This window comes from Zea mays, chromosome 7 (genome assembly GCF_902167145.1).
Source record: "Zea mays cultivar B73 chromosome 7, Zm-B73-REFERENCE-NAM-5.0, whole genome shotgun sequence".
NCBI classification, from domain to species: domain Eukaryota; kingdom Viridiplantae; phylum Streptophyta; class Magnoliopsida; order Poales; family Poaceae; genus Zea; species Zea mays.
The window spans coordinates 100108674-100252852 of NC_050102.1; the positions used below are offsets into that span (position 1 = coordinate 100108674).

The following is a 144179-nucleotide window of genomic DNA, read 5'->3' on the forward strand; positions in this document are numbered from 1 at the left end:
GAGATCCACCCAAGGCTTCGCCCGAACCCGCCGCGGAATTCAAACTCGAAGGTGAAATGGTATTTCCGTTCCTCGAACAGCTCGCGCACGCGCAACAGACGCCCCGCGAATCGCTCGTCCCGTTGCATTAACTGCTTTGTAGGGCAAGCAACACCTCTGGCAGGAGAAGCGGGCACCGTTTCGCCTCCGTCATGATGACCGCGTCAAAAAAGGTGCGCCACCTTATTTAAATTCATGTCCTTTTTCTTTCCCTCTCTCTCTCTCTTGCCACAGGGACCGAGAAAGGGGGTATTTTGAAAAAGGACCCTTCCCAGCGAAGGAAACGGGCCCCGAGCCCTCCTACTGATGAGGGGTTCGAAGGTTGCGCCCTCCGGGGTTCGGCAACCGCCCCAGAGCACTCAGGCTCCATGCCCTTTACTGATCAGGGGTTCGAAGGCTGGCCCCTCGGAAGGGTTCGACAGCCGCCCCAGAGCACGCAGAGTCAGGGATGACCCTGGGTACGTCCGTTACATGGCCGAGGCTCGGGCTACACTCCTGAGGTACCCTAGGACATTTTCGGGACCAGCGGGAACGATTTTGTAACGGAATCCCACCGGAGGGAGGCATCAAGCCCTCGCACCCTATCGAATGGGTCTGGGTCCGGCAAATCACCTACAGGTACTTTTGGAGCGCGCCTTATCAAACGGGGCTCGGGTGTCCACTCGGATCACCCGCTAGCAACTCACCGGAAACACCATGTTCGGTGCCCTCGGAGGGTAACATGGCGCTTTCCCCCCTTCCTCCTTGCGGAAAGGCGACGAAGGGGCGTACAATAAAAGTCGAGACGGTCCTTGATCGTCCTCTCGCTCCGTGCAGAGGCTCGGGGGTGCTCTCGCACCAGGCTACGGCCGAACTGTTGACCACGTCAACAAACCAGCGTGAAAACTCGAAGCCTAACCGTGCACCCCGGCTACGGCCAGGCCGCATGAGGGTATGACAAGGCCATCCGAGGCATCACAAAAAATTAAGACCTCAGAGGAGTCAAACCACTCCTCCAAGGCCTCGGGGGCTACACCCAGCGAGTGCGCTCACGCGCACCCACCAGAATAAAATATAACCGAGAAGGGCCGGTCCCCTTGCAAAAATCCGGCAAGACCTCCAAGCAAGTGCCCGCACTCCCTTTGAGGCTCGGGGGCTACTGTCGGGTACCGTAATTAGGGGTACCCCCAATGCTCCTAAACACGACCGAAAAACATCTTCAGAACAAACCATACACGGCTGATAAAGCGCGGTTCAAGTCAGGGCCTCGTCTGCCGAGGGACGCAACCTCATCCGAGCCCAGCCTCGGGCGCGAACAGTAATCCCGGACGGATTCACGCCTCGCCCAAGGGTCCCCTCAGTCAGCAGACGCACCCTCGGCTCGCCTGAAGCCTAGCTTGGGCAGACTTTGTCGTGCAGCGACCTTGGCCAAATCGCCTTACCAGCCGACCGTATCGCATGCGCATTCAATGCGGGGATCGCCTGACACCTTATCCTGACATGCGTGCCTCAGTCGGCAAGGTCGAAGTGACCGCAGTCACTTCGCCCCTTTACTGACCGATCTGACGGGAAAATAGTGTTGTTCGCCCCGCTCCGGCTACCGTGCCAACCACCAGGATAAAACTGAGTCACAATCTCCCACGAGTTTGGCCTCGGGCGCAACAGGGAGCTCCGCCTCGCCCGACCTCAGGCCTCTGCCTCAGCCTCGGCCTCGAAAGAAGATCTCCGCCTCGCCCGACCCCAGGCCTCGGCCTCGGGAGGCGTCACAACCTTGCCCGAGCCCAGCCTCGGCCTCAGGAGAAGTCTCCGCCTCGCCCGACCTGGGCCTCAGACCGACTACGCTATAGGGGATACATCATTACCCTACTCCTAGCTAGCTGCCTCAGGCTATGAAGGAACAAGACCGGTGTCCCATCTAAGGTTACTCCGGTAACATGTAATGATGGTTCCCCGTGTGCGCCCATGACGTCGGATCGCTCTCAACCCCCTACGGAAGCAAGACAACGTCAGCCGGATCCATGCCGCCCGACAGCTGTGCTTCTACAGGGCTCAAGGTGCTTCTCCGACGGCCATGTTAGCCCGTCTACAGGGCTCAAGGCGCTTCCCCGCCAGCCACGATAGCACACAACTGCACCCCATTGTACAGCTGGGCATCTCCTTGTATCTATAAAAGGGGATGTCCAGGGCCTTCCTAAGGCACGGGGACGAGGGCACATCGTGGACAGACATTGCAACAGTTTCAACGCTGGACCGCGCCCTCTCGCTCTCGCCCTTGCTGTCTCGCGACGCTTTTAACCCCTACTACGAGCACCCCGGTGCGAGATAACATAAGCCACATTCCCCACTTGTGTTCCATCTTGCATCAACCCATCTGGGCAGGGACACGTAGCAACAAATTTACTGGTCGGTTGACGGTCCTCGCGGGTCCGAAACGCCGACACCGCTCAAGCTTTGTTCCAGTGCACGCAAGATCACGAAGAATATCTCCAGGCGTATGTCCGAAGGTTCTTGCATCTGAGGGCACAAGCGCCAACGGTGCCCAATGAAATTGTCATTGAGGCCATGATCAAGGGGCTTCGGCCAGGACCTACGGCCCAATACTTCGCCAGGAAACCCCCTCAGACCCTGGAGAAATTGCTTCAAAAGATGGATGAATACATCCGTGCTGATAACGACTTTCGTCAAAGAAGGGAGGAAGCCTACAGGTTCTTTGAGATGACTAGGGGCTTCGGAGGGAGAGTCCACCCAAGGCACATCAGATCAATCCACTCCTCCCAGAATGACGACAAAGGAAGTCAGCAACAGAGGCCACAGTATTCTTCGCAAGCTTCAGGGTAGCAACAAAGCTATCTTCGGCCGCCAGCTCCAAGGGGCAGAGGCGTCAGGGGCTTCGGAGGAAGGTTTGGGGATCAGCCCAGGAAAATTTATTGCTTATTCTGTGGTGAGGACAAGGGCCATACTACAAGGATGTGCCATGTCACCATTCAGAAACAGAAGGAAATAGTAGAAGCTGCAGCTCAGCAGAACCAGCCGAAGCAGGTCATGCATACTGCTTCATATCACTCGCCCTACATACCAGAGTATGTGGGTAACCATCCTGCAGCGTCTGTTGCTTCGGCCAGTCAGCCACAGTCATCCTGGCCACAGCCTCCACCTCCGCCACCACTACAACCTGCATATTCGCGTGGCCAACAGCCAGAAGGGAGTCAACAGAACCATCAGCAGATATCCTACCAGGGAGGAGTCCGAAGCTCACACAGTCAACAGTACTGTGCCAGAGTCGAAGCATATCTATTAAGAGATATCCTACCTCGGAATCAGTTTTTACATTTATTGTCATTCTTTTTCTTATTAAAGAACAGTTGTTGAAAATTTAGTTTTCTTGGCATCTTTAATTCCTTGTAATAGCTTCATTTTTGCCATAGTGAAAATATATCTTCTCCACAGACTTACGGAGTCCAAAAAGTCGCCGAGGCACAAAAAGCCGTTTCCAAGGCACAAATATCTTCGAAGCTACAAAAAGTCGTTCTACGGAACGCAGCGTAAGTTGCCGAAGCTACAAAAAGTCGTTCCTAAGGGAGCGCAGTGTAAGTTTTCTGCTCAAAAGTCGTTCCAAAGGGAATGCAGAGCCAAATACCGCCAAAATATAAGGCGAAGCGTGAAAAGTCAACGCGAATACCGCCGAAATAGAAGGCGAAGAAGTTCAAAAGACGTTCCTAAGGGAATGCAGAACTTACAGTGAAAAGTCAGCGCTGATACACCGAAAAATAAGCGGTGAAGCCGAAAAATAAACGACAAAGAGATTGTGTATTCCATTGTGGGAATGTGTGTGCGTCTTCGGCACAAATATCATCTTGCACAGCATAACATCATCACATCATTTGCATAACATAACATCATACATCATGTTGCATCAATGGCACAAGAAGGGGTTACAATGTCAACCTTCGGAGAATGCTTCCAAAAAGTGAAATTGTGCTAAGGCACAAAATAAGTTTTAAAGAGATACAGATTTATCAGCTCTAAAGTGGAGGAAAAAGTGTATCATTGACGAAGCATCAGTGCTATGGCGACGTTTGAAGCATTTTTTATGAAGTACTCTGATATCGAGGAAGAGAAACTATCATTGATGAAGTATTAATGTTTCTGCGACGATTGGAGAATTTTTTCACGAAGCATAAAGACTCTTCTTTACGAAGCATGAAAAGAAGGGAAGGTGTTTTTTCGCCGAAGGCTCAAAAACGGTATGTACAATAAAAATTTCATGCATCACAAAGAAATATATTACAAAGTCATTTACACATTACATTACGAACTCATGAGTACCAAATATTACAAGCGTAGTCCAACAAATATTACATTAATATTTTGGCAATATTTTTACAATATCTATTCTTCTTCTTTCAAAACCTTGTATGTAGCTTCGGTCAGTAGTTGTGTAACAACTTCGTCCATAATGGTTTCAGCCATGCTAATAATCTCTGATGATTCTTTTGCCTCTGCTTCGGCTAGTGACTCGAAGGGCTCCGGGGGAGGAGATAATTCGGCTGTGGTAGAAAGCATAAATAAGTTCGAAGTTACAAAAATAAAAAAAGTTAAAAGCTGTTAAGCAATACATATCTGCCTTTCGAGTTCTGCATCTTTTTCAGCTGCCTTCGTTGCTTCCCTAGCATCATGAGTGTCTTTTTCGCTTTTCTTTATTATTTCGTGAGCTGTCCCTCGGCCGCCATTTTCCCATATGTCAGTAAAGAATTTTCCACCAACTAAGCTTGCTTCGACCGAGGGATCCTTCGTGTCATCAAAAGAGAAAGCAGCTTCGGCTTGGGCCAGAATTTTCGCATGTTCGCATCCCGCTTTCTCCAAAATAGCTGCGACTCCTCTTGCACCAGAAAAGGCACAGACGTCCCCGCGACCATTCAAAATCTCCTCAAAGGCGTCAGCCTCGCCGCTAATCCATTCAATTGGACCTTCAGGATCGCCTAGTACGAAATTGTCTTCACTTGAATATGCGCCAACTTTGGTGAAGCTAGTTTTTATCTTTTTTACACATGCTATAGATTTTTCATAGCATCTTTCTTTTGAAGAGCGAAGCTCTACAACTTTTTTCCCAGTAATTTTTCCAGTAGTCACTGGCGTCTCGGTCAGCTTCAGCAATAGCACATTTCAATTTTGCTTCAGCTAGCTGTTTCCGAAGATTTTCAATTTCGCATTTCTGAGCTTCAGCTTGGGTTTTGAAAGTAACTTCGTCTTCTTTTATTTTGTTCACCAAAGAATTTAGGATTTTATCTTTTTCAAGACCTTCGTTCCTTAGTTCAATTACTTCGGAACGAAGGTTGTTCAGAGCTATAGTACATCCTTCGTCTTCGCCATTTTTCTGAGCCCTGAGGGCATTGCTAAGAATCAGGCCCTGCAAAAAGAAGTATGGTATTAAGTATAAACAAATAAAACAAAATTTTGTTTTAAAATACAAAAAATTAATTCTCATACCTTTAAACTATTATATGCTAAGCTGTCTGCCAGTTCATCTTTCGATAACACCGAAAGCCCATCTTCTAGTGTCGGGAATCCGAAGCTTTTGCCCGTCTCCCGGCAGACAGAAATCTCCTTGCTGTCTAGGAGACAATACAAGAAATCTTCTTCTCCGCTGCCGTTGAATATCAATGCCCCTTTTGGATATTTTAATTTCTGGGCGTAATATTGAGCTTCTTGCTTTTCTTCTTTAGATAACCTTTTTCCCGAAGCATGTCGTACAATATAATCAGGTACTTCGGAAGATGCTTCAGGAGTTGAAGTGACAGTTCTTTCAGGAATAATTTGTTTTGCAGTTTCTTTTTCCGTTTCTTTTTCTCTGGTTTCCAAGGTTTTATCCTTGGCAGGCTTTGAAGGCCCAGCTTCAGTCCCGGCCTGGCTCTTTGCAGCTTCGGCTTCAGTTAGTTTTGTTTCAGCCTGCGTTTTTGAAGCTTCGGCAGTTTTCCCTGGAGTAGAGCTTGAACTCTTTATCGTCTCCAGTACATCTAGTACATTGACCATCCTTTTCCTCTTGGGGTCGCTATAAGATCTTTTTGTGCCTTCGGCACTGTCACTTCTGCCAAAGGGCTCAGAACTTCTGATATTTTTGTTTCTTCGATTCTAGGTTCTTCAATTTTGTTAATCTTCGGTATTGTAGCCGGTTCTTCAATCTTCTGCGTGAGGGCAGGTTTGTAGGCTTTAGTAGCAGAAGATATTTCACCGTTGAATTCAGGCACTATGGCCGGTTCAATGTAGCGCGGTCGGTGAGTAAGTACCTTTACTTTTCTCCTCTTCGGTGCGGGCTCACTCGGAGCAGCTGAAGCAACATCCTTCCCAGAAGTTGCACTTTTCTCTTTTGCCCCTTCGGCGGGTAGCGGTAGTCAGGATACATAAATCCGATGGCATCAAAAACTCTATTTAGCCTCTTCTTTTTCCGGCTCCCGAAGGCCGCAGATAACACATTATCTTCCGCTTTGGAGTACGGCCCAAGCAGTTCATCACTTGTAGCTTCGATACATTTCAGCCAGTCATCATTTGGCTCATCAAATTTATCTCCATATTTGAAGTTGTATTTCAGTCGAACCAGCTCTCCTTCGCCAGTTTTAGTGACAGTCTCCTTTGGCATTTCCCACTTCTCTAAAAGTGGCCATATTCTGAAGGCTATGTGCTCCTGGATTAGGTCCCTTGTCCCGATGAAAGAGCAAACTATGCCGAAGGCCCTTCGGCATCCTTCGGCTGCCTTATCAATCTCTACCTTCGGTTTCCGAAGGCCGAAGCGCTGCCAGATAGAACGCATGATGATATCTTTAATGTCTTCCCGTACCTTTAAATCGTTTTTCACGTAGAACCACTCCTTCATCCAGTCTCCAGGCCACCTCTTCCGAAAGGTTGGCACTGGGCAGCTTGAGCCTGAACGAGCGACGAAGCTATAGCAACCAAAATTGTTATGATACTGTTCTTTACCCTAGGGCTTCGTCTCGTATAAAAGTTCATGCATGCTGCAGAAACTTTTTGCACTTGGCTCCAAGCCCTGACTCCTCACGGCCCAGACGAAGATTCCCATTCTTATGATGGCTTCGGGAGTAATTTGGTGAAGAAAAATCTGGTATATCTTTAACACTTCAACCACAAATCTACTTAAGGGGAGCCGAAGTCCAGCTTTGAAAAAGCTTCGGTAGATCATGACTTCATTCTCTTCGGGAACAGGAGAAGTCCTGTCTCCGTTGTCAGCCCTCACAATAGAAATGTCTCGAAAATACCTCCCTCTCATGTTATCAAGATGACTTTGCCTGATAGCCGATTTTCCGAAGACTGCGTGACTTGGTCGCCACGGCCGATCTTTGGAGTCTTCGCCCCCACTTTCCACATCATAATTGTCACTGTCATCAGTATCTTCAGATAAGCCTTCTAGAATTTCTTTTGTAATCTTTTCTGTTTGGTCTTTGCAATTGACTCGATGAATCCAGCAGTTTTTTCCTTAAGGAGCTTCTCCTCCTCGCTCAGCTTCGTTTCAGCAATAGCTTTCTTATCTTGAGACATCTCTTCGGAAATGGTGAAAATGTGCTCTTAAAGCCGAAGATTAGAAAATCTAAAAAGCCAGGCAAGCGTTGGTAGGCAAGAGCTAAAAATTAAGCAAGCAGAGCAGATGGCAAAAAGCGTGCCAAATGACCTCGTGGTGTGCTCTTATTTATACGCCTAGTGCGTTGCAAATTGGAGGGCCCCACTTGTCATTGACTGTTGCTATTCTAGCAAAGGGAAGGTGTTTTTTGGACCTTTGGCTTAGGGCCTTCGTCCATATCGCAATATGAATTTATCATTCTAACAAATTAATATTGCGAGGGGCTACTGTTGGGGGCCTTCGGCTTCCGAAGGTCCTCAAAAACATGATTTAACAATGTTTCTAGAGTATAATACATGAACAGGTACCTTCGGACTCGGATTAGAACCACTGTGTGAAGAAGCACAAGGAATACGAAGGTTGGTGCAGAGCCGAAGCTATGTGCAGGAAAGCTTCGACACGATGGCAGAAAATGAAACAGACTTAAAAAGGAAAAGGCCATTCAGACCTCGATGGGTTACTATAGAATCATTAGCAAATGTAAAGGGCATGGGTGTAATTTTACATGGGCTGCATCCCGTGCCTATAAATAGATGAACAGTGCTCCCGTACTGTTCACGCTGACTTGGCATTTGCTTTTGCGTCACGCTTGTACTTTTACCTTCCCTCAAGCCGAAGGTATATTGTAATTTAATATCATTTCTATTTTTTCATAATAATAAAATAGAAATGAGTTGATAATAATACATAATTGTTTATGTTACATCTCATACTTTACATGGTTCCTTCTTCATTATTGTATGTTGTGCTAATGAAGGTATGTCCTTCATAACCTTCGTCCAAAAATCATTATATCCCAAGGGAAATAATGCTTCGAAGGACGAAGGACTTTAACGTTTAACAATTTTTGTGTTGCCTTGTTCTTAATTCATAGCATTTGAGAACAAGTCCCCAACATTATCCTTCCTCAAAATTTATTAATCAAACCTATAGTCAATTTGTTAATAACTAGATATATGGCATGATTAATCATTTCATGGAATTTAGTCCATGTTATATATAAATCATTTAGTTTTTCCTAAAGGGTAAAATAAAGTAATAACTAAAATGTTACTACATATATTAACTTTGAATATAACTTTCTTAATAATAATATAAGACATATGTTTTCTTAATAAAAATAAAGATAATTATTTGTTTCATTATCTTTCCATATAAAACATGTTTAGGCTTATATATTAGCTTCTCATCAATTAATGTTTAATAATGTGTTTCATAACTCATTAACCTTAGATATATAACATATATCTTTTATAAAAGGTTAAAAATGTTATAATGTGTTTTATCTTATGAACTCTTAGTCTTAGACATACCACATATGCTTTTATAAAGGATTAAAATGGTAAATCTAATATTTGTATATTTATAATTAAGATATTTTAAGCTTAGGTCTTGTTTTATAAACTATGACTCAAACCTTTTACAAAAGAGCACCTTTTCGTTATACCCTTTGCTTGTGATGCTTTTGAAAAGCAAATGATCTTTCCGTTATACATTCTTTTAACTTTGTTTATGATGATTGTTGTATGTTATTGAGTGGTGTTTGTTTCTTCTTGTTTGTTTGTGTGTTAAAGGATTGGTTCAATAGTTAAGAATCAAGATCTATTCCATGCAAGAATGTCAAGTTTTCTATAAGCAAGGCAAATGGACTTCTCCCTATGCATACTCTGTTTGATCCCAAACAATACACAAAATAAAGTTTACTTTTTGATATGTGCATAATTTGATGGGTTACCTTTTCAAATACACCTAACATTTCCAACCTTATTTCTTGATCAAACCTGGGTATTGTAATTTACTTTAGTAGCTATGCTATTGCTACAACTTTAACTTATGCAATCACTCCTGTTTATGATATTAATGTTCCAAATGGTAAGTTTACTTTATTGTGGTTAATCCGATGATTTAGCAAGATCATATGATTTAATTGGAACATGGAGTGACCACCTAGGAAAACAGTGCTACCATGAGGGTGGTATGGGACACCCTTGACTAAATAACTAGGGAAGTCTTATGTTGGGTTTGGTCTTGGTCGACCGGAACGGGGGCATCTGCCAAACGCTTATATTTCCGGCTAAGGCATATTGGATACGAGCATAGTTCCCAAGATTTACCCTGCAGACTGGACTATAAGTTGGGTTATGTCAGATGTGCTCTATGTAGTTTGACCATTTCCAACATCTGCATAGTGATGACTCTAGGGAAAAGCCTCGTAGTGAGACCCTAGTTAGTCACCTCGAAAGTGAATATGAGACTTGCAAACCCGGGCTAGAAAGGAATCATGACTCATGGGTAAAGTTGTACCACCTCTGCAGAGTGTAAAACTGATATATCAGCTGTGCTCACGGTTACGAGCAGCCTAGACCCTCACATGATAATTGAACTTGAAGAGGAAAATAAATCATGGTCCTTTTTTGTTCAAGTGGTTCTAAGCTTATGTTGGTGATATATTTATGCTGATGATATACATATGCTTATACCTTAGTAATCAGGTGTTGATAATAAAATGTTGACCAATTAAAATGCTATCTGCATTAAACTTTAGCATTACCTTGTTAACCTTGCATTTTCACCCCACTTGCTGAGCCCCGACCATAAGTGAGCTCACCCTTGCTTAGTTTTGATCAGAAGTTTGCAGATGAAGATTATGATGGTTAACTTGATGGATGCTAGTCTAGTGATACCCCCGGTCATCTTCCTGTGGAAGGATGTCCATGTTTCGCTATACTTTGATGAAGAAAGGTTAAGACATTATGTATGTTCGAAGTGTAATATGTTAATATAATTTTATTTACGCTTTTATGCATTGTTCTTTTGATATATTACACTTGTGATGTCAACATATGTGTGGAAATAGATCCTGGCACACATATGCTATGCATTCGGTTTTGCCCTTAAAAACCGGGTGTGACAGTCTCCTTCTCCTTATCGTTGATCATCATCCCCTTACCTTTAGAATCCATCTCTACGGGCGGTTAGTCCTTGAATGAAGACTAAGGGGGTGAATAGGTGATCCTGTAAAAATGAAGACTAAACAACACAAACTTGGTTTATGAAATGTTAGTGAAGTCAAAACCAAGGTGGTATGACTAGAGAGGGAGAGAACTTCTTCACTTAATTGCTCTTCACAAGATGAGTATTAAACTTAGAGCAATTATAAAGTGAGTAGAAGTAGAGAAAATCGCAAAAGAATAAAGACAATTGACACAACGATTTTTATCCCGTGGTTCGGCCAAGTGGAACACTTGCCTTGTCCACGTTGTGGCGTCCTAACGGATGAGGGTTGCACTCAACCCCTTTTAAGTGATCCAATGATCTACATGAAAACCATGGTTCTCTTTACCTCAAGTTTATCCCCTCTGTGAGGAATCTCCACAAGTTGGAGCCTCTCACCCTTACAAGATTGATCACAATGAAACCACAAGAGTAAGGTGGGAATAGCAACACACACAAAAGCGAGTCGTTGCACTAACATGCACACATGACGAGAGCAAGCACAAGAAAGCAGCACAACAGAGTTACAACTCAGGAAAGTGCTCAAATCTCTAACACAGTGAATCAAATGCGCGAATGCGATGTCTCAGCGTCTTAGAATGTTCAGGAGATGCTTGTTGTACTGCTCCATGCACCTAGTGGTCCCTTTTATAGCCCCAAGGCAGCTAGGAGCCGTTGGAGCTCCATTTGGTAGACAATAGTTGCCTTCTGTCTGTGGGCGCACCGAACAGTCTGGTTCCCCACCGGACAGTGAACAGTCGCGATTTCTTTCCTTCTTTGGCGAAGCCAACCGTTGCAGCCACGACCCCCTTGGCACACCGGACAGTCCGGTGGCACATGGACAATCCAATGGCGCATCAGACAGTCCGGTGCGACTTGCGCGGGCACTGCTGACTCACCGGACAGTCCGGTGAATTTTAGCCGCAGCGACCCCAACTTTTCTCGAGAGCAGCGAGTTCGTCGAGCGCGCCAGCCTGGGCATGGAACACTGTTCGGTGCACACTAGACAGTCTGGTGCAAGTCTGGCTTGTTTCAGCTAAACTTCTTTTGCTCCTTTTTGGACTTGACTTAACTGGGTTCCTGGCACATAGACAAACATGTTTAGCACATAAAACAATTTACTAAGTGTCTAGAACTTACCTTCATACTTGATCCATCTAGATTTGTATTATGACCTCATCGAAACTCAATTTGCTTCATATACATTTGCTCAACATCATGTTAGTTCTAACAAAGTGTGTTGTGCATCTAATCACCAAAACAATATAGAAATGGCCCAAGGCCACATTTCCCTTTCATAAACATAATGTGTTGTGCATCTAATCACCAAAACAATATAGAAATGTCCCAAGGGCACATTTCCCTTTCAGCTAGTAATTGTTGAATTGTCATTCGTTTCTAGCTTTGATATTGTTGTTTCCCATTAGTTGCATACTTCTAGTAGCTAGAAAATTTATATCTCTTGTCATACTGATTAAATTTCTCTAGTGCCTTTGTAACGCCCTAAATTTGGGGGTATAAAATTTCTTCTCCAATATTCACCAAATTCAGGTGTTTCCTTCTTTCTCTCTCTTTCTTTTTCGCTCCTGCCTCCTATTTTCAAAGTAATGTAGAGATTGATGTCTATGTCACGTGTAAGCAAAACCCTAAGGTGATATTGTTGTTGCATCATGCCAGAGCATATTTATTTCTGTATGATATCATGCCTAGACGTGCATTCATTTAATTTAGGATTTCTTTTCGAGGAATGAATTTGATTAGAATGTAACAAGGTCGATTAGAGGAGAAGCAGCCCCGGCCCTGCGTGCAACCCAGCCCAGCCCCTGGTGCGCGGCCTAGCCGCCCTTCCCCCCATGCGTGCACAAACCGCCCCACTTCCCTCTCCCGCACACCCATGATCTAGGAAGAGAGAAACCACCCCTCTCCCTCTTCCTCCTCTCTCCCACTCTCTCCCTACCCTCATTTGGATCACTGGAGATGCGGTTGCTGTCGTTCATCGGGCTCATGGTAAGCCTCCTCCCTCCCCTCCCTCTCCTCCCCTCTCCCATGCACGCACAACCCTCTCTGGTAGCCCCAGCGCCCTGCACGACCTCGGCGTGGCGTGCCCACCCCGCGTGGCCCCTCCCTGCGGCGCCGCCCTCCCCCACATGCGGCCCCGGCCCCCGGCAGCAGCCCCTCCCCCCGGCGCGGAGCGTCATCCCTGCGGGGTGCGGCCCCAGCCACCGGCACGGTGGCCCCTGCCTACGTGCGCCCCCACCCGACGCGACCCCTGCCTCGTGTGCCCAACCCCTGCTCGTCCCGGCCCCCTGCACGCAGCCTCGTCGCGACCCCTGCCTTTGGCGCGCTTCATGCGCATCGTAGCGCTTTAAATTTCGCTTGTGTCATGCGTTGTGTCACGTGCTTTGTCGTGCGATGACCTTTTAATTCACCTAGGATCACATATAATAATTAAAGTGTGTAGTGTAACCAGCTCGAGTGCGGGGCAGACCGACTATAAAATCCATCCCAATCTCATCCCATTTTCACTGAGGAATCTGCAACGGCTGCAACAAACCTATGGGCCTCTCATGTTCTGCCTTAATCCTCTGACAACTGTCGCATTGGCCACATACTCTGCTATCTCTCTTTTCATACCGTACCACCAGAATCTCTTCTTCAGATCTTGGTACATTTTCTCGCTACCAGGGTGTATAGAATATGTTGTCTCATGAGCTTCTTTGAGAATCAGTTCCCGGATCGATTTGATGTCGGGGATGCACAACCTATCCTTGAACCATATCACTCCTTCTGCATCTTCACGGAAATCTGGACCTTTCCCATCTATGATCAGTTGTTGGATCTCGTTGATCTTCTCATCCTCCCTTTGGCCCTTCCTAATATCTTGCTCTAGGGTGGGTTCTAGCTCGACTGTCACTTCTTGAGTGCTGTTCAGAAATCCGAGACTCAGCCTGTCAAATTCCTTTGCTAGCTCTAACGGCATCGAGTGAGCGGCCAACATATTGACTTGACTCTTTCTGCTCAGAGCATCTGCAACCACATTTGCTTTGCCTGGGTGATAATGGATCTCCAGCTCATAGTCTTTGATCAATTCTAGCCATCTTCGCTGCCTCATGTTTAACTCTGACTGAGTGAATATGTACTTGAGGCTCTTGTGATCCATGTAGATATCACACTTCTGCCCATAAAGATAGTGTCTCCAGGTCTTTAGTGCATGAACCACTGCTGCTAGCTCCAGATCATGAGTGTGGTAATTCTTCTCGTGAATCTTCAACTGGCAGGACGAGTACGCCACTACTTTCCCTTCTTGCATTAACACACATCCCAGTTCGGTGTACGAAGCATCACAATATACTAAGAATAGCTTGTGAACATCTGGCAGAACCAATACCGGTGCTGTTGTCAACTTCTGCTTCAACATCTCAAATGATTCTTGGCATGCTAGGGTCCACTTGAACTCAACCTTCATTGCTAGCAAGGCTGTCAATGGTCTGGCAATTTTGGAAAAACCTTCAATGAAACGCCGATAGTAACCGGCCATTCCAATGAAACTCTTGATTCCTTGGACATCTTTTGATGCTTTCCAGTCTAGAATCGCTGCTACCTTCTTTGGATCCACAACTAGTCCATCTCGGTTTATAATATGACCCAAGAACAGAACTTCGCTGATCCACAACTCACACTTGCTAAGTTTGGCGTACAACTGGCAATCCCGTAGCCTCTGAAGTACATTCCTCAAATGTTCCTCATGCTCTTGCTCATTCTGAGAATATACAAGAATATCATCAATGAACACCACTACGAACTTGTCGAGGTAGTCCATGAACACACTGTTCATCAGGTACATGAAGTAAGCTGGTGCATTCGTAAAAATGAATGACATAACCATGAACTCATATAGTCCATACTTGGTGATGAATGTTGTCTTCGGTATATCTGAAGGTCGGATTCTGAGTTGATGGTAACCTGACCTCAGATCTATCTTTGAGAACACACTAGCTCATCTCAACTGATCGAATAGATCCTCGATTCGAGGCAGGGGGTACTTGTTCTTGACAGTGACTTCATTCAAAGCTCTATAATCAATGCACATCCTCTTCGTACCATCCTTCTTCTCCACAAATAGCATTGGGGCTGCCAAAGGTGAGGTACTTGGTCTGATGTAGCCTTTCTCCAACAACTCATCAATTTGCTTCTTGAGTTCCACCAACTCTAATTCGGACACTCGATAGGCTCTCTTGGATATAGGGGCGGTGCCTGGGATAAGCTCTATGGCAAATTCAACTTTCCTTTCAGGTGGCATGCCTAGTAACTCTTCAGGGAACACGCCGGGGAATTCCGACACAATTCTAATTGCCTCAATCAGATTGGACTCCTTGTCATCTACTAATAAATGGTGATAGGCTCCTTCTTCTAGCTCAGGCAAGTACAACTTAGTTACTACTTCCTTTCTGGATGGGGACACCAACTTAACTGTTCTATTGTCACAACTGACAGTGGCTTGATTTCTGTGCAGCCAATTCATCCCTAGGATGACATCTAACCCTTGAGTTCCCATTACTACTAGGTTAGCGGGGAAGTCTATCCCCCTTATTTCAATCCTTAGATTCGGACAAAATCCTATTGGACTAAACTTTTCCCCCAACTGAATTAACTCTTAAAGGTAGAATCATGGGTTCTATGGGGATGTTATGTGCTTCTACCCAAGATGTAGAAACAAAAGAATGCGTGGCACTAGTATCAAATAATACTTTTGCTGGATAGGATTCGACTGGAAACATACCTACTACCACGTCTTGAGCATCCTGGATTGCTTCGGCCTCCAGGTGGTTCACCTTTCCATGGTTGTAGGCCTGACCACGGCCTCCTGGTGCTTGTTGTGGCGCTCCTTGTCTTGCTGAGGTATTGACTGCTGGCGACTGCTGAGCTGCTTTCTTTGGACAGTTCTTCGCCCAGTGGTTTTGTTCTCCATAGTAGAAGCATGCACGACCTCCTACTTGCGCTGGAGCTGCTTGGCTATTCTGGTTGGTTGCTGGGGCAGGAAGGCGAGTTGCTTGGTTATTCTAACGCTGGTACTGATTTCCTCCTGGTTGGGTGTTCTGACGGTACTACGGTTGCTGCTACTGCTGAGGAAACTGCTTCTGGTATTGGTGCTGGTGCTGATGCTGGTGCTAGTGACCTTGAGGGTGACCTTGCTTGAATTTCTAGGGTGGGTTTCTTGAGTAGCGGGGACGACTACTATTTCCAGACTGAGATCCACCAATCTTGTGTTTGTTGTCCTCCATCTCTCGGCGCTTCCTTTCAGTCATGATTGCTCTGTCGATCAAGTGCTAGAAGGTGGGAAAAGTGTGATTCATCAGCTGGTTGTGAAGGGGCTCAACCAATGCTCTCAGAAAACGACACTGCCTCTTAGCATCCGTGTTGACATCTTCTGGGGCATAACGTGACAGCTACAGAAACTTGTCCCTATACTCACTGACAGATAAGGGACCTTGCTTCAATGCCAAAAACTCCTCCTTCCTTACTATCATCAGTCCTTCTAGCACATGGTAGCGATGGAAGTTATCCCTAAACTCCTCCCAGGTGATGGCTTCAGGGTCGGCATGAGTGGCGAGGTAAGACTCCCACCAAGACTGTGTTGCTCCCCTTAGTTGATGGGGACCATACATAACCTTCTCGTGATCGTTGCACTGTGCAGTGTGCAACTCGCGCTCCACAGTACGCAACCAATCTTCAGCGCCCATGGGATCACCAGAGTGGGCAAAGACAGGGGGATGGCCCCTCATGAATTCTGCCCGCTTGTCTCTAGGCACTTGTGGCATCTGAACTTGCACTTGAGGCTGAGGTGGGGGTGGCTGCTGCTGCACCTGCTGCATTGCTGCTAGGGTCTGGCCAATTGCTTCGACTGCCTGAGTTTGCATCATGAACATCTGCTCAACTGTCATCGGGGGTGGTGGTGGCAGCTACTGCTGCTAAGCTGCCTCCTCCTGGGGTGCATGCTGTTTAGGCTAAGCACGCCTTGCACCTCTGCGCCTGTTCTCAGACATCTGTAGAAAGCACACACACATCAGATCTGACTCTGCAGTCTTTCAGCATAAGAAAAGATATACATAAATCTTCATAGCACTGAACAAACGATCATCTTCATTGACAGACTCTCAGATAAAGAGGAAAGTGGAAATAAAGGGATTACCCAACTAAATAACTGACTTTATTAATAACTACGCCAAGTTGCAGGGGATACCCACACCTTGATGACAATCATTACAAAGAGACAACTTCATTACATGTTCATCATGACAAGCATCAAACAAATGATAAGCAAACTCACTCTAACTAAGACTGATTAAGACTAAGATACCGAATTAATCATTATTACAGACTCTGACTCCATCGATCTATGGATCCAAATCTATCTGGGTCCTCCAGTCAGGGGTATCATACTCGAAGCAACCATGGGGCGGTGAGCGGTAAGGGTGCTGAATCTCGATAGGGGCGGGAGAACCACCATCCAGATAGTGGCGTGCTGCGCACTCAGCACGCAATTCCGCACCCTCCTCCCGAACCTTTCCCAACTTGTCAAGGGCGTGGTCCAGCTCGGTGTTGAGCACGGCGGCCAGGTTGACCATGTTGTTCAGCTTGGGATTGCCCTCACCAACTGATGAGACAATCACACCTCCAGCACTGCTGGTCGAACGACGAGGGTAGTACTTCAGGTCAAGGTCATCAGCTACCCCGCTGAACAACGAGCAATACTGAGAAAGTGCACGTCGTGCTGCATCTTGCATGGTTGCCTCGGCAGTATCCCTCTCAGTAATAGAATAGTGCTCTGAGAAGGCCTCTACACCCTAGAGATCATCGTCCAGACGGCACACCAAGCAAGTAGCCTCCCACTGGTCCGGGTATAACCCACGACGTTGCTGGTAGACTACACAACAGTACTCGATGGACCAAGTGTGTCGGTTGAAGGCCCGACAGCAGCAAGGTGTCGAGAGCGTCGTGGAAGTGACACCCGCGAGCAGCGTCACGTGTGATGGGTCTAGCGATCCATCCCTTCGGCTCTGGCTCCTCCGAGAGCTCCGTGTCGTGGCTAGAACTATCACCGGTGTCATCGTCGTCTTTGTCTTCGTCAGGGTCTCCTCCAGCAGTCGAGATGCCCTGTGGTGGTGCAGGGGGCATCTCTGGCTGAGGTGCAGGGCAAGGCAGCCTCCCAGACTCCACCTCCTGCTAAGGCGAGGGGGAAGAGTCCTACTGCTCCTGCTCCTGGCATCGACACTCCTGCTCCTCGTGCAGGCGATGTTGCAGTCTCTCCAGGTGACTGGACTGACCTGGCACTGTGCGACGCAGTGGACGCTCCGCCAGACGAGAAGGCAAAAAAGGGACCACTGACTTACGTGTCATGCATCTAATATGAGCCATCTACAAAAGACATCGTAACCACAAGAGTGAGAGTAGAACTATAAGACCAGAAAGTAAACAGAAAGAAAAGTGAGACAAATTTTTTGCGAGATAAGTAGATAACATAGAATTGGTCAAGATGACCAACTTTTGAAAGGACACTAAGGTCAAGGTAAGGGTAGAGGTCTATAGTCCTGTTGGGAACTTGTCCTTAAATGCTATGAATTAAGAACAAGGCAACACAGAAATTGTCAAACGTTAACGTCCTTCGTCCTTCGAAGCATTATTTCCCTTGGGATATAATGAGTTTCGGACGAAGGTTATGAAGGACATACCTTCATCAGTACAACAAATAATGAAGAAAGATTCATATAAAGTATGAGAAATGACATTAACACTTAAATATTATTATAAGTTCATTTCTATTTATTATTATGGAAAAATAGAAATGATAACAAATTACAAGTGTACCTTCGGCTTGAAAGAAGGTAAAGGTACAAGCGTAACGCAAAAGCAAATGCTCAGTCAGCGTGAATAGTACGGGAGCACTGTTCATCTATTTATAGGCATAGGACACAGCCCATGTAAAATTACACCCATTCCCTTTACATTTGCTAATAACTCTATAGTAATCCATCGGGGTCTAAATAGCCTTTTCCCCTTTAAGTCAGTTTCCTTTTCTGCTATCACACCGAAGCTCCCCTGCGCACAGCTTCGGCTCTGCGCCATCCTTCGTATTCTTTATGCTTCTTCACACTGTGGTTTTGACCTAAGTCTGAAGGTACCTGTTCATGTATCATACTCCAGAAACATTGTTAAATCATGTTTTTGAGGACCTTCGGAAGCCGAAGGCCCCCAACAAGTCCTTAGGGCGACCATTCTAGTCTAGGTTAGTGGTCCTATAGTCAGCAAGGCTTTGATACCACTTATGTCACACCCGGTTTTGGAAGGCAACCGAATGCGAACCATGTATGTGCCAGGATCAGAACTCACGTACACAGTGATTACATAATTGGACATAATCACACAATGCTTAAAGTAAATAGCGGAAAGGTACTTTATTTACATCAATATGTCCAAGACATCCACAGAGTCTAATACATAGCCATAGTCTTCAACATTAATATCAAAGTGCAAAAATACGAAACGTAGAAGATAAGCCTACACATGCAGCTGACTGGGGTTTGCCACTAGGATAAACTAGAACTCATCGTAGTCATGAAACTCTTCAAAGTCCTCCATGTTGCCAGCATCTCCTCCTAAGCACTAAGTACAATGGGGACAACCTAGGGTGGGGTGGTTTATAAAGCAAGGGTGAATACACATCAACGTACTCAGCAAATGTCCCGTTTGGCTAAAGTGGACTAGCTGTATGTGGTGTTAAGGTTAAGCAGTTGCTTTTAGTTGGTCAAGTCTTTATTACTATAAGTAGAGCCAAATTTTAGTAATAAACCCAATTATTACCCAGAAACACTCCCTCCAAGAGGAAATACCAGAGATCAACATTATAACCATCATTATTAACCATCATCATAACTAAAGTTATTCTAGTCAAAGAGGATCCCAAGGCCGCTCATAACCGAGAGCACGACTGATATACCAGTTTCTAACACTCTACAGAGGTCGAACACTTTACCCACAAAGTTGTGATTCCCTTTCTGCCCGGGGTTCTAGCCTCCCCATTGATCACTACCAAGGTGACCTAGCAGGGTCTCACTACGTAGCCTTTACAAAGATTCCCTAGAGGTCATAGTCGCTCGTTAGGTTTCTCCAGTTTGATAAACACAGTACATCTCCCCAAAGGAAGGGTGACTAACAAAACCAAATCGAGAACCTCTGCAACCAGCCTCGGTAGAGCAAGTACTGTGCCTGGACCCCATTGACGGCCCTACGGCGAAGCCAACTACTCTTCTGGTTCCTCTAATTAATTAGCTAAGGGCATCCCATTCCACCCTCATGGTTGCACTGTTATCCCGGGCTGTCGCTCCCCAAACAGGTCCTTACGGAGAGGTACTCAGGAAATATCCTGAGCCCCCTAAAGTATCACAAGATCATCATTGGGATAACATCATCATATCATAAATGTTCACATCATGTTCATTGATTAAAGTAAAGCAATATCATGAAGCTAACCATGATAACCCAAAAGGTAAACAAGGATAAGGTAAATACAGACTAGTCAATCCTTAAGTTTTTAAATAATGAATGCGGGACAGTGAATTATAAAGTAAATAGGACATGATAGGTCTAAGGACACTTGCCTTCACCAGGTTGTTGCTCAGGAAGATCTTCGGCAACACACTCAGGAACCACGGGCTGCTCGTTGTCTAAGTAAAGCGATCATACATTCAATACATTTGGAAAGCACAAATGAACAACACATCAAACATGTACAATCAACTGAACACAAGTTGATAAAACACCTAGAATAAGTAGGGTAGACTAAAATGCTAGGGTTTAATATAATTAGAAATCAGTAATTCCCTAGACATTATGGATTACATAGTTTAGTTTTACGAACTTTAGTGAGACACACAATTATACCAGAAATCAACTCTTACATGGCACATTATTAGTCCCACAACATTAAATATTCATTTGCAACTAGGCTTCTCATTTTTATTTATTTAATAAACAAATGAATTAACACATACACTAACCTCTAGTCTAGGTATAAAATTAGAGTGTATAGACTGTGTATGGACATAATTTATTTGAACAGAGAATATTCCTATGAACATTTTGAAATTTGAATCACTAAATTTGGAGTTCATATGAAAAAGATATGAAATAAACAAGTTTTGAAGTTTGAAATATGAAAATAGGCCTAATTCTGTAATTATTTAAAAGTACAGGGGGCTGTTTAAAAGAATACAGGGTCCTGCGCGCAAAGTATAAGGACGACGGGTTCTATTACCCGAAAACTCAGGGTCTCTTTAGCTAAAATTACACGTGAAGGGGTACGGGGTGTTCTCGACCATCGGATCAGCGAGCAACGGCTAGAATTAGATCTGACCGAACGGATGCGCGCGCACGAATGCGGGCGCGACTGACTAGCGGGCCAGGGGTGTCAGCGGCCTGGGGCGAGATGGTCTGATCGGCCAGTCCTAGTCGCAGGGCGCGTGTGAGGGAGAGAGTGGAGAATGATCAGATCCAGATCGGGCGGTCGGGATTAGATCTGGCCTAATTGAAATCGGACCGTCCGATTGGAGTTGGACGAACTGGATGCACGCCAGGGGGTTTTGTCTCCGCCGGGAAGCCAGGGGCGGCGCTCCCCGCGGACACGGCGGCGCCATCGCTAGAGGCGAGGCAGACTGGGCCCCCTATGGCGCGAGGGGTCAGACCGGGTAGTTGGAGAGGTTGAGGAGGGTCGTGCGAACTCTATGGCGGGGTCGGTTTCGTGTAAACGGGGGTGAGGCGGCCAGACGACGGAGGGGAGTCCTCGGCGGACCGGAGGATACTCCGGTGAGCTATCGTGGGCAGGTAAATGCGAGACAGGGGGAAATACGGGCGGGGCTAGAACGATTACCTTGAGGGGAGTCCCAGGAACGCACGAACGGAAGCTGGGGCGCGGCGAGGACGAGGGTCGACGGCGGTGGCGCTCTGGCTGCACAAGAAGTGCTCCAGTGAGCGCGGACCGGGCACACCAGAGGAGAAAAGGGCGAATCAAAGGGCGTCCCGAGTTGCGGGTGATGCGACGGAGCTTACCGAGGGAATGGGCACGACGCGGGCGCAACGATGGTTGCGGAACGGCGGCAGTCCCTGGTGAGCGGCGGCGGAGCTCGGCTGGTCACGTGCGCAGGGCGAGAGAGGTGACGAGAGAGCTCGACTGAGGGCGCAAATGAGCGGGGGAAGTGGGCGAGCGGTGTGCGAGCTTCTAAAGGGGCGATGGCGTCAGGGAGTTGCCGGATAACGCGTGGTCGTGGGCACGTCCACGGCGGGGGACGTGGGTGAGAGGTTAGGGACGCGGAGGGGGTTGACGGGTGGGGTCCGCGAGGCAGAGTGAGAGCGCTCGTGCGAAAAGAAATGATGCCGACAGGTCGGCCCCATAGAGCAGCGAGAGAGAGGGAGAGAGGGAGAGGTAGAGGGCGCGTGGGTTGGCGCCGACAGGTGGGACCCGCCTGTCAGCCACCGAGGGCACGAGGGCGCAGGCGCGCGCGTAGAGCTAGGCCTAATGGGCTGACTCGGGCTGAATTAGCTTTTCTATTTTCTAGGGAATTTCTAATTGCTTTTCTATTTATTTTCTCTAGGGTTTTCAATTCAAATTCAAATCAAGTTCCAAATTCAAACCAAATCAAACATGTGCAACAATTCAAAGAATATTTGGAGCTCAACATGATGCAACATTTCATGACTCATATGGTTTGGACAAAATAAAATACATAATCCCTCCCTAATTAAACTAATTCTATAAAAGGAGAAGGAGAGAGTGAAACTAGAGAGAGAAGAGTAACACCTGAATTTGGTTGATAATTAGAATGAAAGTTTATACTCCCAAATTCAGGGTGTTACAGTTTGCTTCGCCGTCGTGCCGTCAATGGGGCTCGGTGTATGCGGCTCGCTCTACCGAGGGTGGTTTGCCCCTTGGGGAGGATTGCGGTATATTTAGGAAACCTAACGGGCGGCTACATCTTCAGGGAATCTTTGTAAATGCTTCGTAGTGAATCCCTGGCCATTCACCTCGGTAGTGAAGATCGAGTTTATACAACCTAGGCTAGAGAGGGAATCATGGCTCGTGGGTAAAGTGTGCAATCTCTACAGAGTGTTATGAAACTGATATATCAGATGTGCTCACAATTATGTGTAGTTTTGGGAGCTCCTTTGATTAGAGATACTATGATTACAGATGATGATGAGGATAATAATGATTTTAATGGTGATGTTTATGATTATGAATTTCAGTATTCTTTCCTTTTGGAAGGAGTACCTTTGGCTTAATAACTTGGGTTTAATGCTAAAACATGGTTCTCTACTAGTAATAATTACCTGAGCAACTAAAAGCAATTTCTCTGAGCTTCACCCCACATACAGCTAGTCCACTTTAGCCAAACGGGACATTTGCTGAGTACGTTGATGTGTACTCACCCTTGCTTAAAACACCAAAACACAAGGTTGTCCACATTGCAACCCCTGCTCAGGAGAAGATGAGGTCGTGGCGGAGGATTTCTAGGAGTTCCATGACTATGATGAGTTTTAGGCGTGGGTTAGCGGCAAACCCCCAGTCGGCTGCCTGTGAAGGTCGTGTTTTACTACGTTTCGTTTTCGCACTTTGATCTATGTTAAGACTATGTGGATGTATCGGACATCATAATGTAATCACATTAATACCTTCTTTACGTTACTAGGTGTGTGTCCGTGCGTTGCGACGGAAGTTAAAATTAGTATAAAATATAGATACAAAACGACAAACATCAATATGATAGTTAGGTGCCCGTGCGTCGCTACGATTTCACTGAGATCGTCAAGTCACCCGCAACAAGATGATCATGTATTCCTAGATATGGTTGCTTCATATCACTTAGTTTACCAAAGCAATGAAATTTCTAGCCATCCTCATCAACATACCCATTCATATGAACTCCATAAAGTAAATAAATTAAGAGCAGGAAAGGGCAACTTAAGCAAGTGTCAACTTTTGTGCTAAACTTTTGATGATTTATGTGTAATAGCCAACAATTGGTGTGGCCTTTAATTATGAAATTATGCATAATGGGAAAACACTTCCTGTAATTAGCCCTTATATGTTTTCCTAAAAAACTAACATATCTAATGGCAATATTGTTTCTGTCAAGAATCCATCAACAACTATTGTTCCTGATGTAGCTGAGGTGCCCGATCTTTCGGCGAGTAGAGATAATTCCGATTTGGCGGAAGATGACCCTTGCGATCCGACTACGACGAGCAAGCCCGAGGCGCCAATGCAATCGCTGAACCAACTCCCTGTGGTTACCGACCTTGCTGATGCGAGATCGGCCTGATCACGAAGATCGTTTCCTGTGCGCAATCGAAGAACGAACAAGAAAAAGAAGCGAGCAATCTAATCTTTTACTCGAGGGTGGAGTTCTGAATACACGAAGACAGCGCAGACTTGCACGTATTCGAGAGTAGCTAAGGCTAACGTAAAACAAAACTCCAAAATAAAGGAGGCGCAGCTCCAGCATAAATAGAGGGGGCGCAGCCCCTAGGGCGGCCAACCCTAGGTCGTCCACTATGGGCCACAGTTGGGCTGGTCGTCTATTCTTCTGGGCCCTCATTCTTCAGTAGCATGACGAAGTTAAGATCTCTGGCACGGGCCCGAGTGATTGGCCCAGCTAATGAAGGAAGTGGCGCTTGATGTGGAGGTGCTGCTGGTGTAGTCGTACTCATAGTGATGTCCTCATCATCCTCCCCTTCTTGAAGTGAAGTCGTCCTCGACGACAACTCCTCATCCTCGGCCATATATGGTTTCAAATCTGCAACATTAAAACTAGTGGAAACACCAAATTCCGCAGGCAGGTCAAGGATATAAGCATTATCATTAATCTTTGTTAGCACCTTAAAAGGACCAGCAGCACGAGGCATTAATTTAGAACGGCGCAAAGTAGGAAACCGATCCTTTCTCAAGTGCAACCAAACCATATCACCTGGCTCAAAAGTAACATGTTTTCTTCCTTTACTACCAGCAACCTGATTTTTTGCATTAGTAGCAGCAATGTTCTGTTTCGTTTGTTCATGTATGGTAATCATTTGTTCAACATGTGCAGCAGCATCTATATGTGGGGCGTTCGCAGCATTAAGTGAAATCAAATCAATAGGTGCCCTAGGGATGTAACCATAAACAATCTGGAAAGGGCACATCTTTGTAGAAGAATGCGTGGCATGATTGTAAGCAAATTCAACATGAGGCAAGCAATCCTCCCAACGTCTCAAATTCTTGTCTAAAACAGCCCTAAGCATGGTAGATAAAGTTCTATTTACTACCTCAGTTTGTCCATCAGTCTGAGGGTGACAAGTAGTGCTAAACAACAATTTAGTTCCCAATTTATTCCAAAGAGATCTCCAAAAATGGCTTAGAAACTTAGCATCACGATCAGAGACTATTGTTTTTGGAATACCATGTAAACGAATAATTTCTCTAAAGAACAATTCAGCAACAATGCTAGCATCATCAGTTTTATGACAAGGTATAAAGTGAGCCATTTTAGAGAATCTATCAACAACCACAAAAATACTATCCCTCCCCTTCTTAGTTCTAGGCAAGCCCAAAACAAAGTCCATAGAGATATCAAGCCAAGGAGAAGAAGGGACAGGCAAAGGCATATACAAACCATGGTTGTTCAACCGTGACTTAGCTTTCTGTCAAGTAGTGCAGCGTGCAACAAGGCGCTCAACATCAGCGCGCATCCGAGGCCAAAAGAAGTGGGCAGCCAACACCTCATGCGTTTTGTAGACGCCAAAATGCCCCATGAGACCGCCTCCATGCGCCTCCTGTAACAACAAAAGAGGAACCGAACTAGCTGGAACACACAGCTTGTTAGCGCGAAACAGGAACCCATCCTGTATGTGAAATTTGCCCCATGGTATCCCATTAATACAATGGCCGAAAGCATCTTTAAAATCAGCATCGTCAACATATTGATCCTTCACAGTGTCCAAACCAAAGATTTTAAAATCTAATTGTGACAGCATGGTATAGCGACGAGACAAAGCATCAGCAATAACATTGTCCTTCCCGTTCTTGTGTTTAATAATGTAAGGAAAGGACTCAATGAATTCGACCCATTTAGCATGACGACGGTTCAGATTTGTTTGGGTACGAATATGTTTTAAAGCCTCATGATCAGAATGAATTATGAACTCACGATGCCAAAGATAGTGCTGCCATGTATGCAAAGTGCGCACTAAAGCGTAAAGCTCCTTATCATAAGTAGAATATTTCACACTAGCACCGCTTAATTTTTCACTAAAATAAGCAACTGGTTTTCCTTCTTGTAACAAAACAGCACCTAGCCCAATACCGCTAGCATCGCATTCAAGCTCAAAAACTTTATTAAAATCAGGCAATTGCAAGAGGGGAGCTTGGGTTAACTTATCTTTCAAAGTGCTGAACGCTACCTCCTGCGAATCACTCCAAGCAAACGGCACATCTTTCTTTGTAAGCTCATGTAGAGGCGCTGCAATGGAGCTAAAATCACGAACAAATCTGCGGTAGAAACCGGCAAGTCCAAGAAAGCTCCGAATTTGTGTGACCGTCGTCGGTGTAGGCCACTCCCGAATGGCAGCAATCTTGCTGCTATCCACCTCAATGCCCTGCGGAGTAACCACATAACCAAGAAACGAGACACGTTGCGTGCAAAATGTGCACTTTTCCATGTTACCAAACAAGCGAGCAGCACGCAAAGCATCAAAAACAGCACGCAAATGTTCTAAATGCTCCTCTATAGACTTGCTGTAAATAAGGATATCATGGAAATAAACAACAACAAACAAACCTATGAAGGCCCGTAGAACTTCGTTCATTAAACGCATAAAGGTGCTGGGAGCATTAGTCAATCCAAATGGCATAACCAACCATTCATATAAACCAAATTTCGTTTTAAAAGCCGTTTTCCATTCATCACCGAGTTTCATTCTAATCTGATGGTAACCGCTACGCAAATCAACCTTAGAGAAAATAACGGCACCACTAAGCTCATCTAACATATCATCAAGGCGTGGAATAGGATATCGATAACGAACTGTGATGTTATTAATAGCACGACAATCTACGCACATTCGCCATGACCCATCTTTCTTTGGAACGAGTAAAACAGGAACCGAGCAAGGGCTAAGAGACTCACGAATGTAACCCTTATCAAGCAGCGTCTGCACCTGGCGCTGGATCTCCTTCGTCTCCTCTGGATTTGTACGGTACGGGGCGCGGTTTGGAAGAGAAGCGCCGGGGATGAGATCGATCTGATGCTCAATGCCACGGAGGGGAGGAAGACCCAGTGGTAAGTCCGTAGGATAAACATCAGCATACTCCTGCAAAAGGTTAACAACAGCAGGGGGTATATCCAAAGACGGTGCATCATCAAGCGGAACAAGCATGCGCGAGCATACAAGTGCATAACAGGGCATATGAGCTTCATGGAGATCATCAAAATCAGCACGTGTAGCAAGTAAAACAGGAGAGTGCAACTTGATTTCAGATTTAATAGGTGCGGCTGATGTCGATTTGACTTGTTGTGCAGTTTTAGCAGCCCTAGTAATATCATCTTTTAAAATTTGGTCAGGGGTCATTGGATGTATAATTATTTTCTGGCCTTTAAACATGAAAGAATAATGATTTGAACGACCATGATGTAAACTATCAGTATCATATTGCCAAGGTCGACCCAATAACAAAGAGCATGCTTCCATAGGAATAACATCGCAATCAGCATAATCAGAATAAGAACCCAGCGAAAAGGGGACACGTACCGAACGTGTTACCTTTATTTTACCACCATCATTAAGCCATTGAATGTGATACGGATGTGGATGTGTGCGAGTGGGCAAGGATAATTTCTCTACCAACGCTGTACTTGCCAAATTGTTGCAGCTGCCACTATCGATGATGATGCGAATCGACCGTTCGTGCACGACGCCCTTGGTATGGAATAGAGTGTGTCGCTGATTTTTTTCGGCCTGGGCAACCTGTGTGCTGAGAACACGCTGCACAACAAGACTCTCATACCTATCGGCGTCGATGGGATCAACGTGGACTTCCTCATTTTCTGCATGGTTAGTGGCAATCATAGCATGACTAGTTTCCTCAGAATCACTGGCTGAAGAGTACTCACCATTGTCACGTATAAGCAAGGTACGCTTGTTTGGGCAGTCCCGAATCATGTGCCCAAACCCTCTGCAACGATGGCACTGAATATCCCGTGTACGTCCTGTGGAAGAAGCGGCGCCTTTGGCAGGGGGCGCCACTGGCTTGGTCGTCCCTGTGCGCGATGTAGTGCTAGGCGTAGAAGGTGCAGGGCTGGAAGGAGTTGAGCTGTGTGTTGGACCCCGGCCTGCAAAAGAGTTAGTATATGTCTTTGATCGTCGTCCCTGCACTTCACGTTCAGCTTTGCAAGCATATTCAAACAATGTGGTTATATCAAAATAATCCTTATAATCAAGTATATCCTGAATTTCCCTGTTCAAACCACCACGAAAACGCGCCATAGCAGCGTCATCCGACTCAACCAAACCACAACGAAGCATACCCTTTTGTAACTCCTGGTAATATTCCTCAACAGATAGTGAACCTTGTTGAAAACGCTGCATTTTGTTAAGCAAATCACGAGCATAATAGGAAGGAACAAATCTGTGGCGCATGGCAGTTTTTAATTGGGTCCAAGTAATGACACTGTTAATGGGAAGTTTTTGTTTATACTCACGCCACCAAATTAAAGCAAAATCAGTAAATTCACTAATGGCAGCCTTCACTTGGCTATTAGCAGGAATATCATGGCATGAAAATTTCTGTTCTACCTCTAATTCCCAATCAAGATATGCAGCAGGATCATATTTACCATTAAAAGATGGAATTTTAAATTTAATCTTAGAAAATAAGTCATTAGGGGGATGACGAACCACACGACGTGCACGACCACGGCGATCTCCATCGTCCTGCTCAGTGTCACCGCCGTATTCCTGCTCCATCTTTGTGGTCAATGCATCAAGGCGTGCCAGGATGGTGTCGAGTGTGGTGCGAGTCGCCGTTTGAGCAAGGTCAAGTTGGTTGAAACGCTCGGTCGTCGAAGTGATCGTTGAATCAAGCCGTTCATGCATCGTCCTAATGTCAGCAGCAAGTCCATCAACTTGTCCCCTTACTTCCTGCAACTGGGCATCCACCATGTCGTGTGCTCCTGCCATAGTTAGCGCAAACACCAAAACACCAAAAGGAGAAAAACCAACGACAAAAACAGGGGTGTACTGCTCACAAGGCGCTCACACTAGTGCTGTTATCAAGTTCTTATCCGTTCTTACCAAGCCACAGTGGTGAACTGCAATCAACAGGTGGAACCGGTGAAAGATTGGATGAGCGATTGCGTGGAGAAACAGAAACCTGCTCGTCGTAGAAATATGTGGAGTTGTGGGTAGGCTGCACTCAAGTCAAGGATTAGCACGATCAAACAATAATGCAAAGTTGAATTATAGTGCAAAACACGAAACTATATTGCTGGCCACAGGTGCAAAGGATGGATGGAACTAGCAGAATGGCAGTACCGTAAATATTGTACTAGTGATGCCAAAAAGGCACTAGTAGAAATCACAGGTGATTTTGTTTTTCTTTTTTGCATGATTTTTTTGATATTTTTCTCAGCACAAGAAGCAAAAAGATAGGAGCTACACGAAGTTTCACCTAAAACAGATATCAGATGTGGTCTATAGAAAATCAGGAAGTTCTCTGAAAAGCGTGCGAGAACTTTGACGAAATTTTTTCTTTATTTTCCTGAATTTTTTTGACAATTTTGTCGAAACCAAACAGACCGAGGGTTAGTTTGGCCGGGCTCAGAATGGTGTCAACAAGCTCCTGTAAAAATTTCAGATTTTTTGGACACCCGAGCGAAAAGTTATGCCCGGTTTACGGAAGGTACCTCAAGTTATGTTTTAAAAACGACCGGGATGAAACAACCGTATCCTTTCTCCTTCGTTTTCTTTTTTTTGTTTCTGTTTTTTTTATGTAACCGAAGGAGAAAAACAAGGAAACAATGTTGACTCAATTTGTGGCGTGATCAAACGGGAGATGGTGGCGGCGCTAGGGTTTGAATGGTGGAAGAACACAATGCAACCAGCAACAAATGACGCGAAAGCACACAAATTCAACAATGCAGATTATTGAAAGAAAGTGCGAGGCTCAAAAGGTGCTGGGATAAGATCTAACCTGAATTTTTATGTGGTTTTGTGGACTGTAGGAAAAAAAACGCTCGATAAACTCACCGATCAACCTTGAAATCTGATACCAATTGATGTAGCTGAGGTGCCCGATCTTTCGGCGAGTAGAGATAATTCCGATTTGGCGGAAGATGACCCTTGCGATCCGACTACGACGAGCAAGCCCGAGGCGCCAATGCAATCGCTGAACCAACTCCCTGTGGTTACCGACCTTGCTGATGCGAGATCGGCCTGATCACGAAGATCGTTTCCTGTGCGCAATCGAAGAACGAACAAGAAAAAGAAGCGAGCAATCTAATCTTTTACTCGAGGGTGGAGTTCTGAATACACGAAGACAGCGCAGACTTGCGCGTATTCGAGAGTAGCTAAGGCAAACGTAAAACAAAACTCCAAAATAAAGGAGGCGCAGCTCCAGCATAAATAGAGGGGGCGCAGCCCCTAGGGCGGCCAACCCTAGGTCGTCCACTATGGGCCGCAGTTGGGCTGGTCGTCTATTCTTCTGGGCCCTCATTCTTCAGTAGCATGACGAAGTTAAGATCTCTGGCACGGGCCCGAGTGATTGGCCCAGCTAATGAAGGAAGTGGCGCTTGATGTGGAGGTGCTGCTGGTGTAGTCGTACTCATAGTGATGTCCTCATCAGTTCCAATACACATTCTTTGCACCACAAAATCAGGATAAATTGCCAGAAAGACATTCTCATTGCAAAAGGCATCAGGTTCTTTGCTACTTCCAACACATTCTTACACCAATTCATTATAGTATATTTTGAAACAATTCCAAAAAAGGGTTAGAAAACACACAATGAACAAGTTCATTTTCACCTGAGCTCCTCCATCTTCAGTTCTAGATCATTCTTCCCCTCATTTTAAATGATAGACAAATATATCAACAACCATACACTAATCTAAATATGTAATATTGTTATAAATATGTCAACTTAAATAGAATGATATGATGTCGAACAAATATTATAATATCATACAAACTATTTTAAAAAAATCAATATAGAATTTTAAATGATAGACAAATATATCAACAACCATACACTAATCTAATCTTTTTTAGCGATATTGATAGAAATTACGAAGTGTTGGAGGCTACCATTGTTTTTTTGTCCATGAGTCGGGGGTGCTGGGAACTCATTCATGGCCAATATGCTCCCAGATAGAAGGAGAGCACCACTGCTTCTTGGTCACCGCCGCAGATGGTCACCTCTTTTGGGTCATAGGCACACACGGAGAAAGCCTTCAAGGTAGGCACCACTATCTTCTCCATCAATCCCGATGGAGATGGGAGTTTGGACCATGTCATCCGTGATGATACTTGCCTCCACACTGCATTGTAGCCGAGTAGCCTAGAAGAGTACGATGTCACCTACAATCACAAATACATCACCAATATATGTTTTACAGATGTAGGGCCCAATGTTTCATCAACTCGTACAAAGCAACACTCACCTCTCCCGGGCTTGTCAAAAATATGATATCACCATGGCTTCATCTCCTGTGTTTATGTCCATCGTCCATCGTCTGTCACGGCCTCTAAACCAATTGTATCAAATGTTATCCAAAAATTTCTCGAGAAGTCACCATGATGGAACAGATTAAAATGGTTGTAATGGCAAATAGAGACGTTAAAAAGTTGCTCCCACACTGGCACATTGGATCTAGCAACTGCCCAACAAGGTTTCAGCACTTCTACTGATCCACTCACGATAATCTGCTCTTTACTACCATTTCCACCAACAACCAACACCAAAAGATCACTATCAGCCAACACTTGTGCAAGTGGATGCCCCAACAATAAACAAAAAATTGTTGCAGTTGCAGCTAGCAAATGAAAAACAAATGCTCAACCCAATGCACGTCAATCACCTTAAAAGTAACAGCTACAAAAGGCGACATTTTACTTATATTTTGCATAGTAGCATTTTCAGTGTGAGTGTTCATAAAAGCTGATAAAGTGGGGCACTAAAATAAGAATTCAGGAACGAAACAGTACTGATTGCACGCAACCGAAATTGTAGCTGGTTAGCAAAGATTATCTGCGCAAAGTACCCCTGTTACCGGCTGATAAAGAAAATATACATGTTATATATGAACAGAGTTGAGATAGCATTGATCAAAGCTACAAATTCCAAAGAGGCAGCAATGAGAAAAGATGCAGCCCACAACTTCACTCTGGAATATTGGCAAGAGTGGTCGAGTTGGGGAATTAGTGCGCCCTTAATTATAGGATTCTGTTTTTCCTAGCGCAATTCTAACCCATTTTGCCAATTCCTACCCTACACGTCGATGACTTGAAAAAACACCCCCTCAAAAACTTGGTTGCCATCCGAAATAAACTGGCATGTAATGGCCTTCATGTGATGTGCTAGAGTTTCAGAATGTCTAGTGCTACAAAAAAGGACAATAGGTGAATTAGTATAGGGAGACAGTCGACCTTGCAAGGGCAAAGATGCATCAATCACTCTCATGATATAATTGTCCAAGCAACTGATGACATGAACCCCACTGTCACACATGCAAAAGTATTCAATCATGGACATGTTAATTGCACCAAAAGGTTGCCATCATGCTAGTAATGAGTAGTAATGTTACAACAAAGAAAATAGTGAAAGATTACTTGGTGTTGCTCTTTGATTAATGCTCTCTGTGCACTTGCAGTAAAAACACACACTTGACAGTTTACCATGCATGTCTAATTTAATTACCTTGCGGTAAGGCACATGAGCTCTGCTCCAGTAGTATAAAACAAAGAGCAGCATTGGATCCATGACCAAAATAAGCCCCATGCGTAATTCTCATATAAATGTGTGCTATCCTTAGATATTGGGAAAAGTCTATTTGACCCTCTTCATACATATGGAAAGGAAATTATGTAAATGATAAAAAAGCTAACCTAGGAATTCCCCTCTCCTTCCATTTAGTATTCAGCTAAGCCATAAGTGCCTAATCGACCACTAAAATGGTCTGAGTTAAATAGACCTAACAAGAAAACAGAGGATAAAAGCAAAAGCACCATGTTCTCAAATTCTCGTGATTTTTTGGGATACATTTTTGTAAATAAAAAGAAGTTTCGACATATTTAGGCAAATTCAAACCTTCAAATTTACCTGTTATTTTAGTCTATCGTACCAACTGCAATGTCGCATCGAAGACAGTCAGCTATTGCTCGGTTGCCATCTCAGAGAGGCCTAGAGCTCCAACTGCCAATGCTTCATCATCAAATTCATGAGTTCAAACTCTTAGAAAACTTTAAATTTATCATGGGAATAATACAAAAGTATTAATTTGGATATCACACAGTCATACAAATCTAGCAGCAGTAGAACCTGTAGTTAACCATATCATGAAAGAATCATACCAAAGCTAGCACAATATCAGGGTAAAAAACTGAGGCCACCAGATGTAAAACATGGGCATGTTCGTGGCGGAGATGAGCAACGACTCATACCAGCTGTTGGGCATGTCGGAGCGGGGCATACTGCCTGTCTTCTTTGTGCGGCATCTTAGCTAGATATTACTAACTTGTCACCAGAAGTTTGGTAATAAGAAACTTAGTATTAATTTTGGTTTTCAATTCTTTAAATGTCTCTGCAAAATCATAATCAACTGTGTATGGACGGTGAATGATATCATCTATATATGTTCAAATACATATTTATGTTACATCACATAAAGGAATATGCTAGTGAGTATTTGTATCTAGGAACCACTTTCAAGAATCAAATGCACCAACTCTGTAGCAGTCTAGCTCAACCTACTCAGAAGCTTGAATGTCCTCAACTGATTCGAAGAAACTGAAATGGAGTAAAAAGTTTCAAAGACACCTAAAGTATAATTGTTAGATTATATCCCCAAGTGCAAAATTAGTAAAGGTTAGTTTGTGGTTAATGTCATTGCTTTTCCTTTGCAACTATTGCTGAGAAACCGTTTTCAAACTCTTATTTAAAAATTAGACACAGTTTAGATAAAAATCTGCTATGAAACCATTGTTCTTTTCTAGCAACGAATTGAATCAGTGTCCTTCGAGCCGGCTGGTCGTATATTGACATTATCCTTTCCCTAAAACCTTGAGAACTTTTCACAACCAAAGGGAAGATCGGGACATCATTATCAAGAAAAGGACAATTTTCGTGCTAAGTTACAAATCATCATCTCAAAAGCCCCTTTCAGATACTATACTTGGACTGTTCTATCAATTCGGAATGGTAACGAAGAGTTTTAGCAAAACCATCGTAATCCTTGAACTAATTTAGATGAAATAACATGGCAAAAATGTATACCTGAATGGTTGCCCAAATGACAGCAGCAAGGGAATCCAGTTCGAGAATGGCACAACCCACCGTTGAATGAACAACACAAAGAGGCCAAGCTAGATCAAAAAGGGCATCATGGGTTGCTCCACCATGGACTGGTTAAAGAACACCCTAGCATCCCTGACTCTTGTCATACAATTTCTGTGATCGGTCCATGAGGACGACAATCTCCCCCATGGCAACAGACCTCAGCAGCACCATGAACCCAAATACGTGGAAGAGCAGGAGGGAACATCTCACGGCTATTATAAAAGCATCGCAAAATATAATATTTCAGAAAACATTAATACATTTTAAAAATAGAGTACAATATAAACATCTCAAACGCACCTAAAAAACAAGATAATGAATCGCCTCTTATTTGATAAAGACAATATGTAACATCAGTATGGAATATTATTGGGCACTAAATAAATTAGAAAAGTTTCAATCGAATCTACTTTTCTTGTCGCTTTCACAAGTCCAAGTCCTACGACAATCTAAAAAACAGTTTGCTATCTAAAAACACCCAATGCGGGTACCCGGACCACCAATAGCAGTGGGGAATGGACCACCGAGAATTGGAGCTCTCACCGAATTGGAGGCTCACAAGCAGCCAGAGGCGATGCTCTTAAGTCGTCGCATCCACATACAAAAAAGCTAAGGCAAAATATTGGGCTCCCATCGAGCAACCAACAGAAAGAAAACTAATTAACCATAACAATAATTTAAATTTTATGATAATTACGACTAACAGATGGTCATTGATCTAGGAGCATCGATCTTTTTAAAAGTAAATGCTGCAAAATAATTCTAACACCACACAAGTCCGCTAAATTATAAGGCAAATTATCAACTGGTAATTGTACCAAATCTAGAGCAGCGCGGAGATGTACCACTCGTCCATGTGGATGCCCCTGTCGAGCTTCTTGCCGGCGTTCCACCACAGCTTCTTGAAGCCGATCCGGTCGAACATGGGCAGGTACGTGGCATCCAGCTGCGAGCCGAGGCAGAAGAAGTGGTCGAGCCAGAACACGCCACCGAGGCGCAGCACCCGGAAGACGTCGAAGAACGCCGACTCGAGCATGGCATCGGGGATCCAGCTGCTGAGCACGTGCATGGAGTGCACCACGTTCAGCGTGCCGTCGAAGAAGGGCAGTCGGCTGGCCACGCTGAGGTGCATGGGCACCAGCCCCCGCGACGCGATGAAGTTGTTGAACGGCCCGTCGAAGTTCACGGATGTGGTCACCACCATGACGCCGTGCTCCCGCATCCGCGCCACGAATGTCCTGGACCCGCCGCCGATGTCCAGCCCGATGCGCACGCTGCCCCTAGGCAGGGACCCCAGCACGCCGTCGATGTTGTAGTCGAGCTAGTTGTGCTCGTCGCCCTTCTCCTTCTCACGGCGCACCTAGCGGTCCTTCTCCCGCTCGCCGAGGTCAAAGCAGTCCTTGCAGTCGTAGTTGTCCTTGGCCTTGCCGCGCCACGCGAGGCAGCATAACTCTTGCACGTGTACGCGTCCCACACGATGCCGGTGTCCGGCGGGACCGCCCACAGGCTCGCCGACAGTGGCGTGGGCTCCACGTACTCCGCGGGGGTGCGCGGCCGGCACCGGTGCCGTGGCTGCGGCTCGCACCCCTTAAGCATCAGCCGCTGCGTCGACGCCTCGTCGAAGGGGCACTCCCTCCCACCGTGTAGTTCATGTATCGCTCCAGCTCGTCTCGGTACCGGTGGCACGCCTGCCCCAGCGATGGGAACGTCACCGCGCCCCTGCCCCTGTGCAGGCCGACCACCAGCTTCAACTTGCCGCCCAGCTTTAGCTCCTGCTGCCACAGCCCGCCCGCCGCCGCCTCCCGCTGCTCCTCTCGATCGCCTCCATGTCGTGACACCTTCCATGACGGGCGGTGGGGAGGAGCGTGGGGGGATCCGTGGCAAGAAAGGGTGGGGGATCCGCGGCACCTTCCATCCGCGACAAGAAATCAAGAGCGACACCTTCCATGACGGGCGGTGGGGAAGAGGGTGGGGAATCCGCGGCAAGAAAGGGTGGGGGGATCCGCGACACCTTCCATCCACAGCAAGAAATCAACAGCATCTACGGCACCTTCCGGATTGTGGCCTCGGTTCCAGGTAATCACTTATTTGAGGGGGAGGAGGGTTGGGGGATCAGCGGGCGTTGATGGCGGAGAGCCCTCGGTAGAACCGTGCACCAAACAAAATCTGTGGACGCCTACAATACCTTCTTAAGGAGTAGTAGAGATTATTTTAGCACTGTGTGATGATGTCCAACTATGTAATCGCTGTGTACGTGAATTTCTAATCCTGGCACATACATGGTTCACATTCGGTTTTCCTTCCAAAACCGGGTGTGACAGCCTTCGGCTTGCGGCGCCATTGCTCGGTCTTGTTGCTAGGGCCTGTGGCATGCTCACTTGCGCGGCTACGGCATGGCCACGCTGAACGTGCCACCCGTTGAGGTTATCGTAGGTTGCGTAGGCAGATCTCCGGTGGGTGCTGCTCGGGGAAGATGAGCACATGACGAAGTGTCGACCATCGATCGGGTTGCGGGTGGTCGACGCTAGTGAGGAAGTTTGCTTGGCTTGCTCTACCTGGGGAAGAAGAGAGCACGATAGGGCATCAACTGTGGATCTAATGTCAGCTCTGTTTCCTTTGATTTGGGGAAGAAAGGAATGGGTCCCACATGTCAGGGCGTCGGGTCCTACATCCATGCGTATGCGTCTAATGGATGGAACGAGTCTGTAGTGTTATTTTTGAGCGCAGCACAGATGGCGGGAGGAGAAAACTGAGGGTGAATTGAGGTAGGGGTAGGGTGAATTGAGGTATGGGTAGAACTGAGTAAATTGTGCAAACTAGTGGGAGAAGTGTAAAAACCCCATTTATTTACCCGTATATTGCTGCGAGAGTTATGCTTGGTTTTGCTTGATCTATTTTACGACATTGTAATTTCTTTATCTATTTTTGTTCATTTGAACAACAGGTTTGAGGACACAAATTCGGAACAGGTCAGAGAACACAAATCCGGAAGCTAGAAAGAAACCATACATATCTCAAAATTAATAAATTGTCCACACCGCTCGAACGCCATTCGGTATGGCGCTAGTTTTTTCTAGTAGCTTTATCTCCAGCAAGTGACTCAAAATAGCGCCTCAAAATTAAAATACTACATTTAAAATGTTTAGGACACTAAAAACAATTTGCGTTCCAAAAATCATGTATTTCAAGAAGTAAATTATATTATTAAAAAAATAAAATATAAAGAACGATATAGAATATAAAGAATGATGTAGAAAGTAAGAATAGAACATTAGTTCGAGGTATAGTATATTTAGGTCAAGTGTGTCTATATTTTTTATAAAAAGTTGTAAAACAAGTGACTATTGGAGGTGTTTTATGCGTTGAGCCTATATAATTGTGCCACATCGTCGACGACATCCTCCCCTCCGCCTTCAAGGTTCACCCTCGCTGCAAGTGACCTTTCCCAGTCCGACCTTCCCGCTGCCTCGCTAGGGCTCCGTTTGGTTAGGGGTGGATAAAGTTTAGTGACTAAATTTTAGTCACTTTTAGTCTCTAAAGAAGCAAATATGGTGACTAAAATATGGTGATTAAACTTTAGTTCTTTAGTCACCAAGACGTGACTAAAATTGACTACAGTAGTATTTTTACCTTATTTGCCCTCTCAACTTTCTTCTTAGCAAACATCCATTAATTAATAGGAGTAAAACAATCATTATTCACAGTAATTAATGTTCTTCAGTCCGGTTTAGTCACCGGAACCAAACAGGGTATTTTAGCGACTAAACTTTACTCACTAAAATTTAGTCTAGTGACTAAAGAAACCAAACAGGGCCTAGACGCCATCTCTTGCATCCGTCGCGATTCCCGAAACCTTCAGTCCTTCACCTCGCCGTGCTGGTTGGACGTATTCCGTGGAGGTTCTCCAACTGTTACAATGGGAAAATTGCTTTTTAGGTTGTTTATCGTTGCCGCTCGCCAAAATACCCTATCATTCGTTGTACTCACTTAATTGCACCATTTAAACAACGCGTAATAGATAAAATGCCCCATTGTAGCTATTGGCTGGCTTTCTGCGAGGTACTTCTTCATTCTCCATCTCTCTCTGCTTATTTCGGTGTTCTCGCTTTGGGTGATAGCGTTGAAGGTTGGATCATTGGCTCTTTGCCTGACGGTGTTGCAGGAATCGACCGTTGCAGCAGCTAGGTTGGAGCCGGTCGTGGTCCATGACTCCTTGATGATCTACAAAGTACGGAAGCTAACTGTAAGCAAGGTTCAGAAGACACTGCCACTGGAGAACGGCGACCAGGCCGCAGTCGAAGCCAGGAGAAGCAAGCGCACCAAGAAGCCCAATGTCAAGTACGTTGGAGGCCCATGGGTGAACTAGGTCTATTACTGTAGCATATAAATACTTGTCTGTAATAAGTGAACCGTAGACTGGAACATACCTGTTGGCGGCGGCTGGCTTGTTGCCTGTCCGAGTCCTCATACACCTGTGTTGAAACCTTATCGAAGTAAATCCCACCACCACCAATTGATCCCAAAGCAGATTCTAGTCTCTGTGATCGCATTGCTAACATCTGGTACCAGAGCCAAATCTGGATCCGCCCCACGGATACCGGACGAGGTTGCAGACCAAGGGAGAAGAGATGGCACCACCGAAAGGAGATGATCCGATGTCTCAGATCCTTGCTCGGATTGAGGAAGGCAACCGGGAGACCCATCGAAGGATGGAGGAGATGAAGGTGTCTATGAGCGGGATGGAAACGACGGTGCGAAGTGTGCTGATGGAGCAAGGTGAATTTCAGAAGTGGCGCCCGGAAGTGGAGCACAAGGTGTCGCAGATCGGGGAGGCGCTCGCGGCGATTCAAGCCAAGGTGGATCAATTCGTACATCCGACTGCGCGCGAGCATCATCAGGCGGATGGTGCATCGGGAGCCGCTCATCGGGGTTTTCCCTCCACGGAGGCGATGCACGGGCAAACAGGCCACCGCAAGGATGAACCATACCGGAGACCGGGTGCCAGGACCGATGAGGTTCGAACACCCCCTCCGGTCAAAGGTACGGTTCCAAGCAATACTCCACATCAGTTTCGCTGGGAATCTGAAGGGCGCCAGTCTATGGGAGAGTGGTCTCAAGGGTCTGGTCTAGGGTCTGTAGGACCTAGCATGAATTTCCCTTTGTTTGATGGTTCAAACCCTAAGCTCTGGAAACATAGAAGTGAAACCTATTTCGAATTTTATCTGGTGCCTAGGGAGCGATGGATTAGGATGTCGATCATGTACTTTGAAGGTCCTGCCGTGTTCTGGGTGCAGTCCATGGAAGATAAAATCAGGGGGATGGACTGGGAGGAGTTTTGTACCCACCTAATCACACGTTTCGGGAGGGATCAACATAATCTGTTGATAAGACAATTCTATCACATTAAACAGATCACATCCGTAGTGGACTATGTAGAGCAGTTTGATATCTTAATGCACCAGCTTTTAGCACACGAAAATCAGCTCACATCTTCCATGATCACTGCTAGATTCATTGACGGGCTTAAGGATGAGATTAAATCTGTAATTCTTATTCAGCGTCCGTCAGACTTGGATACTGCTTGCTCCCTTGCCCTATTGCAGGAGGATGTGCTGATCTGCACTGGAAGAAAGGAGATTCGGAGAATGGAGGGTGGAGGATTTTCCAAACCAACCGGAAGATTCAGTCCGGTGTCGGGATCTAATTCAAATGTAAATGGGGGTCGGAATGCTCAGTCCACAAATGAACGCCGAGGTGTGACCACCATGAACCCGAGAACAGATGATGGTAAATTGTCGGCGCTGAAGGCCTACAGGAGGGCTAAGGGTCTGTGCTTCAAGTGTGGGGAAAGGTGGGGTCAGAATCATCAGTGTTCTGCAAATGTCCCATTACATGTGGTGGAGGAGATGTGGGCTATGGCACAGGCAACTGAAGAAAGTGACAGCAATGAGGAGTTGGAAAATACTTATGAAAAAGAGGAAGAAGTAGAAATTCTAGCTATATCTGCAGCAGCGGTTAGTGGAGGCGAGGGCAATCGAACGATTCGACTGTTAGCATCTGTTTGTGGACAGCAGGTGTTAATTCTAGTGGACTCGGGTAGCTCTGGAAGTTTCATGAGCAACAAGCTAATGGGAACAATATCACCGGTGCAAAAATTACCAAGGCCAATTCGAGTGAAGGTAGCAGATGGAAGGATATTGTGGAGTAAGCATTGGGTTCCTAATTGCAAGTGGCTCTGTGGGGGAGTAACATTTCACATGGATTTGAAAGTGTTACCACTCAGTGGATACGACATGATATTGGGAATGGACTGGTTGGAAGGGTACAGCCCTATGGCTGTGCATTGGGCTGAAAAATGGATGAAGTTTTTATATAATGGAAAGGAAGTTCTTCTGCAGGGACTCAAACCTCAACTGGGAAGTTGCAGACAGCTCTCAAGTACACAACTTAGAGGGTTGGTCAAACAGGACGCTGTGGCACAGCTGCTGGAAATCCGAGTGGCAACCCAGACTGACAATTCAGGAATACCCCCGGTGATTGAACAACTGGTGGACTGTTATCAGGACCTGTTCCAGAAACCAAAGGCATTGCCACCTAAAAGGTCCATCGATCACTCTATCCCTCTAATACCGGGTGCACTTCCATTTCGGTTGAGGCCCTATCGGTATACCCCACAACAAAAGACTGAAATCGAGAAACAGGTGAAGGAGATGTTAGAGAACGGAATCATTCAGCCCAGTTCAAGCCCGTTTGCCTCCCCTGTCCTCCTGGTCAAGAAGAAAGATGGAGAATGGCGAATGTGTGTGGATTATCGACGGTTAAACACCTACACCGTCAAGAACCGATATCCAATGCCATTATTTGATGAAATCACGGATGAGCTAAGTGGGTCAACCATTTTTACCAAGTTAGATCATCGATCCGGGTACCACCAGATACGCATCAAAGAGGGTGAGGAATATAAAACGGCATTTCAAACACACCACGGGCACTTTGAATACAGAGTAATGCCATTTGGTCTAACAGGGGCACCAGCCACCTTTCAGGATTTTATGAACAAAGTATTGTCGACTTTGCTGAGGAAATGTGTGGTGGTCTTTCTTGATGATGTGCTGGTGTATAGCCGGGGTTTGGAGGAGCATGTGGAGCATCTGGAGCAGGTTTTTAAATTGCTGAGGCAACATCAATTGAAATTGAAGTTATCTAAATGCTTGTTCGCACAGGAGAAACTGGAATTTTTGGGCCATGTTATCAGCTCAACAGGAGTGGCAACTGATCCGAACAAGGTAAAGATCATATTGGAATGGCCACGACCCACCTGTGTCAAGGACGTGCGCAGCTTCCTAGGAATGACAGGGTATTATAGGAAGTTTGTGGCTCAATTTGGAATCATCAGCAAGCCTCTGACCAATTTATTAAAAAAGGATACCGTCTTCCTTTGGGATGATCAAGCCCAGCGATCCTTCGATACATTGAAGATGGCACTCTCCCAGGCACCAGTGTTAGCCTTGCCAGATTTTAACAATACATTCACTATTGAAACAGATGCCAGTGGGCTCGGAATTGGAGCTGTGTTACAACAGCAGGGGCATCCCATTGCTTATATTAGCAAAGCACTAGGTCCTAAGAATTTGGGTTTGTCGACCTACGAAAAAGAATGTTTGGCTATTCTATTTGCTGTTGAGCATTGGCGACCGTATCTACAAAACGGTGAATTTGTGATCAAAACAGACCAAAAGAGCTTGACTCACTTGGATGACCAACGGATATCTACTCCTCTGCAACAAAAAGCCCTCACTAAACTGCTTGGCTTGCAGTTCCGAATTGTGTACAAGAAAGGAGTGGAAAATAAGGTAGCTGACGCTCTATCTCGCCGTCCGAACTTTACAGAAGATGAACCACATGCACAGTTGCATAGCATATCAGTATCGACAGTGGTACCTAGCTGGCTGGAAGAAGTGAGGGCGGGGTATGATGCTGATGAAAATGCCACAAATTTATTAAGACGAATGACTGCTGGGGAGGTTGCGGGAGAATTCACCTACAAAGGAGGGATCATAATGTACAAGGACCGGGTGTGGCTGGGCTCAAACCAATCCATGCAACATAAAGTGATGGCTGCATTACATGACAGCGCAGTGGGAGGTCACTCGGGATTTCCAGTTACCTACAGACGCATAAAGGCTCATTTCAGCTGGCCAGGAATGAAACAAGCAGTGAAAACCTTTGTCCAAACCTGCCTAATCTGCCAGCAGGCCAAAGCAGAAAGAGGTCGTTATCCTGGTTTATTGATGCCATTACCTATACCAGAGCAGGCATGGCAGGTAGTAAGTCTGGATTTTATATCTGGTTTACCTATTTCCCATCACTACAATTGTATCATGGTAGTGGTTGATAAATTTTCAAAATATGCCCATTTTCTAGCATTGGCCCATCCGTTTTCTGCTCTGTCAGTGGCCAAGCTATATCTGAAGGAGGTCTATCGTTTGCATGGTTTACCATCCTCTATCATCTCAGATCGAGACCCTGTTTTTACCAGCAAGTTGTGGCGTGAACTGTTCACTTTGGCAGGCACCAAACTGTGTATGAGCAGTGCTTACCACCCGCAGTCTGATGGACAGACGGAACGGGTGAACCAGTGCCTGGAGACTTATCTGCGGTGCTTCGTGCACTCCTGTCCCCGACAATGGTATTCCTGGATATCCCTAGCAGAATTCTGGTATAATACCTGTTATCACACCGCGCTGGGAAAATCACTGTTTGAGGTTCTTTATGGCCATACTCCTTCACAGCTTGGACTGATATCTGCTGACCAATGTTCAGTACCAGATCTGCAGGATTTGCTCCAAACCAGGCAGCAAGTACTGCAGCAAGTGAAAATGCACTTACAGAGAGCCCAGGATCGCATGAAGAAGCAGGCTGACAAGAAACGAGTGGAGAGAAGCTTTGAAGTGGGAGATTGGGTGTTTCTGAAGCTCCAACCATACTGCCAACAATCAGTCACGGCAAGAATGAACCAAAAGCTGTCCTTTCGGTATTTTGGACCTTTTGAGATTGTGAAGAAGGTTAACCAAGTGGCATATGAGTTGCAACTTCCGCCAGGCAGCGTCGTCCACCCCGTGTTTCATGTATCACAACTGAAACCTGTATTAGGCAAACATGTTCCTGTATGTGCGGAGTTACCTGATCTGTCACATGAGCTACAGGTACCTGAACAGGTGATTGATTCACGGCTAACCAAGAAGGGCTCCAAGGTGATATCGCAGATACTAGTGAAATGGTCAGAATGGCCAGAATCACTCGCTACATGGGAGGATGAAGAAGCTATCAAGCAAGCGTTCCCGTACGCTCCAGCTTGGGGTCAAGCTGTTTCTGAAGGGGGAAGGGATGTAAGCAAGGTTCAGAAGACACTGCCACTGGAGAACGGCGACCAGGCCGCAGTCGAAGCCAGGAGAAGCAAGCGCACCAAGAAGCCCAATGTCAAGTACGTTGGAGGCCCATGGGTGAACTAGGTCTATTACTGTAGCATATAAATACTTGTCTGTAATAAGTGAACCGTAGACTGGAACATACCTGTTGGCGGCGGCTGGCTTGTTGCCTGTCCGAGTCCTCATACACCTGTGTTGAAACCTTATCGAAGTAAATCCCACCACCACCAATTGATCCCAAAGCAGATTCCAGTCTCTGTGATCGCATTGCTAACACTAACGTGCTCGCTCGCTTGCTTGCCTTGTGTTCGTGTAAATGCCTCTCTCACTATATACTGTAAGAACTACTCCGTATGCAATACTGCCAAGGGAGAGGTGATAAATGCATACATGGAAAATTCTGTTTGCATTTACTTAGATCCTGTTTGATTAGAGAGACTAATCTTTAGTCCCTAGTGTTTAGTCCCTATTTTACTAAATGGAAGATTAAACTAGGGACTAATTGATTTTAGTCTCTAGTCCCCCATATGAGTGCTAAAGGGACTAAAGGACAACATTTACTCTAATCATCCTTGCCTAAAAACTAGCGACATACATAGGAAACAAGAAAAGGGGTATTTCGGTCTTTATGTGCTAGATTTAATGTATTTAGAATCTGTTTAGTCCCTACAAGCTATAACCAAACATGGTAGAGACTAAAGTTTAGTCACAGGACTAAGGGTGTGTTTGGTTCCTTTAGTCCAGGGACTAAAGTTTAGTTAGGTGGCCAAAGTTTAGTCTCTACCCTGTTTGGTTGTATTGACTGTTGCAACTGAAATAAATGAGAGGCAAAGTGGAATTAATATGATTTAGTTTCTTTTAGTTACCCCTTTAGGGACTAGAGATAAAAACAGTTTAGTCCCTGTTTTAGTCCCACCGTTTGTCAATTTATAGACTAAATGTTACTAAAATGAAAGGACTAATCTTTAGTCCCTCAAACCAAACGGGTCTAAAGCTTTAGTCCTAGAACTAATGGAACCAAATGGGGTCTTATTTTCTCCGCCGAAGATACCTAGTTCAAATTTCATAAATATCTACAAGATAAAAAAAATGACATGCGGTATAGGGACACAATAAAGAAGACAAACACAACTATCATTACAACGTTTTCTCCCTTTTATTATTACAAACTTTTGATTTCTTGTTTCAAAGGTTGTGCTACCCAATGTAAGTCATATTATACATAAAAAAATCATGTTGAATTGATGCCCAGACTAAATGTTTGCATTTGACAATGTTGCCTTGCTGCAAGAACGTAATTTAGCCCACTAGTTATTTGCACATCTGAGAAGCGGCAACAGTGTGTTAATCGCTTTACCAATCTTTTCTTACCATACGCTGCTGAGAATGATGCAAGTATCATGTGCTGGAAATATTCGCTTCTATACAAGCGCTTTAGCATGCCAATTGAACATCATTGTAACTTTTGGCACCAAGTCGTGCTTATGCAAAAATTGGCATACTGAATAGATACTTCACAATAAAGAAAAAGGTGATCCTGTTGGAAAACTGAAGACTTCAAACACTCATCTTCCCTCCTATCCATTTCTTTTAGCCTTGAAATAGTTGCCTCCAACCCGCCTTTGGCTTCTTTTCTTCGCAGGTCAGGGAAGTAGGTGATATTGCACATAGGCACATTAGGTAGCAACTATGTTTTTAAGTTGATTACTGAATACTGATGTTTGACAATTGACAAGGTTTTAGCCATGGGTGGTTCTCAGTCCGGTATGTGAATCAGGGAGCCAAAGTGGAATCCAGTATATGACCACTATACTTGATCTAGCTATCATTGTTTGGGCCCATGCATTAGTGAGTGAGAAACATAGGTGGAAGATGATTGTAGTTACTTATCCGATAGTTTTAGATACTTAGACTTATAATATTGTGAATTTAATTTCTACTGTATCTGAAGGAGGCTTTGGGTGCATGCCTGTCTACACAGCTGGTCATTGGTATCTCCTTGTGATGATGTTAAACTAAGCCAATTTTCTTTCTCAATCTTATCAGGGGAGAGTGAGTACATCTGATGTGTTTGGTGTCAAAGACTGATTTGGTCCCAGGAAAATATGAAGGTGAAGACTAAATACTGATTGTTTTATTTGGCTCTTTGAACTTGAGCACAACCATGGGCGTCAGGTGGATTGAAGCTGTGGGAAGGTTCATTAGACTTGGTGAAGGCCCTGAATTCTGATATCAAAGAAGATAAATTGCGTCTAGAAGGCAAACACGTATTAGAGGTGCGATGCTTGCTCTTAGGTTCATGGTTATGCATGTACCATGTGAATCTCTGTTTGTTAATTAAATTCTTTTTCTACTGAAATCTCTGAGTCTTGTTACTTTTGGCGCAACCTTTTCCCTTTTCTGCAATAATGGATGCAAGCAGCTTTTGTCTATGATCCTGCAAATGTGCCATTTTATGCAGGTTTCTGCATTTGTGGGCTCGCAGACAAGCCTGTATCCTGCAGTGTATGTATACTTGCCAACAAATAAATCTTCACAGGTAATCTTGTGGTAGAATGTCCAAGTGACCGAATTTTTCAACAAAATTATTCAATGAAACAGTTTAAGCAGGAAACCCATGTATTATAACTTTATAAGCAAGCTACATATGTTAGCTACTTTATTTTGATTTTTTAGCTTGGATGTGGACATGGCCTCCCTGGCATTTTTTGCAGGTCTCAAGGTATCGCCTTGATTCTTACCTTTATTGTCATTTTCAAATAATTCCTCGTGTATATTGATTTTCAAAAACTTGAACTGTCAGGGTGCTGACCTGATTCATTTCCAAGATTTCAATGCCGAGGTGCTTAGGTGCTTGACTATGCCAAATGTAAAAGTCAATCTTTTCAAGGACTGACCTGAAGGAACATGTCCATCTCGGATTGTTGGTTTCTTTGCTGGTGATTGGAGTGAAATGGACAAGCTACTATTTTGCGGGGATGCTGAGCAAGGCAAAATAGCCAGTGGTGATACAGAAGGTAAAGTGAGTAATGGTTATGATATCATCCTGATGGCTGAGACTGTCTACACGCTATCTTCCCTTCCAAACCTCTACAGGCTTATCAACAAGGTCAACATTCAAAATTTTCATTTTGCTGAATATTCTTTCTCGAACATCAAAATTTGCTTAATATCGTTAGTCTTACTGAAAGGGAAATAAGGTCAAACCTTTTCCTAAATGATTTTGGTGGTTGAATTGCCTAACACAAATAATTGAACTAACTAGTTTGCTCTATATTACATGTTCTACAGGTGCCAAAGGTTCAACACAAATTAATAAAAAGTTAAAGTTAGAGTTCAAAAAGAAAGAAGCAAAACCAACCGAAGGCTGCCCTGTTCTGGACTTCTGGTGCACCGGACTGTCCGGTGCACCAGGGAGATCAACTCTGAACTGCTCAGCTTCGGGTTTTTGGAGAGCCACTCCGCTATAATTCATCGGACTATCCGGTGTAGCACCGAACTGTCCTGTGTGTCATGCGGAGCAACGGCTACAGCGCAACGGTCGACTCCAACGAAAACCTGAAAAGCGCTACAGTGCGCGGACAGTTCGCGCAGAGTCAGAGCAGGCGCCAGAAGGCGCAACAGACAGTGAACAGTGACTGTCCGGTGCACCACCGGACTGTCCAGTGGCTCAGGCTGTCAGAGCTCCAACGGTCGAACCCTAACGGTTGGGTGACGTGGCTGGCGCACCGGACAGTGTTCGGTAGCGCACCGGACTGTCCGATGCGCCCATCGACAGACAGCCTTCCCAACGGTCATTTTGGTGGTTGGGGCTATAAATACCCCCCAACCACCACACTTTAAGGCATCCAAGTTTTCAACCATTGCATTCAATACAAGAGCTCTAGACTTCACTCCAAGACACAAACAAGAGATCAAATCCTCTCCCAAGTCCAAGATCACTCCAAACAATTAGTGACTAGTGAGAGAGATATTTGTGTTCATTTGAGTTCTTGTCGCTTGGATCGCTTTTCTTTTTCCTCCATTCTTGTTCTCAAGCAACTTGTAATCAAGCAAAAGACACCAAGTTGTGGTGGTCCTTGTAAGGGGTCTAAGTGACCCGTTGATTATGGAGAAAAGCTCACTCGGTCTAGGTGACCGTTTGAGATAGGGAAAGGGTTGAAAGAGACCCGGTCTTTGTGACCACCTCAACGGGGAGTAGGTTTGCAAGAACCGAACCTCGGTAAAACAAATCACCGTGTCATCCGCTTTCATTTGCTTGTGATTTGTTTTCACCCTCTCTTTCGGACTCGACTTTATTTCTAACGCTAACCCCGGCTTGTAGTTGTGCTTAAAGTTCATAAATTTCAGATTTGCCTATTCATCCCCATCGACTTTCAATTGGTATCAAAGGCCGGTACTTCATTAGAGTCTAACCACTTGAAGTGATGTCGAGAGCATCCGCCAAGAGGGAGATGGAGACCGACACAAGCCGCGGGAGAGCTCTATCGAAGGAGTCTGGCGCCAAAGGAAGGGAGGAATCACCTCCCCGCGTCAAGTTGCATCAGAGTGGCGACAAGAAGAAAAAGATGAAGAAAGTGGTCTACTACGAGACTGACTCTTCGTCGCCATCCATCTCCGGCTCCGACGCACCGTCCGTCACTTCTAAGAGCCATGATGTTGGGGCGAAGGGAAAGACGCTACCCTTTGCTCCAGGCCTTCGTCAATCTCGCTGCACCAACGAAGGCAAAACAATCGGCGCGAGCCACCCTACGTCCTCTACGCTACAAGACGAAGGCCTACGACGAGGTCGCCCCATCCCACTTCCTCACTCAACCTGGAGGCCCACGTGGGATTCGGCCCATTGTAACAGGCCCCGCACCGAAGGAGTGTGTTACAGGCCCGATTTGTAGTGTATTTTCTGTAATGACAGTCTGTAACCCTCCCTTATGGGAATATTCCGGGGATAGTCCAGGTGCCCGAGGGCACATGCGTCCTTACATCGAGACGTTGGGCACTCAGGCACCTATAAATACCCCCGTAGCCCTTGAGAGGCTAGATTAACAGAGCAATCGCCATCTCGAGTTAAACCTTGTTTGCATTCCTTTCACTCCCTCGTTGGATCATCTTGCCCAGGAGAGCAAGTACCAAAATTTGGTGCCCACCGTGGGGCTCGAACCCACGACCACAAGGTTAAGAGCCTTGTGCTCTACCGACTGAGCTAGGCTCAAGGGCAGACCAGGCGAAGACGTCCTTATTTCTGGAGAGACAGGAGATGAGTTTCTCCTCGTCTTGCGAAGTCAGGTCTTCTCTTATGATGACCGTTTGCTTGGGCGTTGCCTGGTCAAGGGGAACTGTCTTCGTTCCATCGTTGCTCTGCAGTTGTGCCTTTTCATGCTCGTTGACGGTTGGGCGGGTAGCCTCGGGGACTTCGCGCTGCGTCGTAAGGCAGTGTACGTTCCGTTGCCCTGGAACGAAGTCTCTTTCAATGTTGCGCGCAGTCTGCTGGTTGCCGTAGACTGTGATCACGCCTTGCGGACCCGAGATTTTCATGCACAGGTAAAGTCCGTGAATGGTCGCTTCAAACTTGTTGATGGAGCCCCGACCCATTATGGCGTTGTACGGGTATACCATGTCGACGATGTCGAAGGTGACCTGCTCGCTTCGTGCATTGGGTGCTACACCGAAGGACAAGGGTAGCTCTATCTTGCCCACAGGAAAGGTGCCCTTGCCGCCGAAGCCATATAGGGGATTGTCCGAAGGCTTAAGTAAACTGTGGCTGATGCCCATGCGGTCGAAGGCGTGGAGGAAGATGATGTCCGCCTGGCTGCCGTTGTCAACTAAGACTTTGTGTAGGTCCCAACCTGCCACACTGCAGTTGATTACTATGGCGTCAATGTGGGGTGCGCTGCGCAGGTCGACATCTCTAGCGTCGAAGGTCAGCGGCACGTGGGACCACTTCGTTTGCACGACTGGGCCGGTGACGACGACGTGGTTGATGCTTCGTTAGTGGTCCCTCTTCTGTCGCTTCGTGTCGAAGTCGACGCTGGACCCCCCAGTGATCATGTGAATGACTCCGCGATACGGCTGATCAGCGAAGTCTTCTTGTTTTGGTGCTTGGGGGTGATTTGGGTGGTGGATGTTTGGCTGATGCGGGTGTGGAGGCGGGAGTGGGGGTGGTACGACTTGTACCTCCTGGTGGTGTTGGTATGCATGGTTAGGTGGATGCTGAGCGGGGTCGTGGTTGTATGGTTGTGGGAGGTGGTGTTGATATGTGTGCGCGACAACTCTTGGGTTGTCGGCTAGTTGCGCCCGAGACATCCTGTCCCTGGTGGCCTTCGTTCCTGGGCAGTCCCTCGTTGGGTGCGCGCAGTCTTCGCCGTGAAACAGGCAGTAAAATCTGCGCGGCTGCTGCGCCCGTCACCGGCCCCGACCACGAGTGCCATTGTCGCGGCCCTGGGGGATAATCTTGACGGCGAGGGGCCTTGCCGGCGGGGTGCTGGTTGGCAATGTTATGCACCTGCTGCTGACTGCGGCTGTCCCGACTGCAGTCTGACTGCGAAGGTCTTGTCCATGTTCGGCTGGACTGCGGAGGGTCGTTGGGTTTCCTCTGGGACTCGACCTTGCGCTGGTGGAGCTCTTCAGTGCTGATAGAGTTCTTGGAGGTTCTTGGGTGGGTCCCTGATGCAGTGGCTATAAAGGATGCCAGCCCGAAGGCCACTGATGGCGTAGTGAATGGCAATTTGGTCGTCGACCGAAGGCAGTTGTGACTTGAGAGTCAGGAACTTGCGGTAGTACTCCCGCAGGGTTTCTTTCTCTAGCTGCTTGCAGAGTGACAGTTCGGCCAAGGCATCGGTGTCTGGGCGGTACCCTTGGAAGTTGAGCAGAAATTTGTCCCGGAGACTTCTCCAGGAGTCGATGGACAATGGGGGCAACATGGTGTACCAGGTCAGGGCCGGGCCTTCGAGGGCGATGATGAAGGACTTGGCCATCGTGGCGTCGTCCCCTCCAGATGATGCGACAACGACTTGATAGCTCATGATGTACTGTGCTGGTCGGTGCTGTCATTGTACTTGGGGTAGGTCCCTGCCCTAAAGTTGGCAGGCCATGGTGACACTTGCAGTTGCGGCGCCAGGGGGCTCCGCTCATCAAGGTAGTTGATGCCTTGGAATGCTGCGGCGTGCGGGGCGAAGGGTCCGCGCTGAGGAATGAATAGGTCTCTGACTGGCGCGCGCTGTTGGAGGGGCGGGCCGTGTTGCAGATCATGTTGGCCTTCACGCTGCATGAGCGCAATCTCTTGCTCGAGTTCCTGAGCCCTCTGCTCCTCGTCTCGTATCATCTGGCACACCTAGGCCTGCGCGGAAACGCGTTGGCGCTTGGCCTCGAGGATTTCTTTCTGCTTCTGGAGGTTGGGTTCTTGATGTGCTGGGCCCGCAGCTGTAGCTGTTCTTCTGCTGAGACGCCGATGACTTCGCCGTCCTCTGTGGCATTTTCGCCCTCTAGCGGAGCGAAACCTGGGGGTGGTTCCTGTGGCTGTCCTCCGGAGCTGCAGGTGCGGAGGCTGCCCTCGGGAGTTGGTTGATCGTTGCGCTGTCTCTTGCTGACGGCGTCGTCTTCGCAGGCTTCTTGGTGGGTGGTGTCTGCAAGGGCCTTGCCCTTTTTCTCGGCTAGCAGCGCTGCCTTCGCTGCTTCGTCAACGGATGGGGCTGCCTTCGCTGCTTCGTCAACGGATGGGGCTGCCTTCGAGCTTCTTGGGTGCCATCGCAGGTGGTTTGTTCATAGCACGAACGATGGGCGCCAAATGTTGGTACTTGCTCTCCTGGGCAAGATGATCCAACGAGGGAGTGAAAGGAATGCAAACAAGGTTTAACTTGAGATAGCGATTGCTCTGTTAATCTAGCCTCTCAAGGGCACTGTACGGGGGTATTTATAGGTGCCTGAGTGCCCAACGTCTCGATGTAAGCGCAGCCCTAGTCCAAGAGTAGAACAGGGAGGGCACGACCCGACAATATCCAGTCTACTATGTCTCTGAGGTTCTCATGGCCTCTAAGTGTAACATGACCGAGTTAGAGAAAATCTCCTACGCAGTCACCATGGCATCACAAAAGTTGCGTCATTACTTTGAGGCATTCAAGGTGTGGGTCACCTCGGATAGGAGACTAGGAGAGCTGTTCCGCAACCCGGAGGCATCTGTCCGGATCGCCAAATGGGCAGCCGAGCTCTCCGGCTACCATATCACCTTCGAGCCCAGAACAACAATCAAGTCGCAGGTCCTGGCAGACTTCATCGTTGACTGGACAGGGCCAATAACGCAGCAGGACGAGCCAGCAGAGAAAGTGTGGACCATTCACTGCAACGGCGCATGGTGCCATGCGGGGGCAGGCGCAGCCGCAGTCATCACATCACCCATGGGGGTTAAACACAGATATGCAGCACGCCTTAGCTTTGCTTTGGAGTCCGACAGATGCACCAACAACGTAGCAGAGTACGAAGCTGTCATCCTGGGTCTTCGCAAGCTACGAGCGCTTGGTGTCACTACCTGCATAATCAAAACAGATTCCAATGTGGTCGCTGGCCAGGTCGAAAAAGAATATTCAGCAAAAGACCCCGCACTCATGCAGTATCTCACGGCTGTTCGCAGTCTTGAGAGACAATTTAAGGGCTTTACCTTGCAACATGTGGATCGAGCCAAGAACGAGGAGGCCGACGCATTGGCCAAAGCAGCCACCAGAGGCGAGGCCTTGCCCTCCGACGTGTTCTACCACGTCATCGGCACGCCAGCCGTCCGCAGTCCAGAGGGCCTACAGATAACCAACGACGTCGAGGGCCATCGCATAGTCAACCTCATCATGACCGAAGATTGGCGGGCCCCAATCACCCTGTTTCTGCAGGGATATTACCATCCAAGCGACGTCAACGAGGCCAAGCGCCTCAAGCACCAAAGCCGGGACTTCGCAATCATTGAGGGTGAGCTATACAAGAAGGGGGTCAGTCAACCCATGCTTAAATGCGTCACCGAAACTAAAGGCGTCCAGATCCTGCGCGAAGTCCACAGCGGAACTTGTGGCTCTCATTCGGGGCCTAGGGCCCTCGCTGCCAAGGTGATCCGTCAAGGGTTCTACTGGCCCGCTATAATCTGTGTCGCGAATCGAGTCACGCGGTCGTGCGAAGCCTGCCAGAAGTTTTCTCCCTGTTCAGGCAACCCTTCGCAATACATAAAGCTGATTGCCCACACATGGCCACTTCAACGCTGGGGGCTGGATATTGTTGGGCCTCTTCCCACGGCCCAAGGAAACCTCAAGTTCACCTTCGTCGCCGTCGAGTATTTTACCAAGTGGATCGAGGCAAGGGCAGTATCGACAATAACGTCGAAGACTGCCTAGAAGTTCTTCTGGCAAAACATCGTTTGCCGATTTGGAGTCCCGTCCGAGCTCACAGTCGACAATGACAAACAGTTTGACAGCCAGGATTTCAGAGACTTCTGCTTCTCCATCGGCACCAAGCTTGCCTTCGCTTCAGTATATCACCCACAATCTAACAACGTCGTCGAGCGCGCCAACGACAAGATTTTTACTGCCATCAAGAAGAGGCTTCTGGACGACAGGAAGGGTAAATGGGCCGACCAACTGCCTGAAGTAGTCTGGGCACTCAACACAACCGAATGCCGGGCAACTGGATTCACTCCATTCCGACTGCTATATGGATCAGAGGCCATGACCCCGCAGGAAATAAAGCACAGGTCCCCTCGAACAAGCGCATATGCCATCCCCGACGTCGACAAAACCACGTCCAAAGACCTCATCGACGGAGACCACGTCTTCGCCCTGTAGGCCCTCAACAAATACCAAGCTCAAACGAAGTCCTGGCGCGACCACGCAGTCGTCCCAAGAGAATTTAACGAAGGAGACCTCGTACTCGTCCGAACCACCCGGACAGAGTCACAAGGCAAGCTGGAGCCAAAGTGGGAAGGTCCATTCATCGTCAAGTCGAAGGCGTCCCCCAGCGCATACAGGCTAACAACGCCATCAGGCGAAGACCTAAACCATTCCTGGAATATTGACAATCTACGCAAATTTTTTGTCTAAGTCTTTAGGGCCTACGTGCCCTTGTAATTCACCAAACAACGTTATTCAGGCCCGCACTCTTTTCCTCCCGGGGGGTGAGGTTTTTAACGAGGCGGAGCCATTTAATATATCTGCAAAAACCCCCGCAAAAACTAAGACACAATATGTCGAAAAAGACCACATCGACGGTCTTCGGCATTCGACCACACCAAAGTCACCGCGAGGGGCAGCGTTGACTACCCTCGCGTGCGACACTCCGTGCAAAAGTCGCCTAAGGGTGAAGCCAGAATAGCACAATAAGTGCACAAAATCGAAGTCTTTTTCAAAAAGACTCTCCGTGCAAAAGTCTCCCAAGGGTGCAGCCGGAACAGCACAACAAGTGCGATAATCGAAGTCTTTTTCAAAAAGACCCTTCGTGCAAAACTCGCCCAAGGGTGCAGCCGGAACAACACAACAAGTGCGATAATCGAAGTCTTTTTCAAAAAGACTCTCCGTGCAAAAGTCACCCAAGGGTGCAGCCGGAACAACACAATAAGTGCGCAAACTCGAAGTCTTTTTCAAAAAGACTCTCCGTGCAAAAGTGGCCTAAGGGTGCAGCCGGAATAATAAGTGCGCAAAATCGAAGTCTTTCCCAAACAAAGCTCTCCGTGCAAAAGTCGTCTAAGGGTGCAGCCGGAACAACACAATAACTACGTAAAGATCGAAGTCTTTCACAAAAGACTCGTATCAACGAAGGCGCAGCCTTATCATACAAATTACGGTTACATACACACAACGAGGGCATCATATATTACATTGGCTCAACCTTCGAGATGATACCCATCTCCCTGTAGTTGAACAGCATTATCCTCAATTCCTCACCCTCAAAAAGATTTCGCAGCTCCCCTTCACCTACACTCGCCCCAATCGGCGAGGACAACAATTCCCGTTTACCAGTCCCGTCCATGCGAAGACGACCACTCTCCATCTCACTACGATGACGCCTACCACTTTGCGAAAATTCACTCACTCTCCGTTTCGCCACCGCCTTTTGCCGCCTATACCCAGTACTCGCACCCGGGAGCCCCTCGGAACCCTCCACGCGCGGCGAAGGCTCCGCTGCAGCCACATCTAACGCAACAAAATAATCTAAGCCTTCGTCCGAGGACTCCTCCGTCCAAGGAAACAAACTCCCAGACTCACCGTCAGACTCAAAACATTCAGACAAAGAGCCGGGCACATTATCATCAGCGGACACTGCAATTGAAGTCTCCGCCGCAAAATCGGTATTGTCAGTAGTGGTTGCTTGCGCAGGCCCAAACGTCGGAACTTGCGCAGCAACCGAGGTTCAGTATCACACATGCAAAAATTTCACATACAATCCCTAACCCCTATCCCGCCACCTGCGAAGGCCCGGTCGCCGTCGCGGGGTCTTCGGCAGCTGGCTCGACCACCGCCTTTGAGGCGTCCTCACGTGTCGGCGCAGGGGCTGGTGCAGGGTCATCGTCGGCTGCAGTCGGCACGGGGGTCAACGAGGGGCCCTCGCCGGCATCAGATGGCGGCACCAGATCGACCTCCGCGGCCTCGGGCAGCGCGCCGTCCAGACCACCAAGGTCCTCGACGTCTTCGGCGTGCGCCATCTGCAGCAGCAGCACACTCCTTCAGCAAAACCACACATACCCACACATACAACCACACCAAAAATAGCCTTTACCTGATCTATTGCCCGGTCAGACCGCTCCCTGACCGCCTCTCGTCCGTGCGGGCCCCACATCCTATCAAAGAGCGCCCCGCTGACTGCTTGAGCACAGGGTCTTCGACCTTGAAGATTTCACGTTCAAAGTTTTCGTCCGCTTGGTCGAAGACCTCATAATGCCTGTAACCCTCACGGGACAAAGCATTGACGGCCCCCTCGAAGGTGACGAGGGAGGCGAAGGACATGAAACCCGTCACAATGGTTGGGAGCACCCCTAGCTCCTCCTGCAACCATTCAAGGAAGCGAAGGCCCGCTTCTTGGCCGGGCACTTCGAAGGCAGCGGTCCGCGCACCCAGCTCCCGGTACGCGTCCACGAACTGCGCATGCGTCCGCTCGACCTCCGCGCGTGTCGAGGCCTCGGCCTTGTCCACACGGTTGCGCAGGGTGTTGAGCCTCGCCTCCAGCTCCTCGGCCCGTTGGCGAGCGAGACTGCCCTCCGCCCGCACCACTTTGGCCTCGGTTTGCGCAGCCTGCGCATCGGCGATGGCCTTGTTCGCCTCCCTCCTCTCCTTCGCCAGCTAGCGCCGGAGATCCGTCCTCTCGGCCTCCATGGCGGCCACCTTCTCCGACAGCCTGCGGTTTTGCTTTCCGCAGCCGACTTCTCCTGCACAGCATCTGCATGCTGCGCCCGGAGACTCTCGACCTCGGCAGCAAAGTCCGTAGTCAAGGCACCCGACGCGACGTGGTCGGCGAAGTCGGCCGCCTGACACATAAACCCGTGAGACTCGAACCCCCATAAGAACAACAACCATCAAAGTCCAACACAACTAACTTGCTTCAGCTGCTGTGACAGCTGCTGCGACGTTTGCCTCAGTTGCTGAGACATGGAGCCCGCTACGTCCTTAGCGGTAGCGGCCGACAGAATCTTGCCGCTCGCGCAGAAGGTGGCCCACGAGTCCCACGTGGCACCCTTCGCCCCAACCACCACCGTTGGCGAAGTGGCTGCCACCGGAGGCGGGACAACAGCCAGTTGCCCCCCATCCGACCCTGCACCATGATACTGGTTAAAGACCTAGTGTAAAAAAACTTACCAACAAAATAATCAGCGACACTGATATCCATGTCGAAGTCGGCAACACGTGCCACCGCCCCGTCCGTTCGCGCCGGCGAAGGTAGCCTTCGCCCTTTCACGGGCCCGCCCGGGGGTGGCTTGCTCGCGCCAGAAGCGGCAGCCTTCGCACTCGCCGATGCCTTGCTGTGTCTGGGGGCGGACAGTTTCGCAGTCGACACTGGTTTGCTGCCAGCAGCCTTCGCGCTCGCCCGCGCCTTCTTCGCCTCACGCAAAGGACCCCTGATCCTAACGACCGCCCGACATTTCTACGCAGCGTCTTGGCGGTCCTTCTCCATCACTGCCGATACAACAGCAGCAATATTCCGTCCGTAAGGAAAAACCTTCAAGTCACGAGCCATGCGAGACGTAAAAAAGTCTTCGCCAGCCGCGCGGGGGATCGGAACATTCTTGGGCCATCGACCCTCGGTAACCTCCAGCATTCGCGCCGAAGACTCCCGGAGCTCGGGCGAAGACATCCTTCCCCCGAGGGCTGTGCACGTCCCCATCAAATCCACAGCAAAACTATCAGAGACCCCCAGTCCCCCCACTGCAATACCTATTTTCCTCTTCTTAGTGGTTGGGGCGACCTCCTGCGAAGGGCCTTCCTCAGTCACGGCCACTGGCCTCTTCCCGTGGAGGTCGACAGCGTCATCCCCGGGATAGCCGCCGTACGGCAAGCGGTTCAGCTCGAAGACCCTATTCAGGCGAACGTTGGATCCACGGATATCCCAACTCCGCAGGGCCTCCGTCCTCGGCACATAACGCCCCACAATCCGCACAGCCCCGTCTTCCGCTTCACGCACGAACGCGACTGGATCCCGGCCATGCAGATCCAGCGCGAAGGCCGGACTTCGCACAAGTTGATCGCCCAGGGAGGGCATCTGGCGAGGGCATACTTCGCCTAACGCCCAGCCGTGCGCCAAGGGCCACACCCCATAACCAATGAATTACTCAACTAAATCGCGCCCGCTACTCATGCGGGCAGCACCACGAAAGGCCTCTTCGTCACTATCACCCTCTACCACCTCAAACGACAGAAACGCCACATAGCAATGGGAGCACATCACGGCCGCTGGGAGTCCTGGGAGGTCTTCAACTTCGCCTCCCGCCACATAGAACCAGTAATCATGCCAGTTGCCCCACTTATTGCGAGCACAGGGAACTAGCTCCACAACCTCCGCCGAAGTCTTCCCAGTCCTCGGCGTAAAGGTGTATGACCCAAACTGTGCAATCTTGTTTCCAACCTTCCTCTTCTGCCAGTGTAAACAATAATTCTTGGCGAAGACCTCTACGGAGGGCTGACCGCCATACGAAGTTACTGCCCACACATACTTCGCCAAAGCCACAACGGCATTAGGTGTTAACTGATGAATCTGCACTTCATACCTCTGCAACACCTCTGCCACAAAACGATGCGCAGGTAACCGGAGGCCGGCAGTAAAAAATGCCTCGAACACAACCATCTCACCCTCCGGCTCCGAAATCTCTTCCGCCCCCGGAACTCGTCCAACTCCACTCCCAAAGTACCCCAACTGCTGCATGTCTTGCACGCGGGCCGAGGAGATGCTCGAAACACCAAATTCCACCGTGTGGCCCGGGTGCAGCTCCACTGCCACCAAATCGCTGAAAGTATCTTCGGACGACGGCTCGACCAACGGCGTACTCGCAGCGGATGAAGAAGAAGACGACATGGCTACGTACCGTCGGCGGCGGCGCGCGGTCTGCTTGACGCGGGCCAGATCTCCGATGAATGATAGCAAGAAGGCAGGCGAGTGGGCGAACGGTTTCAAAATGCTAGGGTTTCACGACACGCAGAAAGGTAAGAAAGCCTGAGCCGCGCCGCTTCCCTCCTTTTTATACACAGGACGCGACGCTTCGGGAAGCCCGCAGTCCAACAGTACACGTCCGTCGATGGTCACATCAAAAACCCCCGCGGAACCACTTCGAGCGAGGGCAGCGTCTCCACCATCTAGCGACGTCTTCGGCACCATATGACTTAGTCGAACTGGTCCCTCGGAGGGCAAATGTTGGGGCGAAGGCAAAGACACTACCCTTCGCTCCAGGCCTTCGTCAATCTCGCTGCACCAACGAAGGCAAAACAATCGGCGTGAGCCATCCTACGTCCTCTACGCTACAAGACGAAGGCCTACGACGAGGTCGCCCCGTCCCACGTCCTCACTCAACCTGGAGGCCCACGTGGGATTCGGCCCATTGTAACAGGCCCCGCACCGAAGGAGTGTGTTACGGGCCCGATTTGTAGTGGCTTTTCTGTAATGACAGTCTGTAACCCTCCCTTATGGGAATATTCCGGGGATAGTCCAGGTGCCCGAGGGCACATGCATCCTTACATCGAGACGTTGGGCACTCAGGAACCTATAAATACCCCCGTACAGTGCCCTTGAGAGGCTAGATTAACAGAGCAATCGCCATCTCGAGTTAAACCTTATTTGCATTCCTTTCACTCCCCCGTTGGATCATCTTGCCCAGGAGAGCAAGTACCAACACATGAGCGCAAGAAGTTTAGTAAGATCCCCCTACGCTACCCTCGCATTTCTAAACATACCCCTTTACTTTCCGTCCCATTAGGCAAACCACCAGTTTTTTATGGTGTATATTATAGCATGTGGATTGATATGATGAGGCATCACCTAACCTCACTCCACGCAAGCATATGGGATATTGTTGAGTTTGGAGCGCAGGTACCATCCGTAGGGGATGAAGATTATGATGCGGACGAAGTTGCCCAAATCCGACACTTTGACTCCCAAGCCACTACTATACTCCTCGCCTCTCTAAGTCGAGAGGAGTATAATAAGGTGCAAGGATTGAAGAGTGCCAAAGAGATTTGGGACGTACTCAAGACCGCACACGAAGGAGATGAGGTGACCAAGATCACCAAGCGGGAAACGATCGAGGGGGAGCTCGGTCAATTCATGCTCAACCAAGGGTAGGAGCCACAAGCCATGTACAACCGGCTTAAAACCTTAGTGAATCAAGTGCACAACCTCGGGAGCACAAAATGAGATGACCATTAAATGGTCAAGGTTATTCTAAGATCACTCGTTTTTCTTAATCCTACCCAAGTTCAATTAATTCGTGGTGATCCTAGATACAAGCTAATGTCTCCCGAGGAGGTTATAGGAAAGTTTGTGAGCTTTGAGTTGATGATCAAAGGCTCCAAACAAATCATCGAGCGAGGCGTCACCTCCACACCCGAGGTGCAACCCGTCGCATTCAAAGCGATAGAGGAGAAGAAAGAAGAGTCTACGTTAAGTAGGCTCCCCATCGACGCCTCCAAGCTCGACAATGAGGAGATGGCGCTAATCATCAAAAGCTTTCGCCAAATCCTTAAGCAAAGGAGGGGGAAGGATTACAAACCCCGCTCCAAGAAAGTTTGCTACAAATGTGGTAAGCCCGATCATTTTATTGCTAAATGTCTATTATCTAGTGATAGTGACAGGGGCGACGACAAGAAAGGAAGGAGGAAAGAAAAGAATAAGTACTACAAGAAGGGTCTCCTCTTCCCCAACGTCGCCGTCAACAAGGGTCTCCTCTTCCCCAACGTCGACCACAAGTGCCTCATGGCAAAGGACGACAAAAAGAAGGTAAAATCTAGAGCCTCAACTAAATATGCAACATCTAGTGATAAGGATAACTCTAGTGATGATGAAGATAATTTGCCTGTTTTTTTTGCCAACCTAAACATGCAACAAAAGGAAAAATTAAATGAATTGATAGGTGCTATTTATGAGAAGGATGAACTCTTGGATAACCAAGAGGACTTCCTTATTAAGGAAAACAAGAAGCATGTTAAGGTTAAAAATACTTATGCTCAGGAGATAGAAAAATATGAAAAATTGACTAGTGAGCTTAGCATTTGCCATGATACTATCTCCAACTTTAGAAATGAGAATGCATAATTAATTGCTAAGATTGAGAAGTTAAATGTTTGTGATGATTCTCTTGTCAACCTAAAAAATGATAATGCTAGTTTGATTTCTAAAATTGACAAGTTGAATGAATCACTTTCTAGCCTTAAGATTGAGAATGATAATTTAATTGCTGAAGCTAAGGATTTAAATATTTGCAATGATTTTATTTCCAATCTTAGAAATGAGAATGACATGTTACATGCTAAGATTGATAAATTAAATACATGCAAACCTTCTACATCTACTGTTAGCCATGTTTCCATTTGTACTAGATGTAGAGACATTAATGTTGATGCTATCCATGATCACCTAGCTTTAATTAAATAACAAAATGATCACATAGCTCAACTTAGTGCTAAAATTAATGAGCATGCCTTAGAAAATGAAAAAATTAAATTTGCTAGAAGTATGCTCTATAGTGGGAGACGCCCTGGCATTAAGGATGGCATTGGCTTCCAACAGGGAGACAATGTCAAGCTTAATGCCCCTAAGAAATTGTCTAACTTTGTTAAGGGCAAAGCTCCCATGGTTCAGGATAACGAGGATTACATTTTATATCCTGCTGGTTATCCCGAACATAAGATTAGGAGAATTCATTCTTGGAAGTCTCACTCTGTCTCTCATCATGCTTTTATGTATAAGAGTGAGGCATCTAGTTCTAGGCAATCCACTCATGTAAAATTGCCTAAAAATAAAACTCCTACTACATCAAATGAGCCTATTGTTTCATTTAAGACTTTTGATGCTTCATATGTTTTAACTAACAAATCAAGCAAAGTAGTTGCCAAATATGTTGGGGGCAAACACAAGGGCTCCAAGACTTGTGTTTGGGTACCCAAGGTGCTTGTTTCTAATGTCAAAGGACCCAAGACCGTTTGGGTACCTAAGAGCAAGACCTAAACTTGTTTTGTAGGTTTATGCATCCGACGGCTTAAGTTGGATCATTGATAGCGGGTGCACAAACCACATGACAGTGGAGAAAAGGATGTTCTCCTCCTATGAGAAAAACGATGATCCCCAAATAGCTATTACATTTGGGGATGGAAATCAAGGTTTGGTCAAAGGACTTGGTAAAATTGTTATATCACCTGACCATTCTATTTCCAATGTTTTTCTTGTAGATTCTTTAGATTACAATTTGTTTTTTGTTTCTCAATTATGCAAAATGGGTTACAACTGTCTTTTTACGGATATAAGTGTTATTGTCTTTAGAAGAAGTGATGATTCAGTAGCATTTAAGGGAGTATTAGAGGGTCAGCTATACTTAGTTGATTTTAATAGAGCTGAACTCGATACTTGCTTAATTGCTAAGACTAATATGGGTTGGCTCTGGCACCGCCGACTAGCCCATGTTGGGATGAAGAATCTTCACAAGCTTCTAAAAGGAGAACACATTTTGGGACTAACCAATGTTCATTTTGAGAAAGACAGGGTTTGTAGCGCATGTCAAGCAGAGAAGCAAGTTGGTGTTCATCATCCACACAAGAACATCATGACGACCGACAGGCCGCTTGAGCTACTCCACATGGATCTATTCGGCCTGATTACTTACATAAGCATCAGCGGGAGTAAGTATTGTCTTGTAATTGTGGATGATTATTCTCGCTTCACTTGGATATTCTTTTTGCAGGATAAATCTCAAACCCAAGAGACCTTGAGATGGGCTCAAAATGAGTTTGGCTTAAGGATCAAAAAGATTAGAAGCGACAATGGGACGGAGTTCAAGAACTCTCAAATTGAAGTCTTTCTTGAGGACGAGGGCATCAAGCATGAGTTCTCTTCTCCCTACACACCTCAACAAAATGGTGTAGTGGAGAGGAAGAATAGAACTCTACTTGACATGGCAAGGACCATGCTTGATGAGTACAAGACTTTGGACCGGTTTTGGGCGGAAGCAATCAACACCGCTTGCTACGGTATCAACCGTCTCTACCTTCACCGAATCCTCAAGAAGACATCCTATGAACTCCTCACCGGTAAAAAGCCCAATGTTTCATATTTTAGAGTCTTTGGTAGCAAATGTTTTATTCTTGTTAAAAGAGGAAGAAAATCTAAATTTGCTACTAAGGCTGTATAAGGCTTTTTACTTGGTTATGATTCAAACACAAGGGCATATAGAGTCTTTAACAAGTCCACTGGACTAGTTGAAGTTTCTTGTGACATTGTGTTTGATGAGACTAACGGCTCTCAAGTAGAGCAAGTTAATCTTGATGAGCTAGATGATGAAGAGGCTCCGTGCGTCGTGCTAAGGAACATGTCCATTGGGGATGTGTGTCCTAAGGAATCCGAAGAGCCCACACAAGCACAAGATCAACCATCATCTTCAAATCAAGCATCTCCACCCACCCAAGATGAGGATCAAGCTCAAGACGAGTTGGGAGGATTGGGCATTTTCAGCCTTAAAGAACTTGGTTGGGCTTTGAGAATGAGATGGTTGTGGCTGACTAAAGTGGAACCTGATAAACCTTGGGCAGGACTCCCTATGCATTTTCCTTCCAAGGTGAAATCCTTCTTTCATGCTGCCACTCACACGAAAATTGGCAATGGACACTCGACACTCTTTTGGGAAGATAGATGGATTCATGGACGAAGTGTGATGGATATTGCCCCTAGATTGCTATTAGCTGTGCCAAGGCGAATTCAAAATAGTAGAACTGTTCATACAACTCTAGCAAATAGAAGTTGGCTAAATAACATCCAAGGAGCTCTCATGTCACACCCGGATTTTAGGGGTCCAAAACCCGGGCGCGAACATAAACACCAGGTGTGCTGGGACCAAGCCTTACACATATGATGCATAGTGGCACAGGATCGAATGTCACATCTTTACTATATAACAGGAGTTCTGTACAAAAATAATTAAATAATTACATCATATGAGGAAACGATCCAGCAACCCAAAGTTGACTGGGAGACGACGGCCTAGACCTCTCGCGAACTCGCCACAGCATCCTCCATGCGCTTCATCCTGCGGTACCTGTTCTTGACCTGTGGGGGGGTGTGAGACAGCAAGAGTGAGCTCACACGCGTTCATCGCTCAACAAGTTGTGGGGAATAATGTGAATGAACTCGCCAAAGGTGGGAGCTCACGTGAAGTGTAAGGCTTACCAAAGAGGATGGTTCAAGCTGAGCATTGCTTTTAAAGTTGGTCAAAATTTTATTAGCAATTACTAAGTATAAGTAAATACCAACCCAATTAAGTAGTAGAACAAAAGTAACAACATCACCTACGATGCAATGCATATGACAAATTGAATTTAGTTCCATAAATTAATCATGTGAGGGTCCGAGCTGCTCATGACCGTGAGCACGGCTAGTATACCAGTTTTACACTCTGCAGAGGTGGCACATCTTTACCCACAAGTCATGTTACCCATCTGCCAAGGGATCGCGACTTCCCATACACCTCTACCGAGGAGGCGAGGCAGGGTAATACTACGAGGCCTTTACAAAGTTCCACTAGCTTCAGAAAACCCGCTACAGTTTATAGGAAGCTCCAATGCAGGAATCCCTTGCAGGACCGCCATCGCAGCAAAATCCTCCCGAGGGCCTCCCTACACTGACCACTCCCCTACTGCCCTTGCCCCTTTCGGGTAAGGTAGTCCTCCACTAGCTTTCCTAATTAATCAGCCAAGGGCGTCCCATTATACCCTTGTGGTAGCACTGTTTTCCCGGGTGGTCGCTCCATGTTCCAATTAAGATAATGATCTTATCATGAACAATTAATAACAACGGATAACAAAAGTATAATCATGAATAATGTATCTTCATACCCAAAACCACATAAAGCACTAGCAAGTACTACCCAAAAAGTTCAGTGGTAAACAAGGTATAAAGATAATCAAACTAGGGTAACCTATTGGGTCCCATCAAAATTAACCTATGCAGATCATTATGATTAATCAGAACATGAGTAGGTAAAAAGAAGTGATCAAGGGCACAACTTGCCTGGGACTTGAGATTCCAGGTACCAGGATGATCTTCAGGTAACTCGTAACCTCGCGCTAGTCGTAGCAATACAGACAACATGGCATAGGCAAAATTAACATCACACCAAACATAAGAATAAACTATGTAATAATAATCTACACTGCGTAACGAGATCGTAGAAACAAGAACCACTAAATTCGGAGCTACGGTTATAAAGTTATGAATTTTCGAAATTATTTAGTGCTTAGAATAGATTAATCCAAATGAACAATTTTAATTCAAGTTTCATGGCTAAACAGTGCTACTGGTTGGTAGACAATATTAATACAAAATTAATGAAACTAGAATGGATCAATTCGGACTTAATATGAATTTTCTATGAATTAAACAAGTTTCTGGAATTATTTTTGTATTAAAAATCAATTTCCAAAATTAATTCTCTAATTTTACTACTCTCTGGACTGCGCGCCAATTTCTGGAAAGTGCAGGGGCTAGATCGCAAGTTTTCCTAGACTCAGGATTCCCCACAAAGTGGACTGCGGGTTGATTCTGTAATTACTCGAGGTCATTTTTAGAAATTAGCTCGGCTGAAGGGGTATAGAGAGATTTGGGCCGTCCGATCCTGAATCTAGGGACCGGATTAGATCCCCCTTTATCCGAACCGGTATGCGCTACTGGCCCTTCGATTGGTGATCGACGACCGTGATTTTAAAAGCACGAGATCTAATCTCACTCGCACATTTCGCATCGGACGGCTGAGAACCAAATCCAACCGGTACACAATGTTAGCCATTAGCTCGAGATCCAACGGCCGACAACACTCCCTGGCCGAGCGATCCCCAGACCTAATCTCCCCCGTCGCCTCAAAATCCGAGGGCCGCGAGCTCATCACCTACCCCAGGTGGTTTGACCGCGGCGGCGCGTTGGAGTTACGGTGGTGTGCCCGCCGGAGTTGGTCAAAACCGCGACAGATGGCCACACCACCCAACCCGACTAGTGCAAAACAACATGGAGGCGATCGCGAGACAGAAGGTGGGCTTACCTCCAAGGATTGTGGCGTTCGGAGCCCTGCCCACGGTGTGGCGCGGAATCACGGCGGCGCAGCGGCTCCGGTTAGCATTCACCGTTGCCCTGATGGTCGAACCCTGCCGCCGAGTCCACGAACGACCTCACCAACCACTCGTGATGCACCCTGACCCAAGAGGAGATTCCCAGGCACAAGGTCACCGGTGTCGGATACGAGTTTCTCTACCTATGGCGGTGCACAGTGGTCACGAGGCATGGCCCTTCCTTTATACGCATCGGGGAGGGCGATTTCCAGCCGAGGAGTCCGTGGCGGGCGGCGCGCGTCGTCGCAACAGATTTCCCAAAGAAGCGGAGGTGGATTTGGTGCGTGGATTTGCTCGAGGAGTCGCGGACACGCCGCAGGGTCCGCGGTTTGTTTGAAGGGGACGAAACTGACGATCCAGGCCCACTGGCAAGTGACACCATGAAAAAGAAAAAGAAAAGGGGGCGCAAGTGGGCCGGCGGGGAGGAAGCTGGGCCGAGGGCGTCAGAATCGGCCCAGGTGCCTTTTTCCCATTTTGTTTTTTTTCTTTTACTATTTTCTATTTCAATTCATGGATTTTAAACTAGATTCAAAACCAGTTCAAACTTTGACTTAGTTTTAAATGTGCACTTTAAAACCACAGTATGAAATGTAAGTTTAGTTTATTTTATTTATTATACTATTTAAACAAATGATTTTAAATATGGAATTCATACTCACTAAAATAAAAAATAGGTATTTTAAGAATTAAAATCTCTAGTTTATAAAATCCTTTTGAGAATAATTATAAATATTCATTTCAACCAAGGGTAATAAATTCATATAGAGATTTATTTATTTAAATCTTTATTAGGAACATGTTTATTTTAGGTGATGTTGCTTCCAATGTAACAAAATTCTTATTGGAAGACATTCTAATATCAAAATCCTTGGAGAACTTTTTACTAAACTTTCACATTAAGATTTTTAGGTGTTACAAATCCTACCCCCCTTAACAAAAATCTCGTCCTCGAGATTTGTAAGAAAAGGTGTATAACTATGTCATCTCAGAACATATGCACACACAAAAATCCCAGCATGATGCATACTTTATTAGCAACACATGGGTCAATTAGACCTTATTATTATTACTAAAATAGTAAAATACTACTACTAGCTAAACTAATATTTAGGTCTTACAGGTAGTAAAATATGTATATATGTATCTATGTTTATGTTTATCTCTATTCTTGTTGTTCGTTGACTTCTTCACCGACTACTTCATCTTCAACTAGCTCTTCTTCTTGAATTTCATGTTCACCCGGTTCAGCTTCTACTTCTGCATGATGGGCTTGTCCCCGGTTGATAGATAGGGGCTGACTCTTTCCTGCCGAGGCTTGTCCTTGCTTCATTGGAGCTGGTGTAGTGTAGGCAGCTCTGTTGGGACAGTAGTTGGCGTAGTGTCCCGGTTGTCCACACTTGAAGCATGCCCTGTTGGTGGTTGTGTTAGGAGCAACGGGTCCTGCTGGGGTGCTTGCTTTTGGAGGAGCAGTTGGTGCCTGTTGAGTTTGTTGTCCAGAACTGCCACTAGCTGGTGTACTTGGAGTGGTAGTATAGCGAGGACGGGAACTACTTCCAGCCTGCCCTTGGTTAGCAGCCTTTCTTTTCTCTCCAAATATACTCCTCTTGTTTTCTACAACAATAGCTTTGTCAAGTAGCCTTTGGAAGGATGGGAATGTGTGCGATACCAGTTGATATTGCAAGGGTCCAATCAAACCGTCCAGAAAAAGCTCCTGCTTTTGCTCATCATCCTCAACATCTCTAGGCGTATATCGAGATAACTGGATGAATTTGTCCCTATATTCACTCACGGACATACTTCCTTGCTTGAGGGAGAGAAACTCCTTTCTCTTAATCTTCATGAGTCCAGCAGGAATATGGTAATTCCTGAATTGTGTGGAGAATTCTGCCCAGGTAATTGTATCGACAGCAGCATGAGCAGCGCAGTACGCATCCCACCAATCTGCAGCAGGACCAGCGAGACGACCTGATGCGTAGAGTACTTTCTCTCGGTCCGAGCACTGAGCTATGTTGAGCATCTTCTCTATAGACTTTAGCCAGTCATCAGCTTGTAGTGGATCCGTGGAGTTGGAGAAGGTTGGTGGTTTGTGGCTCATGAATTCCCGATGCTTATCTCGGGGTGGAACTGGTGGTGGAGGTGGAGGCAATGGCACCTGTTGTTGTTGCTGCTGTTGTTGAAGTTGTTGTTGCAGCTGCTGTTGTTGCACCCTTCTCTCCTGGCGTATCTCTTCCCGCTCTTGGTGCATCTCCCGACGTGCATCCTCTCTTTCCTAGCGCATTTCCTAGCGTTCTTGCTGCATTTGGGCGCGCATATCTGCCATAGTGTCAGCCATTTGTTGCATCATCCTCATTTGAGCTGCAATCAGTGGGTCAACTCCGCCTGGTGGAGGATTAGAAGGATTCATCTCTGCTGGTTGTGGCTGGGGTTGTCTATATATCCGTCGAGTGTGTCGATTAGGAGGTAAATCAATTCCACCATCCCGCCTAGTATTGACCATCTGAGTTAGATACATATGGTAAGATAGTTTTGCAAGGGAATCATTTGGTAGGCGGAATGAATGAGCTAATAGTTGGTTATGTACTGAAGATTCTTTGGTAGGGCTTGACCAGATATTTTATGTCAAGACTAGGGTATCTAGTTGTACGAGGTGAATGTCCAAAGGTAGGATAGAATATGTCAAGATGAGATAGATACGGAATACTATATATATTTTTTTCTAAGGGGAATAATCTAGATTGTCTAGTTATCTTATAAATTATATTTATGTTTATATGTATATGCAGATGTAATTATGGACATTACTCCACAACCCATCACAATCAATCAAAGATCCAAATCAGACAAGTATCATAAGAACAAGCACTTAAGCGTATAAATACCTAAAAAAATAGTTTTGTTTTTGTTCCTAAGATTAGTTCTCCTATTCCTAAAATCACTTTAGGCACAAGATTTCAAAGTGTGAAATCCACGTTTGTCTTTGGAAGCAGAAAGGTAAGAGTAATCAGAGTAAAGCGGAAATAGATGAGAAAAGATTAAGAGAAGTTTAGAAAGAATCAGAGTAAGGTAAGTAAAGAATGGTTGTCCAGTTCTATCTAGGTTTCGTCCTACAGTCAACATTCCTCTGATACCACTTCTGTCACACCCGGATTTTAGGGGTCCAAAACCCGGGCGCGAACATAAACACCAGGTGTGCTGGGACCAAGCCTTACACATATGATGCATAGTGGCACATGATCGAATGTCACATCTTTACTATATAACAGGAGTTATGTACAAAAATAATTAAATAATTACATCATATGAGGAAACAATCCAGCAACCCAAAGTTGACTGGGAGACGACGGCCTAGACCTCTCGCGAACTCGCCACAGCATCCTCCATGCGCTTCATCCTGCGGTACCTGTTCTTGACCTGTGGGGGGGGATGTGAGACAGCAAGAGTGAGCTCACATGCGTTCATCGCTCAACAAGTTGTGGGGAATAATGTGAATGAACTCGCCAAAGGTGGGAGCTCACGTGAAGTGTAAGGCTTACCAAAGAGGATGGTTGAAGCTGAGCATTGCTTTTAAAGTTGGTCAAAATTTTATTAGCAATTACTAAGTATAAGTAAATACCAACCCAATTAAGTAGTAGAACAAAAGTAACAACATCACCTGCGATGCAATGCATATGACAAATTGAATTTAGTTCCATAAATTAATCATGTGAGGGTCCGAGCTGCTCATGACCGTGAGCACGGCTAGTATACCAGTTTTACACTCTGCAGAGGTGGCACATCTTTACCCACAAGTCATGTTACCCATCTGCTAAGGGATCGCGACTTCCCATACACCTCTACCGAGGAGGCGAGGCAGGGTAACACTACGAGGCTAGATCGCAAGTTTTCCTAGACTCAGGATTCCCCACAAAGTGGACTGCGGGTTGATTCTGTAATTACTCGAGGTCATTTTTAGAAATTAGCTCGGCTGAAGGGGTATAGAGAGATTTGGGCCGTCCGATCCTGAATCTAGGGACCGGATTAGATCCCCTTTATCCGAACCGGTATGCGCTACTGGCCCTTCGATTGGTGATCGACGACCGTGATTTTAAAAGCACGAGATCTAATCTCACTCGCACATTTCGCATCGGACGGCTGAGAACCAAATCCAACCGGTACACAATGTTAGCCATTAGCTCGAGATCCAACGGCCGACAACACTCCCTGGCCGAGCGATCCCCAGACCTAATCTCCCCCGTCGCCTCAAAATCCGAGGGCCGCGAGCTCATCACCTACCCCAGGTGGTTTGACCGCGGCGGCGCGTTGGAGTTACGGTGGTGTGCCCGCCGGAGTTGGTCAAAACCGCGACAGATGGCCACACCACCCAACCCGACTAGTCCAAAACAACATGGAGGCGATCGCGAGACAGAAGGTGGGCTTACCTCCAAGGATTGTGGCGTTCGGAGCCCTGCCCACGGTGTGGCGTGGAATCACGGCGGCGCAGCGGCTCCGGTTAGCATTCACCGTTGCCTTGATGGTCGAACCCTGCCGCCGAGTCCACGAACGACCTCACCAACCACTCGCGATGCACCCTGACCCAAGAGGAGATTCCCAGGCACAAGGTCACCGATGTCGGATACGAGTTTCTCTACCTATGGCGGTGCACAGTGGTCACAAGGCATGGCCCTTCCTTTATACGCATCGGGGAGGGCGATATCCAGCCGAGGAGTCCGTGGCGGGCGGCGCGAGTCGTCGCAACAGATTTCCCAAAGAAGCGGAGGTGGATTTGGTGCGTGGATTTGCTCGAGGAGTCGCGGACACGCCGCAAGGTCCGCGGTTTGTTTGAAGGGGACGAAACTGACGATCCGGGCCCACTGGCAAGTGACACCATGAAAAAGAAAAAGAAAAGGGGGCGCAAGTGGGCCGGCGGGGAGGAAGCTGGGCCGAGGGCGTCAGAATCGGCCCAGGTGCCTTTTTCCCATTTTGTTTTTTTTCTTTTACTATTTTCTATTTCAATTCATGGATTTTAAACTAGATTCAAAACCAGTTCAAACTTTGACTCAATTTTAAATGTGCACTTTAAAACCACAGTATGAAATGTAAGTTTAGTTTATTTTATTTATTATACTATTTAAACAAATGATTTTAAATATGGAATTCATACTCACTAAAATAGAAAATAGGTATTTTAAGAATTAAAATCTCTAGTTTATAAAATCCTTTTGAGAATAATTATAAATATTCATTTCAACCAAGGGTAATAAATTCATATAGAGATTATTTTATTTAAATCTTTATTAGGAACATGTTTATTTTAGGTGATGTTGCTTCCAATGTAACAAAATTCTTATTGGAAGACATTCTAATATCAAAATCCTTGGAGAACTTTTTACTAAACTTTCACATTAAGATTTTTGGGTGTTACATCTCACTATGGAGGTCCTTGCTGATTATCTTGATCTTTGGGATGCTATTAACACAGTAAACATAAACCCGCATAGAGAGGACAAACACATCTTTAGGTTTGCCCATAATGGCAAATACTTTGCCAAAGTAGCCTACGAGAGTTTATTTATTGGGTCAACATATTTTGAGCATTGTGACAGGGTTTGGCACTCCTGGTCCCCCCCAAATGCAAATTTTTCCTATGGCTTGTGGCGCTGTAGAGGTGTTGGACAGCTGACAGACTTCAGAGGAGGGGGCTTGATCACCCTGATCATTGCCCCCTTTGTGACCAGGAAATGGAAACCATTGACCATCTCCTCGTGAGCTGTGTGTTTGCAAGAAATTACTGGTTCAAGCTGCTGACAAAGGTCAACCTCCAGAATTTCACTCCTTATGTCTATGAAGAGAATACCATGCTCTGGTGGAAACGATGTAGTGATCAGTTGCATGGAATTGCCAGAAAAGGGCTAAACTCGCTTATCAGTCTCGGCCTCTGGATATTGTGGAAACACCGAAACGCCTGTGTTTTTGACGGGCTTTCACCCTGCCTTAATGAAGCCATCAAGAGAACCGAGGAGGAAAGGGACCTTTGGGTGTTAGGAGGGGCTACAAACTTAGATCTCTTAACAACCTCAATCCCAGGTCTTTAGGTCAAAGTAGTTTCTAGTTCCTTTTATTTATGGATGTATTTTTGTTTCTTTGTTTTTGACCACCGTAATGGGGGTCTTCTTGTACTGATCCATTTTGGATCCTTTTCTCTTCCTTCTTAAGGAAAAGATGCGCATGTCTCTTGCGCGTTCGATAAAAAAAGAAAATGATCAAGAAGATGAGCCACCTCAAGGGGAGGACAACGGTCAAGGGGAGATGAAGTTGATCAAGACAAGGAAGATGATCAAAGTCAAAGATCGCCACACCCAAGAGTCCACCAAGCGATACAACGAGATCACCCCGTGAACTCCATCCTCGGCGACATTCATAAGGGGGGTAACAACTCGATCTCGTGTCGCTCATTTTTGTGAGCATTATTCTTTTGTGTCTTTTATTGAGCCATACAGGGTAGAAGACGCATTAAGAGATTCAGATTGGGTGTTGGCAATGCAAGTGGAACTCAACAACTTCACAAGAAATAAGGTATGGCATTTAGTTCCACGTCCTAACCAAAATGTTGTAGGAACCAAGTGGGTCTTCCGCAACAAGCAAGATGAGCATGGTGTGGTGACAAGGAACAAAGCCCGACTTGTGGCTAAGGGATTTTCACAAGTCGAAGGTTTGGATTTCGGTGAAACCTATGCACCCGTAGCTAGGCTTGAGTCAATTCGTATATTACTTGCCTATGCTACTTACCATGGTTTCAAGCTTTATCAAATGGACGTGAAAAATGCCTTCCTAAATGGACCAATCAAGGAAGAGGTCTATGTTGAGTAACCTCCCGGCTTTGAAGATAGTGAGTACCCTAATCATGTCTATAATCTCTCAAAGGCGTTTTATGGGCTCAAGCAAGCCCGAAGAGCATGGTATGAATGCCTAAGAGATTTTCTTATCACTAATGGCTTCAAAGTCGGCATAGCCGATCCTACTCTCTTTACTAAAACTATTGCAAATGATTTGTTTGTATGCCAAATTTATGTTGATGATATCATATTTGGGTCTACTAACAAATCTACTTGTGAAGAGTTTAGTAGGATTATGGTTCAAAAATTCGAGATGTCTATGATGGGGGAGTTGAAGTATTTCTTAGGATTTCAAGTGAAACAACTCAAAGAGGGCACCTTCATCAGCCAGACTAAGTACATTGAAGACATACTCACCAAGTTTGGAATGAAGGATGCCAAGCCCATCAAGACACCCATGGGAACCAATGGACATCTCGACCTCGACACGGGAGGTAAATCCGTAGATTAAAAGGTATACCAGTCGATGATAAGATCTTTACTCTATTTATGTGCATCTCGACCGGATATTATGCTTTCGTATGCATGTGTGCAAGATTCCAAGCCGATCCTAAAGAAGTTCACCTTAGGGCCGTGAAACGAATCTTGAGATATTTAGTTCATACACCTAAGTTTGGTCTTTGGTACCCTAAGGGATCCACTTTTGATTTAATAGGTTATTTAGATGCTGATTGGGCAGGGTGTAAAATTGATAGAAAGAGCACATCAGAGACTTGTCAGTTCTTGGAAAGATCCCTGGTGTCTTGGGCTTCGAAGAAACAAAATTCAGTAGCTCTTTCTACCGCCGAAGCCAAGTACATTGCCGCAGGCCATTGTTGCGCGCAATTGCTTTGGATGAGGCAAACCCTTAGGGACTATGGCTACAAATTTAGCAAAGTCTCTCTCCTATGTGATAATGAGAGTGCAATCCGCATGGTGGATAATCCCGTTGAACACAGCCGCACTAATCACATAGTCATTCGGTATCACTTTTTGAGGGATCACCAACAAAGGGGGATATCAAGATTGCTTATGTTAGCACCAAAGAACAATTAGCCGATATCTTTATCAAACCACTAGATGAGAAAACCTTTACCAAACTTAGGAATGAGCTAAACATTCTTGATTCTAGGAATTTTGATTAATACTTTGCACACATAGCTCATTTATATACCTTTGATCATATTTCCTTCATGTGCTATGACTAATGTGTTTTCAAGTATATTCTTATAGTAAGTCATAGATTGAAAGGGAAATGGAGTATTCGGTGACGACAAGGCTTCCACTCCACTCTATCGGTATTATTTACCCTTCGCCATCACTCCGCACCGCTCTCCACATTGGTATAATCTTTCACTTATATATTGTTTGCCAAAGGGGGAGAGAATTTAAAAAGGCTCTAAAGACTCCGTTTTTGGCGATTAATGCCAAAGGGGGAGAGAGTATTAGCCCAAAGCAAAAGGACCGCACCACCACGCCAATTTCAAAAAATTTCGAAACAAGTTGTTTTCAATTGGTATATTTCAAATTAGTATTCCTCTAAGAAATTCTATCTCAATTGGTATTGAAATATTTAAAGGATTTTTTCAAAAATAGGTATCTAAAATATTTGATCTTCTTTCAAATGGTAAAAACCCTCTTTAACACTAAGAGGAGAATTTCATTAAAGGGGAGTTTTGTTTAGTCAAAGGAAAAACATTTGAAACAGGGGGAGAAAATTTCAAATCTTGAAAATGCTTCTCGAAATCTTACTCATATACCTTTGACTATTTGCAAAAAGACTTTGAAAATAATTTCCAAAAACATTTGCAAAAACAAAACAAGTGGTGCAAGCGTGGTCCAAAATGTTAAAAGAAAGAAAGTAATCCTTGCATATCTTATGAAAGTTTAAATTGGTTTAATTCCAAGCAACCTTTCCACTTACCTTATGCAAACTAGTTCAATTCCGCACTCATATATTTGCTTTGGTTTGTGTTGGCATCAATCACCAAAAAGGGGTAGATTGAAAGGGAAATAGGGTCAAACCTTTTCCTAAATGATTTTGGTGGTTGAATTGTCCAACACAAATAATTGAACTAACTAGTTTGCTCTAGATTACATGTTCTACATGTGCCAAACGTTCAACACAAACCAATAAAAAGTTAAAGTTAGGGTTCAAAAAGAAAGGAGCAAAACCAACCGAAGGCTGCCCTTGTCTGGCACACCGGACTGTGTCCGATGCACCAGGGAGATCAACTTTGAACTGCTCAGCTTCGGGTTTTTTGAGAGGCACTCCGCTATAATTCAACGGACTGTCCGGTGTAGCACCGGACTGTCCAGTGTGCCATGCGGAGCAACGGCTACAGCGCAACGGTCGACTCCAACGGAAACCTGAAAAGCGCTACAGTGCGCGGACAGTTCGCGCAGAGTCAGAGCAGGCGACAGAAGGCGCACCCGACAGTGAACAGTGACTGTCCGATGCACCACCGGACTGTCTGGTGGCCCAGGCTGTCAGAGCTCCAACGGTCGAACCCTAACGGTTGGGTGATGTGGCTGGCGCACCGGACTGTCCGGTGCGCCCATCGATAGACATCCTCCCCAACGACAATTTTGGTGGTTGGGGCTATAAATACTCCCCAACCACCACACTTCAAGGCATCCAAGTTTTCAGTCATTGCATTCAATACAAGAGCTCTAGACTTCACTCCAAGACACAAACAAGAGATCAAATCCTCTCCAAAGTCCAAGATCACTCCAAACAATTAGTGACTAGTGAGAGAGACATATTTGTGTTCATTTGAGTTCTTGTCGCTTGGATCGCTTTTCTTCTTCCTCCATTCTTGTTCTCAAGCAACTTGTAATCAAGCAAGAGACACCAAGTTGTGGTGGTCCTTGTAAGGGGTCTAAGTGACGCGTTGATTATGGAGAAAAGCTCACTCGGTCTAGGTGACCGTTTGAGAGATGGAAAGGGTTGAAAGAGACCCGGTCTTTGTGACCACCTCAACGGGGAGTAGGTTTGCAAGAACCGAACCTCGGTAAAACAAATCACCGTGTCATCCGCTTTCATTTGCTTGTGATTTGTTTTCACCCTCTCTTTCGGACTCGACTTTATTTCTAACGCTAACCCCGGCTTGTAGTTGTGCTTAAAGTTCATAAATTTCAGATTTGCCTATTCACCCCCCTCTAGGCGACTTTCACTTACACACAGTGAAAGCCTTTTTGCAGTGCTTGTGCTACCCACACTACCGGACTCACGTTTTTTGTCGAGTGTTACACTCGGTAAAGAATACTCGACAAACATTTTATCAGTAAAGGGTTCTTTGCTAAGTATTTTTTCGGACACTCGGCAAAGACTTTGTCGAGTGTCGAAAAACACTCGGCAAATTAAGAATCGCAAAAAACCTAAAAAAATAGGAAAACATTTTCTAATTATGGGAACAACTCTCCAACCACTGTCCATTACCATACCCATAACCCTATAATTTTTCACTATTATTTTGAATCAAATTTACATGTTTTGTAAATGGTGAGATTCGAACTCGCAAATCTCTCTCTCGCGCATACCCTCCTCTACAACTACACTACTACATAAATTATGTCTATATTACGTTTTCATTCCTCATGTACTATAACAAATCAAGATTAATTTGATTATTTGAGACACTAAATTAATTTATTGAAAATGTAACCAACTATAAAGTTGCATAACTTTTCAAGATCTACAAGTTTTATTTTGATAGTTTCTATATCCGAGGCCGTTTACAAAATTATAATTTCAAATTTGAAAACTTCACATGAATTTTTCAATGATAAGATGATTTCAAATCAAAACATGCCAATTACAAAGTTTTATTACAATTCAAAACCTACAACTTTTATTTTGGTGTTTTTCCATCCAAGGTAGTTTGAAAAATTTAAATTTTAAAATTCAAATATAGTTTTGCATGACAAGATGATTTTAAACCAAAACAATGTCAACTATAAAGTTTCATAACTCTTCAATACCTACAACTTTCATGTTGGTGGTTTTTTCTTTCGAGGTCGTTTTCAAAATTCAAATTTTAAATTTTTAAAATTCAGACGTAGTTTTAGTTGACAAGATGACTTTAAATGAAAAAGTTGCCAACTACAAAATTCTATAACTTCTTAAGATTTACAAAGTTTATTTTGGTTGTTTGGTCATTTGTTCATCTCACATGATGGTTCTAACAATATGCACAAATCTTATATATATCTCTCGTAGTTTCATAAAATATGAGAGAGATATAGGTTTTATGAACAAATTTACTTTTATTTTGTCATAGGAAGAAATGTTCAAAATATAAATTGTACATCATGATGAGTTATACAACTTTGTAATTGAAAACTTTTTCATTTGTATTAATTTACTGCTTTAAAATGTGATTTTTCAATTGTCTTTGCCTAGTGTTGAAAAAAGTAATCGGCAAAGAAGCTCTTTGCCGAGTGTTATATATTTGACACTCGGCAAAGAAGCTCTTTGTCGAGTGTCAAAAATAAAACATCGGTAAAGAGCTTCTTTGGCGAGTGTCAAAAATAAAACATCGGTAAAGAGCTTCTTTGCAGAGTGTTTTCTTTTACCGAGGGTTTTTTGCTTGGCACTCGACAAAGAGCCGAATTCCAATAGTGCCTGGTGGTGTGGTTTGCATGGCAGAGAAGAAACATTACTTTGGAGTAGGTGGTGGCACAAGGTAGTTTCTGCGCTTGGTTGAAAAAGACATTAAGTTGTAATTTTTTCTGACTCAAGCTGTGAATAAACATGTTTTTTGTTCATGCACCCCATACTCCCATACCTTGCTTCCAGTAGGATCAAATTTTCATTTTGCAAACTTGTGGAATTACAAGTTTGGGAAATAATATTTGCCTGCTTCTGATAGTCGCCTAGAGGGGGAGTGAATAGACGAAACCTGAATTTTATAAACTTAAGCACACACTAAGGCCAGGGTTAGCGTTAGAATTAAATTCGAGCGAGAAAGATTGTTTATCTTGCTATGAGTTGCTCAATTAATGCGGATGACGTTTGGGAGCAAACTCAAATCAATATTAGCAAGGAAACTTTAGAGAGATGAAAGAGGGGACAACAAATTAAGCGAAGATCAATGCAAGTGAACACGGTGATTTGTTTTACCGAGGTTCGGTTCCAAAGAACCTAGTCCCCGTTGAGGAGGCCACAAAGGCTGGGTCTATTTCAACCCTTTCCCTCTCTCAAACGGTCACCTAGACCGGATGAGTCTTGTCCTTAATTAATTGGGCCACTAAGACCCCGCAAGGACCACCACACACTTATGTGTCTCTTGCTCGCTTTACAAAGCACTTAGAAGAATGAGAATGGGAAGGAGAAAGCAATTCAAGCAACAAAAGAACACAAATAATCCTCTCACAAGTCTCTAAGCACTAGAGTTGATTTTGGGAGCTTGGAGTGGATTGAATGCTTTGAATGTGTCTTGGAGTGTTTAGCTTTTGCTCTAGCAATGAATATGGAGTTCAGAAAACTTGGATGCCATTGAAGGAGGTGGTTGGGGGGATATTTATAGCCTCCAACCCCTTCCTAGCCGTTGGCTGAGTTTGCTGGCGATGGGCACACCGGACAGTCCGGTGGTGCACCGGACAGGCACTGTTCACTGTCCGGTGCGTGCCACATCAGCACGCTCGTTGGGGTTTGGAGCGGTTGACCGTTGGAACCCTTTTTCCTTTAGCTGCACTGGACAGTCCGGTGCAACACCGGACATGTCCGGTATGCTCTGACTTCTCTGCTCTGAGCTCTGTCGCGCACTGTTCACCACTGTTCACTTTTGGCAGACGACCGTTGGCGCCAGGTTACCGTTGCTCCGTTGGCTCACCGGACATGTCCGGTACACACCGGGCAGTCTAGTGAATTATAGTGGAGCGCGCCCTAAAGAAACCCGAGAGTGGCATGTTCGCTTGGTGCTCGGCCTGGTGCACCGGACACTGTCCGGTGCGCCACTGGCAGCACACTCTCAAGTCCTTCGTTCCAAATTTATTTGAGTCCCCAACTGAATTTCTTTTTTGGTTTGTGTTGAACCTTATGCACCTGAGATGAAGGACATCTTGGCAAACTAATTAGTTCATGTGGTTTGTGACGGACGTCAACCACCAAAATCGATTATAGGAAATGATTAAGCCCATTTCCCTTTCAGCCTCATATTGCCTCCACTCCTCTCGTCCCGCTTCCTCGTCGGAGCCTCCCTCATGCTCTGCATCGTCGCACGCGTGGGGCTGGCAGCGGGCATGCTCTAGGACATCGCAGCCACTCCCACCTCCCTTCCCCTCGTCATCGCCGGAGGGCCCCGATTTGGGTCTCCTTGATAGCACCCCTCTCACTTGCTCCGTCGAGTCGGTGACGAGATCGGGGTCGGGTGCCTAGGTCCGAGGGCTCCATCATCGGACCTACGATCCTCGCCCCCGGATCTGATGGGGCGGCGATGTTACCTCGGCGGGGGTGGGGGCACGTCCTTGGCGGGGACAGTGGGTTCGACATCTCCCGGATGGGCCACACTCTTGGCCGACGGCTGGGGGCTCTCTGGCCGGTGCTCACAACCTATGGCTGGGGCCTCTCCTTCGGTCCATTGCGCGTCTACGATCGGCGGTGTTGGCTCGTGCGTCTAGGACCCATCGGTGATCTTGGTGACTTTTCTCCGCTCTCGTGTCTTCATTGCTATGCTAGTGTGATGCTTACAATCCTTGTGACGTGAGTCGTCTTAGCGTCGATACAAAGATTCGCTTACTTTGTGATGTGATCTACCTTTAGATGTGTTCTATATGGACTAGATTATCGTATGCATATCGACTAGTTCGAGAATTGGTCTTCATAGCACCCGACATCTAAAGACGGGTTATCTGATACAGAGTTCATGGCTGTTGTTATCGGCTAAGATTAGGTAGTATAGTAGTATAATAGCGCTGGCTCGGATGGTGGGTGGTGGCATCGTCGAAATCATGATCTTTGATCTCGGGGAGATATCCCTAGGCCTGACCTTAGATGGTTGTGCTTGGCAATGGCCTTGCTAGAGGCATTGTTTATTGGTCAAGGATTGACTCTGTGGTGAAAGCCTTTGGTCTGGTGTTTAGTGGTTGGTCCATGACAACGATGCTACGTGTGCGTATCATGTTCTCCTTGGAGGCGTTGTCTTTGGAGAGTCTTCGTCAGGACCCAAATTTTGCTATGTTGGTGGTTTGTTGTGAAGACAACGGAGTGTGTCGTAATTCGCCATGTCTAGCTAGTTTTGGCTGGTCTTTTCTCTGTGTGTGTGAGTGGCTATGTACACCCTAGCTGTGTAGAGGCTGTGAGTCTTCTTAGTCCAATTGTATCCCCTGGACGTAATTTGCTAAGTAATAAAGCTTCCTTTTCCAAAAAAATAGTGATCAGATTGTTTATGTTTCATTTCTCTTTCTTCTACATATGTCAATGATATCTTAATAATTGAGCATATTCAACTTTGGCTGCTACTATGTGCAGAACTATTTAGATTGCTGACATGGAAATAGTACTATTAATCAGTTTGATTTTGTTAAGTATTTTCAAAGTGTAAGGTGTAGAAATGTAAAGTGTTGTATTGATAATAGATGGGGTTACAATATATAGAGACACAGGAAACCCTAACCCTAATGGGCCGGCAGCCCAACAGTGGTGCCGGCCCACACACTCACACACACACTGTCTAACATCCCCCCGCAGTCGCAACGGGGGCACCACACACGATGAGACTGGAGTAGAGGCCGAAGGTAGGAGCCGACGGGTTGAAATCCCCCCGCAGTCGCAGCGTCGTGATGGTGCGAATGTTGCGGCTGGAGTAGAGACCGTTGTGTGCTCCAAGAAGACGATAGCCCCTAGATGCCGAGGTAGCCGAAGTCGAGGTGGTCGCGGTCAGAAGACGCGCAGCAAAAGCCTGATCTTCGGGAGGGGTCGACGTTCGAGCGTCAACGATCGGCAGGGCGACACAGCAAAAGGGCACCAGCAGGCCGACCTTTCTGCTTCTTCGATCATCCGGGCCTCAACGAGCCCCGCCAGGGAGGCCGACGGCAGCGCACGCGTCTGCGCCGGTCATGGTGTCCGCGCCCGCGGCAGAAAAGAAGGGGAATGTCAGATCCGGCCGGGAAGGCCACGACAGCGACGGATCCGGATGGGGAGACGCGATCCAGCCAAAGGGACGGCGGATCGAGCCGAGAAGGACGCAGCTACGTGGATCCGGCCGGGAAGGCCGCGGCAGCGACGGATCCAGCGAGGGCGATGAAGGGGGTGGACAGGGGGGTGGGTCCAGCCGGGCAGGGGCCTGCGCCGGACCTGGCAAGGGGTGTTGACGGCACCGGTGACAGGAGAAGCTTGAAGTGGGAGGCGCTGCCGGGGCGATAGCGCGAGCAATTAGGAGGTGGCTAGCGCGATGACAGGGGGCTGCACAGGCAGAGATACCGGCACAGGGGAGAGGCGCGCAGGTGCGAGAGCGGCCGAGGGGAAGGAGGCCCTCACAGCCAGAGAGGCAGCGGAGCAGACGGCCAACATGAGGACCGGCGGCGACGACCAGCCCTGTACGCGGCGGCGGCGCGGACTCGGGCAGCCCGGATCTGGGGTTGGGGAGAGAAGCCGCGAGGCCCATGGCTGGTGTCGCGACTGCAGGGGGCAGCGAGTCCAGTCGCGTGGGGCAGAGCCTGTGGCGCAACGACAGGGGAGGGGAGCCGTGGGCGCCCCGCCCAGGACGGGATCCACGTTGCCCAGGTCGGGCCGCACCGTCGCTGCGCAGGTCGAGTGGAGCCATGCCGCCGCGCCGGGTTGGGGTCGAACGGCGAAGGGGAGCAGGTGCGGCCGCCGGGGAGGGAGGGGCGGCCGTCGCCGGTGTGGAGGCGCGGGCGCCGCCGGGCCGCGAGAGCGGGGCGTCAGCAGCAGCAGGCGTGGCGGCGCCAGTGGGCGAGGGGTGCAGGAAGAAGCCGGTCTGCGCGATGGTCGTGCGCTCGGCGACCTCGTCCTCCTCCGTGCCCTGCGACCGGTTGAGGGGGTCGGGCAGCAGCGGCGTGACGGGGAGGTGGCGGCCGTAGACGAGGGAGAGGAGGTGGAGGACGAAGAGGAGTTGGGGCCCCGCGCCATGGGGAGGAGTTGCTTCGCCGCAGCAACCTCCATTCGCGCCGTGGCCGTGGAGGCCGAGCGCGAGCGCGAGTGGTCCGAGGACGAGCCGAAGCTCACGCTCTGCAGCTCGTGGCGGTCAGCGCGGCGGCCAGGAAGGGAGCCGCCCCGGGAGGATCCCTCCCTCCCGGGGCGGCGGCTGGACGTGGGTGGCGGCTGGTGTTTGGGCAGCCGGCGGCTGCTGGAGGTGGGAGAGAGGAGCAAAACCCTAAACCTAATCCTCTGATACCATGTAGAAATGTAAAGTGTTGTATTGATAATAGATGGGGTTACAATATATAGAGACACAGGAAACCCTAACCCTAATGGGCCGGCAGCCCAACAGTGGTGCCGGCCCACACACTCACACACACACTGTCTAACATAAGGGAAGGTATTTATTTTATTTCCATATTACTACAAATGTTCCCTTTTTTCCCGAAAAGAGGGCAAAACCTTTGCTTTGCCGTTAGAAGAGAATTGACCAACTTAATAAGGGAAAGTTGGCCTAAAAACTTCTCCCTCTCTTCCCAATTATAATCGTTTTGGCTTTTTAGGTACATTGTTTTGCAATGTATCTAGACATAACATATATCTAAGTGTGTAGTAAGATCTATGTACCTAGAAAAGCCAAAACAAGTTATAGTTTGGAACAGTAAGGGTTAAACCTGCACAACTTGGGTCCACATGCTGCACAACTAGGGGTACACAACCACATCCCTGAACATCTTCGATCAGAAGACCAAACAACAATGTTGGGCACCACAACTCACTTAGGAACCCATTGTTGGCATGCCACAGCGGCCACCGACCCTGTCACCGAACGTTGGTGACATAATTGAGCATTCCTGCTATCATGAAAACGTCAAGTTGTTAAAATGTAGATCATCCATTCTTAATGTGATATTGTACATGCCTTAAACAATGGGTAATATTACATTTTTTTGTTGTTGTTGATGTGAGCATAACCGTAGAGTACAACCAATATTCTCTGTATCTGTCATGTGGATTATGTTTTACTTTTGCACACCATGCATGTGGGACTCAAAGTGTTGCTTTTACTAACTTTTGGTTGTTCTCAGGCACCAGGCAACCTGAGCGGCTCAATGACGCTGCTGATGGATCCTCCAATGTCAGGGAGGTTTGGAAATTCACGTTCAAATAGATTAGCACTGCCCTTGTGATTGTCGGGGGAACTGAAAAGATGTACATGACTCCATATTGGTTGAGAGGTAAGCCTTTCCTCTGAAACAATGATACTCTCACACTTGCTCTCAAATTACCCTCAAACACTAGTCTCTCCTTTGTAGGCTAAAAGCGTCACTTTCCACTGAGCATCATTGCGAAGATTCCTGATAGTTCCAATGGCAGACACATCTGATTGAGTCACACCTGACAAGTCAAAAAAAAGGGGGCGCAAGGACAAAATTCTACCCCGCATGCTTCACCCTCTAGTAGATTTTCTATCTGAAAATGATGCGCCATGCTGGCTGGCATGGGGCCATGGGGCCACCAAGAGGAATGTTTTCAGTAACCACTCGAGAACGCACCCCAGCAGCTCGAGACAGTGAGATGCATCAATGCAGTAGGGGACATGGATGTGAAAGGGTGGTCATAGCCCCATGTGATGGAAGGAATCAAGCGTTAGGGCGAGCTTGCTGTTGTCCCTATCTCCACGTTTCCGTGCCGCTAATCTCTCAACATGGCACAGTGTCACACCCGGCTTTAAGGAACAAAGTCAAGTGCATCTCATACATGCGCCAGGAAGACAACATATATAATAACAGAGTGTATAGAGATAAATGTCATAAAACATCAGAGTATTTATTACATAGCGGAAGAATTATTACAAAATAAAATAATAAAGATAAAACGAACTAAGGATCGTCGGCGCCAATGTCAACTGAGAAACGCCACCTAGATCAGATCATACTCCTCGCCTTGTGGCTCCTCCTAAACCACCTGCTCTTCTCCTGTGGGGGGGTGTGAGACAGCAAGAGTGAGCTCACATACGTTCATCGCTCAACAAGTTGTGGGGAATAATGTGACATGAACTCACCAAAGGTGGGAGCTCATGGAGTGTAAGGCTTATCAAAGAGAATGGTTAAAGCTGAGCATTGCTTTTAAGTAGTTGGTCAAAATTTTATTAGCAATTACTAAGTGTAAGTAAATACCAAACCTTAATAAATAATAGAACAAAATTAATAATAAACTCATGCATATGCAAATGACAAAATTGAATTTAGGTTTCATAATTTAATCATCAGAGAGTCCTGAGCTGCTCATGACCGTGAGCTCGGCTAGTATACCAGTTTTACACTCTGCAGAGGTTGTACCCTTTACCCACAAGTCGTGTATCCCATGTCGCCAGGGTTAGCTAGGCCCTTAGACACTACCGAGGTGAATGGCTAGGGATCCACTACGAGGCCTTTATAAAGTTCCACTAGCTTCCGAAAACCCGCTACAGTTTATGGGAAGAGCACTTGCAAGAATCCCCCGTCCGACCGCCATCGCAGCTAAATCAACCCGAGAACCTCCTTGCATGCAACTCCCCTACTGCCCTTGCCCCTTTCGGGTAAGGTAGTCTTCCACTAGCTTTCCTAATTAATCAGCCAAGGGCGTCCATAAACCCTTGTGGTGGCACGTGTTTCTCAAGTTAAGCTCTATGTTCCAATTAACATTAATGATCTTGACATGAACATAAATAGAATAACAAAAGAATTGGAACATAGATATAATAAATGATTATCCCAAAACCATGTAAAGCAATAGCAAAACTACCCAAGTGATTCAGGGGTAAACAAGGTAATGAGATAAACAATCTAGGGTGACCTATCGGGTCCCATCAAAATTAACCTATGCATGGTAGATGATTATAAAGAACATTATTGGGTAACAAAAGTGAATCAAGGGCACAACTTGCCTTCAATGAGCTCCTGCTCAGCTACTTCAACCTGCTGCTCACCAGGATCTTCAGTCACGGGTTCTTCTACTCGCCACAATACAAACAAGCACAGTGCATATAGAGAAATTAACATTACACCAAACATATAAACAAAATACACAGTAATAATCTACATATTAAAATAAAATTCTAGGAACAGGAATCATAATTTTTGGAGTTATAAATTTTAAGTTATGGCTTTTCAAAGGTTTTATGTGTTAAAATAGGATTAAGTGTGAGATTAATTTTCTTACTGTTGTCATGATAAAACAGAGGCTCTAAGTGATAGAGAATTAAATTACAAAAATTTAGAAACTGGAATGGATTAATTTGGAGTTAGTATGAATTTTCTATGAATTTATTAAGTTCTAGTAATTATTTTCATATTAAAAATCCATTTTCTATTTCATTTATTCGAATTAAACGGGTTCTGGACTGGGCCTCATTTTCTGCAAAGTATAGAGGGCTCGGGGTAAGAATCCAGAGACACAGGGAATAGTGGAAGTAGGACGACGGGTTCATTATAAAATACCCTAGGGTTTCTTTAGCAAAATGTACCCCCGAAGGGGTATGGTGCGATATCAGCCGCTAGATCCCGAACCGAGGGCCCGGATTAGATCCTACATAAACTGAAACAGTATGCCACCAGAGCGGTTGGATCAGAGGTCTACGGTCCAATTTCACCAATCCCGTGGCCTAATCGTCGCTATTGGATCCCAATCCAACGGTCCGGTGTTATTTCACACGCGATCTATTCTACGCCCTTCAATCCGGATCGGACGGCACGGGTCCTGTCTTCTACCCCGCGGCCAGGCGACGGCGGTGGCCACGCCCTCGCGGCAGCGCCCCACCGGTGAGCAATTTCCGCCGCCCTGATGCCTAACCGATACCCTAAGGCGATCCACGTAATGCAAGGAACACTATGAACACGTGAGCGGAGTTTTTACCGGAGTCGAGGCGTAACGGCGCTTGCCCACGCGCCAAGGCGGATCTGCGGCAGCGCACGAATCCGAGGAGCGATTCGACCGACGAAGCTACGCCACCGACGGAATCAGCTGTCGCCGAAGCTTCTAGGAGTCACGGCGCAACGCTATTTTGCCCTACGGGTGCCCGAGTGCCCCCTGGCTCCTAGTTCGACGGCGGTGACCTGTTTTCTCCCCCGTGGCGGCTCTCCCATTCTCTTCCTCGGTTCACGGAAAAAAGGGTAGCGCAGAGGAAGGGGGGGTAAGCCATATATCCAGCGGGCGAGGTCTGTGCGCGAGTGAATCTCGCCCAAGCCGTTGCGCCGGCTATGGTGGTGGGGTCGGTCACCGCGACGCGCGGATTTGGCGGCCTGGCGAAGACGACCAGGAACTGAAGAGTCTGACCCGTGGGGGCCATGTGTCATTCACAGGCGGGTGATGAAAGGGCTGGCGCGGCTATGGGCCAGCGCGGGGTGTGAAGTGCCCAATTGGGCCGACCGAGGGAAGAAACGACCCAAGTGCACAGGTGAGCTTTTCTTTTTTTTCAATTTCCTTTCTATGTATTCAAATTCTACTATTTGAATTTCAAACTTGAGTTGTGGATCCATCATAAAGGTTGAGTGCCCAAAATAAACAATGTATCAGTAAATAATATTTTTATTTATATATATATATATTTATTTATTTACTTATTTTTATCCTCACCATATTTATTTCCTTCTCTTTTTTAGATTCAAGAATTTCTTTTAGGTCTCAATTTCCATTCTAGATTTAACATATTCATTTTTATATTATTATTTTTTTATATTGTCACAAGTAATGCACACACAATAAAATCCCAGCATGATGCATGTGTCATTTTGGGTGTCTTTTGTTGTTTATTGTTTAAGTGAGATGTTCACATGTGATGGTAAAATAGAAGTAACACACACATATAGATAAGGGAATACAAGTAATTTCCACTTTTTATATCTCCTTACAAACTGGGTATTACAAATCCTACCCCCTTAAAAATAATCTCGTCCTCGAGATTTAAGAAGAACTAGAGAAAAGATGGGGGAAATCTATGCGAAGCTCTTCTTCTCTTTCCCAAGTTGCTTCATCTTCACCGTGGTGACTCCATTGCACTCTGCACATCTTTATCACCTTATTTCTTGTAACTCGAGTCAATGTATCCAAAATCTTGATCGGGTACTCCGTGTAAGTCAAATCACCCTGAACACTGAGCTCTTCCATTGGTAACTGTTCCTCAGGGACACGGAGACATTTCTTCAGTTGAGATACGTGGAACACATTATGCACATCCGATAGACTATCCGGTAACTCGAGTTGGTATGCCATCTCCCCAACTCGCCTAAAGATCAAGAATGGTCCAATATAGCGAGGGGACAATTTGCCCTTAACTTTGAATCTCCTCATTCCACGAAGTGGTGACACCTTGAGGTACACATAATCTCCTTCTTCAAATTCCAGTGGCCTCCTTCTATTATCAGCATAGCTCTTTTGTCTGGTTTGAGCCACCCTCAAATTCTCCCGAATTATACGGACTTGCTCTTCTGCTTCTTGAATCAGTTCAGGCCCAAAGAATTGTCTTTCTCCAGTTTGATCCCAATACAGAGGAGTCCTGCACTTCCTCCCATATAAAGCTTCAAAAGGTGACATATTCAGACTGGCCTGATAACTATTATTATATGAGAACTCAGCATATGGTAGACTTTTATCCCAACTTCCTCCATGCTGAAGGGCACATGCTCTCAACATATCTTCCAATACTTGATTAGTCCTTTCAGTCTGTCCATCAGTCTGAGGGTGATAAGCTGTACTGAAATTCAACTTTGTACTCATATTCTCATGAAAGCTTCTCCAAAATCTTGAGGTAAACTGCGAACCTCGATCAGACACGATCTTCTTTGGTACTCCATGCAAACACACAATCCGAGCCATATATAACTCTGCTAGCTGAGAGCCTTTATAAGTAGTCTTCACCGGAATAAAGTGAGCCACTTTAGTCAATCTATCCACAATCACCCATATAGCATCATATCCTTTCTGGGTGCGCGGCAATCCGGTAATGAAATCCATACCAATCTCTTCCCACTTCCACTCGGGTATCTTTAGGGGATGCAATAGTCCAGCTGGCCTCTGGTGTTCAGCCTTAACTCTTTGACATACGTCGCACATAGCCACATGTGCAGCTACATCTCTTTTCAATCCATACCACCAATACTTCTGTTTCAAATCCTGATACATCTTAGTACTACCAGGATGAATAGAATAGTCCGAGTCATGGTCTCCTTTAAAATAGTCTCATGAAGGTTTTCAATATCGAGAACACATATCCTGTCCTTGAACCATACGGTGCCTTGCTCATCTTCGGTAAATTCCGGAACTCGACCTTCAGTAATCAGATCCTTAATCTCTTTTATTTTAGCATCACCAATTTGACCTTTGCGAATTTCTTGCTCCAAAGTAGGTTCCACATCAATAGTAACTCCTTCAGTGTGTGCAACTATCCCCAGGTTGAGTCTTCTGAAATCCTCAACAATCTCATCGGGTAGCTGGGCGACAATGGCTGAATGAACATGCTCCTTTCGACTCAAGGCATCTACAACCAAATTTGCCTTGCCCGGGTAATAGTGAATCTCCAAATCATAATCTTTAATAAGCTCCAACCAACGGCGTTGCCTAAGGTTGAGATCCTTCTTAGTGAATATATACTTTAAACTCTTATGATCCGTGTACACTTGGCACTTGGTTCCCATGATATAATGTCTGCAAATCTTAAGCGCATGCACAACGGCTGCTAGTTCTAAGTCATGCGTGGGGTAGTTTCAATCCATATTTCCGCCACTGACGAGACGCGTAGGCAATCATGTGTCCTTCTTGCATGAGCACACATCCGAAGCCATGGCCACATGCATCACAATAAATATCAAATCCCTTCTGTAGATCTGGCGTCACAATAAATATCATATCCCTTCTGTAGATCTGGCATAACCAACACTAGTGGTGACATCAATCTCTTCTTTAATTGATCAAAGTTATCTTGGCACTTCTCATCCCACTTGAACTCTCTTCCCTTCTCCAGAAGTGAGGTCATGGGCTTAGCAATCTTAGAAAATCCTTCAATAAATCTCCGATAGTATCTTGCAAGTCCCAAGAAACTCCGAATCTCCATAACTGTAGTGGGTATGCTCCACGCCACTATCTCCTTGACTTTAGCAGGATCCACTAATATTCCTCCATTAGAAATGATATGTCCAAGAAAGGGCACCTTGCCAATCCAAAACTCGCACTTGCTAAACTTGGCGTAGAGTTGATTATCTCGTAGCTTCTGTAGCACCAATCTCAGATGTCCCTCATGATCACTATCACTCTTGGAATAGATAAGAATATCGTCGATGAATACCATGACGAATCTGTCCAGATCATGAACACCTTATTCTTCAGATCCATAAAATAGGCTGGTGCATTAGTTAATCCAAATGACATAACAGCGAACTCATATAAACCATATCGGGTCAATAAAATCGTCTTGGGAATATCCGATGGCCTAATCTTCATTTGGTGATAACCCGGTCAGAGATCAATCTTCGAGAATACCCTAGCATCTCTCATCCGATCAAATAAATCCTCAATGCGGGGTAATGGATACTTGTTCTTCACAGTGACATCATTAAGGGTCCTATAATCCACGCACATCCCTTGCGATCCATCTTTCTTTTGTACAAACAGAACTGACGCTCCCTAAGGTGAGGAATTCGGACGCATGTACCCAGCCTCTTGTAATTCCGTTAATTGCTTCTTAAGTTCCTTTAGTTCTTCTACGAACATCCTGTATGGCCGTTTAGAAAAAGGAGCAGTCCCAGGTAAGAGATCAATGACCAACTCAACTTCCCTATCTGGTGGCATCCCTAATAACTCCTCTGGAAAGACATCCGGAAAATCCTTAACTGCACGGATGCTGTCACCCGCAAACTTCTCATCTACTAAGAATGCCACTAGTCTGATGGTGGTAGTTACTGCAATCTCAACTTCAAATCTTTCTTCTTTGGAACTAGTGAGTTCTACGGTTCCCTTAGCACAGTGTATAAACTGTCTTTGCCTTTCTTAACCATGACATACCAAGGATCACGACTATAGTGCTCTCTTCTAACACTATAGGGGTAGCCCATCTGGGTTAGAAATACAGGGTAAGAAAGAAAGGATTGTAGACAATGCATGTAATTACGAGGCATGTTACTTTGAGGGATTTATTAGCTGAGTGTGTCGCCTACTAAAGCTAATTCATTACCTTATGGTGGTACATGCTAAGATGCCCATCTATACTATTTCAATCAATCAAAGAAGCAAATCAAGCATTTATCATCAGAACAATCAACCAACATTTTTAAAGAAAATAGTTTTAAATTTTGTCTTGGGTTTCCTATCTCTTAAAAAGATCATAGTGGTAGGACTCCAAGGTGTGAAATCCATCTTGTCTTAGAGTAGAAAAGATAAGATTAATCAGAGTAGAGTAGCAAAAGGTGAGACAAGATCAAGATGAGATGTGTATGGAATGAATCAGAGTAAGGTAAGTAGGAAAGGTTTGTCCATTTCTATCTAGGTTTCGTCCTACAGTCAACATTTCCTCTGATACCACTTCTGTCACACCCGGCTTTAAGGAACAAAGCCAGGTGCATCTCATACATGCGCCAGGAAGACAACATATATAATAACAGAGTGTATAGAGATAAATGTCATAAAACATCAGAGTATTTATTACATAGCGGAAGAATTATTACAAAATAAAATAATAAAGATAAAACGAACTAAGGATCGTCGGCGCCAATGTCAACTGAGAAACGCCACCTAGATCAGATCATACTCCTCGCCTTGTGGCTCCTCCTGAACCACCTGCTCTTCTCCTGTGGGGGGGTGTGAGACAGCAAGAGTGAGCTCACATACGTTCATCGCTCAACAAGTTGTGGGGAATAATGTGACATGAACTCACCAAAGGTGGGAGCTCATGGAGTGTAAGGCTTATCAAAGAGAATGGTTAAAGCTGAGCATTGCTTTTAAGTAGTTGGTCAAAATTTTATTAGCAATTACTAAGTGTAAGTAAATACCAAACCTTAATAAATAATAGAACAAAATTAATAATAAACCCATGCATATGCAAATGACAAAATTGAATTTAGGTTTCATAATTTAATCATCAGAGAGTCCTGAGCTGCTCATGACCGTGAGCTCGGCTAGTATACCAGTTTTACACTCTGCAGAGGTTGTACCCTTTACCCACAAGTCGTGTATCCCATGTCGCCAGGGTTAGCTAGGCCCTTAGACACTACCGAGGTGAATGGCTAGGGATCCACTACGAGGCCTTTACAAAGTTCCACTAGCTTCCGAAAACCCGCTACAGTTTATGGGAAGAGCACTTGCAAGAATCCCCCGTCCGACCGCCATCGCAGCTAAATCAACCCGAGAACCTCCTTGCATGCAACTCCCCTACTGCCCTTGCCCCTTTCGGGTAAGGTAGTCTTCCACTAGCTTTCCTAATTAATCAGCCAAGGGCGTCCATAAACCCTTGTGGTGGCACGTGTTTCTCAAGTTAAGCTCTATGTTCCAATTAACATTAATGATCTTGACATGAACATAAATAGAATAACAAAAGAATTGGAACATAGATATAATAAATGATTATCCCAAAACCATGTAAAGCAATAGCAAAACTACCCAAGTGATTCAGGGGTAAACAAGGTAATGAGATAAACAATCTAGGGTGACCTATCGGGTCCCATCAAAATTAACCTATGCATGGTAGATGATTATAAAGAACATTATTGGGTAACAAAAGTGAATCAAGGGCACAACTTGCCTTCAATGAGCTCCTGCTCAGCTACTTCAACCTGCTGCTCACCAGGATCTTCAGTCACGGGTTCTTCTACTCGCCACAATACAAACAAGCACAGTGCATATAGAGAAATTAACATTACACCAAACATATAAACAAAATACACAGTAATAATCTACATATTAAAATAAAATTCTAGGAACAGGAATCATAATTTTTGGAGTTATAAATTTTAAGTTATGGCTTTTCAAAGGTTTTATGTGTTAAAATAGGATTAAGTGTGAGATTAATTTTCTTACTGTTGTCATGATAAAACAGAGGCTCTAAGTGATAGAGAATTAAATTACAAAAATTTAGAAACTGGAATGGATTAATTTGGAGTTAGTATGAATTTTCTATGAATTTATTAAGTTCTAGTAATTATTTTCATATTAAAAATCCATTTTCTATTTCATTTATTCGAATTAAACGGGTTCTGGACTGGGCCTCATTTTCTGCAAAGTATAGAGGGCTCGGGGTAAGAATCCAGAGACACAGGGAATAGTGGAAGTAGGACGACAGGTTCATTATAAAATACCCTAGGGTTTCTTTAGCAAAATGTACCCCCGAAGGGGTATGGTGCGATATCAGCCGCTAGATCCCGAACCGAGGGCCCGGATTAGATCCTACATAAACTGAAACAGTATGCCACCAGAGCGGTTGGATCAGAGGTCTACGGTCCAATTTCACCAATCCCGTGGCCTAATCGTCGCTATTGGATCCCAATCCAACGGTCCGGTGTTATTTCACACGCGATCTATTCTACGCCCTTCAATCCGGATCGGACGGCACGGGTCCTGTCTTCTACCCCGCGGCCAGGCGACGGCGGTGGCCACGCCCTCGCGGCAGCGCCCCACCGGTGAGCAATTTCCGCCGCCCTGATGCCTAACCGATACCCTAAGGCGATCCACGTAATGCAAGGAACACTATGAACACGTGAGCGGAGTTTTTACCGGAGTCGAGGCGTAACGGCGCTTGCCCACGCGCCAAGGCGGATCTGCGGCAGCGCACGAATCCGAGGAGCGATTCGACCGACGAAGCTACGCCACCGACGGAATCAGCTGTCGCCGAAGCTTCTAGGAGTCACGGCGCAACGCTATTTTGCCCTACGGGTGCCCGAGTGCCCCCTGGCTCCTAGTTCGACGGCGGTGACCTGTTTTCTCCCCCGTGGCGGCTCTCCCATTCTCTTCCTCGGTTCACGGAAAAAAGGGTAGCGCAGAGGAAGGGGGGGTAAGCCATATATCCAGCGGGCGAGGTCTGTGCGCGAGTGAATCTCGCCCAAGCCGTTGCGCCGGCTATGGTGGTGGGGTCGGTCACCGCGACGCGCGGATTTGGCGGCCTGGCGAAGACGACCATGAACTGAAGAGTCTGACCCGTGGGGGCCATGTGTCATTCACAGGCGGGTGATGAAAGGGCTGGCGCGGCTATGGGCCAGCGCGGGGTGTGAAGTGCCCAATTGGGCCGACCGAGGGAAGAAACGGCCCAAGTGCACAGGTGAGCTTTTCTTTTTTTTCAATTTCCTTTCTATGTATTCAAATTCTACTATTTGAATTTCAAACTTGAGTTGTGGATCCATCATAAAGGTTGAGTGCCCAAAATAAACAATGTATCAGTAAATAATATTTTTATTTATATATATATATATATATATATATATATATATTTATTTACTTATTTTTATCCTCACCATATTTATTTCCTTCTCTTTTTTAGATTCAAGAATTTCTTTTAGGTCTCAATTTCCATTCTAGATTTAACATATTCATTTTTATATTATTTTTTTTTTATATTGTCACAAGTAATGCACACACAATAAAATCCCAGCATGATGCATGTGTCATTTTGGGTGTCTTTTGTTGTTTATTGTTTAAGTGAGATGTTCACATGTGATGGTAAAATAGAAGTAACACACATATAGATAAGGGAATACAAGTAATTTCCACTTTTTATATCTCCTTACAAACTGGGTATTACACACAGCCTTGTGGGGGTCGTTCCATTCCATGTGGCCTAGCTAGCTACTGTTCCTCCCGTCCCCCCCTCCGTGATCTGTTGTGTGTCAGTCCATGTACCCTCCTCGATCGTAGTGTCTATATCTCCTGCCTTGCAGCTTTCTGCAGGGAGCTGCGCCAACGATGGGCGTCTTCCAGGACACCGGCGTCGGTGGCGGCGCCGGCAGCCGCACGTCCAGGAGGGTTTTCCAGTACCAGAGGCTGGAGTGCTGCTGGGACGACGGAGCCACTTCCAGGTGGCGGTGTCCGCCAGCCGCGAATGGTAAGAAGGCTGAAGCCCCCTGTTTGTTCAGTGTCAGGCGGCTCAAGTGGAGCAAGGTCACCTCGGTTCTGATACCGAGGAAGGTCGCCGAGTTGTCTGCAAAGATCTGCCACGCCCGCGCCAGGACGGAGGCCGTCGTCTGCCCGGCCGTCGTCTTCATGTCGCCGTGGGGCCTCCCTGTGCTCTCCCGCCCGCTATTGGTCGGCCACAACACTTGCAGGTATCACCGTGGAAGAGACACCTTCTGGTGAGCAGGTAGCTGCACCTCGATCTGTATTCCTGGCGGTGGTAGTATCGGTATATGCGTGTGTGATATATGTGGCCAGCTTAGTTGATCTTGTAGGATGTGTATTATTACTCCTCCATTTTGATTTCTGCAATACTTGTGTTGTGTTTTGCCGGCTGCATCTGAACTTAGATGCTGTTTGGTTCATGATGGTTAATAGTTAACGTTAAATCATGTTTATTTAAGTGTAATTAGATAACACACTAGAAACTGATACCGGTCTATTCAAATTTGTGTAAATTATTATCATTAACATCTACGTTAGGATTCGTGAACGAAACAACACCTTAGATCCGATCCATGTGATGCAAAGCTTTTCACTCCCCTCGAGGTTCAACAGCAGAGGTCTCACTCTGCTGACCTTTCTTTCGATTGACTGTTGCCAACCTTGTGCCGACATATAAAATCCGGAGCCAGAGTTTCGTGTTGTCAGTCTTGTGCCACTCCACATGCTTCGTGGTGTGCCTTGAGCTGTCAGTCGTGTGCCACTCCACTCCCTGGCTACAACAAGGCTATTATATTGGGCGAGCAAGCAATTTCGGTGTCAGAAACGTAAGTGGCACCCTATAAAAAACTGTGAGAAATCCTGGATCGCCCTAGGAGTTTCTCAGTCCAGCGTTCCGAAACGGCCACGAGTGCAAGCCGTCACGTGGAGGCATCCGTGGTGTGATTGATTAGGTCCCTTTACGCCATGCGTGCTGTACTCTCCGTCAACATCTACACCGAGCAATCGCCATACGTGGATTCGGATATCTCGCAGGAATATATGCGCTCGCTGTTCGGTGTTCTTTTTTCTCTCTCTCCCAATGCATGTTGCAGACACCAGCACTCAAGTGCATGCATCGCATGCATATATATATATATATACTAATCCCTAATAATACTTGCAAGAGCATGATCCAACAATAAGTCTTGATATTAACATCTCGTATGCGTATTTTTGTGGACGTGCACGGTGCACAGCACCTGCTACAATTGAAAGAATAGTTAGCGAAAAATACGAGAGCACTGAATCGAGACAAACCCTATTCGTAGTGTTTGGTTCCGGGGCTATTTGGAATGCAGTGGCTCCATTCGACAAAACCAGTATTGCATTGAATTCAAGTTTTATATCAATACACGATATAAATTCAAAGAAATAAATAAATAAACAAAAGAAGTAAACATGCTGTTAAGTTCTTACTAGCCTAATAAAAATTGGGTGTACCTTGTCGATGATGGGCAGGTGTGCCGAGAAAGAGGTGGGTCAAGGGACGTCTCTAGTTGAGAGATAGGGCTCGTTGGTTCGACAAGCTTGCTGACCTCCAAGGACGGGTCACATCATCGTGACAAACAAGATCGGACATGTCGAGCTAGCTAGCGTCATGAGGATGACGAGTGAGATGGGGGCACCGGGAAGGGGTGGGGTTGTGTAGTGTCGCGACATAAGGATCGAGACACCGAAGCGGACTATTGATTAGGCGGTGTAGATAAGAATGGATCTGGGTCATACAAAATGTTCCTGGATTGAGGAGCAGGGTCATGAGTCGTTGGTCGACACTTTAAAAAGGGAAGTATACATCTATGGGATGGGAATATTATGAATTTGATATGTTGAGTCTAATGGGCCGATGATCTCGGGTTGATTCTACGGGTCAAGGGTCGTGTTCTAAAATTTTAATAACAACCTAACACCAGTCTAATATCATCTCATTCTACCATTGAAACTTTAAGCTATCTCTATCAGATTCCCTATCTTATCCTCTATTTTAAACCTTACTCTACAAACAGTATCATCTACAGGTTTGTGTCCCCTATTTTACACTACCTGCTGGAGACAATGTTATACAAATAGAAAACTTCAACAGACCTAAAACTTTAATTTTTCTCTGTACTAACACTAAATGAATATTAGATATATAAGAGAGAGAAAATTGAGGGGGGCCATGGCCCACTTTACCCCCCTCTCGGTCCGTCCCTGGGTCTGTCCCACACGATACTCCGAAACCAAACACTACCCTAACTAGCCACTTATAACCAATCACTACCCTAACTAGCCACTTATAACTAAACACTACTACCCTAAGTAGCCACTTATAACCAATCACTATCCTAACTAGTCACTTATAACCAAACACTACCCTAACTAGCCACGTATGTCCGTCACGGTGTATATATGTTGAGTAAGCATAAGTTGTATTAACTCGCAAGCTCAACCGATCTTAAACTAATACAAAAAGGTGCATAATCCATTTATACTTCAATACTCCTCTCACGTGTATGTTCTCTAGCTCCAAGCCTTATACATCGAAAAATGATTCAACTACAAATATTGTACTACATCCGTTCTCGAATATTTGTCGTCCGCTAGTTCATTTTTAAACTAAAACATGACAAATAAAAAATAACGGAGAGGATATTAAACTGCATATATCAAGATTCAAACACAAGATCTCCGGTTCTAATAGTATACTGGGTGAGTGCCCATTCGTTACAACAGGAACATATAATACCACAATAACTTATATATAAAATGTGTGTTATACTGTTATGAGAAAATGTTTCATAATCCATTTGTGATCCTGGACATACATAAATTTTATTATTTTAATCTAGCTGTTTCATCACTACATTGCAACCATCAATAACATGCAGACTTTGATATATGCCACGATTTGCATCGTCTCATCATTGGAGAGCACGTCCCACACCTGCTAGAAGAAGTTCCCTCGTACATCGTCATCCATCAGGCACGCACCACCATACACGCTTGCTTAAACAAAAAGGCAAGCATGTGTGTGTGTGCGAAGAGAATTAAAGGCAGGCCGGCACAAAAGCTACCCCAACGGTGGCGAGGATGACGAACTGGTCATTGCTGTCGGTCCTCCTCTGCGTCACTTCCAGCGCCGAGATGACACCACAGTCCTTGATATAGTAGTCGTCGAACGCGCGCGACATGGCGAGTACCGATGACTCTTGGCTTGGCTGCTAGACAAAGTGCACTTCGGGCTCATCAGCGAGGTAGTACACCTGGCCGTTGCACCACCGAATGCGCTACTCCTCTACATACATCATGTTCGAGGACACTCACACAACGTCAGCAACGGCCGTCGTCCAGCACACAAGAATTCATGGCCGGTCAGTAGTGACTTACGTGGTAGGTTGGGCTTCAGGTGGACGATGAGCTAGATGGCGTGATAGCGCCGTCGTCGGATGCGGTGCTCAGAATAGCCAAAGAGTCGCCGACGTTAGCGACGACCATGAGGTCCCCCTGCTTGACGATGGACAGCATGGGACAGCCGCTCTGGACTGCGTCCAAGCGACGACTGTGCCGGAGCTTGTCATACACAGCGGCGCATGCGGCCACATATGACTGTTTCAAGAGGTCGAACTGGCAGTCGCCAAGCTTCTTCTCGTCGTCGATGAGCGACGCCAACGCGAGTGCCTCCTGCTAGTTGTGTTTCTTCGGGGTTTCCAAGTAAGAAACATGGATTCATCCTTGGCGTTGGTTTATGAAAATGACTCACAAGTTAGATCCATGGAAAAATATTACGGAGAATAAATGTCACGCATGCAAAAAAAGGAATTTAAGTTGAAAACATTATTCAAACAAAAAATATAATTCAAGAATCTCGGTGATACTTATCTACTACTACGCATTGTGCAAGGGTAGCAGGTGGGCTTGGGGAGAGATGTAGTAGTTGTTTTTCCTGTCATAGATGTAGACATAAACACACATGTGGTGTAGCGGTAGCTACTGCTCGCATTTGCCTGAGGGGTCGCGGGTTTGAATCCCCTTGGGGCCATGTGTGTTTTTTTTAATTTTATCTAGACGTGGGTTGTATGGGGAAATGAGAATGGGCTTTGCGAGGAGGGGGGAATGGGAAAGGCAGAACAAGGGTCTGTCCTTGCGTCCGTTGTGTGTCCGAGAGAACACCAACCAGCCAGTCTGGATCCAAAAGAGGACCTCCTTGTTTCGGGGTCGACCTCCTCCTTTTATAGGCTTAGGAGAGGGGGTTTGCCAACAGTGGCTTCCTTAGGAAGGAGCCACCGGATGATGGTAAAACTGAGTGTTTTACCATGGGGTAAAGCCACGCGTGCCTGCAGTCGCCTAGATGTCTTGTATTTTATTGTGGACGACATGGGTAGCGTGGGGCCCGAGCGCCATTATTCGGGCTACGCCAAGTCCTGACCCTCGTAACCTGGGGTCCGACAAGGTTTGTCGTGTTGTGCCCTACCAGCGGCCTACGCACTTAGAACTAGTCCCAATGGGTCATGAGTGCGTAGCAGGCTAGGGATGCACGTGCTATAAATGTGATGCAGTCCGAGGGGCTCATAGGTCATGAGCGTTCTGTGGCCCGAGGGGTTCATAGGTCATGAGTGGGAGGCGGACCGACACATTCGTTGTGGCTCGATGCTAGGCGCAGTTAATGCGGTCGGTCATTTATGATGGGTCGGTCTCGGGCCAGGCACATGATCCACTCGAGTGGTTTCCCTTCGTTACGCATGGCCCCTGTCAGGTTCCACCACGCCCGACCCTAGGTTGGGTGCTACGAGGCTTGCTCGGGGAAGGGTTCTTCCAGGGTAGACGTTACCTAACTCCTCCGGCTGACCAAATGTCCCCATATGCCAGGGCCCTTTCCCTAGTATGCTTGCCGACTGAAGGACCTAGGGATCGGGGATCGTATCCCCGACAGTAGCCCCCGAGCCCCTGGGGGAGAGTACTTCCTCTCGGGGGCTGAAGCGTCCCAATCCTCTGTGACTCAAATGTGATACAAATACTAGTCCCAGGATGCTAGTATACACATTTGTACATCATATGGTTCCAGATATGGTTAAACGAGACAAACCTATAAAGGTGGTGATCAACTTTAAGAGTTGGTCCACAACTCGGGACATATCATCAGAGTGGGGTTGAAGCAGCCTGATATACGCAGCGAAGCAAATCAGTGGTCTAACCATGCATGGTTGAGAAATAGGTGTAACTCTTATCCTATCAGTGATCTCCTTCTCTGAAAAACAATAAATAAGCAAGAGTGAGTACTTACATACCTAGCAGCCCACCTTCACCCACGGAATGGGGGAAATCAGATATAATGCATGGAGTATGTGGAGCTCAGGACATTTTTGGCAGAAAAAGCAATTTTTGATGCAGGGTTATTTTGTAAAACATTTTATCTTTTTTCAAATCGCATCCTCTCCCAAAGGAGCATGAATTTTTTCAATATAGAACAAAATCCCCTAGACTAAACCATCCAGTAATCTCGGTAGTTTCCCACCGGTTTTCATTTTCAAAAACAACTACTGGACTTCCCGTCCACCATAGCTCAAGACACAACCGCCAAACCTTTTAAAACCACTTGTCAAAAGCTTTTTTATAAAACAAAACATTAATTGTAAAACCAAGACATAACTCATCCATATCCGTGGACATGGACTATTCGAATAGGTTTTTGAACTCTATGCAGAGGTGTACACTTTACCCACTAGTCCGGTTCTGCGATCTCATGGCCAATGAGACCCGAATTCGAAACTCTTTCCTCCCTTGCACGACTTTACCTTAATGGTTATACTGAATGGAACAAGGCCAGCTCCATGCACAAACCAGGACAAAACATTCCCCCTCCTTGTCCTCCTGGTGCTCCCCAGCCACCATAACCCTGGGGCGCAGATCGTGCAAGTTCGGATCAAGTGACTGCCCATACAGTCTTGAGTGGTTGTACTTGATAAGAGTACAAGTAGTGAACAACGAAAACCGATCCTTATACAAGAGGGACAATCCTTCATGCTCACACCCAACCCAGTTAAACCAGGGAGTCCCTGATCATTCCACTCAATGGTGATAACCCTTCATCATACCCATTTTGGAAAACATTTGCTTTTGAAAAATTCACACCTTTTCTCAAATCATTTTGTAACAAAAATGTCAAGGAGTATAAAGATGAATTGCGACAAAGTTCTAAGGTTGGGTGGCCATATTAACATGTCTCTTAGCAGCAAAATCATATAATGCATAAAATAATAGGCTAAGGGTTGTCTTTGAAAAACATAGGTAATTTATGTATCAAAGGGATCCAGTGAGCTTGCTGTTTCTTTAACCAGTGAAAGGGTGAGAGCTCGCGGAATTGGCTTCTAGCTCCACCATTTAGTGTAGACTTGTAGAACTGGCCATCACGAGACGACACGAATGCTCTGATAACTATGCAGCATGAACAAGAAAACATACAAACCAGCAAGTATATCAACAAATATTCATTATAGTGGTCAAGAATGGTGGGGGATGGGTGAATATAGTTTTGAGTAGAGTTTGTGTTGATGGAGTAGAGATGCTTACCCAAAGGGTGTATTAGAGGTGAACCAATTCTAGAAGTGAGGAAGAAGATTTAAATTCTTTTGGGAAATTTTTACAAGCAAAGATATGTTTAATAAACATAGTTAGGGTTTTTCTCGTTGTGCTTCATCTTTGCTAGCGGTCGTTCTGAAGAGATGGGTTTCAACAAGTTTTCGTGTCCCCCGGTTCCGCTGGTGACCATCATCGTAGCCTTCGAGGCATAGGTGTTCACAGTCGCAACTAGCTTCCCCGGTGGGTCATTTTGCTCGTGTTATCTAATTCATTGGTCTATTTCTATCAAAGACTGAGGCAGGGCCACCTCGCTTAATGCTTTTCCCAGGGTTCGACCATGGAGGTCCCTAATTACGTTGTCCTGAGACCTCGTGCCTGTCGAGGGTGCCCCAGGAAAGAAAGTGTGGTGTGGTGTTGCGTTTCACTAAAGAACCCTCCAATGAAAGGTAAGTAAAACTTGAAGCACTTAATTTCAGAAGAGAAAAAAGTGACATAGCTGGTTTTGCGATGGCGGTTGCCGCTCGTTACTCTCCCGAGTTTGTCGTTGTTTGCTCTGTCTCGTTTGGCTCTTGGTACGCTTCCTATCCTGAAAGTTACCGAAGGAAAATGATAAAGGCGGGGAGAAAAGAGGGAGAGAAGGGAGAGAAAGGATCAGATCCTTAGCTGAGGCTCCCTCTATTTATTGTGTTTGGCATCAGGAGCAGTTCCAAAAGCATGCTTTATTCATAACTATTCGAGGGTTTTACAAGAAGGGCACAGATCCGCTCCGGTCAAGCATCTACCATGGGTTCTCATTGGAAGCATTACGTTCGACGAGCCCTCCATTTCCTACCACGCATAGCCCCCTACTATGCGTGTCTTGTCAATGGGGCCACATCAGTCGAGCAATCTTTGTTCTCCTTGCCACCCGAGGGTTCTTCCTCGCTGCTCTCAAGGGGACTCTAAAAGTAGCTTAGAGAGGAGCTAAATAGGCTACACCTGAAATTTCTCACCAAAAACTTTGAGATAGAGTCTGTCGGAGAGGAAATTCTCTGGTCGGGTGGCGGAACGCACCCGCCCTAAATCCTAAGATGAGGAGGGGCCTAAGCGTTTTTCCTGCTACGTGGAATCGGGAAGAACATAAGAACACACAAGGGTTTAGAGTGGTTCGGGCCACCGGAGCGTAATATGCTACTCCACTGTGTGATGTATTGAGCTTGAGAGCTTGTATGAACTTGTGAGTCTGAGAGTCTAAGTGGATCTCAGAGCGTGTGAGTGGATCTCCCTTGTAACGTCGTGTGCCTTCCCTTTTATAGCTCAAGGGGGGCACGTACAAGGGTGCTGAGCCCCAAGATGTGGGCCCAGGGGCAAAATGGAAGGAAGCAACTAACACCAGCCATGCTAGGGTGATCTCCGAGTGCCATAATGTCCGTAGTGCATACAGTATTGATATGCCGCTGCTGCTTTCTCAATACGCGTGAGTCATGATGAGTGCAGCGCATGCGGCAGCATGGGCGTACTGCATGCCAACAGAATGGACAGTCATGCCGCCTGCAAGATGGCCTGGTCGCCGCCCGTCAGCGGAGTGGACAGGGCACATTAAATGCTGAGGCGGCACATCGTCTGCTAGTGGAGTGGACAAGGCTTATTAAATGCTGAGGCGGCACATCCCCTGCTAGTGGAATGGACAGGCGGCGCGCCTTATTCGCAATAAATGTAGAGGTCGCGCGGCCCAGAGGCCTTACGTCATGCCCCGCCCGCTGGCTTACGTCATGGGCAGCGTGCCACGTGGCAGCATTGGGGCTCCGCCTTAGCGGGGAGCAGAAGCGTACGTGGTATGGTCCGGACACGTGTCAGTTCCGAACCTCCGCCTGGCCTTGATTAAGGCCTGGGTATTCTTTGTCTCGGAATCCCGGGACCCTGCTATGAGTGGCCCGAACCCCGCACAGAGGGGTCTAGGACCCGTCCCAGGGGTCCTGTCTGCACCCATGGAGGTCCTGGACCTAACTTGGGGGTCCGGTCTGCTTATACAGGGGTCCGGTACTTTCCCATGGGGGTCCAGGCCCACTGTTGATACCTCGGAGGGTATTGTCTTCTCTGGCCACGTGGCGGCTCTAGAGCCGTCCACGTGGTGGGGTCGGGTGCTGCTCATCACGCGACTAGAGATAGTCGCACGGGCACCGCGCCTTCATACTGTAGTAAGGGGTACCCCTGTTCCAGATTACCGATAGTGGCCCCCGGGCCCACCACGGGGTAGGACACGAGGCTGTAGGTGGGGCCAAAGCTTGATTGGCGATTGGCGCGTCGCTTCCGTGCGCTTGCCGACGTAATCACTGCCAGTCCGCCTTCGGTCACGCCAACTGCCAAGTCTGTCCCCGCGGCTGACTGACCCGCGGCCTCCACGCCTGGTGGTTTTTCCGGGCCATGCGCAAGGTGCCTCGATACCGCTGCATTGGTTTAAAAATTCACCTTCTCTGTCTTCTGTGGTGGCCCCGAGGAGGCGTGGTACTGACGCGAGCGGTGGTTCGCTCTTTCGGTACTCAAAAACCGACGCCCAAGGAGTATGACTCATGGGCCTGGGCCCCCATGTGAGAGACTGGGCCATTGTTTTCGGCGGAGATGGAGAGGCGCAATACCGCGGGCGGCAGTTCGCTCCTCGCGTGGCGGTTCACCTTCTTCACACTCGGAAGCCGACGCCCAAGGATTATGACTCATGGGTCCGGGCCCCCGTGTCAGAGACTGGGTCGTTGTCTTCGGCGGAGATGGAGAGGCGCACTACCGCGGGCGGCGGTTCGCTCCTCGCATGGCGGTTTGCCTTCTTCACACTCAGAAGCCGACGCCTAAGGAGTATGACTCATGGGCCTGGGCCCCCGTGTCATAGACTGGGCCGTTGTCTTCGACAGAGATGGAGAGGCGCACTATCTCGGGCGGCGGTTCGCTCTTCGTGTGGTGGTTCACCTTCTTCGCACTCAGAAGCCAGCACGCCAGTTGTATGACTTGTGGGCCCGGGCCCCCGTGTCATAGGCTGGGGCTGCTTTGGTGCGCGTCGGGTGAGATTTTCTGCTGCATCTCGGGGTGCGAGTGGGAGAGTCTTCCTTGAAAAGGGATTCACCCCGCGTGCAACAATTACGCTTTCGCATTCTCTCCAACTGCTACGCCCTTTCGCCTTCGAGCTCCCCACGCCCCATTGCATTCGCGTTCCTCTGCTTTCCACCACCGTATTCGCCATGGCCTCGCTAGTTCATCCCGAGCGCTTCTAGTCTGAGGAGGCACTCAACCTGGTGCGCAACCTGCTCGGATGGGGGGCGCCGACGTTCGCTAGAAGGATCCGCTCCGACGCTTCTCCCCTCGGCGATCTCGCCGCCGGGGAGTTCGTGCTCTTTGTCTCCTACCTCTCCTGCGGGTTGGCGCTGCCGATCTCGCCTTTCTTCCTGCTGCTGTTGGAGGAGCTCGGCCTCCAACTTCAGCACCTCACGCCCCACTCCATCCTCCAGGCGACCATCTTCGCCCACCTGTGCGAGATGTTCGTGGGGGTGGCGCTTCCTCCGCCAGCGCTCGGACGAAGGGGTGTTGCGCAGCGACCTTCCGGAGATGGAAAGCGAGCTGAGCTGCGGCTCCATATTTCGCATGAACTTCACCAGCATCTCGTGGGACGCCTCCATGAACTGGTCTAGCTCCGGCTCTGTCTCAGCGGCCGGGCCGCCGAACGCCGTGCGCTGTCGCGCCTCCATCCCTTTGGCTTTAATGGCCTCGGCGTCGCCTTCAACGATGAGGGCTCCTTCGCTTTGACTCACACATCGAGGAGGCCGCCGCCGTTGGCAAGTAAAGCTACGACGGCGCTGAGGGAGGATGCCCACGGGCAGTAGTAGTGATCGTTGGTCTAGTTGTCGACACTGAAGACGCTGCCCGAGAGGTCGTACAAGACGCCGTGGAGATGGCGGCCGCGCGCTTCCAGCGCGACCCTGCTGATGTCAAGTAGCTCCTACCTGTAGAAATGAGGGTAGGGCTCCGCTTGAAGGCAGATGTAATAACTTTTGTAAGATACTTTTGGGAACTATTAATTAAACAACTCTTATCTGTATGGCATTTGTTCTTGCTGTGTGTGGCGTTACCAATTTATCTCCTGGTACATGGCCCCCTGGGATGAAGGCTTGACGTGTTGAGGCTGGATACCAGCATACCTAAGAAAGAGTTGGTGACCCGGCCCCCAGGAGGTAGGCTCGACTGGGACCTGGACCTGTACACAGCTTCGACTACGAAGTATTAGTAGCACACCCATAGGGACCATCGTCTGGTATCTGCCATCCTTTGATTCACGCAATAGGACCTGTAGGATTTAGACCGGGAAGCCAATCCGTGTGTCTGGACCCCCTGGACTGTAGCTCCAAATACTAGGGCACCCGTCGTAGAGTGGTGGAGCGTGTAGGCTTAGGGTACGGGACCAGGCTAAGCGGCTACACGGCTCCTGACCACCCCAGGGGACGCGTGCCCGTTCCCTAGAACCAGACCCCTGGTTGTCGAACCCACCGGACTATAGTTCCAAATGCCAGGGTACCTGTCACAGAGTGGTGGAGCGTGCAAGCTTAGGGTACGGAACCAGGCTAAATGGCTACCAACTCTGGACCACCCCAGGAGACAAGTACCCGTTCTCTAGAACCAGCCCCCAGGCTGCCGGACCCCCCCGCCTTCGTAGAGGGGTCCTAAACTGCAAGCCTGGCTACTCAATTCGGATGTCATCATACCAGCAAGGATGGGAAACGTACGAGTGGGTTAGATAAAAAATAATATCCAGAATTTATAGCAGAATAAAACCATCACAGGAGCACATCTGAGGGGGTAAGTCTTTTCTTTATAACTTGACATGCATGGGTGCAGACCAATAGGCCGGGCTTATGAGGGCGGACTTCACCGGGCTGGCGTACACGTATGCACAACCTAGTTACAAGAAGAAACCTTAACCCCTCAGACTCGCTCCTGTGGGTAGAACTTACAAAGATGCTCTATGTTCCAAGGATTGGGAAGAGGCACCCCTTTAGTTGGGGCGGATGTACCTGGGTCGGCATGCTTCCATCACCTTGAAGGGTCCTTCTCAACTGGGGGAGAGTTTGTGGAGCCCTTCTCGGTTCAGTACTCGCCGTAGGACTAGGTCCCCGACCTCGAGCTCCCTACTATGCACGAACCGCTAGCGGTAGCGCCCGAGCGCTCGGTTGTATCGTGCATTTCGGGTCGCCGCTTGCCATCTGTGTTCGTCGATGAAGTCCATGCCCTCACGTCGTAGCTGTTCCTACATAGACTCATCAACGGACTGGACCCGTGAGGAGCCCATAAGGATCTCCGGGGGAAGGCAGGCTTCGGCCCCGTAGACCAGGAAGAACGGGGTCCGGCTAGTTGTCGTCACCAGAGTCGGAGTCTCTGGTGAAACATCCTTCAGGACCCCCTCGGGTGACTCATACCCGAGGTCCCATTCTCCTGCGGCCACCTCGTCGTCGTCGACCCTTTCCTTGCCAGGCCGGCGACAAGGTGGGGAGCCATCCCTGGAAGTCTGCTCGCGCCGCTCGCTGACGCGCTTCGCGAGCTCGATGATGGGGTGCACAGGGCATGAGCCATTGTTACCCCTCTGAGGCTGTGGGCGCTTGTTACGCTCGTTCCGGCCTCCAGTCGCGGCTGCGACAACTGGAGCAGCTGACGGCGGCCTCCCGTGGCCGCGGTTCTTCTTCTTCTTTTTGCCATCTTGGGAGACGGCACCCGAGGCACCCGTCTGGGCAACCCCGGTCTTTGGTGTCGAGTGCCATGCACGACCCTCAGCAGCTCTGGCACATTTGTCGGCTAGAGCAAAGAGTGTGGTGACAGTCTCCACGTCATGCGTGGCTAACTTCTCCAACATCTTTTCATCACGTACTCCCTGGCGGAAAGCGGTGATGATGGAAGCATCGGAAATATGAGGTATAGTGCCTTGTACCTTGGTGAAACGGGAGATAAACGCCCGGAGAGTTTCCCCGGACTCCTGCCTCACTGCGTGGAGGTGAGCCTCCACACCATGCTGCTGGTAAGCGCTGGCGAAGTTCGCTACGAACCACACGTAGAGCTCTTCCCAGGAGTAGATTGATCCCGGGGTAAGGTTCATGAGCCAAGTCTGGGCTGGCCCAGACAAGGCTACGTGAAAATATGTTGCCATTACGGCGGTGTCTCCACCTGCTGTTGTAATGGCGGTAACGTACACCTGCAAGAATTCCACCAGGCCGCCGCGCGGAGATGATCCGCTAGTGCGGCGTAGCCCATGCCGGCCAATGGAACACCCACTTGGATTCGGGCGCCCGTTGGAGTCTGTGGTGCTACCGCAGCGAAGTCATAGTCGAGGTTGTGACCCTCGATGTTTTGTCGGCGCTCACGTGCCCTCTCCAGAGAGACGCGGGCATCCTCACCCGCATGCCTGCGGTTGAGTTCTGCCCGCAGGTCATTAGACCTCTCCAGAGAGACTGGAGCGCCCTCTCCCGCACGCCGGCGGTTGAGCTCTGCCCATAGGTCCTCAGTCGGTGTGGCCCTCACCGAGGGTGAGCGCACTGACGCCGACACCTCGTGTTGACGCCGGGATGACCGAGGCCTGGGCCTGGCTGAGCCAGAGTGCGCCAAGCCGAGCAGACGGTCGACGTCGTCTCACCACTGCTTCATGGCCCCTGGGGAGGCCGTGGAGCTAGGAGGGTGGCGCAGCAATTTTCTACCGCCGACAGCGCCCCAGGCACAGCCCTAGATGCCCTGGACGTTTGCGCGGGAGTGTGCTGCCACGCAGAGTGCACAGCAGCGGCTGCACCAGGCGCAGGGAGGTTGGTGGCACGTGGTGTGGAAGAGGCAGCCGCCTCTTCCACCATGAAGTCCTCGGCATGAAATCATTGTGCTCGACGATGTGAACCATGGTGTCGAGCTGAAAGACAAGCAAAAACCTAAAGCCTAGGCCCCTACCTGGTGTGCCAAATGTTGGAGAGGAAATTCTCCGGCCGGGTGGTGGAACGCACATGCCCTAAATCCTAAGATGAGGAGGGGCCTAAGCGTTTTGCCTACTACGTGGAATCTGGAAGAACACAAGAACACACAAGGGTTTAGAGTGGTTCGGGCCGCCGGAGCGTAATACCCTACTCCACTGTGTGATGTATTGAGCTTGAGAGCTTGTATGAACTTGTGAGTCTGAGAGTCTAAGTGGATCTCAGAGCGTGTGAGTGGATCTCCCTTGTAACGTCATGTGCCTTCCCTTTTATAGCTCAAGGGGGCACGTACAAGGGTGCTGAGCCCCGACATGTGGGCCCAGGGGCAAAATGGAAGGAAGCATCTAACGCCAGCCACGCCAGGGTGATCTCCGAGCGCCATAATGTCCGTAGTGCATACAATATTGATATGTCACCGCTGCTTCCTCGGTACACGCGAGTCATGATGAGTGTAGCGCATGCGGCAGCATGGGCGTACTGCCTGCCAACGGAATGGACAGGCATGCCGCCTGCAAGATGGCCTGGTCACCTCCCGTCAGCGGAGTGGACAGGGCACATTAAATGCTGAGGCAGCACATCGTCTGCCAGTGGAGTGGACAGGGCTCATTAAATGCTGATGCATCACATCCCCTGCCTGTGGAATGGACAGGCGGTGCCCCTTATCCGCAATAAATATAGAGGCCTTACGTCAAGCTCTGCCCGCTGGCTTACGTCACGGGCAGTGTGCCATGTGGTAGCATCGGGGCTTTGCCTGAGCGGGGAGCAGAAGCGTACGTGGTATGGTTCGGACACATGTCAGCTCTGGACCCCCACCTGGCCTTGATTAAGGCCTGGGTATTCTTTGTCTCGGAATCCCAGGACCCTGCTGTGAGTGGCCCGGACCCGCACAGAGGGGTCCGGGACCCGTCCCAGGGGTCCGGTCTGCACCTATGGAGGTCCTAGACCTAACTCGGGGGTCCGGTCTGCTTATACAGGGGTCCGGTACTTTTCCATGGGGGTCCGGGGCCACTGTTAATACCTCGGAGGGTATTGTCTTCTCTGGCCATGTGGCGGCTCTGGAGCCGTCCACGTGGTGGGGCCGGGTGCTGCTCATCACGCGACTAGAGATAGCCGCACGGGCACCGCACCTTCATACTGTAGTAAGGGGTACCCCTGTTCCAGGGTACCGACATAGTCAAATTCCTAATTGCACTGGTGCAACCCGATTCAGCTGGTATGAATCTCGGTTGAACCAATTTTGAACCTGCTCAACTTAGGTTAGATTAATAAGACAAGAACAATGTGGACTAATGGGAGATTCTTTCTAATAGTTTGCCCTAGAGACAAGCCCACAAGAATAGGAGATGAATCAATGTGAACCAAGTTCATAAGATCCACACATGAAATGAAACTAGATTGTGCTAACCAACGAATTGAAGCCCTTTTCAAGAACACAACAAGAACACAAGAGCACACAACTTAACCCGAGGTTCGGCCACACCACAAATGTGTCCTCCTCGTTGAGACGCCCACAAAGGGTAGGGTCTATTTCAACCATAATCCTCCTCAAGCCGACCACAAAGATCAAGGCAGTCTCTTCTCAACTTAGCTCAAAGAGCAGGTAATACAAACTTCTTGAGGTTATACACAAATTTGGAGACTCTCAAGCAACCTCTATCTGTCAAGGAAACAAGGTTCCAAGAGTAACATATCTGCACAAGAATTAAGGTTGCAACTAGCTCATGAGAAAGAGAGGGAGAATGGAGCGATGAAATCACCAACAAGCTCACCAAACTTCACCTCACACCAATGGTCCTCCAAGTGGTTGAAGGGGATGAGATTTGGGGTGTGAGATAGGAAGTAAATACACTTGTTTGAGAGTTGGTTAGCCAAGAATTTATGGATGGGGCAAGAGTGAATGAGGAGAGAAAGGGCTAGGGGTATATAAAGGAATCCCCAAAAAGTAGTTGGTCGTTTGACCTTTCTGCTCAAATATCGGCTGAGCTAGTATTAAAACCGGCTGAGCCGGTATCCAGTAGAGAGGAACTCGATGGATCCTCCAGCTGAGCAGCAAGGTGGACCAGAAGAGAAACCGGCTGAATCGATCTAGAAACCGATTGAGGCGGTATACTACATAGAAGATCTCGGTCTAGGGGTCGGCTGAGCAGGAGGCTGGACCAGAAGGAAAACCGGCTGAGCCGATATTCTACAGAAAGCATCCTGATCGATCGCCCAATTGAGTAGGAAACTCGACCAGCTTTCACCAAAGGCATCCATGACCAAAACTCAAGATTTCTAGGGGATTTTAAATAGAAAGAGGTTGAGCTCACACAAAACTTACTCACTTGTGCGGATCCCTCTTAATTGAACGGTGAATCCTATGACTCAAGAATTATAAAAATTTTAAGCGGTCGTCGAACGAAAACACATGAAGCACGCCACATGATGCATATAATTAATCAACAACGCATTATCCTCTGTATAAACATAGAATTTGTGGTCCTCTTTTCTTTGAAACAACTGAACACATACTAGGAGCAAACTTGTTAGAAACTCTATTTGTTTTGTCATTTAATCACCAAAACCCTCATACAGGGTTGATTGCAATTATACACTCCGATCCGAGTCCGAGTCCGTGCAGAGTGCATCGAAAATGAGGTCCCCACCACCATCGGCCATCCCTACAAACTCCACATCATCGAAGGTGGGAGATGGCCGCAGGCCACTAGGCGGCGATCATCACCGGGGCGTGGCACAATTGAGGCGGGAAGGCGTCAGCTTTGCTGCTAGAGCCACCGTAGTTGGACATCGTTTCCGCGTCGTATAACTTGGAAAGCTCCATGTAGGATGGGAAGAAAGCCAACATATATGAGGGGTTTGGTCCCATATGAACTGCGATCTATCTCCTTATTTCATCAGTCGCGAAAGGCAGGATCAGCCTGTGTCTCTTGCTCCACCCTCGTGGGGCGAGGCTAAGGCCCACAAGGGCCTTCGAGACTGCGTCAGGGCTCTCAAGCAGAGGAGGCGGGGCACTGCTCTGACCATATCGCCTTCTTGGTTGATGAAATCGAGGCTCCCGAAGTGGATGTCCGCTCTGGGGGTATATTCAATGCGGGGCCACCGCTGGCCCTCGTGGTCGCGCCAAGAATCCTCGACGGAGGAGGTCAGGCTTCAACGTCCCTGACCGCCTCGCCTTCACCGATGAAGGGGAAGTCAAGGCTCCCAAAACGGATGTCATTTTGGGAGACAGATTGGTGTCGCGGTTGGCCATCCGGAGCTTGAAGAACTTTATAGAGAACATATAAGGCCCCTACATGGTGCGCCAACTATCGGTGTTTCAAATCTCGCTCCAACAATTAATAAATTTATTGTGCTCATTTTGGGCCCTAGACGGTGTGCATGGTGGGGCACAAGATTTATACTGTTTTGGGCAGAACGTTCCTATTTCCAATCATCGGTGGCTTGCGCTACCGACACCATTGATGATCAATGCTCGTCGTAGGGGTTACAAGCGGGCAAGAGAGGGAGGAGAGGCTCCCAAGTATCTTATTCGTGGTGGAGGTGATTACAGAGTGGAGTCCTAGCTATGTCTTGGCTTGGTGAAGGGGCTCCAGCCTCTGGGTCCTCCTCCTATTCATCAGTCCTTCTAGGCGTCATCTCGTCTAGAGTCCATCCTTGTGTCCGTCGTGTTTCCGAGAGAACTCCACCAGCTAGCCAGCTCGGATCCAAAATAGGTCCTCTTGTATCTGGGGGGACAACCTCCTCCTTTTATAGGCTAAGGAAGGGTGTCGCCCAACGGTGGCTTCCTTAGGAAGAAGCCATCGAGTGATGGTAAAACTGGGCATTCTACCATGGAGTAAAGCCATGTGTGCTTATGGTTGCCTGACTATCACGTATTCTTTATTGCAGACGACATGGGCAGGGTGGGGCCCAAGCACCATCATTCGGGCTATGCTGACCCCTGGCCTTAAAAGCCTGGGGTCGGCGCGGTTCGTCATGTTGCGCCCTGCCAACGGCCTGTGCACTTAGGCTTAGTCCCGATAGGTCATGAGTGCGCCGCTGGCCGGGCGATGCGTAGACCATAAAGGTGCACCAGTCCGAGGGGCTCGTAGGTCATGAGTGCTCTATGGTCCTAGGGGTTTGTAGGTCATGAGTGGGAGGTGGATTGGTGCCTTCGCTGTGGCTCGGCGTCAGACGTAGTTAATGCGACCGGTCATTTATGACGGGTTGGTCTTGGGCTAGGAGCAAGATTCACTCAAGTGGTTTTCCTTCGGCATGTCTGGCCCCCCTGTCAGGTTCCCCCACGCCCGACCCCGGGCTCGGTGCCGCAAGGCTCACTCGAGGACAGATTATTTTAGGTAGACGTTACCTAACTCCTTCGACTGACTGTTGGGCCCTAAATTCCTGGGCCCTTTCCCCAGTGTGCTCGCTGACTGATGGGCCCTAGGGACCGAGGATCGTATCCCCGACAAGGGTGTCTATTTCTATAAATTATATGTCGTAGATCTTGTTATTCTCCATCGTCAGATGTTTGTTGCAGTTCTTCTCTAGGATTGATGATGTGAACAATACCGTGAATGATATCACATTTTCCTTTGTTTCTCCATGCTCCCCCTTCATCGAATCCATCTTTTGAGATCATCATTGAAAGTATTTTATTTGGTATCCATACTATGTCTTATATCGTCTTATAAAAATTCACTGGAAACAACTAAGAACGATACGACATAAACTTTGTATTCATATTGCCTAATTAAAAACTGTATATGACAAAACTCTCAGTGAAAGAAAATCATATAAAGAAAAGACTACAATATGACGTAAAGCTGGTTACAATCAGTGAGAGATACTCCCCTGACTCCTGCATAGCTCTAAGTCATCTCATACCTATTCCATAAACACATTTGGAAAATGTGAGTAATATGGTAGGCACTTAATGAATAAATTAGCGACATTATCACATGCCCTAGTCCGCAATATATTTATTTTCCAATTGTTTTGCAATTTACGAGAGAACACAGGGCTAACCATCCCGTGTTTCAACCGAATTTCGCCCGAATTTTGAATTTCTCGACCAGTTTACGTTTTCAAATTCAAAAAACCAAAATCCGCTTTTACTGACCGAAATTTGCTGCTTTCTGTCCAGGAAACGCAGACTGGTTATAAAAAAATTTAAATTTTTGGTAGGATTTGACTATATTTTATTCAAATCATGTTGCACGATGAATAACAATATATTCACAAATAATTTGATGCAAAAACACATAAAACATACATATGCAAATAGAAAACCGCAAATTGAGTGCAACACACATTAATAGAAGGTTGTAGTTGTGTCATACAAGTACATATAAAACTTTTCCATAACACAAATTGCCCAATAAAAACAAATTACCATGCAAAGCAATAGTCGAATGATAATACATCCGCGTTTTCAACTAGAGTCATAAAATTTAGGCATATTCGATTTCTTGCTGCTTCATCTTCCCGTTGCCTCTACCGAATCATATGCCTCTTCTTTTCCTTTGTCTTGTCTAGCTCACCAGCAAAGAATTTCTTTGTTGTAGGAGGAACAAATGGACAATTCTTCACATCATTCCCTCGATGTGCTAAATGCTCCTTGAAACGAGTAGCACCACCATCACTCTTCCCTTCATGACAATACTTACACCTGAAACCAGAACCAATCTTCTCTCCATGCTCCTACACTAGATCCGACATTTTCAACTACAACAATGCAAACAATGAACTATCAACTTCCTTGGTCATGTAACAAATATAATCCAAATATGAACTACCTACTAGTCATCATGTACTATAAAATTTGAAATAACCAAAACCTAAATAGCCAAAAAAATACTCGTTGTTTAACCATGCCAAATGAGTAAATGACTAAAACATACTAAAAATACTTGTTGGATAACTTGTGGCTGAGAAGAGGCTAGATCTGGTAGCCAGCACCAGTTCCCGAGGCGAAGCGATGGTTACCGACCACAGGGCGGTTGCTTCCGATCACAGGGTGACAGTTACCGTTGGGAAAGCAGGGAGAAAGTGCTACTCCTCGCCGAAGCGCACGACCGCGGGATCTCGCCGAGAAACGTTGCCTTCTCTCCGGAAACCGCTACAGCCTGGGAGGATCTCGCCGTCGAAGAGCCAAGAAACAGTGGCGCGTGTGCGTGAGCTCTGCTCAGTTGGGAAAAGTGTGGAGTAGTGAGCACTGAGGATAGTGAGCTGACCGGATTTGTTAAAGGGATCTAACGGGTAACGGGTTCGGGTAAATGGGTCTAACAGGTCAAAGATGTCCTATTTTTTTGAAGACCTAAGGATAAAAAATTTTGAACAAGAAAAATATTTCTATGCTCCTAGTGTGGGGGACACATATCCCCGATCTACTAGAAGGCAAGAAGGCCTCGCGCGGGGCCTTGGACCAGCTACCTCGCAAGGCCATCCCTTCGTGGGCCGGGTCAGAATTACTGGCGGAATGGACCGACCCGAGAAAGAAGCAGACTCAGGCCTAGGCGACCCGTCACACTCGTGCGCTATCCGTAGCACCCACCCAACTTTCCCGCGTACGCCCTTGAATATCGAGGCGGATTAGGGATAAGTCGGCAAGATTGTAGGAAGATCAGTTCAGTCGGTTCACTATTATTTAGGATACACATAATCCTCATGTACGCATGTAGTGCCCCACGGTCGAGTATATAAGGCCTAGGGGGTACCCCATCATTTCCATCGACCATCTACCTATCTCACTAGCTTTTCTCCATCTAGGAGACTTCACTTCTAACCCACCACATAAAGATCCACGCCAGGAAGTAGGGTATTACACCTCTCCAAGCGGCCTGAACCTACAGAAAATTGCCTGTCATCTCTCGTGCATCTAGCATGAACCATTGAGCTACAGTCGACAGCACCGTCCTACCCAAAAGCACCGCGAGGGGTAACCCTGGGTGTGCGGTCAGGCTCTAAACACCGACAGCTGGCGCACCAGGTAGGGGGTGTGTCGTTGATCCAAGCTAGCTCAATGGCCGTCACATCTCAGTGCAAGATCGCTCTTCGCCCTGGATTCGTGTTCTGCTTCGGAACCATCTCGTCCATAGTGGATGAGAAAGGAACTCTGCACCGCATAGCAGACCCACCGGAGAAGAAGCTTTCCTCGGAGATCCCCGAGAAAACTGGAGTAGAACAACGGGTGGCACAGCCTCCCGCATCCCAAGCGAAGATTTCCTCTTACAAGCCAAGAATCGGGAGCTTACCTACCCGAAGAACTCCGCTGTCCACCTCGCCCACAAAGGAGTGGACACGGATCACTAGAAAGGAGGCAAACATCCCGAGTAAGGGGACGAGACCTCATTGAGTCATCTTTCCAGCACCTTCACCCTCAAAGGAGGGCAGAAAGAAACGCGCCGTCGTGGCAGCTACTTTCTACCTCGACATCCTCTTCATTGGGGGGAGATTGGAGTCATCTCCCATCTCCAACGACGAGCCGACCGTACAAGGGGAAGAACCTCCCCAGCGTGAAGCGCGACGATGAAGGAACAGACGCCGGAATGTTCGGCGACACCACGAGGCTGGGGAGTGGGACCCGGCGTAGCCCATATCCTGGGACGAAGTTTTAGAGGTGGGAGAGACTCCCGACGAGTGAGTTGAAGTGCCCCAATCCTCTAGGACTCAAATGTGATACAATTGCTAGTCCCAGGAGGCTAGTAAACACATTTACACATCAGATGACTCCAGATCTGCTTAAACGAGACCAACCTATAAAGGTGGCGATCAACTTTAAGAGTTGGTCCACAACTCGGGACATATCATCACAGTGGGGCTGAAGCAGCCCGATATACATATCGAAGCAAATCAGCGGTCCAACAGCCAAAGGCAAAATTGGGAACAAGCGTAACTCTTACCCGATCACGATCTCCTTCTCTGAAAACAACAAATAAGCAAGGGTGAGTACTTACGTACTCAGCAGCCCACCTTCACCCGCAGAATGGGGAAATCAGATATAATGCATGGAATATGTGGAGCTCAGGATATTTTGCAGAAAGAGCAATATTTTATGCAGGGTTATTTTGTAAAACATTTTGTATTTTTCAAAGCGCATCCTCTCCCAAAGGAGCAGAAAGTTTTTCAATATAGAACAAATCTCGTGGACTAAACCATCCAGGTATCTCAGCAGTTTCCCACTGGTTTTCATTTTCAAAAACAACTACTAGACTTCCCGTCCACCATAGCTCATGGCTCAACCGCTGGACCTTTTAAAACCACTTTTCAAAAGCATTTTTGGAAAATAAAACACTAATTGTCATACCACACCAGACTCGTCCATTCCAGTGGATACAGACTATTCGAATAGATTTGAACTCTGCGCACAGGGGTACACTTTACCCACTAGTCCGGCTCTGCGGTCTCATGGCCAATGAAACCCGAATCTGAATCTCTTTCTTTCCTCGCACGTCCTTACCTTAACGGTTATACCGGAAGGAGTCAGGCCAACGCCATGTCCAAACTGGACAAAACATTCCTCCTCCTTATCCTCCCGGTGCTCCCCAACCATCATAACCCTGGGGTTTGAACCGTACGAGTTCAGATTGAGTGACTGCCCATACAGTCTCGAGTGGTTATACTTGTCATGAGTACAGGTAGTGAAGGATGACAAACCGATCCTTATATGAGAGGACAATCCTTCTGCTCACACCTAACTCGACTGAGCCAACACCTGAGGCCCTCCCCTAAACTAGGGAGTCCCTGATCATCCCGTTCAAAAGGTGATAAGGGTGACAACCCTTCATCATACCCATTTTGGAAAACATTTTCTTTTGAAAACTCACACCTTTTCTCAAATCATTTGTAACAAATATGTCAAGGAGTATAAAGACTGATTGTGGCAAGCGGCTGGGTGGCCATAATAACTTGTCTCAAAATCATATCATGCATAAAATAACAGGCTGAGGGTTGTGGTTGAAAAATCATAGGTAATTTATGCATCAAAGGGATCCAGTGAGCTTGTCATGCTTATCCAGCGAAAGGGGGGAGCTCGCAGAACTGGCTTCTGGCTCCACCGCCTGGCGTAGACGTGCAGAATTGGCCTTCACGAGAAGACATGAATGCTCCGATAACTATGCAACATGAACAAGCAAACATACAAACCAGCAAGTATACCAACAAATATTCAGTATAGTGGTTAGAATGACGATATATGAATGGGTAGAGTCTTGAGCAGAATCTGTGTCATGTGGTGTTGTGATATTACTGGTGGTGGAGTGGAGGTGCTTACCAGGAGGGTGGATTGGAGGCGAAGCGACACTATGCGCGTAGCCGGCAGAGCGGAGTAACTGAGTGGGTGAGGTGTTTGCCTTGGCTAAGGGTGTTGAGTGTGTGGAGAGGGAGAGGGTAACTGGGTCTACTTATAGCTGGGTGTATGTGGTGTAGTACAGTAGAGTTCACTGTTGGTGAGAATAGTGACGAGTGAATCGTCTGACTTAGCCTGAATAGGGAAGTTATAGGTATAATATGAGACAAGAGTATTTTGGGAGTTTTCTGGGATATGAACCATGCTTAAGGGATGGCATGGTTGGATAGGTAATAGTTTAATAAGAATTTAGAAACAAGAATTATTAGAATTTGAGTTTGGAAGCCTGGTTCGAAGGAATCTCAAAGTTAAGCGTGCTCAACTTGGAGAAACCTGGGATGGGTGACCAGATGGGAAGTTCCTACTGGAAGGAAAATCACAGTCACCGGAGTCCGTATGACTGGAATATTGGTTTGGCAGGTCTTAGGTGGACTGGACTGCATGATGGATGAATAGTTGAAATTTGGGGTGATCGGATGATCAATCAATAGTAACAATAAATAGTGACAACGAAAAAGTAATTATAGCTATCATCGATGAATAGTAACGATGATGAATAGTAACGGTGAATAGTGATGGTGAATAGTTCTTATGAACGAACGGTGAACGATGAATAGTGACTATGAACGAACGTTGAACGATGAATAGGAACTATGAACGAACGGATGAACAATTGAATGATCGGACGAACGAACGATCGAAATTTCGGCAGCATAACGGCTGGACAAAGATTATTTGGACGAACGATGAATAGGGACTATGAACGAACGTTGAACGATGAATAGGAACTATGAACGAACGATGAACGATCGAATGATCGAACGAACGGAATTTCGGCAGCATAACGGCTGAACAAAGATTATTTGTACGAACGAACGAACGAACGATCGAACGATCGGACGAACGGACGAACAAACCATGAAAGATCGAACGAACGATCGGGCGAACGAACGATCAAACTAAGAACAGGTGGACGAACGATCGAAGAACGACCGAACGATCCTTGTGCTAGTGTGTGCTTATGTGGGAAGTGGAGTGGGCGTGTGTGGGGGGGAGGGAGAGAGTTGCCATGAAATGGCTTGGGGTGGCTTGAGAGGAGGCCCTTGCCCCTCTATTTATAGGCTCGGTGGGGGGATTAGGCGGGAGGATGAGAGGATTAGTGGGAGGATGCGAGGATTAGTGGGAGATAAGCATGGATTTGTCTTGTATAAGTGTAATTAGCTTGTAGAGCTCACCGTAAGACACCGAAGGCGTACGTATACGTATGAGCTCGAGGAAAGTTATGAAGAAAATATTTGTAGGGACATTAAAAATGATTCTGAAGGTATTTCTCGGGAGGAAAATATTTGGAGGAATATCGGTGGAATATTTCGGCAGTATTTCAGGAAAGAACTTGAAGGGGATCACTAGGGAAATATTTGTAGGATATTTTGAGGAGGATTTTGGAGAGAATATAGACCACTATATTTTATTTGTTGATATCAACTCGCAAACAAACATTTTGAAGCGAAATTTAAAATTCATTTTGAATTTAGAGCGAGTTTGAGAAAATTCCAAGATTTGAATTTTTGGGATGCTACAGATCTACCCCACTTAAAATGAATCTCGTTCTCGAGATTCAGCTTAGAAGGGTTATGGGTATAGCTTTACTTCAGCTACATATCTTCACTTGCAGACTCTTCGAGGAGATGGAGCTTCCACAAAATCTGGTCTTTGAGGAGCATCCGGTTGCCGATTGCAAACGCTGATTCTGGCTACTCAAAGATCATCTTTAGGCTTCTAGCTTTCGCTTGGCAGCTAGCTTATTAAAGAAGCATCGATGCCAACACGCAAACCTTCCTATTGTGAACTCCCACATGGATTCCTTCCTTGATTGGTCTTTTGGTGCTTCATCAACAAAACTTGGGTGACCCCTTCTCATCCAGAAACTTATATGCTTTGATGATCTGGTCCTCCACAAGCTTGCTATAGGCCTTCTTTTTCTCCATGGTAGGAACCTTACTGGAACACTACTCCACTTAAAAAATGAGGGTAGAACTCTTGAATCTTGGGAATTTGAACTCCTTGAAGTACCTCATAACAAGGGTGTTACAGGGCCTTCTTCTGTTGTTGCTTCTTGAGCAGGCTGCGAAGAGATGACCGACATTGGGTTGATTTTGGGAGAACCTTCTTCTCATCTTATCTTCTTTTCTCTTCTCACTTTTCACCCCTCCTTTCTTTATCTTTGCTCTTCCCACTGGAGGATTCTATCAAAGACTATTACCATCATACATAGGAGGAAACCGAAGACTATGAACCATGTACAACAGTCTTCAACCCAAGAATCACCAAGCATTGTGATCTTAGGGGCGAGGGAGTGGAAGATGGAGTTGCTTGCGATTTGGCAGAGGGGATTTTATCAGGCGTGTTTTTCTTTGGATGGGAACCGAGGGAGCTAGTGCGGGAGTTTTATAGGCGAGTGGGGGTGCTTAGGTGCGGAGTGGTGGTGATGGAGCAGGTGACACGAGGCAGCAGGTGCGATGGAGGGGGCCTATTGCTGGCGATGATGGCGGCGGTGGGTGCGCCGCAAAGGTGGTGTGGGGCGGTGGTAGTGCGCATGGAGGCGGGGCACACGTGCGGGGCGGGGGGCACGGATGAGTGGTGGCGTCGATGACCGTGATGTTTGTGGTCTCTGGTTCCAAGAATCTTTGCCTCTCTGTATGGTAATAACTTCTTCTGTTCTCTTTTCTTATTTACTTTGACTCAGGGGCAGTGCTTTGATTCTCACGGTCGGTCCTTTTGACTGAGCGGCTGGACAGGTTTCTTCTGTAGCTTATTCCAGGCTTCAAGGGTAAGCTTCCCGGTATCTTCTTGGGTAAGGCACTTTCCTCTTGAGAAGGGTTAAGCTGACAATGGAAGCATAAGGTGAGCATTAGCTCTAATTTGTTATCTATGTTTTTAGAGAAAACCTTTCTTAAAAGGAAGGAAAACGCACAAGCTCAGCAATGATAAGCACAAACAAATCAAATGTTTTGAATAAGGGAGGAATATAGTTTTCCAAAGCACGAACTACTCAGATTCGGGGGCTAAGCATAACTACTATTGCTCGGCTCCTGAACTGAGAACTATGCTAAATGCGACTTATGAGCACTAACGTTAAAGCATCATATATGCACTCAAAAGGGGAGAAAACATCAAGCGAAATTCATTTTGAAATGCCCTAGGGGGCCACACAATTAGAGTTTTTCAAAACACGAGACTACACGGTTACCTCTCATACATGCAGGGCTCTAGCCAAAGTGAAGAAAAACTTCACTACCCAACGCATGCAAAGGACTGGGCATAACTAACTTCAGATCAGGCAGCTTCTCTTCTGGCAAGGCTTGCACACAACTTCAATCTGAGACATCTCCTGGATGGGTTAAGAGGGAGCTGATGTTGATGACTTCTTCTAGCGGCGACTGAGGTGGCAGGACGGGGTCGAACTCTTCTTCAAACGGAACTGGCTCTTGTAGCTCCTCAAAGGGCAGTGGTGCTGGCGGGGTGCTTGCAGCTTCTTCTTTGACCTTAAGGGAGGGTGCTGGAATCTTCTTCATGGTGAGGGGCTCAAACAACTCTAGCAGGGGATCTTGGGAGGACTCGGGGCGCTCTTGCTTATCCATAGCCTTAGGGGAGACTGGAATTCCTACCAAGACTATGGCTCCTTCCGGTAGTTCCCAAGTCTTCTTCTCTCCTTTGATAGAGACCAGGTGGCCTTCAAGAATCTAGGGATCTTTAGCTCTCATGGGTTGAACTAGGTTGGATGAAGCGGGCTCTTGGATCTGCATGGCTCTACGTTGGTTGTGGGTGACCAAGTAGGCCTCAATCAACTTCTGGACGTGCTCATCCTTGGCTTGCTTCAGGCCTTGACAGCAATGACTTCACGACTTTCCAAGGCAGTTGCATGAGCTTGAGCTGTGATAAGATCCACATGGAGCTGACGGTTGCGCTTCTCTGCATCTTCTGCTCGGGCAATCATCTGACGGTGGTGCCGAGCCAAGAAATCATACTGTGCATCTAGGGTGAGTAGGTATGCAGTGAGGTACATGAAGAAGGGGTCGTCCTCAAGCAGCTGCTGTCCTTCCAATGCACGCATCCTGGCCATCCAGACAGGACGGTTTCTCTGAAAGGGCGGAAAGAATCTAAGCGGGGTGTCGGCCACTTCTTCTTCATAGATCTAACACATGGCCTTCAATGCCTTGCGAGCGACGACTTGGCAGGTGTCTTTGAATCTGTGCCCCGCAGCAGTGACACTCCATTCCACATGGTGCGGACTGGATCCAATATATACAGTCACGGCACACTTCTCTGTGCCATGCTCGACGAATTCACGGCCATCATACTATGGCTGGCTCCTGATTCCAAGGCGAATTGTGCATGCTCTCAACAACTTGGGGAAACCATCTTCATTCTAGCAAAAGCTGGTTTGGCAACGAACCTCCATCTAACTTCTGAGAGAAGGAAAGGGGAAAACTTTTTTTTGAAATGGAGGGATGAGAGCAAGAATTTTTTTAAGAAAATAGTTTTGACTCAAAAACTTTTGGATCAAGGCTAAGGGTTACATCCTGCGGCCAACCTAACAGCTTTGATACCACCTAAAACGCCCTAATCCTCTGGGACTCAAATGTGATACAATTACTAGTCCCAGAAGGCTAGTAAACACATTAACACATCAGATGACTCCAGATCTGCTTAAACGATACCAACCTATAAAGGTGGTGATCAACTTTAAGAGTTGGTCCACAACTCGGGACATATCATCAGAGTTGGGCTGAAGCAGCCCGATATACGCAGCGAAGCAAATCAGCGGTCCAACAGCCACATGCAAAGTTGGGAACAGGCGTAACTCTTACCCGATCACGATCTCCTTCTTTGAAAAACAACAAATAAGCAAGGGTGAGTATTTACGTACTTAGCAGCCCACCTTCACCCGCGGAATGGGGAAATCAGATATAATGCATGGAATATGTGGAGCTCATAATATTTTGCAGAAAGAGCAATATTTTATGCAGGGTTATTTTGTAAAACATTTTGTATTTTTTAAAGCGCATCCTCTCCCAAAGGAGCAGGAAGTTTTTCAGTATAGAACAAAATCCTCTGGACTAAACCATCCAGGTATCTCAGCAGTTTCCCACTGGTTTTAAAACTGCTACTGGACTTCTCATCCACCATAGCTCACGGCTCAACCGCTAGACCTTTTAAAACCACTTTTCAAAAGCATTTTTGGAAAACAAAACACTAACTGTCATACCACACCAGACTCGTCCATTCCAGTGGACACAGACTATTCGAATAGGTTTGAACACTATGCAGAGGGGTACACTTTACCCACTAGTCCGGCTCTATGGTCTCATGGCCAATGAAACCCGAATCCGAATCTCTTTCTTTCCTCGCACATCCTTACCTTAACGGTTATACCGGAAGGAGTTAGGCCACCGCCATGTCTAAACCGGACAAAACATTCCCCCTCCTTATCCTCCCGGTGCTCCCCAGCCATCATAACCCTAGGGTTTGAACCATACGAGTTTAGATTGAGTGACTGCCCATACAGTCTCGAGTGGTTGTACTTGTCATGAGTACAGGTAGTGAAGGATGACAAATCGGTCCTTATATGAGAGGACAATCCTTCTGCTCACACCTAACCCGGCTGAGCCAACACCTGAGGCCCTCCCCTAAACCAGGGAGTCCCTGATCATCCCGTTCAAAAGGGGATAAGGGTGACAACCCTTCATCATACCCATTTTGGAAAACATTTTCTTTTCAAAACTCACACCTTTTCTCAAATCATCTGTAACAAATATGTCAAGGAGTATAAAGATTGATTGCGGCAAGCGGCTGGGTGGCCATAATAACTTGTCTCAAAATCATATCATGCATAAAATAACAGACTGAGGGTTGTGGTTGAAAAATCATAGGTAATTTATGCATCAAAGGGATCCAGTGAGCTTGCCGTGCTTATCCGGCGAAAGGGGGAGCTCGCGGAACTAGCCTTCACGAGACGACATGAACGCTCCGATAACTATGCAACATGAACAAGCAAACATACAAACTAGCAAGTATACCAACAAATATTTTGTATAGTGGTCAGAATGGCGATATATGAATGGGTAGAGTCTTGAGCAGAATCTGTGTCATGCGGTGTTGTGATATTACTGGTGGTGGAGTGGAGGTGCTTACCAGGAGGGTGGATTGGAGGCGAAGCGACACTATGCGCGTAGGCGGCAGAGCGGAGTAACTGAGTGGTTGGGTGTTTGCCTTAGCTGAGGGTGTTGAGTGTGTGGAGAGGGAGAGGGTAACTGGGTCTATTTATAGCTGGGTGTATGTGGTGTAGTACAGTAGAGTTCACTGTTGGTGAGAATAGTGACGAGTGAATCGTCTGACTTAGCCTGAATAGGGAAATTATAGGTAGATTATGGGACAAGAGTATTTTGGGAGTTTTCTAGGATATGAACCATGCTTAAGGGATGACATGGTTGGATAGGGAATAGTTTGATAAAAATTAGAAACAAGAATTATTGGAATCTGAGTTTGGAAGCCCGGTTCGAAGGAATCTCAAAGTTAAGCGTGCTCAACTTGGAGAAACCTAGGATGGGTGACCAGATGGGAAGTTCCTACTGGAAGGAAAATCACAGTCACCAGAGTTCGTATGACTAAAATATTGGTCTGGCAGGTCTTAGGTGGACTGGACAACATGATGGATAAGTAGTTGAAATTTGGGGTGATCGGATGATCGATGAATAGTAACAATGAATAGTGACGATGAGAAAGTAATTATAGCTATCATCGATGAATAGTAACGATGATGAATAGTAACAGTGAGAAGTCGTATGAACGATCGATGAACGATGAATAGTGACTATGAATGAACGATGAATAGGAACTATGAACGAACAGATGAACGATCGAATGATCGGACGAACGAATGATCTAAATTTTGGCAGCATAACGGCTGGACAAAGATTATTTGGACGAACGATGAATAGGGACTATGAACGAACAATGAACGATGAATAGGAACTATGAACGTATGATGAATGTTCGAATGATCGAACGAACGAACGATCGGAATTTTGGCAGCATAACGACTGAACAAAGATTATTTGGACGAACGAACAGACAAACAATCGTACGATCGGACGAACGAACCATGAATGGTCGGACGAACGATCGGACGAACTAATGAACAAACTAAGAATAGGTGAACGAACGATCGAAGAATGACCGAATGATCCTTGTGCTAGTGTGTGCTTGTGTGGGAAGTGGAGTGGGCGTGTGGGGGGGGGAGGGAGAGAGTTGCCATGAAATGGCTTGGGGTGGCTTGAGAGGAGGCCCTTGCCCCTCTATTTATAGGCTCATTGGGGGGATTAGGGGGAGGATGAGAGGATTAGTGGGAGGATGCGAGGATTAGTGGGAGATAAGCATGGATTTGTCTTGTATAAGTGTAATTAGCTTGTAGAGCTCACCGTGAGACACCGGAGGCATACGTGTACGTATGAGCACGAGGAAAGTTATGAAGAAAATATTTGTAGGGACTTTAAAAATGATTCTAAAGGTATTTCTCGGGAGGAAAATATTTGGAGGAATATCGGTGGAATATTTCGGCAGTATTTCAGGAAAGAATTTGAAGGCGATCACTAGGGAAATATTTGTAGGATATTTTGAGGAGGATTTTGGAGAGAATATAGACCACTATATTTTATTTGTTGATATCAACTCGCAAACAAACATTTTGAAATGAAATTTAAAATTCCTTTTGAATTTAGAGCGAGTTTGAGAAAATTTCAAGATTTGAATTTTTGGGATGCTACACGAGTATACCGAGAAAGACAGAATTCTCACCGGCGTGATCGTCGACAAGCTCAAGACCGAGAGTGGGAGCAAGCCAAGCAAGGCACAAGGTTGCACCGAGAGAACCCTCTCTTCGCTCGAAACCTAAACCCCGACTTCGCCCGCGCAATGAACATGTCGATTGAAGTTGGAGGAGTGCTGGCCTAGATAGCTGATGGCCTCCCGCGAACTCCAGACACAAAAGGCTATCGGCGGCTGCTCACTCAGGCTGCTAATCACCTTCTACCCATCGCTCATCCCCACGAGCGACCTACGCCACGCCATCAACAGCCAACGAGACGCGCGGAGCTCGATCAACGCTTCACACGATCGACGACACGAAAATGAGATAAGGCGCTGGGAGGAGTACGACCGGGACCATGGCGTCTCGGCTCGAAGTCGTGCCACCCGAGTTGAGTCGGCTGTGGCCTCAAGTAGTGGCCCGACCCGGGGATGGTCGAGACGACACACCACCGACTCCCCTCCCCGGGACCGACATCATGAAAGCCAACAAGAAGACACATGCGGGGTCTCCACGCTTACTCCGCGTCTCCAGGCCATCCAATGGCCCCCTAACTTCAAAGCCTCCAACGTCAACAAGTAGGAGCCTAAGCAGGACCCGGGGGGCTGGTTGGCCGTCTACACGACCGCCGCTCGGGCCGCCGGGGCGACAGAAGACGTAATGACAGCGTATTTGTCCATCGTCCTGGGGCAAGACGCACTGCAATGGCTACAACATCTGCCCCGACACTGCATCGACGATTTGAGTGACTTCAGTCGGCGGTTCATCGCCAACTTCTAGTCTCTCTCTGACAAGCCGGCGTAGCCATGGGACCTCAAATCCATCAGGTGCCAGGGAAATGAAACACTTCGTTCATACCTCAAGAGGTTTCAGACCATGAGGAACCGCATCCCCAAAGTCGCCGAGGCAGCGGTGATTGAAGATTTCTACCGGGGATCCAATGACTCGGCCTTCGTCTGAGCCATACTGCAAAAAGCGCCCGCCACCTCCGAACAACTGTTTCGAGAGGCAGACCTCTACATCACCGTGGATGAGTGGGCCCAGGACCTCATCGGAGGTACGAAACATGCTCCACCTGCGTCACAGCGCGACGCGAAGCAGCAACCTGATAGGCGCTTGGAGAAGAGGCCTCATGAGGAGGTACACGCCGCCGGACCACCCATCGCTCAAGCCCGTGGTGCGCCCAGCGGAGGTGAACGGACACTGGATGACATCCTCGACGCCCAGTGCCTGTACCACAAGGACATGCGCCACACCCTACAGAACTGTAGGGATTTCAAGCACTCCGTTGGACACGACCAACCGTTCCAGCCTCTACCACCTCCCCCACCTTGAGGAGGGCCTGGCGAGCCCAGACAGCCTCAGCAGCAAGAAGGGGGAGGGGGCGGAGCATTCCCGCGTATTGACAGGGAGGTCAACGTCATCTTCGGAGGACATAGAGCACATGAGAAAAGGAGGCAGCAAAAGCTCAACGACCGACAGGTCCTGGCGGCAACCACCAGTGCCTCGCTCCCTATTAGTGGTCGGAGCACGCAATAACCTTCATCTGAGCGGATCAATGGCTCAACTTCGACCACCCCGGCAAGTACCTGCTCCTCGTCGATCCAGTGATCCGAGAGAGCCGGGTGAAGAAAGTACTAATGGATGGGGAAGTAGCATCAACATTACCTTCCCTCGAACGCTCCTAGCCTTGGGGGTCGCACTCAAAGACCTCACCGAGTCAGATACTCCCTTCTTCGATATCGTGCCGACTGAAGGGGAGTACCCACTCGGGCACATCTACATGCCCCTAACCTTCGGGACTCCGGAGAACTACAGAACCGAGTTCCTAAGGTTCAAGGTGGCACGCTTTGACTATGGGTACAATGCCATCATCGGCAGGCCAGGACTGGCAGAGTTCATGGCCATTCCGCATTACTCATACATGATATTGAAGATGTCGGGACCTCAAGGAATTATCACCATGCGCGCTGACTTCCAAGGCGCCACGGAGTGCTTTCGGGGAGCCATCCAAGAAGCCCTCACTGCTGGGCCCCCGACAGCTCCCCCCGCACAAGCAGACACCAAGTCGGAGGAGGGTCTCACAATACCCACTAATGAAGCTCAATCTATGACCTCTATACGACCGACTGAAGAGACTAAGAGGATCAACCTGGGATTCGCTGATGAGCGCAAGACCGCGATCATCAGTTCCAGCCTTGATGACAAATAGGAAAGCGCGCTCGTCCGGTTCCTACAAGATAACCGAGACGTATTCGCATGGCAACCTACGGATATGCCGGGAGTCCCGAGAGAACTAGCCGAGCACAAATTGAAGGTCTATCCTCAAGCAAGGCCGATTCGACAGAAGCTACGTCGTTTCACGCCTGATAAAACAGAAGCTATTCGCTCCGAGTTAGCCCGCTAAGTGCCTGCAGGGTTCATTAGGGAGGTGCTGCACCCCGAGTGGCTAGCGAATCCTGTTCTTGTACTAAAAAAGAATAAAGTTGATTGACGCATGTGTGTCGACTATACTGATCTCAACAAGCATTGTTCGAAGGATCCCTTTGGGCTCCCTAGAATAGATCAGGTAGTTGACTCGACTACTGGATGTTCTATGTTGTCCTTCCTAGACTGCTATTCTAGATACCATCAGATCAGCTTGGCAAAAGAAAATGAGGAGAAGACTGCTTTCATCACTCCGTTGGGAGCTTTCTGCTATACCACCATGCCGTTAGGCCTCAAGAATGCGGGAGCGACTTACCAGAGATCCATCCAGACATGCTTAGCCGATCACTAGGGCAAGCGGGTGGAAGCCTATGTCGATGATGTGGTGATCAAGACAGAAAACTCAGAAAACTTCATCGAAGATTTGCAGTTGGTCTTGAACAGCCTGAGGCGCTACCGATGGAAGCTGAACCCAGAAAAATGTGTCTTCGGAGTACCAGGAAGGAAGCTACTCAGATTCATTGTTAGCCACCGAGAAATTGAAGCTAATCCAGAAAAGATCGAGGCCATCATGAGAATGGAAGCTCCACAGTCACAGAAAAAGGTGCAAAGGCTTACTGGATGCATGGCAGCCTTGAGCAGGTTCATATCAAGGCTAGGCGAAAAAGGGATGCCATTTTACAAATTGCTCAAAAAGGTGGACAAGTTTCAGTGGAGCACAGAGGCACAGGAAGCTCTAGAGGCACTGAAGAAGTTCTTGACCACACCACCAGTACTCAAGCCGCTGCGCCGAGCAACACCCGGACAGCCGGCAGAAGATTTGCTCATGTACATCTCCTGCACGACTCACGTGGTAAGCACTGCGTTGGTAGTCGAGCGGGCAGAGGAAAGACATGCATACCCGGTGCAGCATCCAGTTTACTTCATCAGCAAAGTCATCGAGCCCTCAAAGATAAGGTATCCTCAAGTTCAGAAGCTGTTGTACGCGGTACTTCTAACCGCTCGCAAGCTCCGACACTACTTTGATGACCACAAAGTCATAGTAGTCACAAGATTTCTGATAGGAGACATTCTCCACAACAAAGAAGCTATTGGAAGGATAGCCAAATGGACATGCGAGCTAGGAGCTCACGACATAGAGTTCCGGCCCCGCACGACAATTAAGACTTAGGCGCTGGTCGACTTCGTATCAGAATAGACTGAGCACCAATCCCGGATAGCCCAGAAGTCACTAAGGTATGGAGAATGTACTTTGATGGCTCGCTGGAGCTGCAAGGAGCGGGTGCAGGGATTCTTTTTACTGCTCCTAGAGGTGAACAACTCAAGTATGCACTCCAATTGCTGTTTCCAACATCAAATAATGCAGCAGAGTATGAAGCACTGATCCATGGGCTGAGCATTGTCGTATCACTCGGCCTCAAGGAACTGATGGTATATGGTGACTCGCTGGTGGTTATAAGCCAAATAAACAAGGACTGGGACTGCTCGATTGACTCAATGGGCAAGTACTGCACAGCCATGCGAAAACTGGAAGACAAATTCGAGGGATTGGAGTTCCATCATGTGGAAAGAGACCGCAACGCAGCAGCGGATGCGTTGTCAAAGCTAGGATCCAGTCGGGCCCAGGCTCCACCTGGGATTTTCATCCAAGAAATATCACAGCCGAGCATCCTCACGGATCAGGTAAAAGAGTGCAACGCCTTGACTCAGCTTGAGGCAGATCCCAACGACTGGAGAGAGCCTATCATCAGGTACATAAAGAATGAAGAAGAGCCGGATGACAACGCTGCAGCAAAACGCATCACAAGGCAGTCAACCCACTACACCATTATAGGAGGCTCACTGTACAAGAGAGGTGCAGGAGGGGTCTTCATGAAATGCATTCACTCGGCCACTGGGAGACAATTGTTGGATGAAATCCATACCGGGCAGTGTGGGTACATGCTGCATCAAGGACTCTGGTCGGGAAGGCTTTCAGATCTGGTTTCTCCTGGCCAACTACAAAGAGCGATGCTGCCGAGTTAGTCCAGAAGTGTGAAGCGTGTCAATTCTTGTCGAAGCAACAACACTTGCCCGCGCAGCAGCTGTAGACCATTCCTGTAACATAGTCGTTTGCATGCTGGGGGCTGGACATGATTGGACCTTTCAAGAAAGCTCAGGGAGGCTATACTCATATACTGGTTGCCATTGACAAATTCACAAAATGGATAGAGTACATGCCAATTGCCTCTTTGACCTCAGCCAAAGCAGTGGAGTTTATCCAGGACATAATATTCAGGTTTGGGATACCGAATAGCATCATCACTAACCTGGGATCCAACTTCACCAGCTCTGAATTCTTCAATTTCTGCAAGCAAAGAAGTATCCAGATCAAGTATGCATCAGTGGCGCACCCAAGAGCCAATGGCCAAGTAGAAAGAGCCAACAAAATGATACTAGAAGCACTCAGAAAGAAGGTATTCGACAAGAGTGAAAAGCTTGCATGAAAATGTATCTGAGAACTGCCATACGTGGTCTAGAGCCTGCGAACTCAACCCAGTCGAGCTTTGCATGGAAATACCCCATTCTTCATGGTTTATGGGTCAGAAGCAGTACTGCCTGCTGATCTAATCTTCGGGGCGCCGAGGTTGACCTTCGAAAACATAGCTGAGGCAGAAGCAACCAGGCTGGAAGACATTGATGTGCTAGAGGAAGAACGATTGAACAGAGTAATTCAGTCGGCCAGGTACCAGCAGACCTTGAGGCGCTACCATGATAAAGCTGTGCGGCACCGATTCTTTGCAGTGGGAGACTTGGTCCTTCACCGAATTCTAACAGGGGAGAGACGACACAAGCTGTCACCACCATGGGAAGGATCGTTCATCGTATCAGAGGTCACACGGCCGGGATCATATCGGCTTACTCAGATGGACGGCACAGAAGTGGGGAACTCGTGGAACATAGAACACCTCAGAAAGTTCTACCCTTAGCAAGGCCTCAAAAAACTCTTGAAGGAATATTGTACTCTGTAACCCGAAGATTTCATCATCAATAAAGCTTTCATTTTTCAAAGGCATTCAGACTCTTGACTTACAACTGACTTCGATTGGGCTTGACTTTAAATCGGCATGACTTGACTTAGGTGACCACTATGCCCTACTAACGGAGCAATCAGCTTAAGTCGGAGATGGCTTAAATCAGTGTGACATGCTCACGCTTACTTGACTTAGGGTGACCACTATACCCTGCTAACGGAGCAATTGGCTTAAGTTAGAGACGGCTTAAGTCGGTGTGACATGCTCACGCTTACTTAAATTAGGGTGACCACTATACCCTACCAACGGAGCAATCAACTTAAGTGGGAGACGGTTTAAGTCGATGTGACATGCTCACACTTACTTGACTTAGGGTGACCACTATGCCCTACTAACGGAGCAATTGTCTTAAGTCGGGGACAGCTTAAGTCGGTGCGACATGCTCACGTTTACTTGACTTAGGGTGATCACTATGCCCTACTAATGGAGCAGTCGACTTAAGTCGGAGGCGCCTTAAGTCGATGCGACATACTTGCATTCACATGATTTGGGGTGACCAATGTACCTTAGTAGTCGAATAACCAGCTCAAATTAAGAGTACTTCGACAAAAGAAATATCTCACTTACAAATGCCAGGGGTGTTTTTCAACACCCTGCCCACGGAATAATCAAGTTCTAAAATAATTGTTGCGTGCATGCAGAATTCATATTACATCTTTTCTCTAAAGAGACGCTAACTAGAATAAATAAGTGTTTTATAGGAAATCACTGTGTCGAAACATCTTTGCGGACAGTGTCCTTCACAGGGTCAACGGAATAGGATGGACGACTTGCGACATCAGGCGTGGCCTTGACATCAGCAACAATATCATCGGGCACCACGATGCCGGGTCTTCACATCAGGATCCGCCCAGCGCGAACGACTTTGTCCATAGCCCTGTCGCGCTGAGCCTTCAGGATGACACAATTATTCTCCAAAGTCCTAACAGCAAGTTGAGCGGCCTCCAGCTCCTGCGCGACAAGTTCCTTGGAGGCGCGCAGTTCCCTGATGGTGGAGTCCTTGGTGGACGACAACTGTCCAAGTCGAGAAACTTCATCCTGAGATGCCTGCAGCTCGTGGCGATGGTGGTCTAAGTCAGACATGGTGAAGCGGTGGCTCCTCTCTAGGATGGTCAAGGAGTTACTAGCGTCACGGTATAGCCTGTCCAGATTGTCGCGGGAAGCAACAAGTGTTCGTTTTTTCTTCCTGCAAGCATAGAACAACATTTAGCATTGAAGCAAGGATAGCAAGGCAGGGTCAGCCAAGGAAGTTTACCTCATGTGCCATCCTCTCGGAACCAAGCTGTGCATTCAGAGAAGAATTAAGGGAACATGCACTATCTAGAAAAGCAAAAGTCTGGGCTAGGTTGGCCTGACTATGAGAGTACTTCTCCTCAAAGTCAGAGCACCGCCGAGCCAGATATGATAAAGCAGTTGAAAGAGAACGCACGATTAAAGATAAGTAAGCAATTAAAGCAACTAGATAAATCGTGAGTTCACTAACCAGTATTTGATGCCTTCAAATTGTCTATCTGTTTTTGGAGCAACAGAGGGTTCCACTGCATCAGAGACAAAGCTTGATCGGGAATAGTAGCATCGCAAGATCTCAATTGGGTGGATACACCGTCAACAAAGTCTTGTGGTCATGGACAGATAAGCAAAAAACATAATTCGCCAGTGCAAACGATAAAGAGCAAAAAATTGACTCACCTGAAGATTGGAAAGGAATAGTGGAAGACCCAACACAGGAAGGGCCGGTGCATGGCTCGATGAGGGAAGATCAGTAGGAACAATCTCAAGAGCACGACTCGGGGTAACTTCAGCCCCACCAGCAGGCGGCAGGCTCCTGATGTCTGGCTCGCTGGCCTCTAAAGCGACTTGACCAGCAAGGGCCATAGAAGCGTGAGTCACCACAGCCTCCTCGAACCAGATTAGGGGCGATCCAACGTGGACGTCCATGGAAGCAGCAGAGAGGGAGCATGCTCCAACACCCTCGGGGGCTGGGTTGCTACCAGCGCCACCCTTGGGGGTTGGGTTGCTACCGGCACCACCCTCGGGGGCTAGGTCTTCTGCAGCAGCCACCTCTTAAGGTTGAAGGCCCCTCAGCCACCTCCATAGTAGTTGGATGACTCAGATCTGTGTTTTTGCATGGAAGACTGTCCTCCAAGGTCGACAATGCACGAGACACCACCCGGGTTACCTCTTGCCCAACAGAATCATGCAGCGAAAGACCACCATCTGGGACCTTTGAACAGATGGTCGGAATGTCAGCCTCAGGAGGCTCTGATAAAATGTCTTTGGGAATGACCTCTTCCAGTGCCTGATCAAAGTCTGATATCGAAAGCTCTTGAAGGCTCACGAGTGGCGACAAGGCCTAGGAGGGAATATCGCTGCCCCCATTGCTGCCTCTATAGTGATGGCTGTTCTTGCGGATCAGCGGAATTTCTTCTTCTTCTTCCTCTTCATCCTTGTCAAACACACCACCAACAGCTTGAGAATCATCACAACCTTCAGCATTGACCTCGGGAATGGCGTCCACCAGGCCATCACCAAGCAACAATGCAAAAGGACCAGCATCTTGATCAAGGCACGACAGTCACCTCTTCTTCTCCTCGGCAGGTGCAGCCAGGCGGTTCACTCGGCGTGAACGCTTTGGGCGGGCACCTTCGGGATTCTGGATCTCCACATCCATGCCAAACTCTTGTCCAGTCGTGATGGCCATCGGCTTGGTACGGGTAGAGTCAGACGATTCCCCGGCCAGCAAGCTAAGCACGACGTCCATCTCAGCATCATCGGTGCTAGCTGGCATCTCAAAATGAGTTTGCCTCTCAGCCTTAGGAAGACTCCAAAGTAGGGCAATCAAGGCTTCAATATCTTCGGGGGAGGGTCGCACTCTATGGCCCGGGCTACCATCACGAGCAGGAGGGTTGGAGACAAATTCAGAGAATAGCCTAATTGGAGGCAGGTTCCACGCAGAGTAAGCTAAGGGAGCACCAGCATTCGAGACCCTGCCCCTCAGAATCATATCCAATCGACTCAGCAAGTCCTCATTGGGAATCTATCTGTTTGTGACCCGGGTGGAATCATTGATGCCGACATACAAATATGCAAGATAAACTCTATCCTTCAAGGGTTGAATGTTCTTGAAGACAAAGTCAGCGACCACGACCTCAGCAGTCAGACCCTATCCTTCAACAAGCAGATTTCAGCAAGTAGCACTTTGGCCTCGGTTATCTCTGAACAAGTGGGAGACTCTACCCAGCTGGGCGTACGAACGCCTGGTTGCCTCCCTGACCAAGGGGGAGGGATTTGCCGTGATTTTCCATGATGAACCACTCAAGACGCCATCCCTTAATGTTGTCCTGAAAAAATGGAAACTTGAAGAATAGAGTTAGGGTTTAAGTGTGTCAGATTTAAGTCGTAAAAATAAAGGAGACCACAGAAAAAAGGAGAGATGGGAAGAGCAAGTCCGCGGATGAGAAACGACACGTAGACAACATATTCATGGGTGTCCTCTGTCAGAACAGTGACCCCGCGACAGATCCGCCAAGAACAGAGTTCCTTTGGCGGCAAAACCCTAGTCTCAACGAGGTGGAAAAGATCAAATTCAGAGATAATGGACGTGTGATTACCAGCAAATGGAAGCTGGCTATTGAGATCGATGGGCGGGATGATCACAGCAACGGCGCTCTGCCTCTTCCGCTTGGGAGCCATTGCAATCTCTCGGGCGGAACGAGCGGGCTCAAAAATTCAAGAAAGCAGAGAAGCGGCTGAGGAAAAAGTGAAGTTAGGGCTCGGAAATCAAAAAAGCACGTCGGCGTGAGAATAAATGGGTTTCTTGGGTCGGGCATTATCTCTAAAGTGCCAGATCACCACTCGGAAAAGTAGAAGCCTAGTCGTCACTCGGACATTACCTCTAAAACACCAGCACTGTCAAGCACATAGACAAATTTTCAAGCGCGCACATGAAAACCAACACAACAGTGATTATTTGGAGCAACTACGTCCTTGAACTGTACTGGAGGGGGTAACACAAACTCGAAGCCGGCTCATTATGAGTCAACTTCTTCTACCCTGGCTACTACATTACATTACCTTACTACTTACACTAAACTACACTACTAACTAAACACTACATTATTCTACTGCTGCTACTTCTACTACTACTATCTATACTAATATTTAAACCAGTGGCATTACGCCACTAGCCTTGCCGACGCTGTCGTCGCCACTACCGCCGTCGCCCTTGCCATTGTTGCTGCTACCACCACCGTCGTCCTTGCCGCTGTCGCTGCCGTCACCGTCGCCGCTGCCACTGTCGCCCTTGCCGTCGTCGCTGCCATCACCTTTGTCGCTGTCGTCGCTGCTACCGTCGCCACCATCACCCTCGCCACTGTCATTGCCGCTGTTGTCGCCTTTGTCGTCACCGTCGCCGCCGCTCCATTCCTCGGAGGAGTTGAAGGAGTTTGCCTCATCCGAGGAGACCCCCGACTCATCCGATCCACCGAGCCCGGCGCGCTCGATGGAGCGCCAGTACGCTCGGGCCACAGTGGAGAGCCCCATGGAGTCATCCGAGTCCTCGGATGACGCCGGGGGAGAAGCCGGAGCAGGTGAGCGGTCAGACTCAGAGGAGGCCTCCTCCGAGTATTCCGAGTCCCTGAAGTCCTGCGAGGGGGGACTCGGAGCGTGTTTGCGCTTGCCATCAGCACGACGAGGCCAACCACGACCCCTCCTGCTTCTACCCATGGTTGGTTAAAGAAGGAGAGAGCAAAGAAGAAGAAGACAACAGATGATCGAAGGATGAGTGAAGAGAACAACGAGGCAAGCAGGCTATTTATAAAGGCCGGGGGTGACCATCCACTTCCCACCACGCTCGCCGAACAGCCGCAAGTATTCAATAAGCAATTCAAGCCGCCTGAAAACGAGTCAGGCAATAGGCGCCGCTTCGCGTAACATGACACCGTTTGGACCAAGCTCAACTGCTCAGGCAATATGATTACACCCCACGGTCACATCAAGTTACTACTCCAGGACAGTGTGGTAAACACTCTGCGTACCAAGACACCCCTTGGGCACACCCATTGGGTGTGTTGCCAACAATTTTCAAAGATTTTCTGAAGAAGTCATATCCACACAGTATACGCAATGAATGTACTACGACAAAACGAAGAGATCGACTGAGATGGAAGGAAGTCCAAATGTAGCTACTGAACTGCAAGTCCAATCAGCAGAAGCATTGAAGCACAGAACGGGGTGATGTCTAGCTGAGAGCCATCTTCCTCAACCAGCCAGACGTCCAATCTATCACCGATCAAATTAATTTCAGACCAAACAAGGCATGGACAGATAGCGTCGTTTGAATTCGCAAAAGCATAAAATGATAACAAAATGTTGATTTCTAAAGCATAAGATGAAGACATTTGAATGGATTGTTTTCAAAATCCACTCAAAGCTTGGGGGCTACACCCATTAGGTGCACCTTCGGTGCACCTAATAGATTTTTAGTCCCATGAAGATAAAGTGTTGATTTCTAAAGCATAAGATGATGATGGAATGCTGATTTCTAAAGCATAAGATGAAGACCTTTGAATGGATTGTTTCCAAAATCCACTCAACGCTCGGGGGCTACACCCATTGGGTGCACCTTCGGTGCACCCAATAGATTTTTAATCCCATGAAGATAAAGTGTTGATTTCTAAAGCATAAGATGATGATAAAATGTTGATTTCTAAAGCATAAGATGAAGACCTTTGAATGGATTATTTTAAAAAATCCACTCAAAGCTCGGGGGCTACACCCAATGGGTGCAGTGCACCCATCGGCAGAATGGAAACCGAGGCACATAACAAACCCACGAGCCGGACCTAGAATCTTTGGGCCGATTATTTCAAAATCAACTCAAAGATTTGGGGCTTGTGGGGGACAGATATCCCCCGGGTCCACTAGAAGGCAAGAAGGCCTCGCGCGGGGCCTTGGGCTAGCTACCTCGCAAGGCCATCCCTTCGTGAGGGAGGTCAGAATTACTGGCGGAGTGGGCCAACCTGAGAAAGAAGCAGACTCAGGCCCAAGCGACCCGTCAGACTCGTGCGCTATCCGTAGCACTCACCCGACTTTCCCGTGTACGACGCCCTTGATTATCGAGGCGGATTAGGGATAAGTCCGCAAGATTGTAGGAAGATCAGTTCAGTCAGTTCACTATTATTTAGGATACACATAATCCTCATGTACGCATTTAGTATCACACGGTCGAGTATATAAGGTCTAGGGGTACCCCATCATTTCCATCGACCATCTACTTATCTCACTAGTTTTTCTCCATTCAGGAGACTTCACTTGTAACCCACCACATAAAGATCCACACTAGGAAGTAGGGTATTACGCCTCTCCAAGCGACCCGAATCTGCAGAAAATTGCCTGTCATCTCTCGTACATCTAACACGAACCATTGAGTTATAATCGACATCACCGTCCTATCCAAAAGCACCGCGAGGGGTAACCCTGTCCCTAGGTGTGCGATCGGGCTCTAAACACCGACACCTAGAACCCTCTAGTATTTAATAGGATTTTTCCGGATTTTTTATATATTCTTTGAAATATAAAATTTCATATCCATTTTTCGAAATTCTGAAGCGAGATCCAATGCCGCCTAGTCTCGAGAACGAGAAATATTACCAATAAGAGGTACTTACCGGCGGAGAAATTTATTCCTAGAGAAAACAACATCGTAGCATATTTCTCTTAATATAACTAGCCTCCATCTCTTAATATATGCATTATCGTCATAGATAATGGTACATGGTTCAGAGAAATCAGCGTATGTTCTTCCTAACCAGGGAAGAAGACGGAGGCCAACGTTGATGATCAATAAGAAGTCGCTTTCATGTCAGCAGAGGAGAAAAATAATTAAGGTGACAAAACTAAGGGTATGAATTTAAATAGCACAAGAGAAAATACTCGAGATATCAGGTTGTTGACATTTTTTTAGGGCGCCAATCACTCAACACGAACCAGCGGCGGTGCTCTCTGCACAGGGACGAACGGTCCACGGTCAGCGGCCGGACGGTCCGTGGCCTGGCACGAGGCTAGGGTTTCTTGCCTGATGGCCGGACGGTCCGCGCCCTGGGGCCGGACGGTCCGCGCGTGCGCAGGGGCGGCGGAAGATCGCCGGCGGCGCCTGGATCTCGCTCCTGGGAGGGACCCTGTCAGGGAGGAGAGATCCTAGGAGTTGTCTAGGCTCGGCAGGCCGACCTAGACTCCTCTAATTGACGTAGAGTCGAAGAGAAACGAAGAATTTGGGGATTGGAAGGCTAAACTAGAACTACTCCTAGGAAATAAATGTGAAATAGAAGTGTTATTGATTCGATTGAACATTACAAATCGGCCGTATACCTCTCTATTTATAGAGGAGGGGGGCTGGACCCTTTACAAACTAATTTCCGAGCAATTTCCGCGAATCTAGCTAACAATCGTAGCACAAAACTCGGAACCCTAAACTGCTCTGCGCACGCGCGGACTGTCTGTGTGGGGGACGGATATCCCCGGGTCCACCAGAAGGATAAAAGACCACACGAAAGGCCCATGGGCCCAATAATTCGCGAGGTCATCCCTTCATGGGCCTGGGGAAGAACGCCTAGTGAAGTGGATCGACACAAGATTGGATCGATGCAAGCCCAGATGGCCCGACGAATTTGAGTAATGATCGCAACAGTGACCCGACCTCCCCGCGGAGGGGCCTCACATATCGGAACAGAGCAGAGATAGGTCGGGAATCTCGCCGGCAGAGGAACAGAATCGAATCCTATCTCCGACGATGAACCGACGCCGGGAATCTCGCCGGCGGAGGAACCGACGCCGAAATATTCGGCGACATCACGAGGCCGGAGAACGGGATCTAGCGCAGCCCGTATCACGAGACGAGGTCTCAGAAGTGGGAGAAACTTCGGAAGAACGAGTCCTCAGAGAAAGAAGAAACTCTCGACGACATGACCGTCGGCAGGCTCAAGAACAGGCTGAGCAGGAAGCAAGACAACGTCGAGAGAATCCACTCTTCGGACGCAACCTGAACCCCGACTTCGCCCGAGCCATGAACACACCGAGTGAAGTCGGTGGAGTATTGGCTCGGATAGCCGATGGCCTCCCCCGGACTCAAGACGCCGAGGGCTATCGACGGCTGTTCACTCGAGCAGCCAACCACCTTCTACCACTCGCTCATCCGTCGAGCGATCTACGACACGCCATCAATAGTCGGCGGGACACGCGGAGCTCCATCAACGCTTCGTGCGAACGACGACATGAGAACGAGATCCGTCGCCGAGAAGAGTATGACCGGGATCACGACATCTCGGCATGGAGTCAGGCCACCAGGACTAAGTCGGCAACGGCTTCGACTGGTGGCACCACTCGGGGACGGTCGAGGCACCACGACAACCACTCCCCTCCCTGGGACAGACATCATCATCGACGACAAGAGGACATGTGTGGAGTATCGGCGCTTACTCCACGCCTCAGGGCCATTCAGTGCCCCCCTAACTTCAAGGTCTCCAACGTTGACAAATATGAACCCAAGCAGGATCCGGGAGGCTGGCTGGCCGTCTACACCACTACCGCCCGAGCCGCTGGGGCAACTGAAGATGTGATGACCGCGTACTTGCCTATTGTTCTTGGGCAAGACGCGCTGTAATGGCTACGACACCTACCCCGACATTGCATCGACGACTGGAGCGACTTCAGTCGGCGCTTCACCGCCAACTTCCAATCTCTCTCCAACAAACCGGCGCAACCATGGGACCTCAAATCCATCAAGCGCCGGGGGGATGAAACTCTCCGGTCGTACCTCAAAAGATTTCAGACCATGGGTGTCCTCTGTCAGAACAGTGACCCCGCGACAGATCTGCCAAGAACAGAGTTCCTTTGGCGGCAAAACCCTAGTCTCAACGAGGTGGAAAAGATCAAATTCAGAGATAATGGACGTGTGATTACCAGCAAATGGAAGCTGGCTATTGAGATCGATGGGCGGGATGATCACAGCAACGACGCTCTGCCTCTTCCGCTTGGGAGCCATTGCAATCTCTCGGGCGGAACGAGCGGGCTCAAAAATTCAAGAAAGCAGAGAAGCGGCTGAGGAAAAAGTGAAGTTAGGGCTCGGAAATTAAAAAAGCACGTCGGCGTGAGAATAAATGGGTTTCTTGGGTCGGGCATTATCTCTAAAGTGCCAGATCACCACTCGGAAAAGTAGAAGCCTAGTCGTCACTCGGACATTACCTCTAAAACACCAGCACTGTCAAGCACATAGACAAATTTTCAAGCGCGCACATGAAAACCAACACAACAGTGATTATTTGGAGCAACTACGTCCTTGATTCGTACTGGAGGGGGTAACACAAACTCGAAGCCGGCTCATTATGAGTCAACTTCTTCTACCCTGGCTACTACATTACATTACCTTACTACTTACACTAAACTACACTACTAACTAAACACTACATTATTCTACTGCTGCTACTTCTACTACTACTATCTATACTAATATTTAAACCAGTGGCATTACGCCACTAGCCTTGCCGACGCTGTCGTCGCCACTACCGCCGTCGCCCTTGCCATTGTTGCTGCTACCACCACCGTCGTCCTTGCCGCTGTCGCTGCCGTCACCGTCGCCGCTGCCACTGTCGCCCTTGCCGTCGTCGCTGCCATCACCTTTGTCGCTGTCGTCGCTGCTACTGTCGCCACCATCACCCTCGCCACTGTCATTGCCGCTGTTGTCGCCTTTGTCGTCACCGTCGCCGCCGCTCCATTCCTCGGAGGAGTTGAAGGAGTTTGCCTCATCCGAGGAGACCCCCGACTCATCCGATCCACCGAGCCCGGCGCGCTCGATGGAGCGCCAGTACGCCCGGGCCACAGTGGAGAGCCCCATGGAGTCATCCGAGTCCTCGGATGACGCCGGGGGAGAAGCCGGAGCAGGTGAGCGGTCAGACTCAGAGGAGGCCTCCTCCGAGTATTCCGAGTCCCTGAAGTCCTGCGAGGGGGGACTCGGAGCGTGTTTGCGCTTGCCATCAGCACGACGAGGCCAACCACGACCCCTCCTGCTTCTACCCATGGTTGGTTAAAGAAGGAGAGAGCAAAGAAGAAGAAGACAACAGATGATCGAAGGATGAGTGAAGAGAACAACGAGGCAAGCAGGCTATTTATAAAGGCCGGGGGTGACCATCCACTTCCCACCACGCTCGCCGAACAGACGCAAGTATTCAATAAGCAATTCAAGCCGCCTGAAAACGAGTCAGGCAATAGGCGCCGCTTCGCGTAACACGACACCGTTTGGACCAAGCTCAACTGCTCAGGCAATATGATTACACCCCACGGTCACATCAAGTTACTACTCCAGGACAGTGTGGTAAACACTCTGCGTACCAAGACACCCCTTGGGCACACCCATTGGGTGTGTTGCCAACAATTTTCAAAGATTTTCTGAAGAAGTCATATCCACACAGTATACGCAATGAATGTACTACGACAAAAGGAAGAGATCGACTGAGATGGAAGGAAGTCCAAATGTAGCTACTGAACTGCAAGTCCAATCAGCAGAAGCATTGAAGCACAGAACGGGGTGATGTCTAGCTGAGAGCCATCTTCCTCAACCAGCCAGACGTCCAATCTATCACCGATCAAATTAATTTCAGACCAAACAAGGCATGGACAGATAGCGTCGTTTGAATTCGCAAAAGCATAAAATGATAACAAAATGTTGATTTCTAAAGCATAAGATGAAGACATTTGAATGGATTGTTTTCAAAATCCACTCAAAGCTTGGGGGCTACACCCATTGGGTGCACCTTCGGTGCACCTAATAGATTTTTAGTCCCATGAAGATAAAGTGTTGATTTCTAAAGCATAAGATGATGATGGAATGCTGATTTCTAAAGCATAAGATGAAGACCTTTGAATGGATTGTTTCCAAAATCCACTCAACGCTCGGGGGCTACACCCATTGGGTGCACCTTCGGTGCACCCAATAGATTTTTAATCCCATGAAGATAAAGTGTTGATTTCTAAAGCATAAGATCATGATAAAATGTTGATTTCTAAAGCATAAGATGAAGACCTTTGAATGGATTATTTTAAAAAATCCACTCAAAGCTCGGGGGCTACACCCAATGGGTGCAGTGCACCCATCGGCAGAATGGAAACCGAGGCACATAACAAACCCACGAGCCGGACCTAGAATCTTTGGGCCGATTATTTCAAAATCAACTCAAAGATTGGGGGCTTGTGGGGGACAGATATCCCCCGGGTCCACTAGAAGGCAAGAAGGCCTCGCGCGGGGCCTTGGGCTAGCTACCTCGCAAGGCCATCCCTTCGTGAGGGAGGTCAGAATTACTGGCGGAGTGGGCCAACCTGAGAAAGAAGCAGACTCAGGCCCAAACGACCCGTCAGACTCGTGCGCTATCCGTAGCACTCACCTGACTTTCCCGTGTACGACGCCCTTGATTATCGAGGCGGATTAGGGATAAGTCCGCAAGATTGTAGGAAGATCAGTTCAGTCAGTTCACTATTATTTAGGATACACATAATCCTCATGTACGCATTTAGTGTCACACGGTCGAGTATATAAGGTCTAGGGGTACCCCATCATTTCCATCGACCATCTACTTATCTCACTAGTTTTTCTCCATTCAGGAGACTTCACTTGTAACCCACCACATAAAGATCCACACTAGGAAGTAGGGTATTACCCCTCTCCAAGCGACCCGAATCTGCAGAAAATTGCCTGTCATCTCTCGTACATCTAACACGAACCATTGAGTTATAATCGACATCACCGTCCTATCCAAATGCACCGCGAGGGGTAACCCTGTCCCTAGGTGTGCGATCGGGCTCTAAACACCGACACCTAGAACCCTCTAGTATTTAATAGAATTTTTCCGGATTTTTTATATATTCTTTGAAATATAAAATTTCATATCCATTTTTCGAAATTCTGAAGCGAGATCCAATGCCGCCTAGTCTCGAGAACGAGAAATATTACCAATAAGAGGTACTTACCGGCGGAGAAATTTATTCCTAGAGAAAACAACATCGTAGCATATTTCTCTTAATATAACTAGCCTCCATCTCTTAATATATGCATTATCGTCATAGATAATGGTACATGGTTCAGAGAAATCAGCGTATGTTCTTCCTAACCAGGGAAGAAGACGGAGGCCAACGTTGATGATCAATAAGAAGTCGCTTTCATGTCAGCAGAGGAGAAAAATAATTAAGGTGACAAAACTAAGGGTATGAATTTAAATAGCACAAGAGAAAATACTCGAGATATCAGGTTGTTGACACTTTTTTAGGGCGCCAATCACTCAACACGAACCAGCGGCGGTGCTCTCTGCACAGGGACGAACGGTCCACGGTCAGCGGCCGGACGGTCCGTGGCCTGGCACGAGGCTAGGGTTTCCTGCCTGATGGCCGGACGATCCGCGCCCTGGGGCCGGACGGTCCGCGCGTGCGCAGGGGCGGCGGAAGATCGCCGGCAGCGCCTGGATCTCGCTCCTGGGAGGGACCCTGTCAGGGAGGAGAGATCCTAGGAGTTGTCTAGGCTCGGCAGGCCGACCTAGACTCCTCTAATTGACGTAGAGTCAAAGAGAAACGAAGAATTTGGGGATTGGAAGGCTAAACTAGAACTACTCCTAGGAAATAAATGCGAAATAGAAGTGTTATTGATTCGATTGAACATTACAAATCGGCCGTATACCTCTCTATTTATAGAGGAGGGGGGCTGGACCCTTTACAAACTAATTTCCGAGCAATTTCCGCGAATCTAGCTAACAATCGTAGCACAAAACTCGGAACCCTAAACTGCTCTGCGCACGCGCGGACCGTCTGTGTGGGGGACGGATATCCCCGGGTCCACCAGAAGGATAAAAGACCACACGAAAGGCCCATGGGCCCAATAATTCGCGAGGTCATCCCTTCATGGGCCTGGGGAAGAACGCCTAGTGAAGTGGATCGACACAAGATTGGATCGACGCAAGCCCAGATGGCCCGACGAATTTGAGTAATGATCGCAACAGTGACCCGACCTCCCCGCGGAGGGGCCTCACATATCGGAACAGAGCAGAGATAGGTCGGGAATCTCGCCGGCAGAGGAACAGAATCGAATCCTATCTCCGACGATGAACCGACGCCGGGAATCTCGCCGGCGGAGGAACCGACGCCGAAATATTCGGCGACATCACGAGGCCGGAGAACGGGATCTGGCGCAGCCCGTATCACGAGACGAGGTCTCAGAAGTGGGAGAAACTTCGGAAGAACGAGTCCTCAGAGAAAGAAGAAACTCTCGACGACATGACCGTCGGCAGGCTCAAGAACAGGCTGAGCAGGAAGCAAGGCAACGTCGAGAAAATCCACTCTTCGGACGCAACCTGAACCCCGACTTCGCCCGAGCCATGAACACACCGAGTGAAGTCAGTGGAGTATTGGCTCGGATAGCCGATGGCCTCCCCCGGACTCAAGACACCGAGGGCTATCGACGGCTGTTCACTCGAGCAGCCAACCACCTTCTACCACTCGCTCATCCGCCGAGCGATCTACGACACGCCATCAATAGTCGGCGGGACACGTGGAGCTCCATCAACGCTTCGTGCGAACGACGACATGAGAACGAGATCCGTCGCCGAGAAGAGTATGACCGGGATCACGACATCTCGGCATGGAGTCAGGCCACCAGGACTAAGTCAGCAACGGCTTCGACTGGTGGCACCACTCGGGGACGGTCGAGGCACCACGACAACCACTCCCCTCCCTGGGACAGACATCATCATCGACGACAAGAGGACATGTGTGGAGTATCGGCGCTTACTCCACGCCTCAGGGCCATTCAGTGCCCCCCTAACTTCAAGGTCTCCAACGTTGACAAATATGAACCCAAGCAGGATCCGGGAGGCTGGCTGGCCGTCTACACCACTACCGCCCGAGCCGCTGGGGCAACTGAAGATGTGATGACCGCGTACTTGCCTATTGTCCTTGGGCAAGACGCGCTGTAATGGCTGCGACACCTACCCCGACATTGCATCGACGACTGGAGCGACTTCAGTCGGCGCTTCACCGCCAACTTCCAATCTCTCTCCAACAAACCGGCGCAACCATGGGACCTCAAATCCATCAAGCGCCGGGGGGATGAAACTCTCCGGTCGTACCTCAAAAGATTTCAGACCATGAGAAATCATGTCCCCGAGGTCGCAGAAGCAGCAGTGATCGAGGACTTCTACCGGGGATCCAATGACTCGGCCTTCGTCCGAGCCATACTACAGAAGGCGCCGACCACTTCTGAGCAGCTATTCCGGGAAGCCAGCCTCTACATCACCGCCGATGAACGAGCTCAAGACCTCATCGGAGGAGCAAAGCCCGCACTGGCAGCACCGCGATGCGACATGAACCAG

General features: G+C 47.4%; 1 protein-coding gene, 1 non-coding gene and 2 pseudogenes across 2 annotated transcripts; 2 read left to right on the forward strand and 2 right to left on the reverse strand.

The window, feature by feature from the left end:
• Nucleotides 1-34303: 34303 nt before the first annotated feature.
• LOC103634042 (uncharacterized) lies at nt 34304-36225 on the reverse strand (annotated as a pseudogene).
• LOC103634043 (histidine protein methyltransferase 1 homolog) lies at nt 36224-82630 on the forward strand (annotated as a pseudogene).
• On the reverse strand, nt 48843-48919 carry TRNAK-CUU (transfer RNA lysine (anticodon CUU)). Its single transcript has one exon. It is a non-coding gene; the product is annotated as a tRNA-Lys (tRNA).
• Nucleotides 82631-93215: 10585 nt separating the features above from the next.
• On the forward strand, nt 93216-93988 carry LOC103632627 (uncharacterized). The gene has a single exon (XM_008654373.4). It carries the CDS (start codon nt 93379-93381, stop codon nt 93766-93768), a length of 390 nt encoding a protein of 129 aa, XP_008652595.1. The 5' UTR covers nt 93216-93378; the 3' UTR covers nt 93769-93988.
• The last annotated feature ends 50191 nt before the right edge of the window (nt 93989-144179 follow it).

Bases quoted from the DNA above. Each gene is read 5' to 3' on its own strand.
- LOC103632627 (XM_008654373.4), top strand. From the start codon at position 93,379: ATGGGCGTCTTCCAGGACACCGGCGTCGGTGGCGGCGCCGGCAGCCGC.